General features: G+C 39.6%; 8 protein-coding genes across 11 annotated transcripts in view; 7 read left to right on the forward strand and 1 right to left on the reverse strand.

Annotated features, from left to right (window-relative positions):
- The first annotated feature begins 9483 nt into the window (after window positions 1-9483).
- On the forward strand, window positions 9484-18247 carry LOC121947096 (troponin C, skeletal muscle). The gene is made up of 6 exons (XM_042491998.1): window positions 9484-9612; window positions 12536-12590; window positions 13058-13201; window positions 14399-14513; window positions 15536-15672; window positions 17781-18247. The coding sequence occupies exons 1-6, from the start codon at window positions 9610-9612 to the stop codon at window positions 17810-17812; spliced, it is 486 nt and encodes a 161-aa protein (XP_042347932.1). The 5' UTR covers window positions 9484-9609; the 3' UTR covers window positions 17813-18247.
- Window positions 18248-20023: 1776 nt separating this feature from the next.
- On the forward strand, window positions 20024-24854 carry tnnc2.2 (troponin C2, fast skeletal type, tandem duplicate 2). Its single transcript, XM_042491997.1, is given in 7 exon segments — window positions 20024-20189; window positions 21021-21072; window positions 22571-22714; window positions 23080-23122; window positions 23124-23192; window positions 23315-23454; window positions 24339-24854. Coding segments are annotated over 7 exon segments (483 nt in total). The 5' UTR covers window positions 20024-20186; the 3' UTR covers window positions 24371-24854.
- Window positions 24855-25968: 1114 nt separating this feature from the next.
- On the reverse strand, window positions 25969-26673 carry LOC121947333 (transcription initiation factor TFIID subunit 13). Of its 2 annotated transcripts, none has more exons than XM_042492338.1 (2): window positions 26647-26673; window positions 25969-26537 (listed from the first exon to the last, which is right to left on the reverse strand). In XM_042492338.1, the coding sequence occupies exon 2, from the start codon at window positions 26534-26536 to the stop codon at window positions 26162-26164; it is 375 nt and encodes a 124-aa protein (XP_042348272.1). In that variant the 5' UTR covers window position 26537; window positions 26647-26673; the 3' UTR covers window positions 25969-26161. The 2 variants fall into 2 exon arrangements, with proteins under 2 accessions (XP_042348272.1, XP_042348271.1); XM_042492337.1 differs by having other exon boundaries at window positions 25969-26540.
- A 1435-nt stretch (window positions 26674-28108) lies between these two features.
- On the forward strand, window positions 28109-40062 carry slc35c2 (solute carrier family 35 member C2). Of its 2 annotated transcripts, none has more exons than XM_042491702.1 (10): window positions 28109-28359; window positions 28703-28909; window positions 30365-30515; window positions 31641-31704; window positions 31846-31918; window positions 33383-33551; window positions 34671-34754; window positions 37114-37289; window positions 38174-38303; window positions 39251-40062. In XM_042491702.1, the coding sequence occupies exons 2-10, from the start codon at window positions 28799-28801 to the stop codon at window positions 39379-39381; spliced, it is 1089 nt and encodes a 362-aa protein (XP_042347636.1). In that variant the 5' UTR covers window positions 28109-28359; window positions 28703-28798; the 3' UTR covers window positions 39382-40062. The 2 variants fall into 2 exon arrangements, with proteins under 2 accessions (XP_042347636.1, XP_042347637.1); XM_042491703.1 differs by having other exon boundaries at window positions 28109-28331.
- A 3717-nt stretch (window positions 40063-43779) lies between these two features.
- Window positions 43780-86453, forward strand: LOC121946888 (collagen alpha-1(XX) chain). Of its 2 annotated transcripts, XM_042491700.1 has the most exons (42): window positions 43780-43874; window positions 47962-48079; window positions 51414-51518; window positions 56709-56852; window positions 59774-59944; window positions 61082-61279; window positions 61921-62088; window positions 63880-63999; window positions 64139-64303; window positions 65174-65332; window positions 65468-65640; window positions 66022-66151; window positions 67001-67146; window positions 67572-67701; window positions 69646-69785; window positions 71438-71564; window positions 71723-71862; window positions 71952-72084; window positions 73905-74050; window positions 74237-74366; window positions 74694-74810; window positions 74932-75078; window positions 75244-75300; window positions 76358-76396; window positions 76536-76674; window positions 77837-77979; window positions 78227-78336; window positions 78737-78895; window positions 79216-79293; window positions 80260-80346; window positions 80445-80498; window positions 80629-80724; window positions 80865-80918; window positions 81064-81117; window positions 81248-81301; window positions 82929-83000; window positions 83587-83622; window positions 83756-83822; window positions 83966-84154; window positions 84801-84878; window positions 84980-85141; window positions 85988-86453. In XM_042491700.1, exons 2-42 carry the CDS (start codon window positions 47971-47973, stop codon window positions 86014-86016), a joined length of 4755 nt encoding a protein of 1584 aa, XP_042347634.1. In that variant the 5' UTR covers window positions 43780-43874; window positions 47962-47970; the 3' UTR covers window positions 86017-86453. The 2 variants fall into 2 exon arrangements, with proteins under 2 accessions (XP_042347634.1, XP_042347635.1); XM_042491701.1 differs by lacking the exons at window positions 43780-43874; window positions 47962-48079; window positions 51414-51518 and adding an exon at window positions 52043-52118.
- A 1653-nt stretch (window positions 86454-88106) lies between these two features.
- On the forward strand, window positions 88107-93450 carry dpm1 (dolichyl-phosphate mannosyltransferase subunit 1, catalytic). The gene is given in 11 exon segments (XM_042492524.1): window positions 88107-88286; window positions 88288-88346; window positions 88678-88777; window positions 89927-89960; window positions 90044-90120; window positions 91015-91044; window positions 91889-91980; window positions 92083-92151; window positions 92258-92372; window positions 93255-93315; window positions 93318-93450. Coding segments are annotated over 11 exon segments (858 nt in total). The 3' UTR covers window positions 93359-93450.
- A 1570-nt stretch (window positions 93451-95020) lies between these two features.
- adnpb (activity-dependent neuroprotector homeobox b) lies at window positions 95021-108401 on the forward strand. The gene is made up of 4 exons (XM_042492056.1): window positions 95021-95463; window positions 101351-101467; window positions 103209-103301; window positions 104830-108401. The coding sequence occupies exons 2-4, from the start codon at window positions 101360-101362 to the stop codon at window positions 107770-107772; spliced, it is 3144 nt and encodes a 1047-aa protein (XP_042347990.1). The 5' UTR covers window positions 95021-95463; window positions 101351-101359; the 3' UTR covers window positions 107773-108401.
- Window positions 108402-121648: 13247 nt separating this feature from the next.
- The window catches only part of pard6b (par-6 partitioning defective 6 homolog beta (C. elegans)), a 25254-nt gene continuing 5739 nt past the window's right edge, over window positions 121649-141163 (forward strand). Inside the window, exons 1-2 of the mRNA XM_042491845.1 lie at window positions 121649-121979; window positions 124293-124515. Coding sequence (XP_042347779.1) covers window positions 121917-121979; window positions 124293-124515 — 286 coding nt within the window. The 5' untranslated portion in view covers window positions 121649-121916. The remainder of the gene's footprint in view (window positions 121980-124292; window positions 124516-141163) is intronic.

Consider the following 141163-nt stretch of genomic DNA (forward strand, 5'->3'; position numbering starts at 1 on the left):
GTCAAAGTATTTTATTTTTAATAATATATTTTTATTTTATATTCTTGACACTTAATTATTTAAAATAAAAAAAAATATATATATTAAACTGCTTTTCTTATGAAAACAAAATGTAACATGTAGGCTATGACCTCAATGTGTACTGAGTATCTGTATGAATACACAGGATTTACGATAAGTTGAAAAAAATGAGCTTGCAGGGGTGAGTGGAGGGTATGACCCCAAATTCTTATTTTCCTGTTCTAAATATATGTGTTTGAAGACGTTTGTAGAACAAAAAAATGGATAACATCTTCAAAACCATGTCAGTGGCATAAATGGTGCAGTATTATATGGTAAACAGGTTAAATGTTGTTGATTCACACTGCAATTTGTAAATGCCGAGGGTACTAAAATAAATAATGTGAAGAAATGTTTCCATCCATTTTTTTTCTTAATGAGGACCTTAAAGCGATATGAACACAATTTTAACTCAGAGCAGAGCATGCATTTTTTTTATTTATTAAAAAAAAAATTTATTAATTAAATTATTTATTGGAAAGTACTTTCGACTCGAAGCGAATCAACTTTTAACCACGTCTGAAAGGGGCAGACTGACCCCTGGTGTTAAAGACTGGTAACTGTGGTACAGAGCTCAGGAGGACTTATACTTTTTTTATTAGGGAGGCATTATAATATTATGTTTATTGATATAGTGCTTTTATGTTTTAATTATAATTGTTATTTTATTAAACTGACCTTGAGGCCAAAGATCCATGCAGTCCACAGGTAGTGATTGTATGAATGGGTCATGCATATAACTGCACTCAGTCCCCAAAGGGCTTTAAAGTTGCCATAAATTCATACATACCAGATCCAGACTGCTGTGTATTCATTTAAAAAAAAAATTACGAATCCCTGACAGTAATATTACAACGATATAATACAAACTGGAGAAATCAGAAGAAACACTAACTGTCAGTCTTACCTGCTTTTTCGGATTTTGGGACAAAACATTTCCCATGATCATTTCTCATTATTTGTATAACAGAAGGGAAAACACAAAAAAGTGACAAAAAACTTCCCATGATCATTTCTCATTATTTGTATAACAGAAGGGAAAGCACAAAAAAGTGACAAAAAACTAAGTTTAATAACCAAGTTCCCTCCCCCATCCCCCTATTTCTCATATACCACTTTAAACCCCCATCCTCTACCCTCGGACGCGATGCACCAACATGACAGTATACATAAGGCAAAAAATAATTAAAAAAAAAAACAAAAAACTTTTAGATTCAAAAATAAATAACAACAACTATTCTTCTTATTATTATCATTATAAAAAAGGAAACATGGTAGGCACATACACACACAAAAACAGAAAAAACAATCCATTCCTTCCCACCCCCTTCCCTGCTATCCTGGAACCAACATAATTCAGACACAAGAAAATTAGATAATGATGCTGATTTCCTCCATCATCCCTGATGAGATCCACAGAAATAGTCAGAATATACTCAAGATATATGTATATAAAATAGACAACAAATAGACTTGTGGTTCCCAAAATTTCCAAAAGTAGGTTAGGAACCAGAGCCTTCAGCTACCATGCTCCTCTCCTATGGAACCATCTTCCATTTTCGGTCAGGGAGGCAGACACCGTTTCAACTTTTAAGGGTAGACTTAAAACCTTCCTCTTTGATAAAGCTTATAATTAGGGCTGGCTCAGGCTGCCTGGACCAGCCCATAGTTAGGCTGACATAGGTTTAACCTGCCGGGGGACTTCCTCTGATACGCTGAGCTCCTTTCCTTCTCTCAATGCTGCCATCAGAAATCATGCATGTCTGTTAACTGCACTGCCATGTGCAGGCTTAGCTTAGCTCTGTGATAGCCATGTGGTACTCTCACTACCTGGGGGTCGCGATTACAGAGCCTGGGTCTGTTGAACTGCATTACGCTAATCCTGTTGCCTCTCGGGAGCATTCCTGCTCCCTTGTTTCCTAGTTTCCCTGGATCCTGGCCGTAACCTTGACTGTGCCTGACCGTGGTGATAGCTGTGCTGATGCTGCGACCCTGCCTTTGGTTGTGCTCGTGCTGTGGCTGTACTGATTCTGTGCCCCCCGCTCGCCCTGATCGTGGTCTGGTCCTGGTTGCGCCGATGCTGTGATCTTGCCTTTGGACAACTCCCTTTCACATATGCATGAGACTGTTATCATCTCTCTCAACATCATCATAGAGAGCAATTACTAATTTCACACCTACCATTATTGTAATATGACATGCATCTGTTTCTATTATTGCTGTGCCCCCCCTCCCCCTCTCTCTCTCTCTTTCCTTTTTTGCCATGATTGTATTTCATTTGCTATTTACGACATCTATTGCTCGTCTGTCCGTCCTGGAAGAGGGATCCCTCACTATCCTCTACCGCTCTTCCTGCGGTTTCTTCCTGTTTTTTCCCTGTTACAGGGTTTTTCCTTGGGTGATGTGAGGGTCTAAGGGCAGAGGGATGTCGTACACTGTAAAGCCCTCTGAGGCAAACCATGTTTTGCGATAATGGGCTATATAAATAAAACTGACTTGACTTGACTTGACAAAAAAAGGACATTTAGTGATGTGTAAGTATAGCATGTACAGAAAATTTAGCATGAGTTAACAAGTCGGTAAAATACATTAAAAAAGTGACTAAAAAAGACAAGTAACCACATATACAATACAACAATTATTTCCTCTGGAAGCTTGGACAAGTAGGTAATGTTTTGTGTTTTGGTATGATTTAGTCTTGCAACATATAGCTCCAGCTGTGCAACATCCCTGTAAGAAGAAAGCTATGTCCTTACAGACAGTGTTGCAGTGTTTCCAGCAACAAGCTACCAGTCTTTTAGCAGCTGTGAGACCAGCTTAGCAAGAGGTGCCTATCAGTATTTGAGACAAACTTCAACAAATATGAACAGCATTTTAAATATTTGATCATTTTTATCAAAGCTCTAGCTCTAACACCGTCGTATATATCCTTTCCTTTGCCATTTCAAGCAGTTAAAGCTTTCCAGGCATTGTGGTGACCCTGGTACCCGACTATATATCTCCATGAAGTGCCAGGATGAGAATGGGCTGGAACTGCCAGTGTGGGGACAAATCTGTGAACCCTGAGAAAACATCATATAGATTCTGCAGAGGATCAAGTTAACTGGGTGTTATTGTGGAGGAGCTACAGGACAGTGAGAAATGGACAGAAGGAGGGCAAAAAGAGTCACAAGAGAAGTAAAGAAGGGATCAGGATGGAGGGATAGAGGGCTGGAGGGGGAGGAGTGATGGCATACCTCCAGCCAAATATAGGGTGTGTTTGTCTGCAAGGTTCAGCTGCTCCCCCAGGGCATGTCCAGGAATAGAAGGAGGTAGAGTGGAAGGGGAGAAAAGAAGGGAAGAAGGAGAAAGAAAGAGAAAAAGAATTAAAAGAAGATAAGATTTCCTCTTCTGTTCCTCCTCTGCAAATCAAAATTTTCTTGCACTTCCAAATCTTTATGTCTCACCCAACCAGAGGAAACCCTCAAGCCGTGCAGAGCATCAGCTGGTGCTGTCAGTCAGGCACCAAACACGCACTCTATGATGGTGGTGACGCAAGTCGGACGGCATGGAGACTAACTCAGACTGTGGTCCTCAGGGAGAGGTCTTTGCTAAAAGGGGTGAGAGGGGTTTCAGATAAAAACTGGACATGGTTTGGATCAAACAATGGAGAATGGTGGAAGGGGGACAAAATAGTAGGGTTGTGTAAAGGGACAGAAATAAAAGAGTAGAGAGATACAGAGTGAGATAGATAAAATGGACAAATGGAGGAAGAGGAAGGGGAAGAGGTGTGGAGTACTACACGGATAATGAGGAGAGTGTGTTATTAGAAGGGAAATGGTTTCTGATGACTCAGAATAAAGTAATAATTACATATCATTCCCCCATTTCAGCCCTACAAATCACTCCGATCCCCCATGAATCCTAATGTAATATATAATAAGTGAGACCCAATCTATTATACAATGTCAGTACCTGCTGGATGCATATCAAATCTCGCCATTGCATGTAAACGGCAGGTTGAGCTATTATACCTTACATGATTTACCCTGGCAGGAAAAATCTCAAATAATATCCAACAGGTTCTCATCCCAGGTCATCACATGTTGCCGCTTTGCAGTGGACTTCCATGTCTACATATTATGCCCTTGGTATCCTTCAGCGTCTGTTGTTGATGTTCTAGGATGCTGCTACAGTGATGTCAGAAAAAGCACATGGTCGGAGATGCTGCATATGGTCATGTTTAGGCAACAAAAGCACATGGCAACCAACACGGGGACATCAACAAACGCAGATGCTGATAGGGATGGTTAGGTTTAGGCAAAAGAAGCACATGTTAAGGCAGAAAAAAAAAACAACAAATTCAGACGGGCCAGACGCCAACACTGGGCTATTATGTCGTAATGATAGACTGGTTATAAAGATGGACAATGTGACAGTTCCACCAAAGTGAAGCATTTCCATCACCCCCTGGTGTCTGCCTGCAGCATAGGTCATAAAGCCCGCCCCTCCATGTTAGTGAATGGGACATAGGCCAAACTAAAAATGCAAAGTACATGCCAAATGAATTTTTCCCAAAGCTGGGTTCTGTCACTGAAATTAGTTGTCATCACCCTGATGTTTGCCAAGTGTTTGTTTTAATAATAAGCTCGGTTTTCGTTGGGTATTTAATTCTACAAAAAGGCGCCGTGACTGACAGCTATGTGTGCCAATCCATGTACTCATGTTCAATGGGGCTGCTAGTGATAGGTTTATCTTTGTTCTTTCTTCTTTCTTTTTTTTTTGACAGTAAGATCCCGTCTTTAAAGGTATTATTTAAAAAGGGAGCTCAAAATGCTAATTGTTTTGCAAAGTGGTTCAAAGGGCAAATCTTTTTTCTATACATTACTTAACAAAAACATAGTTATGTTAACATTTTCCCTTCATTGGACAGTTCTCACTAGCGAGACAGAAAGCTTGAGGAGAGACAGTGAGAAGGATGGTGAGTAACATATGTGCCCAGCTGGACTCAAACCAGGGACGATTCCGTTATGTGGTAGGTATGTGTCTGAGACTACTGGGCTGCCAAGATTTCACCAAAGTATCACTGCAACTTCAAACATCCGAATGAGACACTGATGATTGGCTGTGGACATAAGGCCAAAGGTCATGTGCTAGTTGGTACTTGTGCCAAAATTACATAGTTTAGCATGCCCTCTTGTAACCTGTATGGCTCAATGATAAATACTATGTTGCTGATTAATTGTTGAAAAGACTATTGCTCTATAACAGAAATTAGGTTGCTGAGACCATTTGTTGACTCTGTTGCTCTTCTTTACTAGCTACATGCCACGTTACACTATATTTGAGTGTAGTGAAACTTTTCAGCCTCTTGTATCATATTGTTTAGGTATTACAACACACTTATAGTATGGTGAGTCTCATCAAATCCCCTGTGGGCAACTGTTTAATGCAAAAAAGCTGTGTGAAACTCACACCAAACACAAAACACCAAATAGACAAAGTTAGCAGCTAGCAGGCAAATGTAGTAAAGAGCAATTAGCAGCTAAAGACAAGATGTTTTTTCTCCTTAGGACTTGTTGGAGAACAAAACAGAGCTGAAAGGAGTGGAATTACATTGACTAGGTGGTTAGAAACACGACTCAAAACAAAAGAAAATGTTAAATTGGTACACGTGAGCCATATTGCTAACACTGTGATTTGGCAGCTCGTTTAGCTTGTTTTGACTTTTTTCCCTTCTCTACTGGCCATTAACAGATTAATGTGACAGTAATTTAACTATCTACAGATCAAAAAATACAAATTTTGTTTTATTCATATGAATCATATAGAAAACCAGAGTCATCAGGACTAACCATCTTTAACTCAATGCAAAATGTCATTGGGCATTTACTTCATCAACTATCATGATCTGCGGTTTTGAGTTTATTGTGGACTTTGTTTTGGGGTTTTCTTTTTGTGTTCCCGTTTCTTTTTTTTTTCTTGTTTCTGGTTACTCATGTTCTGTTTCCTGATTTATTTTGTATGTACCATTTCTTATGTGTCGTGTGGTTTTTCCTCCTGTCTTTCCAGCCACATCTTCATTAGTTAGCCAGTTCCTTTGTTTCCTATGTCCACCTCCCCCAGCTGTGTCATTGTCTTGACTAGTTCGCAGTGTGTTTACCAGTTTATACCTGTGAATTTCCCTTTGTCCCTTGTCAGTTTGTCTGTTGCTCCTTGCTGTGTCCTGCCGTGTTCCTGCCCTGTATACCCTGCTGTTGCCCTCGCTGTGATATTTCCTGATGTCGTCCTTCCCAGTAATCCTCCCTGCTGTTTCCGCTGTGTTTTGCTTCTGACTCCACCCATGTTCCTTCTTGTGATCTCGGTTTGTTTTCAGTTTGATTTTTGATTTGTATTTTATTTGTACTTTGTTTTTGGTCACCTGTTTGAATTTCATCACTGGCATTACAGGCTTTCTTTTTGTTTGCACACCTGTCTACCTGTTTTGTGTTCTGCATTTTAGGTCCTCCTTCAGTCTCGCCCCAGACAAAAACTTGTTCCTGGGGTTTACTTTACTTACTTACTTACTTACTTTCTCACTTACTTACTTACTTACTTATTTATTCTAAGACAAATCATCACCCTCATTGTATCAGAGAAAGTATAACTTGGTTTCATCCATATCCATGATATCCATCATCACTCTTCTAAAGTCATTTCTCAAACTTCCTAGCTGTAATCTCTGCTGTCTAAAAACTCCAACAGTGTTTAGTCTTCTCTGTCCTGCCACAGACATGAGTGAACTGGCTGATACCTTTCAACTCACCTCTTCTGTAGAGCTGGTGGTATTTTACCTTTGATCATCATATGGGGTATATGCTACCGACTACAGAGATACCAATGTTAGATTGTTTGTTTGTTTGTTTGTTTGTTTAAATTACCATCCATATCTAGATAAATGGAGTGAACCATCTGCCAAAGCCTACTCATCACTACAGGATTAATTCTATAAGTCCTTAGGCCATAGTAAAGTAGTGGGTGTTTAGAAGTTTTGTTAATCTGTCCATAGATGCAGAATCATGGATTTTTACTGGGATAGAGCTCCAGTGGATGAGGGCTGCCACTCTGAAGGCTCTGTCCCAAAAAGTCTGTAGGCTGTGTGGGGAGTAGACCTATGTGAGATGGCAAGAAATTCCGATAAATGGCGGAGGAATTGTGATGATAAGTACTGGGGCGGCAAGGGCATTAACTGAGCCATATATGAGAAGGAGATTTTTGTATGCAGGATTTGATCTGGAGCCAGTGAAGGTGGATGGAAGGTGGGGGTGATGTGCTGCCAGGTCTCGGTGCAGGTGAGACCTGGCAGCTTAGTGCTGTACTGGAGCCTGTTCAAGGCTTTGTTCAAGCCTTGTTCAAGGTGACCCGGACAGGACTCGCTTTCAATAATCCAGACTGGGAGTGATGAAGGAATAAATGAGGGTCTACCACAGAGTCTGTGAATGATGTCTAGAGTTTGGAGATGTGTTAGAGGTGGAAGAAAGAAGATTTGGTGATGGATTTGATGGTGTGACTGGAATGAAAGGGTGGAGTGTAAAATGACACCCATGTTGCAGACTTCTGGGAATGGGCAAATGGGGCAGCCATCCACATCGTTGAAAAACTCTCCAGCCTTCCACAGTAGTGCCTTGAAAGCCAAAACCATGAGCTCTGTTTTGTTGGGGTTTAGTATGAGTAGGGTGGATGAAAAGGTCATCCTGGTCCAGCCTTGTCTTTTTGGGGATAGGGATGACATAGGCCATTTTAAAGCCGGAGGGTATTATGCCAGATTCCGAGGAGGAGTTGATGATGTTAACAATAAGCATGCCTTGACCGAGGAAATGGGCATGGGGGGCAGAGAACAGGTGCAGGCTTCAGGGGATAAGGATTCTTGTACAACTTCTTTTCTTTTCATTCTCCTAGCTGCTGGTAAAGTCCTCTGTCTCTGTGCTCAGTCTGTCACGTTTTTTATAACTGACTCAGATTTGTGTGGGTTTTTTCTGTTGCCTTTTAAATATTAACATTGTCTCTTGTTGATTAAATGTTTTGTGCACATGCTTTTTCATCTCAAGATAAGAGGGATGATAGGAGTTATAAGCAACCACAGCTGATGTTGTTTCCATGCCAATGAGACTACTCCAGTCATAAATAGATTTCCAGTGAAAGAATTGACAAACTGCAGAGCCTTACTGCTTAAAATTCCAGAGTGAAGACCAAGCTCAGCACAGACTTCTGGATTGACTGGTCTGTCATTTGAGTTGTGCATCTGATATTAGATTGCATCTATCTGACAAATAAAACTCATTTTTTGTTCTATTAATAGTAATTTGTGTTGTCGCCATGTTCTAGGGATGTCTGCCAGTCCACCGTCGTAATTCAAACTAATGTATCGCAACAACTACCGGATGAATTGCTATTAACTTTGGCTACAGATTATAAAGTGTTTGATTTGCCATAAAAACCTGCACTGTGTGTGGTGTATTAGGGAAAAAAAGAGTTATGATGTCACATTTGGACTAGACTGTCCAACCAGTAAACAGAAATACTGCATAGACAACAATATAAGACATTTAAAAAAAAAATAATAATAACTTTCTTATCTAGAAGTAAGTGAGCCATACAAATTACAGTTGAGCAAGGTTATGTTCCAAGACTGGACTTTACTTATTTGCCTTATTACACACCAATGGGAGTTAAAATAAGGTTTTCTAACTTATAGAATAGAACCAGAAAGGTCCACTTTCACTTTAGCTCTTGATTAAGTCTTGCCATTGATTGACGTACTAATTATGGGTTGCCTCTTTGTGGCTTTATGAGAGGGTTTTGTTTGTTTATTTGTTGATGGGGTGAGAAACCAGTGGGTAAAACAGTTAAAGATGGGGTACAGCTGTGTGAGATCACAAGCTCACTTGCACACCTCTTAAGTTACAGATGTCACAAGTGCAAGGACAAGTTTGTGGCAGTGAGGACAGGGAGACAGGCGGATAGATGGGCTAACGGACACTGTGAAAGGGGTTGAGAATCTGTGCATGCCCGGAGGTGTTAATCTGTGTGTGTGTGTGTGTGTGTGTGTGTGAGAGAGAGAGAGAGAGAGAGAGAGAGAGAGAGAGAGAGCATATACCCCTGTTCTTGTGAAGTATGTGAAATCAAGTGTCCGTCTGCATTGAGATGCTCATTTGATCCGCTGCCAAAATAACCTCCAGCTGCCCAATGCCTAAGCTATGTTTTCTTTTTTTTTCTTTTTTTCTTTTTTTAATAAATGTCACTGAGCTTGTCTGTTATCTAAATATGGGGGATTGGAGAGTGTGCCACACAAGGGGATGTCCATCAAGTCATTGTAAGAGGGCACGAACTAAAGTTGGATTTGATTGGCTGTCTCTTGTCTGAGGAGGGGAGCTCTTGCCCAATCCTGATCATTTTCAGTAAAAGTTCACTGGGATGAGAGGGTACTTATGTAGGGGAGTGACGCCACCTGAAACTGTGTAGTAGCGAGACTTTCTGTCCCAGACGTCCGTCGTTTTTACTGGTGTCTGTTGTTCAGCACAGCCTGCCACCATGGTAAGAAACTGAGAAGATGATAAAAGGGAAACAAGAATGAAAAGGAAATTTAGTTGTTTTTTGTAGTTACAGTCTTTGAGGATTTTTTTTTTTTTGGGTTTGTTTTCAACTGATGAGGATAAGAGCTGGATGGCAGACAATGGAGTTTATTGCCTGATGCAAAGACAATCATCTCCTGCTCACCCAAAGTCACACAGCAGGTCCTCATCTACAGCACAGTTGGGTTATCGGATGGATGTCTTCACAAGTTGTGCTTTATCTCTTGGAATTCCTGATTTTTCTTTTCTTAATTTGGGGCACATAATTTGACTGTTTATATTTCTATGATGCTTGCTGACAGGTTACTTGCTGATGCAAACTTTAGTTTATGTGTCCAACCTCTGCAACTCCTCTTTACTTTTACTTACAGACTAATTTTGCTTGATGTTTAGATTGGTGTTACTAAAAATAGAAAGTGAACAGCTGGGTAAAGTGAGAAGACTTGCTGCCTTTTCTGAGTGTCCTGATTTGGGACATTCACCTTGAGAAAATCCCTCTTGATTCCTCTCCAAATTCTCACCTTAAAATAGCTTTAAAGGGAACTAATGATTGGGTTAATGAAAATGACGGTGCGGTCAAGCAATTATTAGAAGACAGAAAATAATTGTTTTTCCTCAAGAACCACTCAGTGTACCACTAAATTTGAGCATTATTTTGTTATTTGCTATGTTTTAATCACCTCTAGTCAACAATTCTCAACAACGTTCCTCTTAGATTTATTTAAGCAATGCTTGACACAAGCACTAATAGTGGTTCTTGCTGTTTCGAAAGGAAGCTTGAATGTACTAGCACAGTCAAGAAACATTCTTATTGGATATACAGTATGACCTAAATTGAAATGAAAAGATGTGATTTGAAATTAAAACCAATTTCAGTATGTAACCTCCCAAATCTTTTTCATAGAACAAAAGTCCTAAATGTAGTAATAGCACATTTTATATTCAGTGGCGTTCCCCTTTAAAAACCATCATTCAACAAGTGCAGACAGCTGGCAGAGGATTAAACATGACTTCTTACCTGACATAAGGCTATTTCCAGTCCTTGGCTGTCACTTTGTCAATGATAGTGGTGTCTCTGGCTTTAGGTTTCTCCTTTTGGATTTGTCTGGCTCGATGGAGGAACAGGGCTTAACTACAAGGGGTGATCGAGTGACCAGAGTGTACCAGTCAAGGATCATATGAATATGTTTGTGTCCCAAGCATTGATTTCCATTTGTTTAATCAGTGTGAAAATCAACACGTAATAAGCAGAACCTCCTTAAAAATAATCTATCACAATACATGGATACAACAGTGATACCAACCATGTAATGCAACTTAAAGTCTGACTCCATCTGTGTTCTTTGGCGTGTTTTTTAAATGGAAACACCCACTCAGCTGTTGGCAAAAAGCAGTGACGTAGGGTACAGCGCTGATGCCCTTCCCTCAACCCCCAGCATACGTAACATTGTGAGGCAATGTGTGACGAATGTGGAAAGAGTTAGCTTGGAAGATTCAAGCTTGGAGGTTGTTATTTAACCTTTATTTAACCAGGTGAAAACACATTGAGGTTCAACAGGATATAACACTGCATTTATACTTTGTTTCAACCACGCTGTTCTCATGTGCTGTTTGCACGAACACCTGCAAAAGGCAATGCACCATGATTAGTATATAATCCATGTAATAGGGAAGTCTGCGATCACATGACCAATGTTGCCCAATTGGGCAAATGACCAATTGCCTAAACCTAACAAACGTATCTTTAACTGCCTAAACTTAATCTACATCACTTTAATTGCCGAAACCAAACATACATAACTTTAATTGTCTATACCTTACTTAACTTTAATTTGCTAAACCGAAATTTAGCAACTCTAATTGCCTAAAATTAACCTATGTAATTTCAATTGCCTGAACCTAACCATAACTTTATATGCCTAATCCTAACCTTCATAATTTTAATTTAAGTATGTAAGCACATCATGTCTTTCATGGGGCACTAATTTGTTAGATAACATACGAGCTGATGTCATTTTCATAAGAGACCATACAAACAGCTGTGTAACGATACATTGATTTCAGCTATTATTTATTTATATTGTTCTTGTATTTTAACCCATTTATAGAGCTATAGTCAGTGTTTTACATAGAGTTTATGGCGGTCGGCATGCCCTCAATAAACCCGCTGAGCAAATAAGGCAACTGCGGTGGATGGAGAGGGGGGTCATCAAAATGTGTTTTAGCCACCCGAGACAACCTAAAAAAGTATACATTTGTTTAAATTTATACTACATTTACATTATTTCTACCTCTGTACCTTGCCATCAGACAGACCATTTCGACAAGCAACTGATGCTGATATATCGCTCTCTTCAGCACCACCAGATTCTTTAGACAGAAACAGTCATTTTACCTCAAAGAACACAGGAGTTGCAGGTCTACCATTGCTGCTGTCTTTAAGTTTGCGTTTCTGGTCACTTTTGATCCAAACTAACATGGTGTCTACAGCAGCACATTGCACGGTGTCCATACTCCTTTTTGCTTCTCCAAACTGGATCAGTATCAACCAATTCTCAAAGACAGTGTGGCCCAGTTACAAAGAGTCGCATTAGGTGAGCTATAGGAGGCATCAAAGCTTTGTGTTTTTTCTTGTTTTTTTCCATTTGCTTGTTTTTCTTATTATGGCATTCTTATAGATCAAGTTACCAGAAACACTAAAAGGTTTTTAGAGGGCAAATAGGCATGTTTATGCTCTTTGACTCAACATTATCACTGCTGCTGGTGGTAATGACATGACACGTTGTCATTCAGCTGCAGGTGAATATGGCCGAAAGGAAATTAAATGTTTTCCTCTCTTCTTCCACCACTGCCCTTCCCACCTTTTGTCATTTGCCTCTCTTAAGCCCACTGACGCCCAAAGCGATGCCCGCTCCTTCCTGACTGAGGAGATGATTGCAGGTCAGTACTTCTCAAAGTATATTGTGCTTAATGAGGTTCTATTTCTGATTTCCATTTGAAGTCTCTGCTAACTGTAGATCTTTGAATTGCTTTGATAAGTGATTTACATTAAGCTAACAGCTGGATACAGTTTTATGGTAAGTGCTCTTGGAAATCACACCTGCTGTTTTTTGTTCCCTCTGACCCTTTTAAAACTTTTAAAAAAATGTTTATATTGTTTATTTAGCAATCTTTGAGAAAAATACATACAGCATATGTGTATTAGCATGACAAAATGAGGTATACAAAGATACATGCATAATACTGTACATTACCCATTCTACAGAAGCATACTTTTGCTAATACACGTTAACTGATGAAACATTAAAAGAGCTATGTCCTTAAAAAACAAGACAGAAAAGATAACATTTACCTTTTTTGCAAGGTTAGTAAAGCATGAACATAAAGTACGTGCTTCTCTCCTCCAGAGTTTAAGGCTGCCTTTGACATGTTTGACACCGACGGTGGCGGTGATATCAGCACCAAGGAGTTGGGCACCGTGATGAGGATGTTGGGCCAGAACCCATCAAGGGAGGAGTTGGATGCCATCATTGAGGAGGTCGATGAAGATGGTGAGATCCTTGTGTGATCAATATATTTAAAAGGACAATAGATCTTACATCTATAGACATTTGCGCATGATTGTAGGGATCAGCCTTGAAGTTTTTAATTTTTTGTGTACCCTTAAAGGGTTGTGTGCTTTTTATGCCACCAGCAGTAACAGAGGAGGTGCTATGTTCTTATGTTGTCCCTATGTATGTATATTCACCCATGCTCGTGAACACGGTATAAAGGTCACTGTTGACTTTTGAGTCCAAGTGTGTGTTTGTGCTAGATTTGAATTTCTTCGAATTGAGCACAAACACCCACTTGGACTCAAAGATGAACTGACTAGATGTTGGTGGTCATAGGTCAAAGGTCAAGGTAACTGTGACCTCGTGTGTTACATTCTGGTGAACACGATATCTCTAGAACACCATGAACACCTCAAGAACCCAATGAGGCACAAGCATGCACTTAGGCTCAGTGATGAGCTGATGCTGAATGCAATATCTAAAGATGGCTTTGAGGGAATATTTTTAAATTTTGCGCAAATGCCCACTTCAACTTAAGAATGGACTGAACTAAAATCTGGTGGTTGAAGGTTGAAGGTGAAAGGTTATGATGATATGTTGTTGGCCATAATTCAAGATCTAATAGGATATAATGACACAGTTCTGACATTTTATATCCAATAGGTCATAGGTCATCTGTGACATCATGATGTTCTGCAAAAATGTTTTTCTGGCTGTTACATAACATCATAAGAACAGAAAACATTTGGTCAGGACTGTAAGTGCAACTTTACATCATGATATCATCAGAGTTATTTTCAGACTTCAAAAAGCTCCTCATGAAGATACAGGAGACCTTATGCAGGCCAAGTTGGATTCCTTGTGATTTGTAAAATGACATTTATGTGTGTAAAATCTGTGTGGCAAGGTTATCATAGGCCGTAATATTTCATGGTAATATATAGTGTGCCTGCACTTTGCATTGCAGGCACCCTAAATATATAGGAAATCACAAGAGAAATAGACAAGACAGGGTAGTGGTAAGAAGTTAAGCTGCACCTCATCTCAAACTGCTTCTTAAACTGATGATGCAAAAGATTATTTAAACAATCAAACTAAAGACATGAGTTTAGATGAGAACTGGAGATTGTCTGAGAAGCTTCCTTTCCATCACTTCACCTTTGGCTTCATTTTTGCCCTCTCCCGCCTCCTCAGGCAGCGGTACCATTGACTTCGAGGAGTTCTTGGTCATGATGGTGCAGCAGCTAAAGGAGGACCAGGCTGGAAAGAGTGAAGAGGAGCTTTCAGAGTGCTTCCGTATTTTTGACAAGTATGACACCCAACCGAAAGTCAACACCCCATGTTACTGCATTCAAAAAATGTTATGTTGTATGGCAAAATTAAAAAGCCTTTATTATATAATATTTATAATTTTTATGTCCCACAGAATTATCAAACACTGAAAAAGGACATCACCAAGCAACTTTATTTATTAATGATATGTAAAACATCAGTTAATTGGATAACTCACCATACATCCAAATGAGAATGAGCTACATTTTGTTATAATTAACAAGCAAAAGAAAAATTCATTGACCCAGTTTTTTTCAAATACATATAATATTATTTAAATATTTGCATACAATCTCCAAACATGTATTGCACTGTCATGACACGTGTGTTTTACATGTAACAATCACTTTGATTGGCCTGAGATAATTAGGACGGGCAGATCAAAGGTTAAAAAAAATGACTGGTAAGAATCAAACAAAAGATTCGCACAGTGGATTAAAAGCTCTCAGTAAACTTTATTTATGTGACGTTTCGATCTAACAGAGATCTTCATCAGGCATTTTCAATCATCATCACAAAGCAAAGTGAGCAATATAAAGGCACAAGACACAAGCACACTCATACCTCAGGTGATTGTGACTGCTTGATATTATATGTGTGTGTGTGTGTGTGTGTGTGTGTGTACAGACTTGCGACTGCTAAACTGTTGTCCACTTCAAATCCATGATTTGTGAGGAAACCATTTTGTTTTTGAATTCAACCCTATGAAACCTAAGCAAACTGGCTTAATTTCTTAAAAACATTGGGAACTTAAGCAGAAATGACAAAAAATTATGCAAAAATGTAAAAAGTACAAAAAATTAGCTTAAAATCAGGGAAAACAAGGAAAAAAGTAAACAAATGAATACATTGGAAAAAATGTCCACTAACAATAACAAGGAAACGACGAAAATTGGCCTAAAGTTTAAAATAATGCAGACCTTTTCATGGACATGGATATAAGAGAGCAGGGAGCTAAGAGATTCGCTGTCTGAATTTAATGTTGCTTTTCATCCTCAGGAACGCAGATGGTTTCATCGACCGGGAGGAGTTCGGAGATATCCTCCATCTCACTGGAGAGACGGTGGCAGAGGAAGATATCGATGAGATGTTCGGTGAAGCAGACACAAACAAAGATAATAAGATTGATTTTGATGGTAAGAATAATCGACAAAGAGTGAGAGGAGGCTCTTTACTCTGATGGACTGTACAGTCTTTTCCTCAATGTCAGCTATCTTATCAGCAGGAGAGAAAAACAGACTGGACTTCACATCACAACATTTTCAGTGCTTTAGCTTGATTCCAGAAAAAGGATGAATATAGTTCTGTCCATTCAATAGGAACCTGGAGGCAGCTGTCGCTTACCTTAGCTTAGCATAAAGACAGCTAGTCTGGCTTTTTCTGTACAAAAAACGAAAAGTAAAATGCATAGAAACAGTCCAGCACCAGTAATCCTTAAGTCAAACAGTGAGTTTATAAGAGACTCGTGGGTACCCGTAGAACCCGTTTTCATTCAGATATGCTGAGTTCAATTGACTCCTCTGAAAATGACCATGGCAGTTGTCCCCTCACCAAAATTAAGCTTAAATGTAGAGCATTACTTAACCCTCTTTTGGCCAAATTATGCCAACATGGTCGGTGCTGATGAATACTTAAGGTTGTCTAATTTCTCATGGTTCCACTGTCTAGTTTAAAATATAAGCGTTCTGCAGACTTTTTAATACAGGAATGTCTGCCTACAGTTATTTCTGCCATGGGGGGGCAGTGGAGGCCCAGCACTTGTATGAGCTCTCAGCTCTCTGTGCTGTGACAAGCAGAATGATTATGTTAACTTTCCCTGTCATTAACCCTTTGAAACCTTTGAAACATCACTTTTCTTGTGCTGTCTTCTGACACCCTCAGGAGTATTTAAAACCTCGGAATTTAAGCAAACTGAATTGCTTTCTTTTGAAAGCATGGTAGAAAAGGCAGTGAGCAACTCGAACTGAAACTGTTATAGAAACTGAAAAGAACTGTTCCACAAAGTGCAAGAAATAGGAAATTTGGAAAATATGTTTTTAAGCTAACAAAAAAAAATTATATTAATGTTATTATTTTTAGGTACTTTTTCAGGTTGTTTCCTTGTTGTTAGTGGACGTTTTTTCCAATGTATTCATTTGTTTACTTTTTTATTATTATTATTTTTTTGTACTTTTTACTTTTTTGCATATTTTTTTGTCATTTCTGCTTAAGTTCCCCATGTTTTTAAGAAATAAAGCCAGTTGGCTTAGGTTTTAAAGGGTTGAATTCAAAAAAAAAAAAACAGTCTCCTCACAAAACATGGATTTGAAGAGGACAACAGTTTAGCAGTTGCAAGTCTGTACACAGACAGCTTCTGTGAGGCAATTCAACATGCAGATGAAAATGATACTTGAGTCCTAAATATGAACAGAGTAGAAATATTCATCCTCATTCTGTAATGATTGCAGCTGAGACACCCAGACATGAAATGAGGAGAACTGCTCATAATATACAGCATTTATGCATTGCATCACATGATTAGACTTCCTCACTGTAAAAATAATCATTTTGTTTTAATATTAAAACGTTTATGTCTGGGCTGCCTTAAATGTTTATGTTGACTGAATTTGAGGAGACAAGTTGAATGATAACAAAATTTCCTCAACTTGTCTTCTCAAATTCTGTCAACTTTAAATTTTAAGGCAGCCTGGACACCAACTTTTTGAAGTTAACCATAAAGAACCTGGATCAACATTAGTTTTGTTGACACCTTTCACAAGCACTTAAAGCTCTGGGACCTGAAAATATTGGTTTGATTTCTTTTGATCACATGGGAGAAAGGCAGTGATCAACTTGGCAATAAATTTCCAGAAAATTGTTTACATTTTTTTAAGTAAAGGTGACAAGAAATTGACTAGAAAACTGGCTGCAGCAACATTAGATTTTATTTATTTATTTTAAAAAAGGAGAAGTCCAGAGAACAATATTCAGGATTCTTATAAATTTTGCAATTTGTTTTGTTTTTACTTGTCTTCTTTTTTTTGCCAATTTTCAGGTCATTTTTTAAAAAACATTTTACTAAGTACTTCCTCATTTTATAGCCATTTCTTATTTAGATGCTTGTTGCCTTCCTCTTGTACTTTTTGGGGGGAAAAAACAAGCCAATTTTATCAAGTTTCAAATGGTTAAAACAGACAGCACACACGCTGTTCAGTATTTCAGTTTAGGGTTGGCTGATTGAGTGTTCCTCTCTTTTTCTCTGCAGAGTTTCTGAAGATGATGGAGAACGTCCAGTAATGAGGCCCGCTCTACATTCCTTGGTGACCCTTCCTCAGAGAGAATACAAAGCACGCTTATCTGCTGGAGATCTGCTCAGTGCAAACTCTAGATGCTGTAAAAGCCTGTGCAATTATGAATGCGTTTCTGAGATGTCTAAATGGATACAAGTGAAATACCTCCACCCCACCCTTCCCCCCTTACTCATATGAAACCCAGGGGCTCTGGGAGGAATTCTATAAATATCCACTCAAACCTTTTAAGACGATGGCCCTTTCCCCTGACCGCCTCCTTGTGCCTGCCACCCAGCTGTCCCCCTGACAGCTGCTGTTTCACCAGAAATGCTACACCGACAGCTTAAACCCCCCCACCCTCTCTCTTCCTCCTCTTCCTCAGAACCTAATATCCTCTCCACCCTGTTCTGTGCTTTCTAAATAAATCCACTTTCTCCTTGTTCATCTTTGCAAATTATTCTGCCGTGCACGCCTGACACGTCTTTCCTCGCCTGATTTTTGTCATTCTGGTTTCACATACACAGTTAAAGTGGTCACACACACTGACAAGAAAACTCTCTCTTCACCACACAAACACATATTTTTGTCTTATCTTGTTATTCCAGTCCCAACTTCAAACTAGACTCCACCCTGTGTTTTGAAATATTTTGCATCAATGGTGTCAAAAACCAACCTCCCTGTCTTACTGAACTCTAGAGAACTGTCAAATCTGAGGAAATTTTAAGTTTTCCATCTACGTCTGTCATAACTAATCCTCACTCGGTGGTCTCCCAGCAGAATTAGTGTCCCCCCAAATCGCTCATCCCCATGCAGCCCGAGAGGTGACGCAGCCGGCCAGCATTAGACGCAGTCACAGAACAGTTTGGTACACGCACGTCTCCCTTTGGGTATATACCCCGCAAGCCCCCGCCACTTCCCAAAAGCAACTCCCCTTTCTGCATGGCTGCTCCCCTCCTCAGCATCCTGTCCTCCTCTCCTGCCTCCCACTTTCGGGCCCCTCCCTTCAGGAACCGCCAACCATATAAGGAGCATCAGGTTGTGTTTGTGGCCCCAGGATGAGTGGCTCCCTGTGCCCTGTCTTAGCCTGCTATTCGCGGCTTAAGGGGTGGAGAAAGAGAGATGGGGGGGGGTCCAGCTCCATGGCATTTTTCCCCCCAGTTTTGAGTTTCACACCCAGATTGAAACGCCATCATCACAAAACCCATAACCTACTTTAAAATCCCAGGTGCCCCCTCCTCCGCTGTCTTCTATTGACAAGGCCGGTGCATGCAGCCTGTCAAGAGCTAGTTTCATTATTTCTTTTAAAATTTGGTTAAGTTATTTTAGGAGATTCTCACTGACAGCTGCTATGGGGGCATACAGGGAGGGACCTTATGCATTCATTGGATTTTTCTTTCAGTGTATTTTAATTTTTGGTGTGAATTCTCTTGCAGAGTATCACAGTTCTTCCCCACATGTTACATCTGTTTGTCTCAGTTTTTACAAAACATCAGCCAATATTCTGAATTTACGCATCTTTAAGTCCTTTGAAAACTGGAGCAACATCACTTTTCTAGTGCTGCTTTCATACCCCTTTCACAAGTATTTAAACCTTTGAATCCTGAGCAAATTGGTGCAATTTCTTTAAAAAGGAAAAATTTAGAACAAAAAGAAAAAAATAACCTGGTAAGATATGTTCCACAATTTGGAAGAAATTATTATATTTAGAATTTTTTTTTAAAAAAGTTAGGGGGAAATTTCTTGGGGAAAAAAGAAACATTTCTCAGTAAAAACTATATTTATAATGATCAAAAATATATATTTAAAATAATGTTGCAGAATTGGTAAGCACATTTTCTAGGTCATTTCCTTTTTTAAATTTTTATTTATTTATTTATTTTCTTTATTTTAAAACTATTTTTCAGGCAATTTTCTTGTACTTTTTTGTGTGCAAATTAAGTGCTAAGTTTTGGGTCATTCCTTTCTTTATTGCCAATTGCCTTCTTCCCAAGACATCAAACAATTTGCTCAGGTTTCAAAGGGTTAATTTTCCCTAAGACTTATTGATTTTGCATCTTCATTCTCTCTTGTAGGTCTTTAAACCTTGACATAAATCCCCAAATCTTACCTCTTTCACATTCTTCACCCTGCAACAAGAGCTTTTCCCCTCCAAAGTGTGATTGGCTTGCTGTGGCCCCCAGAACCCTAAAAGTTCAGGATACTAAATCTGGAGGCCTGTGAGAGGCAGGGGGCGGGACCTGGCCGTCCAGTTTAAAGTGTGTCTGAATCTTCACTTGACGTCTAGTCTCTCTGTTGGGGTGCACACGGATTGACCACTCCTTTGGGCCCTTTTTTTCTGGTTTTTCCTTGGATATTTGGGGGGGAAAAGCTAATCCACAAACATGGTAAGACCAAAGAAACTGCGTAAAAAATGACCCTTCAAACTACTCCAAGTTGGTTGCTCAATCAGCCATTAGTTATTAACCCATAATGAGGAGAGCATGTGAATTGGAAGTTAATTGATTAAGCAATAAAGGCATATCAAAGTGTAAAGATAAGAGTTTTGTCTGGCATGTTTCTCTCTGTTCATTTTAAGAATGTATCTGATGGCTAAATTGGACTGTTTTTCTACATACTATGAAACTGGAGGAAACTCCTTTTCTGTAGTTCATTTTATTGAATTGCTATTAACTGCAAAAAAAAAAATCATATTTTTGTAAGTTAATTTTTGAGTGATCCTGGTAGAAAGTTAAGATGTGGAGCAGGGCGGGTGTCAGCTGGGAAGGTGCGGATTCTGCTTAGGCGACAAATTCCCGAGGATAAAGTGTCTGCAGGCCATATACAGCCCGCCTAATGTGTTGAGCCTGAAATAGCCGGACTCATTTGCACCGGGCGCAAGAATCCGTTTGAGACGCAGCAATTAAATCCTGCCACACATGACTTATGGCAGCATGTAATCAGCACCGACACGAATCATAAAGAAACGTCAATAAAAATAATATTATAGTCATTGATGTGTCACGCGGTCTGTGCGTAATGGTATTTTAACTCAATACCTATAATGTTATTAGTAATAAATGAGTCTAAGAGACAGCCTATATGACATGGAAGTTGCTATTGTCTCCATCATGTGACAATATGGCCTGAACATATGGGCCTATTATGTCCGTTTTTCACTGGAATAATCAGTGAAGTTGATATGGTGAAGGACAGAGTGGCCCCCTGTTTTCTTCCAGACTGACGCGCAACAAGAGGCCCGCTCCTACCTGAGCGAGGAAATGCTGGCTGGTGAGTACAGGCTACATACAGTAACGCGTTACTCTAGTGATGTCGTTACTTTGCAAATGAACTTGCATCAGATTACTACTCAAATGCCAAGAGGCCTAGTTGTTTTTAATTATCAAATATGTCAGTGTGTGTTAAGCAAAGGTGCAGAAAGTATTAAGACCCTTTATTAGAGTAAAAATACTCACACACTGGAAAAAAAAATACACGTAAAAGGCATGCACTGAAAATGTTACTTCAGTAAAAGTAATTAAGTATAATCAGGGGCATCTACATATACATATATATATATATATATATATATATATATATATATATATATAAATTATTCTAACTACATTAGAAAACCACTTCATTTTTTTTTTTAAATATGTGATTTAATTTCCTGTCAATGGGCTAATTGATTAATCAAATAATCATTTTAGCTGTACTTGTATAAACAGTTTGGTAGTTAAATTTATAAGAAAACATTTTATTAACTCTTCTTATGTTTTTTATGATGATGATGACGATGATGATAATAATAATAAAATAATAATAAATAATTGTTGTTATTGTTATAATAACAATTATTTGTTTTATTTGTATATATATATATATATATATATATATATATGTGTGTGTATATATATGTATATATATGTATATATATATATATATATATATACATATATATACATATATATACATATATATACATATATATATATATATATTTATAATTTGTAAAGTCACCAGTCACTAAAAAATTCTGATAAATGTAGGCTAGTAAAGTGAAAAGTAAAAATATATTCCCCTCTGAAATATAGTAAGTGCACTTATGTACAGTACTTCGGTAAATGTGCTCAGTTATATATCACCACTGGTGATATAAGTTAACGAGTTCCACCTGCTATTGTTTCATAATGATTACGATCCTGTAGAAAAGGCAATTTTAGATCCCCTGTGTAGATTCAGCCACCAGTGTTACTGGAATTTTAACAAGCAAAGGGATAATGAGCACAGTGCCACAGTGATGACAGACGGTGTTACTTCAGTTATTCACATAGAGGCCCATGTTAATAGACTGCAGAGTAATACAGAGGCTTATATTTTATGTAGCCTCTGAAACCTAAGCAAACTGGCTTTAAAAAGGGGGGGGGGGGGGTTAAATGAATAATGTAAGAAGAAATTACCCAAAAATTAGCAACAAAAATAAGCCAAAAAAAGGAGTAAAATTTGCAAGCAAATTATTGTTGTAAAAAAAAAAATATTAAAAAAAAAACACAAAACGTTAAATTACCTTTAAAAAGTGCTGAAAAATAATTGTAATTCTGTAAAATACTTTTATATATATATTTGTTTCTCGTGTCTGAACGCGGCACAGTTAAAGTAAAGTAGTAATTTCAATGTTAAATGTCCCACTGCAATGAATAGCCGCTTAACAGCAAAACACAAAGGCAATGCAAAGAAATTAGGCCAAATTTTGAGTCACGAGTCATGTCACCTGTGATTCCTCCAGAGTTCAAGGCCGCCTTCGACATGTTTGACACCGACGGTGGCGGTGATATCAGCACCAAGGAGTTGGGTACCGTGATGAGGATGCTGGGCCAGAACCCGACAAGAGAGGAGTTGGATGAGATCATCGAGGAGGTCGATGAGGACGGTGAGCGACCGATAATGAAGTTTGTCTCTGAGAGCGACACAACATTGGCCTATTGAACGCAATGCGTACTTTTACGCACAAATAATACAAAGCGAGAGAGATTCCAAATACCCAACCAGCGTCAGTTTGTTCTCCAAACATACATTTTTCATCCTGGTTTTGCTTTAAATTTAAGTGTATTGTCATACAGATTATTATATTAAATAGAGCATAGATCTCTTAACTTCAATGTTTCCGTTTACTGCCGTTCATGCTTAAAATTACGCGCAAAGACGAGCGCACTGTCCTGTCCCAAAGGGCGCGCATGACATTGTTCCTTTGTTCGGACTGACCCTCAAGTGATGTGTCTTCATTATTACTCTCAGGTAGCGGTACCATCGACTTCGAGGAGTTCTTGGTCATGATGGTGGCTGCTAAAGGAGGACCAGGCCGGCAAGAGCGAGGAAGAGTTGGCAGAGTGCTTCCGTGTGTTCGACAAGTACGTTCACGCTGTCACTGTGGTTCACCCAGCAGGCTCTACTTCTTGTCTGAGACCAGTGGTTTTATTTTCTGTGTAGTTGTTTCTGTTTATAATCCCGTGCATTTGTGTGTTTTGTGCAGGAACGGCGACGGCTACATCGACAGAGAGGAGTTCGCCCTCATCATCCGCAGCACCGGCGAGCCCATCACAGAGGATGAGATCGATGATGAGCTGATGAAGGATGGAGACAAGAACGCCGACGGCATGCTGGACTTTGACGGTACGTGTGTGATGAGGATGATGATCATGATAAGGTTATGGTGGTGATGGTGATGATGATAATGATGATGATGATGATGATAAGGTGATGATGGTGGTGAACTTGTTAGGTCAATGTCAAAACGTTACTGTTTCAGTTATAAATCATTGCAACAAAGAATTTAGGGACAGTTCGATAGTTATGGGGGGGGGGGCACTTCAGATAAATAAATAAAGTCACACCCCAGGCACCCCCTACTCTGATACATAAGGTACAGTCCCTTGAGGAGTGTTTTGGCAATCTAGCTAAACTACAGTAATTTATAATTAAGTCAAAAATATTAATAATTATATATTCAATATTTTTGTTTTTTTTTTATCAGTGTATTCCTATATTAGTATAGGTATCTATATTTCCCTTTTTTTGTATTTCATTTACTTTTGTATTCATTTGCATGATTTGCGTTTTTGCATAAACCCTGCAATTTTAAAATCCTTGTTCAACCATGTACAGCAATTTTTAACTCCATTTTGTAAAGTACTTGTTAAATAGACATAACAATAATAATAATAATAATAATAATAAACAATAATAATAATTATTGTTATTTCACTATATATGTGAATTTTTAGTAACTTCAACATAGGCTATTTGGTTGTATTTTTGTATATTTTTCTAAATTAAAAAAATCTTTTTTCAGCCTCCACTCATCTCAAATGACACAACCTCAAAAGAAAAGACATTCTTAAGTCTACCTTTTCCCATTAAGTTGAAAAACACTGAAAATACTGCTGAAATACAGTTCATTTGCAGTTTGTTGAGATAATTAAGATCACTGGTGCTGATGATGCTAACTGTAACTTCCCATTTCAGTAATATTGTCCCATCTCTGTCCTCTTTTCCAGAATTCCTCAAGATGATGGAGAATGTGCAGTAAACCCAGAAAGACTCATGGACATTCCTCCTCCTCCTCCCTGTGAACCCTCACTCTGAACACATCTTACCCCCCTATCGACCCATTCAAACTCCTCCCCACACACACTCCTTCTCTCCCCTCCTGTCCACCTGGTTCACCGCCTCTCTTCTCCATCCTTAAAGCCATCCTCAACAGACAGCTAGGACACCCGGTGGGGGTGGCTGAGGTGGGGTCAACACTCCTCCTCAGCTTGCTTTGTGAAATCAGAGAGCCCATGGATGCCGCGCTGACGCTGTACCCCGTGACAGGACGGCAAGGCTGCGATGGGGAAATTCACTGCACACACCTTTTTGAGTAACAAGCCCCCTCCTGCTGGTACAGCTCTGATCTAGATGTAGTCTAGATAGAAAGGCAGCCTGTTACCTGCTGCTTAGACCAATTCATTCAACCACTTCACTGTACAAAGAAGTAATTTGCTTGAACAGAATAAATGAATTAACACATGCTCACTTGTAGTTGTCATATTTATGGTCTGTAAAAAAAAAATGTTTTGAGGAATATGAATAAAATCTGTTTTTTTCTTCTTTTTGTCCCTTTTGTACTACTGTGGACTTTCAAAGTGTTGATAACTGCTGTCACAAAAGGGAGGCTAACTGGTGGATATTTTAGGGGTCAAACAAGGAGATGACAAATATGTTCAAAGGAAATTATTTTACTAAATCAAACCTTTTTTTTGTCATTGACTTAAGTTAAAGGGCACAGTTTTTAAACATCCCTACACGTCATTCCTATGGAAGACATTCCAAAAATATTCGTAATATTAAAAACTATCCCAAAATCCCCAAACTAGAGTGATGAAACTCAAAGTTGTGATGTCATGGGACATTTAATCTTGAGTTGCTCCAAAGACAAATCATTGTGAAAGCTGTTGTAGATGACACTGAGAGCATGGACCAAATCAAAATGTGGTGTTCCACTTTAAGTCATGACATCAACATGCATTTTAGTGAGGGTTCAGGCAATGAATCAATGAATCTTTTTGTCTATAAAATATCAAATAGGAAAAGATTTCATCAGACTGCCACAGTCAAAAGATGAAGTCTTGTTTTGTTCTATCAACTCTCCAAACCTCCAAATAATTCAGTTTAATCACAGAAGATGAAAGGAAATTTGAATTTTGCTCTTTTTCCTTTTTAAAAATAACTTAAACTCATTAATCGATTATCCAAGTAGTTGTAGTTTTCGATAGTCAACTAATGGTTACACTCCAAACATCATTGTAACACTGTACGATGTTGAGGTAGACACTGTGGCTGCACTTTCAGGGGTCACATAACATTTTGGAGCTATGGTTTGATGATGCAGCAGTGAGTGCAGCATGATAATGCTGCCCTTTTAAAGCTTCTGCTGATACATGTGTGTGAGTTGAGTCACAAAATGTCACTGTCCATATCCAAGAAATGTTTTTTTCTGGGTATTCTGGTGCTAAACTTACATTAATGACTAGGTGACGTTGTCGTAACTGTTTGAAATCTCAGCAAATGGGCTTTATTTCTATCAAAAAAATGGGAGAGGGGCAACAGGCAACATGAGAAATGACCCCAAAAATGTTCAAGAAATTAAAAGTAAGTTTCTTTATTGTTCAACACTTGTTAAGCACTGTCCTACCACCAATAATAAAAACATGACACAAAAAACAGACATTGGACAGCAAGCTCAGTCTGAAACAAATTCCTGAAGAACAAAGGTAAGCTAATAAACAATTAGGCTGTAATTAAAGAAATGATCTGAAGATGAAGATCAAACAGGTGGTCAAGAGCCATAATTAGCTTCGTCGAAAGCTTTGCGGGCTCTCTTGAGCTCCTCGTTCATGGTCAGGAGGTCTTTGACTCTGGCGAACTTCCTGGGGTCTTTACGGATGAGGAAGACGATGTCCTCTACCTGTACGCGACCCTGGCGTCCGATGGACATGGCTTTGTGTGTCATTTCCGTGATAAACTCGATCACCAGGTCCTCCAGAATGTCCACAGACTCCGTGTACGGGTTCTGGTCGTCTCCAAATCCGTACATCATACACCGGAGCTCCTTGGAGAAGAGCCTCTTTCTCTTCCCGTGGCCGACGTCCACTCCGCTGGAGCCGTCCTCCAGCTCCTCGTCGAAGCCGGGCTCCTCGTCCTCATCCGCCATTCTGCTGGAAAACACACGGACACAACGGTTTAACGAGCATTACTAACACCCTAAAAGCATTAAATGTCATATTTTATCCTGTTACGTTTACCACGAGAAGAAAAGGTTACCTTTTAGCTCGGCGTAGTAGCAAAACAAAAAAAAAACACAAACTAGTCCTTTGTTGACTTCCGCCTGTTTCTTCTTCGACGGCGGAAGTGATTTGGGGATAATGACTGGTTACTGTAGAAAATTAAACACTGCCCCCTGCTGTTATTTTTTCTCCTGGTGGCCGCGAGTAACATGATTACCACAAAGTTTGCACGTTACTCAGACACTTAGGATAATATTGTCGTCTATTTTACTTTCAAGATTAACTCTGAAGTTAAATTATTAGTAGGTGTTAGTAATTAGTATTGAGTAGAAACAGAATACTTTACAATTCAATTGCTATCATTACAAAGTAATGAATGAGAATGTATGCATTTATGTTTTATGTTAACATTTATTTAAGTACATGTATGACACACACACACACACACACACACACACACACACACACACACATATATATATATATATATATATATATATATATGTATATATGGTCACTCTTGACAGTGAAGAATTTCCGCGTTTGTGTTCAAAACAAGGACACAGACTGTTCTAAATATTTTTGGGCTACTGGGAAAGTTTTCCATAGGCTACATAGATGCAGGTACTTTAAGACCAAACATAATTTAAATAATTGCAAAATTTAGTAAACACACTTGTGTGAGCTCGTTAAAGACAATGAAGCTCATGTTTTCATTAGTATATATTTTTAAGTTAATTTGAGCTAGCCCTCTTTTTGTTTTATTTCTATGTGTTTTATTATTATAATTTTTCTTATTATTACTATAATGCCACTTCTATTTTGGATAGGGTTTTAACTTGATTTGCTTAACCCGAGCAAAGCTATTCGATAATCGAGACTTTGCCTTGTTTGTAATGATAAAGTTCTCAAATACATTTTTAATTAATTTTATTACTGTTATGATTTATTTATTTATTTTATCTATTTTTTGCTCTTTTTGTATATTATTTCAGAGAAAAACTCCATGAAGGCGGTAGTGAGAAATAACAACTTCAGCAGAAAAGTCTAAGTGTATTAAATCATGCCACTTTGTTAGAGACTGTTTTGGGATAACTGAAGAATGGTTTACAATGAATCAATCACGGTATTAAGTTCAAATGCATGTGACCTGCATTTGGGAAATAAACACTGCTCCCCTAAAGTGAAGAGATTAATCAGTGAAGTTTTTTGCACGTTTGTGTCGCCATTCAAGTGTGACACGTAGCTGCCTGGGGGGCGAGTTTTTTTTTTTGGTTTTTTTTTTTTACTTCTTGTGTATTTTTCCGAGGCAGGCATGACCCGCCCTACTCTGCCTCTGATTGGTTATTTTATCTTGACCCTAACCAATCTCATGCATCATGCCTAAACCTAACCAATCCAACTAACAGAGGTAACGAGTACTAGCCAATCAAAGGGAGAGTAGGGCGGGTCATGATTGGCCCTCCCAGGAAAAAATATTAGCTACCGGCGGACGCACTGTCACTAGTTGCAGAAGGCGAGTGATAATATTAAAAGTTCACGGAGCGCACTTTGTACGTCAAGAAATAACGGCTTATCTAGTTGTTTTATAGTCAGCAGGCGTTAATAAACCCATGTCAACAGAGCAATACCGGTGATGGAAAGAAAGCTAATGTCAGTTCATGGTGTATAACGTAGTTAGCGGACAATGGGACCTGTCAAACTTAGCCAAACAACCATCTGGTGCGTACCTCCCATTCCCTAGCTACTGGTGAGTTTAAGTGCTAATATAACACGAGTCTGTCTTATTTATAATGTAAACTAATTCAGTTTCTGTTTAATAACTTGTTTGCTAACAATGGTTAATAATAGGTATCCTAGTAGTGCATTAACAATTAGCCGACGTGGTTAAACAGCTAACTAAGTTGACTTAGCTGATGGTGGTAGACAAACTTCGAGCTAACACTAGTGTTGCCTTTAAACTAACATTGCAGCAGGCACGTATAATATTCTGAAAACTATCTAGCTACATATTCAGCTGTAATATATCATTACTGCACCCTAACCCTGTTTCTCTCGCTCTCTACCCTCCTTTCTCCTCTTCCTCAAAACAGTCTGCTATGGGTGTTAGGAAGAAGTGCAGATTCAGTTTGACGATGTCCTCTTAACAACAGCTGTCCTCTCTCAAACACTGATCCTGGCATCCCTGCATGGCGTGCCCCGTCCAGTTCCTGTGCCGGGGGCTTCGCACTGTTGGACTAGTTCTCCTGTACTATGTCTTTTCTATAGGCATCACGTTTTATAACAAATGGCTGATGAAGGTGAGTGAAAGAGTTCATAAATCACCATTTGGTTTCCAGCATTCAAACTACTCCTCTACACAGGGCAACCATTGTTTATCTTTGGGATAATTAATGGAAATGATCAAACCTGGTTAACCATATTAGCAGTGATGATGCTCAATTTTCTTTGCTACTTTTGCAAAATGTCAGGAGGCCAGGGGCCACAGCAGCCCCATACATGATTTAGGATTTTAGGACATTTCTAGGATTTTAGGACATTTCTCAGATTTGAGGACATTTCTCAGATTTGAGGCCGTTTTCAGAATATTAGGATGTTTCTTGGAATTATGGACTTTTCTTGGATTTTTTAGGATCTTTCTAGGATTTTAGAACATTTCTAGGGTTGGAGGACATTTTAATTTTTTAGGACATTTCTAGGATTTTAGGACATTTCTCCTACTTTTTAAAAAAAAATATATATATATAAAGCTCTATTTTGATGCTGTTTTCTGCACTCTGGTGCCGTATGTATGGTGAAAGTAAAAAAACAAAACAATTCCTAGTATATGTTCATTTTAATTGTGAATTAGAAAATGGTGGTGGTGGTGTGTGTGTGTGGGGGGGGGCACCAGGCACCCTATCAGAGGCCACATTTGGCCTGCAGGCTGTAAGTTGAGTATCACTGCTGTAACGTGTTTTTTTTTTTGTTTGTTTTTCTTTTTTTTTAAGTGGAGTACTTATCCTCCATAGTCATTGTGTTACATACAGTGGATGTCTTTCGGCATCTGCCTGTTTGGAGGAGCAGGCTGGAGCTAAGCAATGCCGTTGTGGATGGGGATCAGCAACAAGTTGTATTTTAGTCACCTAAAAAAGTCCTGCCTTAAAAAAAAAAAGTTTTAGTATTTTCTCTCGTTCCAATGGTAAAGCTAAGGGCTTCAGTTCTGCATCTATGTTCTTGTCAAAGCCACCAGACTTTATTGACACAAACAGTCATTTTGGCTCACTGAATCTGGAAGCTACTGGTCCACCACTGAGATCAGTTAGTTGGTTAGTGTTATTTCTTGTCTTTCTTGTATTTCTTGTCCACACTATAACACTGAGGCAGCAGTAGACCAGCAGCTCCTGTGTTCAGCAATGTTAAATTTCTGTTTTTCTCAGTGGAGTCTGGCTTTGAATAAAGCATAGAATTTCTTCATTTTCAGTTGGAAATCACTGTCTGACATGAAGGTACAGTGGAGAAAATACTTTCAACATAGCGTACACTAAACTGATATTTATTTTTTTAGGTGGCTAAAACATGTAGTGTTGCTGAGTCTTTCACAGCAGTACTTTGCTTGGAACCACATACAAGCCCACTTAAACAAACCTGAGCTCTTCCTTTTAATAGGTATAATACCTCCCAGTGTGTCAGGGTTCAGGACCCTGAGAAAAACCCTGAGACACTGATGTATTTGGCTAGACTATCCTATATGACCCTGTCCGTCTCTCTGTCAGGGATTCCACTATCCGCTCTTTATGACGTTGGTTCACCTCGCCATCATCTTCTGCCTGTCGACTCTGACGCGACGGGCCATGCAGTGGCGGACAGGGAAACCCCGCATCATTTTGAGCTGGAGAGATTACTTCTACAAAGTGGCACCCACAGGTGAGACAGTGGAGAGTTTAACTCAACTGCTCAGGAGGCAGCACAAAGTATTCAGAGAGCAGAGAAATAGAGACGGGACTGATAGTCAGCTCTTATCATGTTCACTGACGGACGAAGCTTCCAGTGAAGAGGACTTTGACTAAAGTCCATATTGACGCAGACATTACATCACACCTGGTGGGATAGATGAAGATTCTAATGAAACAAAATGGCAAAAAAAACCAAAACCCCCCAAAGACAATATAAAATAGAAGCAGATGTTCTTTTGACACTTTGGATAGGATTTCCTATTTTCAGTTTTGTCTTTTATCAATAACAGAAACATCAGATTTAGACAACTTTATTTATTCCAGAATGGCAATTAAGCTTTACAATCTAATCAGACTACACACAAACTCACAGACAGCAAACTGTAGAAGGTCAAAAGATCCAATTTCATTCTTCAATTTAGAGCCTTAAATAAGTGGGTTGCGCTGTTACTCAGTTAAGTGTTACGCAGCATCTTTTTCACCTTTGAAAAAGATGCTGTGAAACCTGGATCGATATCTTGTGCTGTGTGTAGATGCTTTTCACAAGCTATTTGACCCTTTGAAACCTGAGCAGGTTGATTTGATTTATTTTGAAAATATGGGAAAAGAAGGCAAAAGTCGATTGGGAAAGAAATGTCCCACAGACTGCAAGAAATTAGTTAAAGGTGACAAGGAAATTACCTAAAAATTATTTTAAAAAAGAGTGGAGGATTATTGGAAAATTATATATTTATTTATTTTAAATATCCCAACAGACTATTTTTAAAATGAGAAAAAAAATCATATTTATGCCCAACATTATAATCAAATAAATACATTTTTATCAGCAGTTTTTCTAAATCGTCGTTTGTTTTTTACTTTTTGCTTATTGTCAGTTGATTTTATTTTAACTTTTTTTTTTACTCTTTGTTTTTTTCTTCAACTAAGTTTTTGCTCATTTTTGGAGCATGTCTTTTTATCTTGTGAAGTCATTCATTACCTTTTATCCCTGTTTTTAGAAGAAATCAAACCAATTTGCATACGTTTTGAAGGACATATAAGAACATCATGTATTGCAAAGTGTGATTTTAGTCCTTAATTCTTTGCTTTTATCCAGCCTTGGCCACAGCACTGGATATTGGACTTTCCAACTGGAGCTTCCTGTTCATCACCATTAGCTTGTAAGTGTTTTTGCTTAGGCTTCTTTTAATAGAAGATACCTCTTTAATCTGAACTGAAAAAACTTAAGGCTAGCAGTACTGTATTTATAACGTTTTAAGATTGTTCATTCTTTAGAGTGGCTCTTTTTTGTTTCATTCAAGGTACACCATGACCAAGTCCTCCGCAGTGCTCTTCATCCTCTTCTTCTCCCTGGTCTTCAAACTAGAGGAGCCGGTGAGTACCCTTTTTTTTTTTTTCAACTTCAAACTTGAGTCCTGCTCACGTTTTTTGTCCAAATCATTTGATATTGAGTATCAGCCAATACCGAGGCCCAATCTGATACTTGTATTTACTTGGATAATACAGCTGCACAATGAACACTTCAAGCACTTTAAAGTTTGTAAACTCAGTCCAGTGTAGGTGCTTGACAGTTTAATAGCTCTGCAATGCAATACAGAAAAAAGTCTGCATCCAAACAGTTCCTGAGGGGTTATATATGTTTTGTTTTGTGTTTTTTTTAAATAACAAGGTAAACTAAATGTATGTATGTATGTATGTATGTATGTATGTATATATATATATGTGTGTATGTAAAATAAATAAGTAAACAAACTAAAATGTCTTAAGAAATTTCTCCCAATTCCACTTTGTGCAGCATTTGTTTTTTCAACAAAATCGTAAAAGTTAAAATATATATTTAAAAACAGCTCTCAAATCCACTTAGTGCCGCACAGTTATAAAAGTGCAGAACACGGAGTAATATAATCGCAATTCATAATGCCCGCCACCCATGCTGCCCAAGGCACACAAAAAGAGTAAACAACTGAGACAGACCCGTCCCCCCTCTGTCTCTCTCTCTCTGTCTCTCTTCTCTCTCTCTGTTGTACCAAAATTCGATCAAACCATGAAACTAGGCAGCGCTGATGGAATATAAATCAAGTTTATGTTGCCACACTGCCTGTTTCTCACCTAAAATGTTTTCAGAAGCTTATTCTAACGCCTTGATTATCTGTAATGGTGAGAGTTTGTGAACAGGAAGTAGGGCCCAAAGTGCTACGTGCACAATGAAAACAGAGGCCAAAAAAAACAAAACAGAGATCAAATGGTAAAACAAAGCAGCACTGATCAAATATAAAACAAGATTCTGTTAACTGTGTGGCCCATTTCTTGACTTAAATGTTTTCAGAAACATGGTTTGGCTTGCCATGTAACTGTAACACGAGATCGGGTCGACCGCCATTCTGTTGAATCGACGAATGTCACCCAATAGATGCCTCTAGTAGTTGTAGGTTTTCTACCTTCTGAACAAAACTTTGAATGCCACAGTCCTATTTTTTTCTGGTCATATACCACCAATTTCAAAAGTATTTGCATTCTTTACTTCATATAGGGCTTTGTTGTATGTGAGGACTCTTGATATCTCTAAAATACTTCTTTAAAGCAAGGGAACATTATCCATGTACGACAAACTTATTGTCATAGATACATAGATGATCACAAAGTGCAGAGACAGAAAGACACTCATGATTCTTTTAACCATATCTTCAGCCTTTTCAGTTAAGTTTTTGGTCAATCATATTTCTGTCCTTTGTTATCTTCTTCTGTGTATCTCAATTTCTCCTGTTTTGTTCCTTCAGTATTTCTCATCTTTAATTATTTTCTTCTACTGTTTCTCTCTCCTCTGTCCCTCTGGACCAGAACCCATTCCTGATCCTGGTGGTCCTGCTGATCTCCAGCGGTCTGTTTATGTTTACATATGAGTCGACCCAGTTCAACATGGAGGGCTTCATCATGGTGCTGCTGGCGTCCTTCATAGGCGGGATCCGCTGGACCCTCACTCAGGTCCTCATGCAGAAAGCAGAGCTGGGTCAGTGTTGAGTCCCGTGTCACATTAAAAATGATAAATATATGTAAAGCAGTGCTGTTAGAGTTACTTTGCTTGTGGGCATTTTAGCCACATACGCACTTAAATTTAATTATCTGCTTTCCCACATCTGTGGCAATCCACGCACACTGAATTGGTATAAATAAAAAGATGAACAAACCACTTCCTTTGAAACATCTGAAAGTGACAGTTCAGAATACAAATGAAAATCAGGAATATTCTGTATGTACAAGACATTTTAGCTGATCAGTAAACAGCTCAACCCAGCTGTTACTCTGTCGGTTTCCAATCTTTTTATGATGCACATGGCAATTATCTTGAATGAACTGATAGACAAACAGATAAGCTTCCTGTGAGACCTTTAAAAGAGACTCCACAGAATACAAATTAAAAATAGTGAATACATTGTTTAACCCTTTAACGCCTTGATCAACATCGGTTTCTTGTGCTCCATTCAGAGGCTTTTCACAACCATTTTAACCTCTGAAACTTGAGGAAATTGGTTCGGTTTCCCTCAAAAACACAGGAAAAAGATAATTAACAACTTGGCAATAACTGTTCTGTAAACTGCAAGACATTAATGAAAGGTGACAAGGAAATCACCTGAAAATTGTCCAGGATTGATTATTAGATGAAAAAAACAGAAAAAAATGTCCAGACAACTATATTTATAATTATCTTAATTATAGATTAGATTTTAAATTATCTTACAGAACAAAAGGAAACAAAATATTTCCTTTTTATTTTAGGTCTTTTTTTTTTGATAATTTTCCAGTAAATTTCTCAACTTTTTTCCTACTTTTTTGGACACTTATTGATAACCTGCCCATTGCCTTCCCATGTTTTTGAAAGAAATCAAGACAGTTTGCTCAACTTTCATAGAGTTAATATAACCCCAATTTAAAATGAACAAACATATTCAACCAGCAGCTAATAGAAGAATCAGACAAGAACTAAAATATAACCTCTGACACAACTTTTTGGTACATCTGTATTTATATTTATTTTTATTTATATTTTGCCTTAACTGTAATAGAATTGAAACACTTGAAACCATGTGTAACTCCTCAGTCTTGTTTTTCATGCTGTACTTTCCTCCAGGCCTTCAGAACCCAATAGACGCCATGTACCACCTACAACCTCTCATGTTTCTTGGCCTCTTTCCCCTCTTCCTCTTTAATGAAGGTGAGTAAATTTGAGAACTGTGGTTTGACACCCCCCGTTATGGAATATTAGATTTTTTCACTGAAAGATGTTATAGACCCCTCTGTGCAGACCAAAGGTCATTTTCCTCATAAAACCAAAGTGTCAACTAGAGTCTGTTCTAATTCATACACCTAAGCTATATGCATGTGTGATGTATTGTTAGCAATTGCCAAAAGTACCCAAGTGCCTGTTCAGACTGCAGGGCGTAGAGGTTTGTCAAAGCTCATTAGGACACACTCAGTCTCTATAAACTGCTATCTGCATATATAAATAGAACCTGTAGGCATCTCTACAAGATTTTAGTATTTGAGGCATCCTGGTTTGCAGTGGTAGTCTGACTAGGATTGACAATCCCGTGTGAGCGGGCTTTGGTTGCCTGAAGGTTAACAGTCAACGTTGAGAGCAAAAGAGGCTGAGCTCATAGGGCGAAATGCAAACCATTTGACGAACGTCTGATGAAGGTTTAGCTTCTAATTATATAACTTTTTTCTACTTTGCTGTTGATAGAGATTAAACAAAATGGTGCCTGGACTTGTTCCAGGTTGCGAAATGAAAATCTGGACCGGATGCATTATGTTTACGAGTTGTCCCTATGTATGTGCATCCCATTCTCTCCAACACGTTATCTCAAGAACATCCTGATTCAATTTCTTCAAATGTGGCACAAACATCCACTTCAACTTAATGATGAACTGATTAGATTTTGAGGGCCAAAGTTCAATGTCACTGTGACTTCCAAAAACCTTTTTTTGGCCAGAAATTAAGAACTCATCAGCTAATTAATACAACATTTTATATAAATATCTACTTTTCTGGTCATTATTCTTTGTCATAACTCAGGAACAGAAGGGGAGACCTTTGGTCAGATGAACTGAAATGAAATAAATGAAGTGAAATGAAACGAAACTGATTGTGTAGCTTCTGTGCTGCCGGGGTGCAGATGTGTGTGATGGGATGGGAGCCACTGGGTTTAGAGATTTGGAAACATTTGATCAGTAAGGCTATCCCGAGCTACGTGCATATATCCACGACTCAGTCGAGCTCACTGCACACATAAGATCTGTATCGTTCTCAACTCTCTGTGTTTAATGACATTTTTAACTCAAGAATAAATTTCTAGAAATCACTGATGACACAATATGTGATGTTATGATATTAAATATCCACGTTGGGACTGCCAGAAATGTATCTTGGGTCTTTAACAGTCTCATCACAAGGCGGGATTATGATGGTTCATTGTTAACCAGCTGTGGAGGTTCTGTCATGATTAGCAGTTTTGAAAATATTGGAGGACTTTTTCAGCTAAGTTACGTCTGGTCCAAATGTCTGCTGTGAAGAAACACTCTGAAGCAGTGCAAGGACAGAATGCATCATGTCTGGGTTTACTGTAAAGCATGTTGGCATTTTTCAGAGTTGGGACACAACTTTGTACCACCTAGTGTTCTTAAGTGTGCCACTGAGAGAGACCCAAAGTTTCACTTCAATATTCTGACATTTCTTTAGTCTTGCTTTTTATGTCGGGTAGCCAGTGTAACAACAAGTAGCTGCAGATACAAGATTTTCTCTGCTAGATTTTTTTGCACTCCCATAACACTTTTGTGATCTTAATAGTGTAATTTTTGGCAGTTATGAGTGTAAGGTGGAGTCTGTGTAAACACCATAGTCTGACTATGCTAATAGGATTGATGTTCAGAGTCAGCCTGAGGGCAGGTCCATAAAGAAATATTCCACTCCTGGAAAGATGGTCTGTTCATAAAACTGGGCTGTTTATGCAGCAGAAAGATGCAAATAGTTTTGCTTTTGAGTGTAGAAAGAGGTAGAAAACTAATAATTATCAAAAAGCACAGAGCTGTACCGGACAAATGAACGCTCCCGCCGGTGAGTAACGTAACGCAAACTCGTTCATTTAACACAATGGCAGCCAACTGGTAATAAACAATCTCATTTTACAGATAAAGAGTAAAACATGTTTCTGAAAACATGTTTTTCATCTGTTTTTGGACACCCTGTGCCCAGTGGTGATGGCAGGGGATGCAGGGAATACTAAAAAATAGAAGTAATCTTCAATAACTCAAATGTACCTCCAGCAAACTGTACATATTGTTGTCTGTTATCTAAGTGGTTTCACAACCAGTTTAGAGCTAGTCCTCTCACTCCATATGAGTGTAATTTTGAAAGTAACATGGTTTTTATCTATGTCATCTCTTATGACGGTGTATTAGGGCCATTATAGATAAAAAAATCTGACTTGTAAATCCTGGAATATAAATGGGAATAACCGGTGACAAGCTCATGATGGAAACATCACTGTAGATTTTCCTCTCTGTCTTGGTTTCAGGGCTCAGCCTCAGCATGTCAGAGAAGTTATTCCGGGTGACGGAGCTCTCACCTCTCCTGTATTCAGTCTTCACGCTGAGTATCGGCGGCGCACTGGCCTTTGGTTTAGGCTTCTCAGAGTTCCTGCTGGTCTCCAGAACCTCCAGCCTCACATTATCCATATCAGGGATCTTTAAGGTACTTGATAATGCTGTTGCTGTGTATTTGTGTGACAGAAGTTAAAAAAGTTTAAAAAAAAAAAAAGGAAATCAATTAAAGTTCAAATTACAAGTATAAGTATAATGTGTTTCCAGACTACATAACAACATGTGTATGTACAGCATAGAGCCAGAATAATCAGCGCAAGACAGGATGTTATCTCTTTAAGCCAGTGGCTGAAAAAACTAACTAAACTCAAACAATCAACGCTCTAATTTTGAATTTGTTGTTTGTGTTTATTGTTTTTCTTTTTCTTTTTTTTTCTTTTTGTTTTAGTATTTTTTTGTGTTCATTGTTGTTGTTGCTTTCTTACTTTTATCCCATTTCGAATCCAATATCATGGCTTTGGTGAATTCGTACTCCGTTATATGTAAGAACTTAATATTGTATAAGGGTTAAAAATAATAATAATAAATAGATAATAATAAGAAGAAGAAAAAATGAAGAAGAAGAAGAAATGAGGCAGTAGAAGAAGAAATAAAGAAGAATAAATAAATAAACCACTGGCTGAGGAGGACATATTTGTTTAGTAGAAGGCAATTGGACAGTTCAACTGGGCAGAAATCATCCTCGCAATTTCATAATTTCATGTCCTCTCAGTGATACATATTCAGGTGCAGACCTAAGATGCAGAGTTAAGGATTAAGAGGGATGGGTTTAGAGGTTATTCTGGAAATCACTGTTATAATTTATTTCTGAAATATTTGCATCTTCTCACATTCACAAATACAGCGGACCAGTGTTCCTTCATGAGTTTGGTTTTTTAACACAGATGACTTGGATGGCTGCAGTCTTCTGGTCTTGTTCAGATCTATCTAATTCACCCGTTCCTTCATTCCATATATCGTCTTGTGTTCCTGCAGGAGGTGTGTACTCTGATTTTGGCAGCAGCTCTGATGGGAGACAAAATGAGCATGCTTAATTGGCTGGGATTCGCTGTATGTCTGTGTGGCATTTCATTGCATGTGGGACTCAAGACATATTATTCCAGAAGTAAGTGTTCATTTATTATTATTGTCCCTTATACTGTCGTGTTAAAATTCTATTACCAAGAGTCAATCAAATATTTCTAAATTTTGAAAACAAAACCATTAGGAGGTGCAGAAGTCTGTTTTTTTCTCAGACCACTTGAAATTAGAATATGCTCAAAGTTAAATATGGGAGTTTTAAGGTGAACAGAGAGACTTTCTCTCGACAGCAAGTAAATATTCTTTAACTCTGCACTAACATTATTGTGTACAGGGAACCTCAAACATTATAGTCATATAATAATAAGATAAAATTGTAAGCGGACAGGGACTTAACCCTTTTTGACCACATTGGCTTGATATCCTTCAAAAAAAACGGGAAGCTGGCAATGGGCAACAAAAAAAAAAGAAATGACACAAAACTGCAAAAAAAAAACAAAAAGAAAAAGAAGTCCAGGAAAATTAATGGAAAATTTGTCTAAAAAAAAAAAAAAAGAAAAGCAAATGATGTGGAAAAGGTGCTAAAAATATAATCATTCTGAAGCATGATTCTAAATACGTAATTATAAATGTAATTAGAATAATTAAAAGCTAGCTTTTCTCTTTCTCCCTAGACATTTTCCCCTAACCTTTTAAAAATAATTTTCCAGTTCTACAAATTTCGTTTCATTTGTGGAACATTTCTAAATACGTTTCAAATTTAAAGAGGCTTTACTGGCATGACCATAGTGAAACTGTATCGCCAAAGCACATTTTAACAGCTGTTTTAACAGGTAACAGTGCAGTGCTAAGTTGCTCATTGCTTTTTTTCCCCCATGCTTTTAAAGAAATTGCACCAAATTGCTCAAAGGTTTAAATACTTGTGAAAGGCATTATAAAGCAGCACAAGAAAAGCAATGTCACTCCAATTTTTAAAGAGTTAAAGAAGAGATGATAACGCTGAATATGTCTACTCTGTCATTATTCCATCAGATAAGGGGCCGTCTTTAAGACAGCTCAACAGTAAGAGCCCAGAGCTCGAGTTGCCATTACTGCGGCTGAATGGAGACGAAAAAGACGATTCGGCCGCTGAAGACGAGGAACAAGAAATCACTCTGCACTGACATCACAGGAAACGGGCCACTGATGTCTAAACTGTCTTTATACTAGTCATTCCTTTTACCATTGGACGGTTGGAACAGTGACGCCAAAGCTTTAGAACGCCCAAAAACTGTCATGTTTGGGAAACACTGCCACAAAAAAAGAGGAAGCAGCCTCCTCAGCTCTTTTCCTCCATCGATCATGTCTTGTGGCCAGGCCAGGGCCTCATTATGTAGCTTACATTATGACAAAAGTTATGATTTTTTTGCCTTAGGGGAGCTTCAAAAATGTAGCTTAAACATTCAAGTGTCATCAAAGTATGATGTATGGAGAGAGAGAGTGGGTGTTAAAGGGATACTTTGACACACTGAATTATAGCGGGTCATTTTTCTCTGCTAGATACTTGTCACACAGTGGGAATATCCCCTTAACGCTATACATATGTGTGCTTTTATAACGTTAATAGCATTTTAAGTGGCACATATTGCTACAGAATGTGGTTCAGGAAAAATGGACTATAATTCAAAGTGTGCTATTATCCTTATAATACAGAGTGGGAGCAGTGGTAACCATATTTCAAATTACCTTATTTTTTTCCCCTTAAATATGTAGCATTCTGAAGTAAGGGTTGACTGATATTGGTTTTTCAGGGCCGATACTGATACCGATTAGTAGAAGTTAATGAGACCGATAACTGATATTAGGAAATGATATACATTTACAATGAAAATGAAAATCTGTCAATATTTAGAATTTGGAATATAACAAACTCCAACACAAAACTTTGTTAAAATGCCTTTGGCAAATGTTTCATCAAAATTGAAACATTCAACATCATATACAATTTTTTAAAAGTCAAGTGAAAATTTAAATAAAAATAAATTTAAAAAATAGCTCTCTTAGGTTTTAAAAAGTAAATGTTCCTTCCATGTTGACACTTTCTTTGCACTTTTTAAGTAATTAATTTCATCTCTGATCAGTAAAATTAAAATTGGCAAAATACCAAATCTCAGCCCCAATAATCAGCCAGGCCGATAATCTGTCGACCCCTATTCTGAAGATTTTGTTGTGTATAAACTGGACTAATATTAGATGTGTAATATAGGTCCTCAGATTCCTATTTTTGCAGGTGGTTTTGCTGCTCTTTTGTGTGGGCTAATTTAAAGCTAACAATTCACTTTAATACTGATAGATCAGTGAGGTATGCAGGACAGCAAATAGCAATTATTATCATTATTAATAAGTCTGTTGGTTCATTTCTTCATTCAAGTAATTGTTTGGTCAAAAAGAAATTAAGTAATCATGAAGAAATCCTATTTTTTCAAAACTAAAAGTTTACATCTTCAGATGACATATTTTGTCCAGCTAACAGTCTAAAACCCAAAGATATTCAGGTGCCATCACACAAGGCAAAGGAAGCCGCCAACGCTCACATTTCAAAAGCGGGGAATGTTTTGTCTTTTAGCGTGAAATCACAGGAGATCAAAATAGTTGCTGATAATTTTAGAGTCCAAAGAATTAATTCATGTTAGGTTTAGATGGAGAAAGGTCTTTGATTTTATGGTGTATGTTTTGATGTTGGAATTTGTCACAATATCATTTTTATCACGTTTACTTCAAAGGCTGCTAACTGAAAGTAAAGCAGTCATTTCATTCAAGCAGTGAGCTGCAGGGTCGGAGACTGCTGAACTGAAATTGAATGGTCTCCAGGCATATAGTTATTATTTTAAGAGACGTGTAATTGACTGTAACTCAAAGTGCCTTTTTAATGTCACAGCAGTCAAGAAAACCTATTTTTAAAATCCATCATAATTGAATCTGTGTTGCTATAGCTGAAGAATTTGAGATTAAAGCCATTTCAGAAGTTAACTTTTTTTTTTAAAGTTTCTCTGTAAGATGAAGCATTTTTTCATTTTTGCAGCACAAAGACAAATAAAGAAAGATGGAATAAATATGAGATAACTAAGGGAATGCTCATTATTTATCTGGGATTTGGGTCATGTCAAATATATTTGTAAGTACTAGGGAGGGAAATGTGTAAATGAAATGTGAAATGGAGGAGGGAATTGCAGTATTTATTTATTTTAAATACCTGCTGAACCCTTACTCTTGCTGGTGGGTGTGAAAGACATGATTTCATCAAAAAAAAAACACCAAAATGACACCATTTATCATAGCCAGAAATTGTAAAAACGGAAATTGTCAGGTTTCCCATGATCATGGAAAAGTCATAGATATTCACAATTACAGTTCCCAGGCCATGAAAAGTCATGGAATTAGAACATTTTTTTGAAAGTTTTGGAAAAGCATTAAAAATTTGTTGTGTAAAAAAACTGTTACATTAAAATTTAACATCAACCTTCATCGTAATGTAACCTAATGAAAAATTTATTTTTTGAAACTGCTGGCCTAATGTGGCTTTAATATGCGCCTATCAGTAACAATGTTTTGTTGTGTGTATGCCAGCGAGCTTTTTATCATGGGTCCTTGAAAAATCATGGAAAATGTTTTAAATTGCATCCATGACAATGTAAGGGAACTTTGAATTATTGTCAGATTTTCACATTTCCAGTGGTCCTTCAACACATCATGCACTTCCCACAGGAAACATAACCAAATCTACAAGCTTAAAATAATGATTTCATCGAAATAATTTTACCAAAAATCTAAATATTTTTGCATAACTGTTGTGTACAGTTTTTGGGGCAAATGGTCAATAGGCCTATATGCACATGTTGCTAATGCCAGCCGTGTAATGCAGGCTTATTACTTTAGTTGGTTTTAGTGTGGTGAGACCAATGACCTGTGGCTCTCATGCGCCCACACTCTGCTGAAGTGCCACACAACTTGTGTGATGATGGTATTTTTTACAGCAGATATATATATTTTTTTTTTAAATTATATTTTTAAAAAAGCACAGGTGTAATTGATGACCTTATAAAAGACTGCATTCCATTTAGTTAAACCGGTTCCAAGGTGTTGGCATTGTGCACACTGGCTCACTGCACAAGCATGGCATGGCTTGTTCCACACACACTGCTTTATTACCCACACTGCACCTGGTTGACCTGCCAGTCTAGACTCCTGTAGCTTAGCCTCAGGGGATGGTCAAGTTCCAACACAGCTGTTTGGAAATTGTTTAAGTACACGCTGATGCCATCTTCAAGAGGAGTTAATGCCTGAGATAGACCTGAGCTCTCTGCAAGACTTTGCTTTTCACACATGCACAAATTCCATGCAATACAGAGTGACACAGGTTATATCCTGTAGGGACTGTTATTTATGAGGGGAGAGGGGTATGCCAAAAGGGGGAGACATGTCAAATAATATTTTTTTTCAGCACTGTAGAGGGACTTATTTTTTTAATTTTAATTTTATTTTAGCTTAGAGGAGGGGCATTCAACTTGTATGGTTGTCTTTTGTGTTTATTTTAGCTATTTCAAAAAACTAATAAAACACGTCTTTCATACCTACTGATAACATGCCGTCAGAGTGCATGTTTTCTTTAAAAATCACCAAAATTACACCATTTATCATAGCAGAAACAATACAGTATAGAGTGGTACATGAAGGGAATGTTTACTATTTATGTATTTTGGCTTAGGTCAGGGGCATACAGCTTTACTTTATTGTATTTTGTATTTATTTTACCACCAATTTTTAAAGAAAAACATGTCTTCCATGGTTATGTTTTCTTATAAAAATGCCTAAAATACAATATTTATCATTGCCAGAAACTGTAAAAACAGAAAATATTGATGGATCTACAAATTTCCGGTGGTTCATGAACACATTATGCAGGACGGACACTTGACAGTTGCTTTTCTGTGAGCTTTTGACAGAAAAGCAACATAACCAAATCTAAGCTCAAAACAGTAATTAAAATCACTTTTTTCTACTCTAAGTTAAAATTTAGCCTTAATTAAATGGTTGTATTAACAAACCAGCATGCACCACAAGAGTGAAAAACTGAGGCTCTTTTCAAGTTTTTGGTTATTTTTCCTTTGTCAGGTAATGGAAAACGTAAACAAGATTAAAAATTACAAAACATATGTAGAGATGAACCAATATGAACAAACATCAAGGGCCTTAGTTTTAAAAATCTATTAACTAATTTATAGCAGAGGGAGGGATGCTCAAAAAAGTATTTGTAGCTTCAGGGAGGGTCAAAAAAAGAAAGAAAAAAAAGTCGCACCCCAGCTACTCTCTCCTCTGATAAATAAAGAACAGTCCCTACATGGCACGGCGCAGCTACAGCTTACTGTGAGCAGGTGTGGCGGGGTTTGTTAACATCCAGCACCGCTGTTCGCTGTTATATCGCCCCTCCGGAGCGCCACGCCCCTGCTGGAGCGGCAGGAGGGCGCTGCTTCTCGGGTTTCACCCGGAGGAGTTGAGATACAACCTGATGCAGGGAGCAGCTCCACAGTTCAGCGGAACTGGCGCTTGTTGACATCCCTGCTCTGGAATGCAGTGCGAGTCTGTCTGAAGGAATAGCGTGGACTCACCCAGCAGCCAGGTAAGAGCTCACCTGGCTCCTCAACACAGCGACACAGAGTTGTTTCACTATGGTTTAGCATAGCTTCTGTCGTTGGTCCGCAGGTAAAAGACTGAAATGGGCTAACGTGAAAACCTTAATATCCAGCTTTTGTCCGTCTATTGTTCGAAACTGTTTTAAAGTAGCATACCTAAGGAAAGGACACAGCTTATTTGCTACCTATTTTCGATATATATCTAAAAATGAAAAAAAGTAAATAAATATTTTATTACAAATAAAATATGTTTGCTTTATGCTCATTGCAGTTAGCTAACATTGTAAGCTAGCTAATGCGCTAAGCTTATTGTTGTGTCATTCAAACTCGCTACATCTAATGGTTTTCCACTTAGTGGCAGGTGTCTGCAAAACATCATTTTCATACTACTCCATATTGTACATATTTCTTTCAAGAACATGGGAAGAAGGCAGTGAGCAGCCTAACATCACACGGCCGGTAAAATGGCAAGAAATTAGTCAAAAGTTGCAAGAAAATCACATGACAGTAAGCAAAGATAGAAAAGTAAACAAAACAAACAGGAAAATGTGCAGAAAAAAAAGTGCAGATTTTTTTTCTGTTTCAGTTTTAAAGATATGATTATGATGATTAAAAATATATAGTCTGGACATTTTCTGTAGTTTTTGATAATTTTGTAATAACTGTCATTTGAAACTAATTTCCAGTTCATTTTCAGATCATTTTCTTCATCCCCTTTGACTATATTCTTGCAATTTGTGGGGCATTTCTTGCCAAGTTTGTCATTTCAAAGGGTTAAAAAGCTTGTCAAAGGTGTCTTAGGGCAGCACAAGAAAACTGATGGCCATAGGGGGTTGAAAGGGTTAAGCCTCTTCATTTAAAGAAACAATAGGACATGCTGTTATCAGCTGTGTTTACAACCGATTCATCCCAGACAGTCAGGATTATGACATTATTTAGCTCAAATTGAAATCTGATATCTGAAGTTCATCTGAAGTCCCACTTCAGGTCAACTAGGTGCTGACAAGGTTCATGGGAGCTCAGGTTGTTTTGTGGTTGTGTAATTTTTTCCCTGATGAGGTCACTCCAACAGCAATAAGTGCACCAATAAATGAATAATGACATTGACTTGAGACCACTTTAATTATTTCAAGTATCCACACCAACATTGAGTTAAACAACAAATACAACTTCTTTCCTATTAGATATGGTCATTCCATGGACCCATCTGCAAGCATTAGAAGTGCAATACAATCGGATCTACAAAGGTCCCCTCCACCACGCCGAGGGGACTTAAAATATAAGTGGTGGTAAAACTGGCAAAGGAAGTCAAGTCCAAAATTAAGTGCCGTTGTCCTGATTTATGTGACTAATGTAACTTAATTGCATGCATCCAGAAATTGAAAAGGGGGGTAACATTCCTCCTGGCAAGTTGCTCCCATGTAAGTAGATGCATTGTTACATATTGCATAACAATAGCAGTCTTTCCCCCTCTCTGTCTGACAGACAGGTAGAGACAGCTCAAGTACAGTTTTAACTCAAACATGGCAACATTCAGGCATGCAGGTACATGTGAAACATGTGAAAAAAACGTACGAAAAGAGCTCTACAGTCACGTCACATACTGCACATGATGATATCAGGTGGTCTGAAAAGCCTTCAAGCAGAATGGAAGTTTCTCTTAAACCCGCTTCAGTGGTGGTCTGTCTAGTAATGAGGTCTAAAATATAAGTTGAAGGTTCAGACAGTAACTCATAAAAATATAATTTAAAGCAAATAAATCAAACAAAGGCTCTGTCTGGAAGACATGCATTTTTTGAAAGACTCAACATCCTATGGAGGCATAAAGCATTCACGTGAGAATTTTTTTCGACTTTTTCTTAATTAACAAGAATATCATCTCAAAATTGTGAAAGTAGTTTTCATTTTAAAAAATGCTCTTGCTTTTCTGAATTAACAAGATAATCATCAATTATGACTTTTTAAATTATTTTTTTTAATTAGAAATCTATAAGCACAACAACTTAAGCACAAAAACTATCATGACATTTGCTATCATAGCATTTAAAAGTATACAAAACCCCACTTATTCCCAAAGTGGTCCTCAATGGAAACAACAAAAAGACTTGGAAACATACAAATTAATGGAAACAAACAAAAAACATGCCCATGCCCTTCAAATGTCCTGCTTCGAAGGTGAATTATCAACTTTTCCAACAAATTCAACATTAGAATAAAAAAAGAATAACATGTTTTTAGTTTTCTGCATTAACTGGATCATTATCTTAAAATAATGAGAGAGTTGAAAAAAAAATTGGATCTTATTTTTCTGAATCAAGAGGATAATACTCTTGAAAATTCTCTTCTTGTTGATTAAAAAAACAGCAAATATTTTCTCCCATTAAAACTTTCTGAGTTTCAGCATTCTGAGTTAATAATCTTGGCAAGTCAGAAAAACTGAGCCGAACTGTTTTTCCCCAAGTGATTGCATTACGCTTCTGTAACGTCCAACATTTGAATGACAGGACATATTTAATGCTGTCTTTTAAACATTCACACTTAACTACCAGCGTATGTAGAAATTGTTTTTCATGGTGACATGACATGAGGGAGCTTTAACAAGCCTAAAACCTTCACATTTAAATTCTTAAGGTAACGCTTCACATTGTCAGTAAAGCTGTTGAGTGTTACACAGTGTTTTTCATGTTTGTATTTATCCTCATCTGCCCTTACTTCTCACTTTAATGATTTAATACTAACCTCTCCTAGAACAAATCATGGATTATTGAATTTGTTCTAAACACTTGTCACAGGCCTGTGAAGTTTGATGAAATAAATAAAATATCTTTTCACGCTGCATAGTTGCTCTACTGTGAACTTTTGCACATTCCCTGTCAAACATTTTTGCACATATCTGCACAAAACTGCACAGCTTTCTTGTTCTGAAATAGCTATATTGTACATATTTGTCATGTTATCTTACTTTTTTTTTACCATATTTTTATTGCAAATTTTTCTATTTTATATTGAAGTTCTTGATTGTTGCAGTACTTTGCCTTATTTAAAAAATATATTATTGTTATTGTTTTTATTCCTCATAATGTGTTTATTATATGTTTAGTGTTTGCACCACAAACTAATGCAAATTTCTTGTTAGTCCAAACTTACTTGGCAATAAATCTCTTTCTGATAACTGTAGCTTTTTTCAGACTGCATTTTGTTGAACAATGTTGTTATTCACAAAGAACAAATGCCTTTGTTTTCTAAAGAGCATTTGCCCACACAACTTCAAATAATTTCCTGCAGTTTTACAGTTTATTTTAAAAATAATGATACACAACATTTAACTTTATTTTGGTGAAGTCAGGCCTGTCAAATATAGAAATGAGCGTTGGTCATTTAAACATTACATGTAATTTGTCTTGTAGATAGTTCTGATGGCTCTAAACAATTGTAATTATGTAGTGTGTGCATTACAGTTGACACATTTAGTGTTGGTCGTGTTAAATGTTGAAGCTCTCAGACAGAGGTGTTTTAGTTTTATGGCCTCTAAAAGTGCTGTGCGTTTGTTAATATTACAGACTTGTGTGTGTCATTAGCTGTGTGAAGTATAAGGTCTTTAATGGGGACGAGTGCTGAAGCACCTGTAGTCTGACTCAGCCATAAAAGAGTTCCCATGGGAAAAGATGACAGGTTAAAAAAAGAAAAAAAAGACAGGTTTTGGGCTTTTGTTTGTTTTCTTGTTTTTCTTTTATATTGGCATGAACCCTATTCAAAACCCTGCAAGTGTTTACGGAAATGTTTCATGTCGGAGTATTTCATTTTAATAACTGATTCATCTGTTAATACTATCTGGATTAATCATTAGGTTTATAAAATATCAGAATATTATGAATATTGCTGCAAGCTGGGCTGCCTAGTTGTTTTTTAAAATTTTTTATTGGTTTGCTTTTACTAAACATTTGAGCTATTCAATGCAGATCACGGCTCCAACTAAGTAAATAGACTACTGTATGTGTACTTATATGCAGTAAAAATGAAAATAAATATAAATGAATAGTATGAAATATTCATAGCATTTTTTCATGTTTGCAGGCTCCACTCATGTCTCCTCACCTCCTTGTTTCTTCATCATCATCATCATCTTTCTGGCGAATGCTGTGTTTCCTGCTCAGTGTCTTCCTGCTGCTGTCCTCAGGGGTCCATGGTCAAGGTAGGATGTCTTTCATGAGCATTACAACCATTTGATAAATATTAACAGGAGAGTATATCACATGCACAGCTAGAGATGATGGTATGATCTTTATAAACATCTGTTATGTGTTGTTGTAACGTTAGTTGGTGGTTTATATATATTTTTAAGTGCTACCTACATTTGGCTATAATGGCTTAAATGATAGTAGTGACATAGAGCAATTACTTTATGTCATTTATTTTTGTCTTCTATGGTATAAATCTGCCCTATGCCACTGTATTAGATTGCTTTTGGGACAAATTAGCCATATCCCAAAAGATATAAATCTTTACAATAAGCAGTAATGTTTGTTAAAAAAAAAAAGCTTTATTCTTTCTGTTAGTCAACAAACTTCTATAAATGCTAGCTTATTAGCTACCTGATCCTGAAACAAACAAACAAACATAAAAACATACAACCAGTGACATTAACATAAATAATGTCATAAATACATTGTGAACAAGTCAACACATTTATGTAGCCTATTTTAACACATGAATTGTTATGGTGTATTTCTGTCATTTGTAACAGTTTATAGATAATGTTTTTTCTACTATTTCATCTGTTATGTTGTTGACAGTTTAACATCGCACTAGAGTTGCTTGTACTATTTTGCCATAAAGAAGATTTTTATTGGCATATTTCACATTCTCTGAACGTCTCCCAATTAGTCATGGAGCCCTTTGTTTAACAAAGAGTTGTTTTGGCCTCTAACTGTGACCGTCACAGCTCTGATGACACATTGTCGGCAGCTGGACTTTTAATGTTTTCAGATTGTTCAGGGTCCTCTAATACTACTGACACTTCTGACAAAGATGCATTTTTGTCTGCTGATTCCCGACAGCAGGACTTAAAACTCCAGGGTGGGTGTGAAATTTTCTTCTTACTCATTCATAACATTTTTTAGGAATAGAACACCCCCACTAAGGGAATGAAACAGGCAGCCTTACATGCCAGTTTTAGGTCGATTAGCCTAATGATCAAATCTTATAAACACACAGATACTTTTGGACAAGTGCCATTCATCACACAAAAAGAGCAATTCATGACAAGTTTGTGCAGTTTGGAGAGCTTGGTTAGTCTGACTTGAAATACTTTTATGAGTAAAAATCACACAAAAGTGACAGAAATTTTGGATGAAAATAGATGCCAATTATGCAAAGCCTGTTACCATCAGTGCTCAGTAAGATATTAACACAGCACTGAAACAATCACTTATACTGATACACGGGCTTTAGTACTCTGCAACCATTTCATTATGAAGAAGATTGGATTTTGTAGTTTAATTAATAAAACATGCTATTTTTTTAACACACACTTAACAAAAAAATTAAATGCAACACTCTCGTTTTTTCAAAACTGATGTATTTCCATTAGCTGTTTTTTATATTGGCATTTTCAGTTTGCGCAGTTTAGGGTTATGGAAACCCACCTTAATTTGCGACTTAAATGTGAGAGAAATTAATCTTTTAATTACATGAAAATACACTTTTACCTTAAACTTCACTGGCCTCTCTATATTTATTTTGTGGTTACATTATACTACAATTAATAAAAGAAACAATTGTCGAGACTCAAAGGGCGTATTATTTCAGCGCTGAGCTAAAGAATGATGGCCACATCCAGCTGCTCTTATCCCACACATTAGGGAGGACAAAACAGCCACTCTGCTTGTCTGCATATCTGCCCGCCTGTGTGGAAAAGTTGTTGTTGTTAGTGGGTCTGTTCGACCTTGACCCCAGTCTCTCTCTAAATCCCAATCAGACATTATCTGATCTTCTGCCAGGCACCCAAGAAGATGAGGACCCTCTAGAGGCCCCCTACCCCAAATACACAGTCACCCACACACAATTATACACACACACACGTACATGCTGGTCAAAAAAAGAATCTGTTGAGTGCTGAGGGTCATACGTCCAGAGAAGCCATGAAGATCTGTGATTCATGCTGTTCATGTCTACACTCCTCTGTCTTGTTTGCTTCCGTTTTCTCCTCCCCCCTCATCCTCCTCTCCATCTATTACCCTGCCACACAGCACATACAAGACCCTGACACACTGTAACACTGTGCCGTGCCTCTGACACGACCTTTGACCCCTCAGTCCCCAACCAGCGTCCTGTTCCTGTTTCTATACCAGACGAGAGGACAGGGCACGCTTTGATGGATGAAGGGGGCAGCTGGAGAGAGGGATGGATGGAGGGCCAGAGGATAGAAACATGAAAGACGCTGCTTGTTGGGAAGCCCCTGCTGGAAATTATGTAGATGAAGTGGAAACAAGAGATGGATTTGATTTTGTGAGAAGGAAGTGAGAGGGGTTAGGACGTCTTGGAAAACGGGCGTTTCACAGCTTGTTTCTTTGATCTTTGAAAAGCTCGCAACTGTCATGATCTCTTCTTTCTCCCGAACAAAAACCCCCAACACACTTAGAGCCTGTTTTCACCTGGTATTAACATGCGTTTCAGTGATCTGAACGCAACTGGACAGCCGAGACACATCGGCGCTCACACCTGTGTCTGTCATGCCTCTCCACTTGTGATCAGCTTTTGTCATCATCACTTTGCTAGACGGTCAAAGGGCCCTGTGCACACTCTTGTTAGTTGCTCACTAGTCACGTTAGCGGTTGTGTCGGTACAGCTGAAGATTTCGCTCTCAGGTTTCCTTTCGTAGGGCAAAACGATGGACTGTCATAAACACTTCAACCAACCAGTGGTAAAATGATGAAGTTCAAGAGCACACTGTTACCAAAACAGCCACCATGTCCTGCATTGGTGACGTGTTTTTCTGTTAGATATATGGTCAAACTTTCTGACCCACTTGCATGGACAGGTAACTGGGTCAGAAATCTGTTTGTCCAATATATACTTGCCCCATACTTTTTTCTTTCTTTTATTTGTGGTTATCAAATTTTAGCACGTATGTGCAATCTGCCTTGCTCTCAAACTTGCGGCAAACTGCGTAATACATAGTTGAAGTATTGCCTATGTTCTCTAACACCACCTAACTAACTGCACATGTGCATCTCAAGAGAGATGAGAAGTACGTGAGATGGCTCTCTCCTGAACTTTCATCATCAGCTCAAGTGAGCTGCTAGATTTACTATTTTACTTGCCCCGGGCAGTCGGGCAATCTGTATTGTTAAAGCCTGTTGAATGCGTCGCGGATCAGCTCGATGAGCGGTTTTAGTGATCAGGTCAAAATGTGTCTTGGTGGTCCTTTAGACTTGCATTTAGTGCTACGTATTTACATGTAATCAGATCACACAAGATGAATGTTAATATGTTTTTTTTGTCCCCTTGTCTCTGTTAACCTCAAGGTCGTCTCAAGCTGACGGTCCTGTCTGAGGACAGACTGCAGATGAAATGGAAGGAGGCTGATGGACCCGTTCAGGGCTACAAGGTCCGAGTGAGACCCATCTCAGGTGAGTCTTTCCTGGCTGTGTTTAAGGGTAATATTATTTGTCTTAGGCCCTTTTTATTCCAATCAGGGTTAATGTAGCAGCATGCAGTGATGTTGTAGATAACAGTGTGCTTCCTGTGGCAGCAGTTTGGGAGAGGCCCTATCTTATTGCAGCCCCAGTAAGCATGGCCATGTGCTCCACATTCTGGGTCAATTAAAAATGTTTGTGACATACTGTATCATTTATTTTTATTTATTTATTTAACCTTTATTTAACCAGGTTGGTCCCATTGAGATGAAGAAGCTCTTTTTTAAGGGAGACCTGGCCAAGACAGTCAGCAGTGTAAAAAACACAAAATTGGATGCACGGATGTATAACTTAAATATTCCAACCTAAGCTGGAGGTCGATTGATCACTGCCACACTGTTGACCACAGTACTGTTTTCTTTCAATAATGCGTTTTTCTGATTTCTTTTAAAGCCGCTTTGCAGGCTGCCAAATAGAACCAGCTGGTGAAATTAGACCTGGGATGTCCGTGTATATACTGGGGCAGGATATTTAAATGACCATTGTATTCAGCGGCCACATTTATCAACAGCCGTCATTTCTACTCTGTGATAGGTAAGATAAGAATGTTTCATGAATCACACGCGAACCCTATCACAGGCTTCCTGTACTCCGATCTGCACTGGTTTGTATGTTAGATTGATAAATGATGGCCGGTATGTTTCTGGGTTGCATCCGTACATACATACATCTCATTCTAGTGAACAGGATGGCACAAGAACACCTCAAGGGAGTTTTCTCAAATCTAGCACAAATGTCTAACTGAATTCAACGATGAACTTATTAGAATTGGTGGTCAAGAGTCAGTCACCTTAATAAACATGTTTTTGGCCAAGAATTCACATTGTAATTATGACAAAGTGCAACTTGACTGGTTTGCAGAGGCAAACAACTATGAGGCTGTAATTTAGTTGCATAGAATTTACAAAATAGATAAACTGTGAAAGTCATCATATTTTTCTTCCATTTATAGATGTGTATCATAAGATGGACTTGCCAAATCCTAATCCTCTGATTCCTTCTTCTCTAGTTTAAAAAAGCACATAAATATGGTGTGAAGGTGCCTTTTATCTCACAGTGATCCAGACTGCCATGAATGTGTCAGCTCTCTTGCCTCACAGCTGATGGTTTGGATAAGAATGCACCTCCCCTCCCCACCTCCTCTTTCACATATGTGATTCTTCCTGCGCCTCTAACTTCTTCCTCAACATTATTGTCTCTCTGTCACCATCTAATCTCCCATTCCACACCATGCAGCTAGGCCCGGGCACGTCTAAAACAGAGACAGACGGGGGCTTAGGAGAAGAATTCAGTCCAACATGAGACTTTAGGCGTAGGGTCTTGAGAGGGAGGGCAGTAAGAGGAAGAAAAGGTGGTGTGGATGAGATTAAAGAGGGAAGACAATACAGTCCTGGAGAATGCATTAAAGAGAGCTGCAGAAGGTTGCAATGTACATCTACGATTTGGAGGACAGAAGAGGAAGTGGTGTATCATTCGTATAGAAAAGAAAAAGATGTTGTGGACAAGATGGAGACAAAAGGAGGAATTACACAGTGAGCTGCTGAAAACTCCCCTGCTAAGATTTATATATACAGTATACATGTGGTATTTAAATCTATATACATTTTGCATTTAAGAGTTATTTTACCTTCACAAATAAAAAAGAATGCACTCCATACTTCACTGTCAAGATTTATCAGGATTTCATTCAATCTCATCAAACAAGTACTGGGAACAGTGTGCAAAATCTGGTAGGGTACATAGAGCAGGTTGTGCATCATGATATATTGTCTATAACAGTGTAAAATATTAATTACTGCAGAGACTCTTTAATTTAGTGCATCTTTACTTAGATCTGCTGTATTTTTGCTGCATGATGCTCAAATATTTAGACTTTTTGTTCACTTATTTATTGCTGTCATGCCAACCTTTGAAACTTAAAGGTCTTGGAAAATAGTTTGCAGAAGAGGATCTGACTCAGACGTCCAAGGCCAGTTGACTGTGGACTGGAGAGGGAGGGCCATCATTACTTCATTACTTATCATTTGTTCAGGCCCAGACACACCTAATCAGTATCAGAGAACAAAAGCCACCTGCTGCGTAGCCTCACATTACCTGTGTCTCGTCCAAAAAGTTGCACATCAACACACTGCAAAGACAGCCAACAAGCACATATGTTCTACGTGTCCTATGTGAGAGGAAATAACTATAACTCTCCACACCAGCAGACAGCAGTAGTTTGTAATTGCCATTCATAAAGGGAAACTGCCAGTTTAACATGCTGAATTAGCTGACTAGTGCCAACAAGGGCCAGTGGTGCAGGACACACTGCAGTGACCGGCAGCGACAGACGCTCGCCGATGGCCCAACATTGACGGCCTACTGTTGGGTTGGTGAGTCAGGACCTTTAGTGTTCTGTTACGATAACTTTTACTATATTTTTACTTTCACAACACAAAGAATGAAGTTGAGACAACTTTTTAATGTAAATTGTGACAAATTAAATGAGAGCAAGAAGACAAACTAAAACTAAAGCTGTACTGTATTTTTGAATGATCATATTAAAAATATCAGCAAATCTTAAATCCATGGAGCATAATTAGGAGCATGTCAGGGAACAAGTTGATGGATAAAATGATGAAGTGATATAAAGGGAAGCTTGCAGGACTGAAAGTGAGCAGTTAAACACCCTCTAAGCCATGTACAATTAGTATGATTGTTAGCCAGGGTAGCTGCCTTTCTCCTCTGCTTTATTCCTTATTCCTGTGATCTACTCATGCTGACTCAGTTGAAAGCTTTCAATTTTCTGATGATACATTAGTTGGGTTAGATGAATCAGCAGGAGAGAGGTGTCTGATCTTGTAAGGGTGCAGGCGATGATAGCCTTCAGCTTTATTTAGAAAAAAAATAAACAGATGATTCATAGAGTTCAGTAGGGAGACATCTGGGAAACTACCTTTTGAAATTGCCAGCGAAAGAGTTTGATGCTCATTGTTTTGACCTTGTAAATCTGTGTGTGAGTGTGTGCATGTGGTATGTCTATGTCATGGAAAAATGTGTGTCCTAGGGATACCTAAGCCTCATTTTTTACTGCACAAAAATCCTGCTAACATTTGGCTTTTTAATGCAATGGAAAAGTATACAATCAGCATTCAAATGACTCTGCAGTAGTCATGAGTATTTATCGCCAATCTTATCTATCTTATTTTATCTCCAATCAGCAGTGATGGAAAGACAACAACTGGGTGAACATGCAAATTGTAACCCTGGTGAGAACATGTTGCCACTAATTACCGTCTGTCTCCACCCAAAACGAACTCAAACATCGATCTAAATTAATCTGCACTAAGTTTTAAAGAGAGACTAAATAACTAAGAGATTTATAAAGACAAGGAACCACCACCAAGTTTTCACAGGCCTCTATCCATGCTGCCCTCTACTGTTTGCGTGGCCTGTACGAGATGTCGAACATGATGCACCAAAATAAAAGAAAAAAAAGAAAAACACAACACAGAAAGGCATATTCCGCTGCAGAGCTGTTTACACAGTTCTGCTCTACTGGAAATGGGAAAGCAGTCTATAGCCTATTTTAGTGGGTTTACCTGTTTTTTAAAAGTTGTGTGCATGTGCTAATTTTGGTGGAAGACCAGTGCTACTGTAGGGGGAACTACCCAGAAGCTGTTTTGGGTATTTTGCCGTGTGTTGATACGTCGGTCTGTTTGTATGTCTATGTCTGTCTATGGATGGATTTTGTCAACACAATAGCATTGCAGCAGTTCAAGATGCAGTTGTGACACTTTACAGATGTGTATTTGAGATCACAATCAGTGTGGAAGTAGGGGGGTAGGAAGTAGTAAAGGGGAGATTGGCTCCTATCCTATGGCCTACTTTTGTTTTAGGTCCCCGATCGGTAGGATCACAAAAGATTTTCTACTTTTTTCTGTGTGGACATAGAAAATTTTTAATATTTAATGGAAGCTATTGAAAATGTGCTAACTTTCTTTATCACTATTTGGTTTGGTAGTCTGACTACACATTATGCAACAAAGGCATTTGAGAAAATAATTCAGACTGCATCAAAAGTAACTGGCCACTCCCTCTTATATCTCTCTAAAGTTAATAAAGTCTGGCCTTACTAAACAACTCTGAACATGGTTAAAATGGACCAACCCCGCAGCTGCTCCTTTTCAGTGACTGATTTAAAAGAAGTAGAGTCCCTGAGGCCATCTGACTGAATGCTAAGCCTTCAGTACCTTTGTTTTCAGCTTATGATTACCAGCTTTGCCAACATGGCAGCATGTGGCTGGTATTGTTTTTACCCTGTTTGTTTGTTTATTTGTTTGTTTGTGTGTGTGTGTGTGTGTGTGTGTGTGTGTGTGTGTGTGTGTGTTGAGTAATGTGGTCCTGAAGACACCATTGTGGCAGGATATACCAAAGGTTTTGAATACTTTACCAGGTATTTATATGTCTCTCTGTCTGTGGATAGATTTTGTCAACACAAAAGCATCACAACCATGCAAGACGCAATCACAAAACTTTACAGATGTGTAACTGAAATCAAAATGAAGGCAGAGTTTAAAGATGTGTGTGTAAGTTGCAGGTCACCGTATTCCAGATTCAGTCATTCCCGTCCACTGATTCAGTGCAATCTAGAGGCATGTTAAATAAATCTGACACAGTTCGCCTGTTTCTCCAAATGTCATGTGTTCCATTGCACCGTACACACTGATTTGGTATCGTGGCTGGTGTGATCCCAAAGCACAATGGTCTCTATATTTTTTTTCTTTTAATTGTGTATTGTAAAGTTATGTAGATGTTTAGGTTACTTGAGTCTTGAATTGTAAACTATTGGAGCTTTAAGATTGTTATTTATGTGTTTGTTTGTTTTTTGTTTAAATGTGTTAAATGTATTAAATTTCACGGTGTTCTGGGTACCTTATCATATTTTAAGTTTATGAGGATTTTATTAGTTTCTTTTAATGCCAGTAAAGTTAAATCAACTCAACTCAAAACTAAAATAGAGACTCTCTACTGCTTTTTTTATTACTTTTGCAACCAAAAAAGACCTTAGGTGGTGTCAGGAGCATTTCATCCTATGCAGCACCAAGGCAGTCATTTAACAACCAAAATACTCTTTTTTTCCAGAGGTACCACAGCCAGAGTTGATGCTGACCACCACACGGGGCAGGGCCACGGTGGCAGGACTGGACTCCAGTCAGGAATACGCCCTCCAAGTCCTCGTGCTGAATGGGACGACAGAAAAACTTCTGGCAAAGCGACGATTCACCAGTAAGAAACACACAGCGAGGGGGATGGGAGAACTTAGAAAGGCTAGCTGAGAGAAGAAGAGAACGGAGGGAGGGAGATGAGCTCTAAAGGAGCAAATGAGCCTCAAGAGCATATTGAGGCAAATATGCTGAAAGAGCAGAAATCCAATCCTACTGTGTACAGTGATGGTAAATGTATGCACTTTGAGGTTTTACATTCCATTATGGATTTCAGGTTACCTCCCAATGCTTACATTTTCCTCTCACATCATAGTAAATTGAATGCATTTGTCTATTGTCAGAGATAAAAACAGAAATCTAAAAATTTGTGATTAGGATCTGGTAAATTACTGTATATGAATATTATATTTTGTAAAGATCTATAGGAAAAAAACTCACTTTGAAACAGATTTATTTTCTTTTACTGAAAAAACACAAACTAATGCAGGAAAAAAGAAGAAGCTGGTTTGTGAGCAGGAGAGCTTGGCAGTGATAGGGACAGACAGGAGAAACTTAGAGTCAGGGTGTGGAGTGATAAAGAGGTATGAGGTAGTTTGATCGTGTGTGTGTGTGTGTGTGTGTGTGCGTGCGTGCGTGCGTGCGTGCGTGCGTGTGTGTGAGAACGAGCATCAACATGATGGCATATCTGTATGGGGCATCTTACATGATGTACTGCAGGGTTTTTTAATTTATAACCCATACATTTAAATTCTGATTAACTGGAATACACAAAACAAGCTACAGTTGGGGTTGAAGAGGTGACACACAACTCCACAGGCATGGTGTGATGGACAATATTGACTGGAGATGAAAAGAAATGCTGTTGACTCATTGGCAAGACAGCAAAGTGATACTATAGGAAGTGGTGCATTTTTAACATTCTTACATGTTCTTGGAGTGTGCAGAGGCTCCTCCAAGTTCACTCAGTACAAGTACATACACACACACACACACACACACACACACACACACACACACACACATACAGAGTGAGTGGGCATAAATACTACTCTAGCAGGATTACAGGCTGAAAGTGGGGTTTGTTTGAAGTTACTGTGTATACTTAGATAGGTTCAGTGTGTTCCTGGGTTGTAAATGTGCCCATCAGCACATGTTCCACTGTGTCTCATAAAGGCAACCTTACCTGTAAAATTACACAGTCAGTAATGGCTTTCATTCTACACACACTGCGTAGCAGCTTGCAGAGAGGAGACCAGTGTTTCTTTATGTTGAGCTTATTGGTCATTTCTCATGAGATAAACGTCATCCTGATAAAGTGTCACCTATGTTTGAAGCATTACGGTCTGCGATTATTATCAAATTCTGAACACTTATTGTCCCTTAGGTTATATATAAGACATTTCTGTCTCCAAAAGCAGCAAATCGCATCACAACTATCTCTTGATATTGGACTGTATGATACGGGGATGTAGCCTTGTGAAGCGTGCAAGGGATAGTAGGTTACTGTGTCGAGTCAAGCGTGTCCAAGCAGGTCTGAAAAACATGTTCACTTGGAAATTCGTAACACCGGCTGTCTCCTTGGAATGATGGCAGTCTGGGAATTCCTTCCTGATGCGTCGCATTTCCCACTTGCTTTAACCCCCTCTGGGCTCAGCACTGATTTCAGCCCTTTGAAATTTCACCCTCAATTTGCTGTTTTTGACCTTGTCTCTTAACTCCAGGCGAAGATGTGCCAGCAGGACCTGGTGAAGCGGAACCAGTGAAGTAATATGACATGAAGCAAATATGCTCTGTCTTCACCTCTAGCATGTTCAGTTTTACCTCTGTGAGCTCAAGTGTAACTGCAGGTGACAGAAACAACAGCAAGACTGGCCCATTTATTGACACATTATCCTGCAGGTACCTGATCAGATGTGGTTGTTACAACAAGAATATTTCATGTACACTAATATTTCACTTTTATTTGGTATATTGCAATATTCTGAATATGATATGGGTCATGTAAACAGCTTATTCCATTTGGATACTCTGGATAAGGCCTTTATGGAAATTAAGAGATGTGGGATATGCAGATATTATTTGTGTTTTAGGAGCATTCTTTGACATGTAAACAGCACATTTGGAATATGCGTCCTAATTGGGGTTTTTATTGAAGTTTATGACGCATGGACTGTTTATAGTCAGCTCTGTGCGTTGTCATGGATGCATCGAAGACAAAACATTAGTTGGCAAGGCTGGGTAGAGATGAATGCCCCAAAGAAAAGCTCACATTTCTGGTCAGAAGGGGACACACACCTACACTGCATGGCCGCATGTAAATATTAGGGGAATATTCATTTTCAGTAGTCAGTAGTTTGCCTCAGAGGGCTTTACAGTATATGACATCCCTCCTTTGTCCTTGGACCCTCACAGCAACTAAGGAAAAACTCCCCAAAATAACAATTTAATGGAGGTAAAACACAGTGATCAGCCATCTCTAATGTGATATATCATAGCTTCCTGCAGTTAGCATTTAGTTCAAACTACTGCTGTGCCTTAGTACAGCCTCACAAAGCTGTTATAATTACTGCAGACTATAGAAACTGAGGCCAGTATTATTTAGAAAGTCTTTGAGGTTAAAGGTTCAGGGGAGACACAGTCCTGTTTGTGTAATCTTGCAATAGTTGAGTGCGAGTCCTGGCCTGTGCAGTGGCCCAGCTTAAACCTTCACCTTGGTATGAACCTAGACTTTCAAAGTTAGAACACATGTAGAGAGATTGGTTTGTTTAGTAATTGTTTTATGGTAAAGGTTGTATATTTGCTGTATTTTGGTATAAATACAGTTCATTTTGAAACATGCATACACATTTTGATGTAGCTTGATTCGATCAGATTTGACTCCCTTGAAGATTTCCAGCATCACTGGCAGTATTATTGACTTAAACATGGATTAACATGGATTACTTTTATGTGATTCACTTAGCTGCATTTTCTCTCTTCCAGTGGAGGGTCTACGGGAGGAGGAAATGATCCGCAGCGGCAGTCGAGAGCAAAGGAAGAAGATGTTGCCAGGCGGGTCAGGTTCAGGAGATCTGGACGATGTAACAGAGGCTCTGTTGGGCCTGCCAACAGTTCTGTATCCGGACCCCACCACCACTGCTGCTTCTACTACAGGTACTGCATGCTTGTAGAAAAATGCGGTTTAGGTCATTGGTGACTCTAAATTGGGCATAGGTATGAATGTGAGCGTGAGTGGTTGTCTGTCTCTGTGTGCCAGCGCTGTGATAGTCAAGTCTCTTCTGTTGTGGAATTATTTTTATTATGCATACTCTTATCATGATGGTCCACCAGCAAATGGAGACATGAAAAACAATGCTTTTCAGAGTATGTTAAATTCATTCATTGTACAAAATAAGAAAAATATGTCAGCTTAGGGTTGAGGCTTTGTACATGTTTACTTTGTCAATAAAAAAGAAAATAATGGTTGGTCTTTTCAGCAGAAATCAGAATGGTGGCCGATTCTGATTTTTTTTTTAATGCTAATATCCACCAGTACTGATATTTTATCCAATTTCTCACATCAGTGAAGAAACTATGTAGTGTGCCAGACTGTTCAATGTAGAGGGTTTGACAAATTGGTCCTTGAGTTATTCGACATGTTAACTCTTCAGTTAAAGAAATGAATAATTGAATTAGAAAAAAAACTTTTTTTTGATTGACAGAAAGGATGAGATTAACTCCAGGGCTGCTCCAAAAATAACCACCTGCTGTTTGAGTCTGTTTAATATGGTACATTAAAACCTACAACAGTACTTGATCTCTTCGCTTTGATCTTTGTGGCCTCTGTCATTACAACGCTATTTGACCGAGAGGGGGCAAGAAACGGAAATGTTACAAACACACACACACACACACACACACACACACACACAAGCAATCCAGTACACACTTGTACAATAAGTACCGTATACTGTACTTCCACATGCCTACACCAAAGCTCTTTGACACACGCTGTAATGAAAGCCCAGCGACAGTAGGTGTAGCACAGGAAATAAAAGCTGGAACAAGACGGAAGGAGGACAGGGATACTGGCCCCGGGGGTTTAATGGAGAAGGCAAAAGATGTAACCTGTTAATCATGAAACACTCATGTTTATGTGTTAACAGGAAAATCATGTTTTCACACTTTCCCCCTGAAGTCAGACAAATCTAATGTCAACAGTAGATTTCCTGTCACGTACAGCCTCAACTGGTCCCCTAAACAATCTTTGCTTATCTTAATGTAGCCCCACCCCTGTGCTCTCTCCTCCAGAGCTCCCAGCGATAGAAACCCCCTCTCTGCTCCCCGATGAGGCCCCAGAGAAAAACACCAAAGAGAAGAGGAAGAGGAAGAAAGAAAAAGAGCGCGATCGTTCTAAGGTGGAGAACAAGGAGGAGCAGGGGACGACACAGGGCAAAGCAGCTGAGGAGAAACCCCGGAAAACACCCTTCCCCACCCAACCAGTTACAGGTAACCCTCTGCTTCCCAGTGTTATGAAGCATAACATAAACCTGATCTAAAATGCTGTTTTTGGTGACATTTGTTATTTTAATAAGCCAAAAAATGATGGGATCAATTTGGATAACTCCCTTTAAACAGGAAGTTAAGAATCTTAAAGAACGTTTGACCGCCATCGTCTTTGGCTCTCATGAGAGCAGTAAGTGTTGGTTTGAGATGTGATGACAGTGTTTGCACAAGGGAGGGACAGGTAAAGGAAAGGATAATGACAGACTGTGTTGTTCGGCTGCAGGGCACATGTGTCCTCTCTCTCCCTCATAATCCAACACACACACACATTCTCATACATGGAAACACACTCATTTTCATGTATGCACCATGTCGACACATGTACACATAGTATTTACACACCTACACCTACCTTTTGCCTGCCTCAATGCACAGAACCATCTGTTTCCCAATTTATAACCATGAATTTAGCTGTTTTTGCACTAATGAAAGGAAAAAACATTATAAAGTAACTTAGTTACTTAAGTGTCTTTCCATTTTGGACCACAGATAAGCTTTCTGCTCTTTGACATTGACTCAGGATGTCTCTGAAAGTCTGGAAGTCTCAGTTGAACTCTATTTGCTTCATTCTTCTTTTTATAAAGGTATGTCTCCAAGGAAACCATTTGAGTGTGACAGCGATGCAGCAGCAGACATCACGTTGTTAGTGGACGGCTCCTGGAGCATCGGACGCACCAACTTCAGACGGGTCAGAGACTTCTTGGAGGGCCTGATGACACCCTTCCACATCGGGCCAGACCACATTCAGATCGGTGAGGATCGGAGTATGGTAGTGAAGCCATCACTTTTTATTTCTGTGGGCTTTTTTTGCCTGTGTCAGTCATCATTCATATGACATGTTTCAGAGGTGCAGAACATAGACTTTTGGAAATGAAAGCTCCCCAAAAATGGTCAAAAGTCAAAACATTTGTGTAGGTCATAAACCCTGCCCCCTGTATTTTATTGCATGGGCCAAACTTAAAACTCAAAGTAGACACCAGCTAAATTTTTTCCCAAAGACGGTTTCTGTCATTTAAGGTAGTTGTTATTATGTTTCTGAATGTTCAAGTGTTTGTTTTTCTGATGTTTGGTTTTTTATTATTTATGTGGAGCTATAAAAAGGGCCTTTGACATCATGCTTGACAGCTCTGTTAATGCACCAGCTCTGCACCAGTTAATGTGCTCATGATCAATGGTGCTGCTGGCAATTGGTCAGACAAGTAGTGAGAGGAAGTGGAGACGAGTCGTCTGTCTTTATATACACTCTGTGGTGCAGACTGTTTGGGGAGTATAGAAAATGTGGTGGTACATGTTCTGTTAACTCAGTTACTAAACATTATACACTCATTCCAAGAGCAAAATAATTAATAGTTTCAGTTTATGTGAAAGGAGGTATAGCAGCAGGGTTTATAGTTAAACCTCAAGCAGCCAAGTCATATCAGTACCCCAAATACGGCTGCTTGACCTCTGTAACAGGTACAGGTAACAGAAAACATTCCACACAAGATGTTATCCCCGTCCAAAAAATGTGCACGCAGTGATGTAAACTGTATATACCCTATAGGGCAGATCATGACTTCCCCATCCTACCTTAAAGATTAGCTTCCAGGTAACTAACTCACCCTTCAGCTCCTTTCACACACACTTTAGTGCCTTTTAGTATTAGTGCAGTGCTTTTATTTCAAATCTTGTCCGACAACTCATTTCTTGACAGTTCAGCTCATTTCAGTGCTTATATGCTGACTGTCATTTCAACTCCTTTGTTGCTTTCATTTAAACAAGTTTTCTTTATGATTTCATCCTTCAGGCTAATCTTACGCGTTCTATTCCTCATACTCCTGTAGCTGCTCATTCGTTCACAACTCTTACGGTAATGCATTACAATATTTTGGCCACATTTCATAGAAGAGAACGTTCTCAGGTCTCACTTCATTGGTTCTCATATGTAGATGTGATGGATAGATTGCAATAGAGCATTGTTCTTCAAAGAAATAATCTGCATTGTTTGCTTGTCAATAAATGCTCATTTTGCTACTCTAAGAAAGTAATACAATCAGTCAGTTTCAAGTCTGACAAAGGTTTTGACACTTAAAGGGTTACTTCCATATTTGTTAACGTGACACAATTTTCCCAGGTTTTTGTGTCTAATTGACTCATGGAGACAACTATTTTTTAAACTGGTTCAGTATTGAGTGAGAGCACTGCAGCAGCGACACAGACTGCCATCTAACCACTCAGGGCATTTGTGCACTGTCAATTTACATCCATTTAAGATTGTTATTTTAAGAGTCTGAACCTACAAAGATGGACCTTTTTTATTTAATAGTAAGATCCTTTTTGTTTATAGAGGCAGCACATTTTCACATCCAAAAAGGCTAATTTCAACCAAACCAGAGTTGGTGATTGCTGGAATAATGCAAAGACAAAGCAAGACTGTTTTTTGTGAAAAAACAGAAAAAACGTGAAAAAGTAGGGTCTAGGATAAAAAAAATAGATGGATTTACCTCTCCTAATTGCCTGTCCCACAAAAAAACATTGTTTAATGATGCATTTTTTTGTCCCAGGTCTGACCCAGTACAGCGGAGACCCTCGCACAGAGTGGCAGCTCAACAACTTCACCACTAAAGACCAGCTGCTGGAGGCAGTTAGGAATTTCAGATATAAGGGAGGAAACACATTTACAGGTAAACACACATCACAGTTTGCACCTTCAATACTATTAGTTTTAATGTATTTTTAGAATATATCTAAATAATACATATAATACTTATACAGAGAAGTACATGTACCTTGTCAGTGTGTAACTATGCATGCTTCTCCCAGGCCAGGCACTGCTTCATGTCATGGAGGAGAACATGAGGGCCGAGGCAGGTGCAAGACCAGAAACACCTTTTTTTCTGGTCTTGTTGACCGATGGGAAATCTCAGGATGACGCCATTGCTGCTGCAAACCGGCTGAAGAACGCCGGCGTGGAGATCATCGCTGTAGGTGAGACTTAAAAGAGGAGAGGATGAAGTGCTGGAAAAATGAAATATTTTTAACTTTTCGCAGTTTCTTGGGCTCTGATCTTAAATCCAGTCACATCCATCTCCTGTGCACCCTGGGAGTGTAACCAGTTATAGTCTGATGTTATCGTTATGCAGTTTATGTTATGTTGTCAGTTGGCAGGTTTCCATTACAGATTTGCACAAAAATAAGCAGTATTTTAAAAGTGTTGATAAGACACAATCGTGAGATGACTGTGTTTCCCTTGAGTGATGTTATGCGAGTTCTCCTCTTGGGATAACATTCCAAGAAGCATTGAGATGAATGTTCAAAACATCATCAGATTTATTTCTGTTGCAGCCGCTGCATTAGCCATCATTATTTCCAATCCAAGGCAACATAGGCATGTGATGTGAGCCAGCAATCCCACATTTCTGGGAGGTGATTGTCCACAAAAGTGCACAGAGGAATTGTGGATTCAAACTTCTGTATGATCGACTCAACTTTTGAAGAGTTATGTGATGCAATAACAGCTCTTATAGCTCCTGCTGCATCATGAGGGAGCCAGTTCCTACTGACAAGCACACAGCCATAGCATCATGTGACCTAGAAAAGTGAAAAAAGTATTTCCATTTTTTTTTTCCAAAAAAATGCTTTTTTGAACTGCTGAAATATCACCTCATGCAAGTGTAAAAATCTTTTGGGGAGAATTTCAAAATTGACATTGTTCCATTGGGCATATTTTATAAAGGCAGGTTTATTTTGCAATTTGAGGGTTAATGGAAACCCGCCGAGTGTCAGGCGCTCAGAGGCATTTTTCTCTAAACCCTACATGCTTTTTGTGAAAGTGGGTTGTAACTTTGTGTTATTCAGGTGTAAAGAATGCTGATGAAGCTGAGTTAAGACAAGTGGCTTCCGAGCCAGTGGATCTGAACGTCTACAATGTCAACGACTTCCCTCTGCTCAGCAAACTGGTGGCACGACTGGTCCACATCCTGTGTGGGAGGATAGAGGACCGTGGCATCTCAAAACGTAACCTTTCTATCTGTCTAGCAATGCTTTAATTAAATGAATTTTGTCACTGACTCATCACAGACACCAAGTTTTTCAAATTACAGACATCTTGTTGAGGTGTAATTAGCCGATTCTTTGTGGCCGTTTCCCCAGGAATGGAGCCTGGGCCCACAGCGGACCCAGCCCTCTCCTACCCCAGTCCCACTGATCTCCGTTTCTCTGAACTGGGCTCCAGAGAAGTAAAGCTTCACTGGACCAATCCTGCTAAACCAGTCCAACAGTACAGAGTGGTCTACCACAGCGCCGAGGGTCAGAGTCCACAGGAGGTCAGAATGCAACCTTACCACACATGAATTACGACCACATAAAGTTTGAGACCTTAGCACAGTTATATAAGCAAAACAAGACAATCACCATAAAGAATGGCAGATTCCAGCCGCCCCCACACTGTGTTTCACGTCGTACTCCAACTGTTGGAAAAATGTATGTGATTAAACAGGGACAACAGTGGTCTTTCAGCACAGACAATGCGAAAGCTGACAAAGAGAGGACAAAAACAGCAAAACAATGTGTGTGCAATTACTGAAAAAAAAGAGAAAATAATGTTTTTACGTCAAAAGAATACGTATATTTACAGATTATTAAAATGTGAAATTACAAGCATTCTGCATGTTTGTGTCTGATTGCACATGATGTTTTGTCCCCAGGTGGTACTGGGCGGCTCAGAGTCCACTGTGCTGCTGGAGGGCCTGTCTTCTCAGACTCTGTACCACATCTCCATCTTCCCTGTGTATGAAAACAATGTTGGCCTGGCACTCAGAGGAACTGTCACTACATGTAAGACTATTGTCAAAATTAACATTGCACTATAACAAATACATAATTAACAGCAATTGAAATAACAAGGAAAAAGTAAGGGACTGCATATTTAAAAATGTACTACCCCACTGCTTGTTGGGTCATTCGTGTAAAACCTTGCAACTTGCCGCAAGCTGGTTTGTTTACACTAAAGTTTTTACAAAAGTAAGCCCGATACAATGGTTGCATATAAATGGTGGCCACTCTGACCATTCTGCAATGCTGGCTGTGTCCGAAATCGTTCACTCAGTCATCACTCCTTACTCTCTATCTAGGGGGTTCTTTGTAGAGGACTGCACAGTGAGCTCATATGCAACATTAACAAAACAGAATTTTCTCTACACCGTTAAATTATCATGGTTGTCGCACAGTTACAACATGCCATATCAATGGCGGCTGTTGGACCACCCATACAAATACCAACATGCATATTTATTTGTTTTTTAAAGATTACTTTTTGGGCATTTTTGCCTTTATTAGATAGGACAGGAAATTGCTAGCGTGAAAGGGGGAGAGAGAGGGGATGACATGCAGCAAAGGGCCTCAAGCTGGAATCGAACCCGCGGCCGCTGTGGCAAGGACACTGCCTTCATATATGGGGCACTTGCATTATATACTCAGCCACCCGACGCCCCACTAACATGCATATTTGATATAAATACATGATATTATAAAAGTATATTCCCCACATTAATAAATAACCTTACAAAGTGCTACTTTGTGGCCGTTTGTGATGTACTGTAATGCACAGCTCACATCAAACACACAACATTATCACCTATTTTGACCATGATCCTTTCTCTTGCTTTCTCTTCCTGCCTCACTCAGTGCCTTTGGCCATGCCTGGCAGCCTGGAGGTGACTCCTTCCTCTTACAGCACGCTGCGCGTGAGTTGGGGTGCAGCGCCCGGTGCAACGCAGTACATGATCCTGTACTCGGCACTCAACCATGGAGAACCTGATGATGCCAAAGAGGTGAGAACCAGGTCTCCCTTTGACTTTGTGCAGTGAGTGTGTGTTTGTGGAGAAGCATAAAAGACACATATGATGGTTCATGCATGTATTACACAAATGTGATTTATTACAAGCAAGTAAATACAAGCTAGCAATAACCAGAGTAATCAGCAAACAGAAAAGGGCATCAATAATAACTAAGGAGGATGGTGAAAATATGATATATAAGACACAGAGGAGCAAGAATACTGCAGCAGCTCACATAATGATATGCTTTCAGGACAATGTGCTGTTAACTGTAATGTTAGCTACCACTTTGCACCACATGCGAGACACTTAACGTCACCTACCACGTAATTACTGCTCCACCATGCATTAATGAAGGCAGGGACAATCCTAACAAACCATAATCTCCACATTTGCATTTTGTTTCTGTATTGCTGCAGGAGAAATTCAGTGCAGAGCAGACAGTGGTGGAGCTGACAGATTTACTGCCGGCAACAGACTACTCTGTCACTCTTTACGCTCTGTATGATGAGGATCCCAGCGACCCTGTCACAGCTGTTGCCGCCACATGTGAGACATTCCCCAAACATTCTTAGCCCTAATTTTTTGTTTTTCCTTTTCTATTCCCTCTTATTTTCCACTTAGACATTTTTGTATTGCCTTGTTCACTTTCCTTTTTAGTCTGTTTCTACCATTGCTCCTTCTATTAAAGGAATACTTCACAACCCAAATGACCACTTGTTTATCAATAACTCAACCCAAGGCAAGGTAGCTTTATTGATATCCTTGAGACTCACAGGCATTAGAAAGCCAAGTATTCAAAGCAAGGAGGCGACTCAACTTATTGATCCTTCTGTCAATCGTTGGGAGAGGCCCACTGATGAATGACTCAACTTTCAGCATGTCAAGTCTGTTTAAAAGTTCTGAGAAATCCTTTTTTAAAACTTCAGATTCTCCTCTCCTGGTGTCAACGGCTCCCTCATGCACGATGACCTGTTTGATTCCAGGGTGGTTTTACAGCTCGCTTTTACAGGAGAGAAGTCCAGTTATGTCACTGACCTCAGCGCAAGTCGTGCATGTGATGATCCTCTCATTGTTTACAGCACTGATAGCACCATCTCCCACAAGCAGGATATCTCTTGCCCTCACCTCTGGCACAGATCCTTTGTCCTTGAGTGCCTTGTGCTTCTTCTTCTGTATGCCACAGCGAATTTCATGTTTCCCCTCGTGAATCTGATCGTTTTTAATTTCCTGCTTCCCGTTTATAAAATTGCTCTCTGGCTCGTTCACAGTTAGTTCAGACAGTGGTTGATATTTGTTTCTTAGCTGTATGCCTGGCCATGCTGTAATTCTTCCTGTGATACCAGCGTTTTTTTGTTTTTCTGATTCTGTTCTGTTTTAGCTTAGCACTAAGTGTTTGCCAGGCGGCACGGATATCAGTCTGTTCGGGTCCAGTTCTAGCAAGTTTTGGGAGAGACACTGTGTCATCCAGGTTTTAAATATTTGAGGTAGACTTAGCTGTCTTAATATTGGATGTTATTGGTGATAAGTGTCTCATGAAGTCCTCTTTCTGCTTCAAGTGTAAAAATCCTCCTCTGTAGCACAGCGATTTCCTGTAGATATTTCCAACAGTTCCAGCATGATGTGCCTGTTGTTGATTTTACAGGATTCAACGAATTCTTGTCACACATGGTCTGTTCATACTGCAGCTCCTGCTATGTCAATAAACGTAGTTCCTTCTGAAGAAAAAGAAGATAATCCTTGACCCAATGATTTAATCGTTTGTGACAAGAAGGAAAAAAAGGAAAAAAACTAGGAAAAATAAAAGCTAAGCAGAGAGCAAGCAAGTCTTCACTGTAGTGAAGCAGGAAGTTGAGTCCTATGTTACATTCAATTTGTAAAGAAAACTTCCCAAAGAGGAGACAGTAAAAAAGGGGGACAAAACTATATCAAAATATCAGTACACAAACTTTTACACAAGTCGTGCAGTATAATCCAGCTCTCATTTATCCAGTAGTATGCTCAGTACTTCTCAAACTCCCCTCCTTGCATGGAACTCAAATGAAAATGAAACATATCTGTAGGAAAGTGATCGAGGCAGTGGTAGACCAGCAGCTCCAGTATTCTGCAGGGTATATTTACTTTTGTCAGGAGTCTGGCTTTAGAGTGAGCATGGATAAGTTTGACTTACAGTTCAGTTCCCTGTCAGAGAGGGCTGTCTGTTTGTACTGGACATACGACTGAATAAATGAGATGTAGATTATACTGCACAAGTTGTGTGAGAGTTTGTAAACTCTCAGCTGTTAAAGGGATACTTTGCTGAATTTCAACCAACTTTGTATCGTGAAATGTGTTAAGTATGTGTAGATGAACTAGTTAAACCTTCCTCCATCTTACCAGATCTCTTAGTAGAAAAAAATTCTCAACAGCATTGATAAAATAAATTCCTTAAATTCATTACAGAGAACAAGATAAAATATGTTTTCTTTTTTATTTTTCTGTCCCTCCCCACAGTCCCCCTCCCACCGCCAATGAGTGTTCAGTTCCCAATGGTCACCCACAGTATGCTGAGGGTAAGCTGGGTGCCCGGAGCCGTGGACGTCCCCGGACACAGAATCACCTACAGCACCAACCACGGCAGTGACGTCAAGCAGGTAACATCCCAAACACACCAGTGTCAAATTACAAGCCTCCTGTCTCCAAAACTACCCCCACAGATATGATTGAGTTTTTATTTTCAAACTGAGACATACATAAAGATACTTTTCTGCAACTCTCATGTGACTTTGAATAACAGAAATATGTACAATTCTGCTTCATTAGCTTATGATCTCAGGCATTTATAGAAGCACAAACACTTGCAGGCTGTAATACCATAATAATTAAGCATTTTTGATGCATTCCTTTTTCAAACTGCTCTGGGTTAAAAGATCATCAAGATAATTCAACAAAAGAGCAGAAATGAAAAGAAAATACATTACAGAGAACAAGATAAAATATGTTTTCTGTGTAACTTTAGATAAATCATGACACAGACATACTTTAAATTCAAAACTTTCTGAATGATTCTGAAAACTTTTCACAGACCCCCTGGCAGAGTGATATGGGTCCCACTTTAAGAATCTTAATAGACTGAAATCAAGCGAGTCACAGCATGTTCGCCACTCTAAAATTCCTCTTTGATTGTTAAAGTATAAGCACATCGTCTGTACTTCATCATACACAAGTTATGCAATCAATCTCTTTTATGTGCAGCATACGGGAGGAGACGTGTAATAGCATTCTACTTTTCTGACACCAATTATTAATCTGTTCTTTTATTCAGCAGTGATAATTACCAAATGGCATTATTTAATCTCCACTCCTTATTTTCTGAGGGTCAGAAGTCTGATTGTTCCTGAAGAACGGAAAGCAACTTAACTAAGCAAATGCATTTTCCCTGTACAGTTAATTCATCTTTTTTCACTGTCTGTTTAAGGTCCAGTTTGTAGGATTTAGTGGCATTTTGTGGTGAGGTTGCAGAGCTGAAACTGAAACTTGGCTGATGCGCAAACTCAAATGGCCTTATCTATAGTCAGTAGTCCTTTTTACACAGAGATCTACCCTAAATACTACACACTTGACCCTGAACCTGTGTGCATAGTGTATTAATCCATTCACTCAGTTTAGTAATCTGTTTGAACATCAATAAAATGGACCATTCTGAGAGAAATTTCACATCAACCAACGACTAAACAAAATCCATTAAGCAGATTAAAATATCCCATCACTTGGACTTGAAATTTCTAATTACTTTCTAATTTGTTTGATCAGCCGTTTGATTCAAATACAGGCTGTTCACCTGAAAAGACCCATAACTGTCTTAAATACTTCTACAGTTACAAGCACTTTCTATCATGTTTCTTCTGTCATATTACATTCCAGTCAAAGTGCTACAGTAGTAAAGCTATAGGAGTGCCATGTGCAAGACCTTGGTTCATCTGTTTTTGTGCCCCCACGCCAGCAATAGTCATGGCCAGAGGCATTATGTTTGAGGGATGTCCGTCCATCCGTATGTTTGATCATCCCATTCTCCTGATTGCGATTTCTCAAGAACTACTTGAGGATATTTCTTGAAATTTGGTACACACGTCCACTTGGACTGAGCAATGAACTGATTAGAGTTTATTGTTCATAGGTCAAAGTCACTGTGACCTCATCTCATTTTTTTTAACCCAATATCTCAAGTATGCCTTGACAGAATTCTTCAAATGTGGCACCATTGTTTTCTTGGACTCAGAGATGAACTGATTGAATCTCTTTCCAGGTGGAGGTAACAGGACTGAACTCAGTGCTGGTGCAGAACCTCTCCTCTCTGTCGAGATATTTGGTTTCTGTCCAGTCTCACTACCCACAAGGCCTTTCTGCAGCTCTCACCAGTAACGTCACCACACGTAAGACACACACATGCAAGCACACACACATACACAGTCTTTTGTGCTTGAAGGCACATCAGAGAGAAGAAGCATGAGACCATTTGCGAATGAAAAAATATCGAATTGGTATTAAAGTCTCTCCTTTTCTCTTCTGACATGTTTTCCTTCTCTCCTAGTGAAGGTGCCTTCTCCATCAGACCTCAGGGTGACTAATTTCTCAGGCAGTGACATCACCGTGCGCTGGGAGGCCGCAGCTGATGATGTCGTCTCTTACCTCATCAAGTGGATCTCCCTCAGTGGTGGAGACCTGAGACAGGTGGGGATGGATTAAAGGATGAGTGGAGTGTAATATGTGTAATGATGATTGATACATGATGTGAATAAAATCTTCCGTGTTTATTTTAGCTGAGGGTAAATGGTGAGAGTGAGGGGGCGATCCTGGAGGGGGTGGAGGACGATAAGGAATACCAGATCTCTCTGTCTGCTCTTTATGGAGATGGAGCGCAGAGTGAAGCTGTGGCCATACGCTACAGCACCTGTGAGTCACACACACCCCCACACACTAATTAATTACACACTACACTGTAATAATAGTATCAGCAGCACTGGAGTAATTTATGGCCCTAAATATGAACATGCTTTGTTCCTTTCCTGGAAAAAAAATCCCCCAGTGAACAGAAAAGTTTAAATTTATATGTACAGATTCCTTTTGAATTTGTAGAGAGAAAACTGGGTAGCATATAGCAAATAAACACTGATATTTTCCATGGCGCAACAGACAAAGTAAAGAGCAACGCTTACAGACTTTAATAGAAATCCTGGCACTGAAAACACTGTTGGTCCTGTGCTGAATATTACAGTATATCATTTATATCTTATATTAAAGGGAAAGTTCTGTATTTTTCAATCTGGACCGTGTTCTAATGTTTTTATGCCTCAGCACTAGTGATAGCCATTACTGGAGGCATTTTGTTTTTGGGGTATTCATATGCATGTACGTCCATCCCATTCTTGTCAATATCTCAGTTTTAGGGAATTTCTTCATATTTGACACAAATATTTACTTGGTCTCAATGACAGACTCTTTTGAATTTGCTGGCCAAAGGTCATGGTCACTTTGACCCTATCTGCTTCATTTGTGTGAACACAATATCTCAAGAACAGTCTGAGGAAATTTCTTCAACTCTGGAACAAACATACAGTTGAACTCAGTAGTGAAGTGATTAGAATTTGGTGGTCAAAGGTCAAGGTCACTGTGACCTTGCCCCTGTCTCATTGTCATTGATGCAGTATCTCAGGAAGGCCTTGATTGAGTTTCCTCAAATTTGGTGCAAATGTTCACTTGGACGTAAGATAAAATTTGGCGGTCAAAGGTCACTGTGACCTCATTGGCCGTAATTCAAGAATTCATGTCCAAAGTATGACAAAATTTCACACACATGTCTGAAACGATAACATGATGAAGTGATGATATGTTATATCCAGAAGTCTAAAGGTCAACCTTACTGTGACATCATAATGTTCTGCAAAAACACTTTTTTGGCCATTACCCAATATCACTAATTTTGGGTGTCCACCGTGAAACTCTGCTGATTATAGAGATCTTCTGTGCTGCGGGGTTAAAGATGTTTGTCAAGCATACATGTTTTAGAATTTGTAGTTTCTTTGTAGGAACATGTATTTAAAGCATTGTCTACTGTCTGTCAGGGCTACACCTTTGTGTTCTACCCTGTTCCTCTGGTGCTCCACCACAAGCTTATCGCTTCATCACCTGAAAAAGCTCTTTATCACTCCTCTGTACTCCTCTATGAAAATAGTCTCCAAGTGATGACAGCATATTTCTTACCGTAACTATTCACTGGAATCACACATGTCAATATAGTGATAACTTCCATCTTGCCAAAAAATACACCTAATATCTTTTATTAAATCCCTTCACCACTACTTGTATTGTATGAGTCTAGACAGACGTGGATATAAACTCAACAATTTGACTGGTTTGTGAAGGCAAACAACTGCAAAGCGGTACTGCTAGTTCTTGGGTAATGATTTACAGGCCATTTTTACACAAAGCTCTTAATGTGGTTGACTGGTGCACCTTTACAGTCGCTGAGCTCTGCAACTCCTTCAAAGTTATCCGAACTCTGTATTTTATGACCTTTTCCTAATTTGTGCGCTACATTATCTCTACCTTCCTTCAATGCTCTGCATTTTCACAGTTATTTTATTGTTTCAGAGGCAAAGGCCAATTTTAAGCCAATTTTCTCATCATCAGGGCAATATTTCTAATCTTTCATTAATAGATATTTCCTTGTAGTGAGTCTTAATATCTCTGCTTTTTGTATTTTGTCCCTGCAGTGTCTGGTGGCGGCCCATCCAGCATATCCATCTCTGAGGAGACGGCAGTCAGCCTGGTGGTCAGCTGGGTACCTCCCAACGCTCACGTCCTCCAGTATCGTGTGACATATACCGCACTGACTGCAGCGGAAACCCAGGACAGCACTGTGAGTGGGCTGTAATCGTCAGCTCTTCAGCAGCTTTGTCCTTCTTCCTGCAGGACAGTAAATTACAGTGCTGCTCAGGGGTCACAGAGAATTCCAAAAACTGCAAATTATCTCAGTCACTGTGTAGACAGATGGATGTTTTACTTTAAAAGCTTGACTTTGAAAGCTGGGTTTTCTGTATAACAGGTGTTGGTCCCAGGAGGTGAAAAGCGGGTGGTGCTTGAGCCGTTACAGCCTGATACACGTTACAGCATCCTGGTCACCGCCGAGTACCGCAACAGAGAGGGAGGCAGCGGATCAGCTCAGGGCAAAACCAGTGAGTCACAGCTTTTTAAAAAGTGATCTTCTGGAAAACTGACCCAGTTTAAAAAGTCTAGACTAGGAGCAACAATAAACCAGAAAAAACAGAAAACACAGAAATGATACTGACGCTTCAGTATCATTTCTATCTTGTATGATTCTGATGTCTACAGTGTATTCCAAACATACTCATAATTCATTATAATCCGGGTCTGTTTATCATTATGTGTAATAATCCTTGCAGATCCTTGAAGACCTGTGATCACTGCTACATCAAAGTCCATATCTAGGTGTTGTGTTTATCTGCCTTCTACTTAACCGATCTGTCCCTCTCTCCCTCCAGCCAGTCTGCGGGTAAGCAGTGTGAGTGTGGTCAGGTCAGACCACTCCAGTATCTGTGTGTCTTGGCGACCTGTGTCTGCTGTCGATGGATACCGTATTGTCATCCAGTCTGTCAAAGGTAATCTGATGTAAAATTTATCATCTGTGTGTACAAAAAGTTTCAGAAACCACATTCAGCTCTATTAATTTACCCATTGGTGTGTGTGTATATGTGTTGCCTATGTGTGTGTTGTTTACAGACAAGCACACAAAGGAAGAAACTGTGGATGAGTCCAGCAGCAGCCACTGTTTCACTGATCTGGATCCAGAGACTTTGTATCGCATCAGCGTGCACTCTCTTCTGGGCTCAGCAGAGGGCGCTGCCGTCTCCATTCTCCATCCAACAGGTCTGACCTGATCTCAGGGGACACAAACACTCTGTTACATGTTAAACTTAGTTATTCGTTAGCTTACCATAAATGCCAAAACCTGCTTTTCATAAATTCCCTTATTGAATAATCCCTACCACTTCTCTGTTTGTTAAGTTATTCGTTTTACATTTTCCTTCACAGCCACGGCTCCAGTCAGAATTCCCATCCATCCCCGGATGTACCCAATCCACAATGAAGGTGACTCATTATCATATTGCAATTAGATTATTTTATAGAAATAAGTCTGATTAGTACATGAATTATTTTTGTCATCTCTCGGAGAAGTCATTTCAGTTCAAACTGAGCAGAATTATAATGGTCATAATCTTGAGTCCAGAGGGTCCCCAGCAAACTGACTGACTCATTAGTTGTTCTGTTGTTCTATTTCTTTCATCCTCTCAACATTAACACACTCAGAGTGTATGTAACAATTTGTTTTGGTGATGTGGGTGAAATTCATTTTATAGCAGTCATGACGACCTGCATCATTTTTTATTTTTATGTGTAAATAAAATTTGCTCGTTACCATCAATTCAGACCACACAATGTCAATCAGACCATCAAATTACTGTCTTCTTATTACAATCTGATTTCTCTGAAAGATGATAAATAGGCAATAGTACATTCCACTCTTGTGCAACTGTTTTGATAATCAGTTTCCCACTCCTTATTGCTTTTAGCCCATAATGAGACTTTCAGACTTTTATGTCTCCATGCTGGCGATAGCTATGACATTGTGTGTGTCTCATTCTTAGGAGCGCAATATCTGAAGAGGGCCTTGAGGGAGTTTCCTCAAATTTGGCTCAAAAGTCCAGTTTGACTCAAAGGTCACTGCAACCTCAAACATGTTTTTGGTCAGAATTCAAGAATTCATATGCTGAAGTTTCACACAAATGTCCAGTAGGATAAAATGATGGAGTGCTGACATTTTACACACAAAAGGTCAAAGGTCATCTGTGACATCATAATGTTCCACAAAAACACTTTTCTGGCCATTTTTCAAAGTCATACGCCAGAAACAGAGGGGGAGACACATGGTCAGACACTGAATTGGTGACTCTAATACTGTGCGCTGATTGTAGAGATCTTCAGTGCTGCCGGGGAGGAGGTGTTTGTGAAGCAGCCATGTTTTCACACACATGATATGAACTGTATGTGCACCTTGAATGGTGCACAGAGACATACAACCTCAAAACTCTCTGATGGTTTCTCTGCTTTGATTGTAATGATTCAACATTTCCCTGTTGTGTTACAGTCTGCCCCGAAGTCACCATCAGAAATAACATTGTTAAAGGTGAGACACCTTATATAGAAACTCAAAGGCTCATTTAGAATAACTGAATCATCAGATTTAGAAAAAAAATAATAATCTGTCACTGCATTGTCTTAAAAGCTGCATCTCATTTCTGTCTGTCATGTGGTTGTTGTCTCAGGTTTTGACATGATGGAGGCGTTTGGTCTGACTCAGACAGCTCACTCTTCCGTGGACGGCGTGGCAGCCGAGCCTTTTGTCTTCAACACGCTGCCCACCTACACTCTGTACAGAGACGTCCAGCTGACACAGAGCACCAAGTGAGATCATCTGCTTTAATTCTCCCTCTGCTTCTTTTCCATGTTTTGCTTGTATTTATACACCAATTTCCATAAATGCAGCCCCACAGTAACTAACACAGTTATATTTGAACAATTATATACACTCTGCCTTATGTTGATAAGGATTGTAGTGCAATGTTCAATTGTGTTTATCAATTGAAACATTCTCATTCAACGCAGCGCCATTTTTAAGGAAATGGCAGTTACTCAGGAAATAATTAAGAAACACTTTGTAAGAATAACACCGGCTAACTGCCAATCCAATACTGATTAAGATCTATTGTGACGTCAGGATGTCACAGAAAGTGACTGAAATAACGCCCACTGACAACCAAAGCTTTAGTTGTTAATTTTAAAAAAATAATAACTTTTTGTCATATTTACTAAAACTATATACCCACAGTAGTTCATGCGACAGATAATTTGTAAAATAAAAAAATCATGTTCCTCCTCCTCCTTTTGGTGCTCTCTATTGGCACTGCAAGGACTACTGTCACACTGTTGACCTAGGCAGCACTGATCAATCATGAATCAAGATGCTGTTACTGCATTACCTGTTTCTCACCTCAGATGAGACAAAGTTGGTGTACTGTTAAGCTGAAAAATGAGAAAGTTTGTGAGCCAGTCAAGTTAAAAAAAACAAGCCAAAACCAAACATTGCCCACTGGCTGGAGCAAACTCTCTCATTGTACACCTAAACAGTACCCTCAAATATTTTTCTGAGAACATTTGAGGGAAATCTGGCTTTAGTTGAAGGTTGTCTTAGTTGAATTAAAGGAGCAAGGATGTCAGCAAAATGAACTCCTCTATGTAGGAGAAGGGGTTCCACTAGAACCCCTGAGAACAGCCAGAGTTAGACACCTGATCCTGTCTATGAGGATGACAAAAAGGATCAGAGAGAGGCTGTAGCCGTCTTACATCAGATCTCACTTCATAAGACTCTGACACAGAGCTCTAAAGTATCACGCTGCACTCTGCTGACTCAATACTAAACTGCACATGAGCACAATTCACTGTTAAATCTCATAACACACTCCTCTCTCTGTTGGTGTGCAGCATTTGCAAACAAATTTACTGTATCTTTAAGAGAAAAAGAACACAGCAGGGTCCCTTTTATCTTTATTTCCCTCTCTCCATCCAGGTTTATCCACCCTGCAGGTTTTTCTCCTGAACACACCATCAGCATCGCCTTCCGCGTGTTGCAGGAAACACCCAGGGAACCCTTCGCCCTCTGGCAGCTCACTGACAACGACTTCCAGCCCAAGATGGGAGTGGTGCTCGACCGTGCGTTTCTGCGTCCCTTCATCTTTTTAGTCTCACTTTCTTTCATGAGATCTTATTTTGACATCAGGGCCCAAAGATCATTGGTTCCTAACCTTGAATTCCTGACCCCCACTAGGGGTCACCAAAGCTTCATGGGGGGGGGGGGGGGGGGTTCCAACGTAGTCATGATTTTAAAGGGGGTGTGTGTGTGTGTTTATGTGGTATATATATTAGTGTATATCTTCCTCTGTTTTTGTGCATTCTACAGCTACTACCAAGCATCTGGTGTACTTCAGTCTGGACTACAGGGGAGAAGTACAAGAGCTGACCTTTGACCAGTCGCAGGTCCACAGACTGTTCTACGGCAGCTTTCACAAGGTGAAAATATATACACAGAGCAAGACAGTTCAGCATCAATGTCATTTATCAAAAGATGACACTGATGTCACGTCTTTGAATCCGGTTAAATCATCTTCCCTTCTTTCTGTCTAGCTACCTCGGTTACCTCGTCACCTTTTGTGTACTCTATTATTAAAACAAAACCTCAAAACATATGATAAAGACCAACTGTAATGACAAGGCACTAAATGGAGAGATGGGAGGCAAAGAAACCATCACAGGAATTATTGTAGTTTGGCTGATTTAGCCCACTTGACTGAGTGAAATCTGACTACATGGTTTTAATATGTGAAAATCATCAGGGGTTTCGTTACATTTTTTTTATCCCTTGTGGTTTGAGTTGATCAGTCCTCTGTCTTCTGCCTCCTGTGATTGGCAGGTTCACCTGTCTGTCAGCCAGGTGAGTGTGTCCCTGTCTGTGGACTGCCAGCGTGTGGGAGAGAGGCCGGCCCGCCCTCTAGGCAACCTGCCAACCGACGGCTTTGAGATGCTGGGAAAACTGGTCAAGACCAGAGGACCCAACAGTGGATCTGCACCGGTACCCTCTGTGTTCTGTCCTGTTCTGCTCTCCTTTTCTATTCTATTATATTCTATATTTTTTATATTCTCTTCGATTCTATATGATTCTATTTTATTTGATTCAATTTTGTATTTAATCCTGGACAACTCTGCAACTCAATTACATACCCTTAACATATCTTTCTAAAAGCCCAACTAGGGACATGAGTTGGAAACTAGCGATATTTATAATCTCTATATGTGACACACCAGTTAATACAGCTTGTTTGTAACAGACTTAAGTTTTGACTTTGTTTGTCCTTTGCTCAACCTATTTCCCGTGTTCTTCATTGTCTCCAGTTCCAGCTGCAGTCCTTTGAGATCGTGTGTAACACCACTTGGGCTTTAGATGATACCTGCTGTGAACTGCCTGGAGTGGTCAGTCTCTTACTGTTTGTATTTAGCATTTGTTTAGCTCTATCATGGTATGGGCATACTGTGAGTTGATGCTGTGTTTGAACCAATATATGAAATACAATGAGCTGAATGCCTTGTACTTTAAACGTTTCCATTGCTAGCATTTGGCAGCCCATCGTGGAATAAAAATGAAAAAAAATGAGACTGGCTGTGCTCAAAATAGCATACCAGCACACTGTTCATATCAAATATGATGTAAAACTGAGTATGTTGTGCATTCTAGCTGCACAGTATCTGGATGTTGTTAATCAGGCAAAGTGAAAGTCAAATTTAACTGTTCACTCTGCTGGGTCTAAAAGTTTGCTTTCACTCGCAGCAGCTGCTCCTCTCATCCATCGATCTGATCTGATCAGCTCTGAACTGATCGACCATCCACCCTGCGAGACACACACAGGCATTTAAAAGAACTGGAAAAGCATACTTTAACTTAAAATATCAAATCATTTTTATGTGCCTTAAAATAATACTGAAAAATATTACATCATGTCGAAGAATTAATGTAGGTTATTATAGTTGTGATTAACAATTTTAACTCAACAATAGCTTGGACTGGTAAGATCATGATCTATACAGTCATGTGATACTGTCATGCTGCTTGAGTATACTTAAGTGTGTACGGTGTATTTAACTGTTAATCTATTACACAGTGTACAATACATACTGATATGATATGTTGTATACAGTATATTTATATGTGATTTTGTGCATAGCCACTGTCTGAAATTTAAATATTTTAAACTGATTATATCTTTGGAAACTTTTACATAAGTATCATAATATCATAACATAAATATTAGCCTTTCACACAAACATGCAGCTTTCATCACTGTTTTTCCAGTGCTTATTCAATAATGAGGAATACTTTGTGAGAGCTTAGTTACTTTTGGCTTAAAGAGCTGACTTAATGTCTGTTAATCTGTGTGTCAGCGAGATGAGGAGGGCTGCCCTGCCCAGCCGTACACCTGCACCTGTTCCTCCGACATCCCCGGAGCTCCCGGTTCCCCTGGACCAATAGTATGTTACCATGAGATCTCAGTTAGATCTGCAATATCAGCTGAGTCATATTTTGTGATACAGATGTTTGACAACACACTTTTTTCTCTTTTCTCCAGGGAAAACCAGGTCCTCGTGGTGAGAAAGGCGACAAGGGGGAACATGGCCAAAAGGTGAGCTACAGGGCACCAAAACTGGCAGGCCATTTACACATTAAAGTGTATGTTAAGGTGCATGTTTGAGTTAAATGTAAGCCTTGGAGCTCCAACTTTATGTCCTCAAGTTCATTTATCTGTGTTTCAGGGGGAGGTGGGTCCTCCAGGAAAGCCTGGATTAGAGGGAGGTCTTGGACCCCTGGGCAACACCGGACCCCGAGGCATTGCTGTGCAGGGTAAAGTGGTGGGTAACAGTCTTAGCTTTAGATATGTCTTTGTGTATAGTGTTAGTAACCATGGGATGCAAATTGTTAAACTGGACTCATGAATCTAGTATGTTGTCTAAAATGTGCTTATTTTCTGTGTTCTCATTTTTCCATCAAGGGTCCACCTGGTGCAAGAGGGGAAAAGGGGGATCCTGGGCGGCCAGGAGGCCAGGTGAGTCTGAACTGAAATAGTGGAGTCACCAAAATACAAAAAATAGAAAACACTTCAAGTCTTCTTCTTTGAGTTGTTTCCCTTAAACTCATTCATCTGCCTCTCATTGCACTCGCTCTAACCTTGCTGTGTTCTTTCTCTGAAGGGTTTACCAGGACCTCCAGGTCCAAAAGGAGAGGAGGGGCCTCCAGGCCCCAAGGTGAGCTGCTTGATCTTTAGCCAATACAGATCAGCAAACACCAGCAGTTCTTCATACAGCTGAGCTAAAGCACTGATCCTCCTTCTCTTCCTTTGTGTTTGTCCTCATCTCTCTGACATGTGATTCACAGGGCATGAGGGGGCCTGAAGGGAACATAGGTGGACCCGGCATTACAGGACCCAGGGTAAGACTGGATATCATTTTAGAGCTACTGTGTGCAGAATTTGAGAAAGTGACAAAACTTCTGCTGTGGATGTTTGTTGCTGTCAGAGAATAAATCCAAGAGTCCACCCTCTGGACTTCAGTCATACGTACTGTGACGTGTCCTCTGTCATCGCGTTCAGTCTGCGAGAGCAGAGACTGCAGGCCACTAATAGGCACGCCTGCAGTCTGTGTCACTCGTTGCCATGGAAAACAACTACAGTCATGTACATGGTAATCGCTGCTGTCACATTCTGTCTGCTTATCTGTCCCTGCAGATAACGAGATAGAAATCTCATGTATCGACTTTTTTATGACTGAACAAAATGATATTCAAACTTTTCTATACAACATATAGACTACACATATTTTTTATGATGTAGTTATATTATTCAAGTAACATTTTAATGAAGTCATTTATTATAAGATTGTTTTGTTTTTTCTAGTCTGCATTTGGAAAAGTATGAGTGTCATGTCCACATTGCTATGAATTGCAGATAGTTAAGTCTAGTGAAGTGTGCACCCTGAGACTCTCTGTAAATCTCCAGAAAGTCAGCTTGAGGCCTCTTGTGGGACAGATGAATTGTGGATTTGGACCTCAGCACTCAAGAAGACTTCCCGTGTGCACGCCAGCAAAGTTTGCGAGTCTACAATTGCAGTGAAGTCCAGAGATTTGGATTTAGCCCTTGAGTTTTTGGTGACCCATTACCTTCTGTCATGTGCCACCATCAGAGCAAAATGTACTTTTACTTACACAGAAGATTCAGTTTAATGGACTGATATAGATTCACTCTACTGAGAATGAACTCACTCCGTTTGGACACATTTATAGCTTTTCTCTAGCACCACCCTCAGGCCAATATGTGAACTGTTTCTACAATAAGATCCAGAAAGTTATCTGAGGACGTTATGCACATAGATAGCATGTCGAGCACCATGCACTTTGATTTAATTCACACAGACCCAACAGTCTCCCCATGAGCAAAAGCACATGGAAAATCTGCCTTTTAACTGGCAGAAACTTGAGACAGAATCAGGCTTTAGGTGGGCGGCTTTGAGCTGTGTAAAATGTAACGAAATTTAGTTAGTATTCCCTCAGTGTTCATTGTTCCAGGTGTTTTTTCAGTGAGCAGAGATCTGTAGAGATCTCTTCCAAAACAAACAGACCAGCTGTTTTAAACCAGTAAAAACACTGTACAAAGACATTTTATGTTACAGTCAGTGTTTCTCCAACACTGCTTTTGGCTAATAGGCTTCTAACTACAGTGGCTGAAAAAAAAAAAAAAACATGATTGCTCCTATGTAGAGTCAGTGTTTGTTTTCTTTTTCTTGTTACATTAATGTAAAAACATGGCTAAACAAGTTCTGACTTGTGAAGTCTACATTATGACCTGCAGTTAGAAAATAGCAAAGATTCCCCTTTTCTGAGCTGTTGAGTTTCCATGTGTCTGCACTGAATGCATTGCTGCAGAAGTCATTATTTCATGGGTGTATGTTATTATGTTATCAATGAGCCACTAACCTTAGACGACTTTCTGTCACTATTAAGTGATGGACAATAAAGATATTCGAAATCTTTATCGACATTTACATTAATTTATATTTTACAGGGGTTCCAAGGAATGCCAGGACACCCAGGGCCTGCAGGGGAAAGGGGCTTCGCAGGACCTGTGGGTCCTACGGTAAGATGAGAGGGACAGAAAGTGCCATTAACCATATCTGTCTTCACATTTAGTGATGTATTGGACATGGTATTCACAGTGAACATAATTGTCAATCAACACTATATTTCCACAAACGTAGTAAATGTTTGACCTTGTCAGCTGGTTGAAAAACTGTGAAGTGGGAAAGAATGCAAAACATAAATGTTGAGTTGAGTTTTTAGTTTTGTAGAATTTTATGAATGTTTGTACGAGTGTGCCTTCACCAATGCAGTGACCCAAAATATTATGGAGCAACAGTGCACTGAGCTCTCGACCTGCTCTTAGTGGGCCTGGAGCCAAGCCCTCTTAATGCAGAAATCCAAAAATCCAAAAACAAAAGGTCTGTGTGTGTTATCAGATGTTGTCTTTCTGTTTGTCACACACACACACACACACACACACACACACACACACACAGCAGCATGTTGTGGATGACTCAGTGTATGAGGAGAGTGTTAAAGGTGAAGAGATGTAGAGATGTAGTGTAGAGGGAGCAGGAAAATGAGGCCGTGTTGTTGGTTACTTATTTACTTATCTCGATGGTCATGTGTCTGTTGCTTTACAGGGTCTGCCGGGGGGTAAAGGGGAACGAGGAGAGAAGGTGGGTTATAGCTTTATATTAATTTCTTATTGTGGCACAAATATTATTTCAAAATAGTAATAAAATAGAAGTACCATTTCAAAATAATACATTGTCTGTTGTTGAAACGGTGGCTGGTGCTGATGTTTAACAGGGGGAGCCTCAGTCTATGGCCATGATCTACCAACTGGTGACGCAGGCCTGTGAGCAGCTAGTACACAGTGAGTGCTCCGTTAGCAAGCATGACAAATAAACTGGGACCTTTACAGTGATGATATCTGCATATTTACCCACACATTATAACATCGAAAACATCTCCAGATGCAAACATATTCTCATACTTTGTGTTGTGTGTGTTTTTCAGAGGAAGTTTTGAAGCTCGACATGTTTATTAACGAGATAAGTCGTAAGCCAGCTCCTATTGAGGAGCCGGTGGGGCCCCCCGGGGAGCCTGGTATACCAGGACCCAAGGGCCCCCCAGGCGGCAGGGGCACCCAAGGGCAAGTCGGCTCAAGGGGGAGACCTGGCAGGCCTGGATATCCAGGAGAGCAGGGTGAGAGTCCATTGTGTAGATTCTTGAGAGGTTTAACCCTTTGAAACCTGAGCATGTTGATTTCTTTCAAAAACATGGGAAGAGGGCATGAGGCAACCTTACCAGAAAAATGGTCCAGTATTAGAAAGAAATGAATATATATGAATTTATACATATGTGTATATATACATTTATATATATGTGTATATATATATATATATATACATATATATATATATATATATATATATATATATACTATAAATGTACATAATTTTAACAAAGACAACTAGAAATAAATATAGTTGTGCACGTTTTCCCTGTTGTTTTTTTTTTTTTTTTTTTGTTTTGATGATGTCTAATAATCCCCCCCAGCTAATTTTCAGATATTTTCCATGTCACCTTTTACTTATTTTATCGCATTTTATGGGACATTTCTTGCCAAGTTGCTGGTTATTTTTTTTTCTGTGTTTTTGAAAGAAATCAAACCAAATTTTTTGGGTGTCAAAGGTTTCAAAGCTTGTGAAAGGCATCTGAAATCAAATCAGGAAAACTGATGTCGATCCAGGTGTTAAAGGGTTAATGACAACAATCCAAGCACCAGAATTTGTCACCGCTCTATGATTTTTAGGCTTCAGTGTGATAATATAAAGTTTTGGCTCGACAGGAAGAAGAGGTATGCCAGGGGGCAAAGGTGATGCAGGGACCAACGTACAGGGGCCCACAGGGGTCAAAGGATTTGCAGGTACCTCTCTTTGAGTCACGTGTTTCATAAATCACAGTAAAATAATTCCATACATTTGGTTTTGATGTGTTTTTTGTTGTGTATTATGTGTGTGTCTGCAGGTCCTCCAGGTGAGTCCAAGCTGGGAGTCCCAGGTTCCAAAGGAGATGATGGTAAGCCAGGACCCCCAGGGATCCCCGGACCTCCCGGACAGCCAGGCGAGGTGGGACCCCCGGGTGTGTGTGACAGCAGTGGAGGCTGCCACAGACTTCCCCCACAAACAGGTGAGCGACCAGGAAAAGTCCACCAGCTCACGTGACACACAGCCTGAACATATGATCCAGGTTCACACTGAGCCCGGCAGCCTTAAGTGAAGTGATGAAATAAAAAAAAAAAAAGATGCAATTTGAGTAACAGGTGAAAGATGTTATCTATGGGGAAAGTGGAGAGTGTGTGCAGCAGAAGCAAGAAAAAAATATTTTGTTGTGAAAATATCGTAATTCTTTAACAGTGAATAATTTCATAATTTCACAAGTCTTTTCATATTTACATAATTACTCCAGCTACCTCACACATCTTAGACAGCCCATTCTGTGCATTTTCTAAAACAAAGCATACACTAACATTTACTATTGCTTTTTTCTACTGTAAAGGGAGCCAAATTATTATTTTCATCTGCAGATTTTGTTTGGGTTTGATAATTACAAATCCAGCAAAAACTATGGCTGTCAACAAATACATTAAGTTTGATTTTAAAATTATTGTTATTAATTGTAGAACAATAAACTAAAAAAACAGTCATTAGATTATGGAAAAAGTAGCACTACCACTGCACTGAAAACATACTCTTTCATTTAAACCAGGATTAGTATTTTTTTTTTTTTTTAACTTTCTTTTTCTCTTTTTTTTTCACAAATTTTCAGGTAATTTTCTTGTTTTTTTTCTCATTTCTTGCTATTATTGGGTCATTTCTTCTGTCGTTGCTTATTGTCTTCTTTCCATGTGTATGAAAAAAATTTAATCAGAGCGGTCGGAAACTTGCATGTTGGCATAACCCTGTTTTTACTTACCAACATGGTGTGAAAGGTGCTCTGTCACGTTGACTTATTTATTTTTTTTTTTTCATCCAGATGACCCTTATTACGGCTACCAGCCTTAAGTGGATATCAACAAGCAGATGTTAAAGAAGACTGATGTCTGTTTGAAATGACTCTGGTTCCTTTGGAGCTGAACGACAGACTGGAAATGGAGCTGAAAAAGCACCGCTGAAGAGGTTTGGTGTGTTGAACGTGCCACTGACTGATGCAGAAGCTTTATCATGTGTGAGGAAAGGAGGCAAATACGGGAAGGATCTCTCTCTGTCCTCTTGTCTTTGACAGAAGAAAAATGGCAGAGGAATAAACTAAGAATCAGTAGAAAGCTTGCTCATTTAGAATCCTTATGAACAGAAAAGTAGCGTCTTAAAGGACAATATTTTCTCATTGGGATCAGTCAGGTGCTGTCTTATACACCATAATCGCACTGAAACCTTTTTATCACTATGTTTATGTATTCATGCACTGTATCAATGCCAAGTAGTTTAGCTATCTGTGTTACATTTCTTTTTTTTTTTTTCATTTGCCATTCTAACCTTAACTGCCTCAAGGATAATGAAAAAGCATAATCCATGGTGTGAAAGCTTGTTTTTGTTCCATGGTAGAAATGATACTGTGAGAGTGTTGGTTGTTATGTGTATGATATTTTGTATAATGTTTATTTTATTTACTGTATACAGTCATTTGTGTATGATATTTTATAATGTACCTGTTTGTAATGAAAAGTCAAGTTTACATGTTCTGGCTTTAATGGGGTCTGGGTTATAAACATGATGCGCGTGTGTGTGTGTGTGTGTGTGTGTGTGTGTGTGTGTGTGTGTGTGTGTGTGTGTGTGTGTGTGTGTGCGTGCGTGCGTGAGTGAGTGAGTGTGAGTGAGTGAGAGACAAGAGTGTCAAAGGGATGTTTTTTTTTTATATATATCTATATATATATCTTGTTAATAAATTCCATTAATAAGTGTTTAATGAAGTGTGTTTTTTCTATTATAAGGAGTTACAGGATAGTTAAGTGTGGTGAATAGATTCCTGCAGGAGGACTGTGACAGCAGTCTGCCAAAGTGTCTCTAACCTCCCTGCAGAAAATAGAATTATTTATTTTCTCCCAAGAAAGAAATAATAAATCAACCAGCAGGGACTAATTATGATATAGAAATAATGTCATATTTCTTTGCCGGAACTGCGGAGGAGAAAAGTGTTTCCAGTGGTGTCTATTTTGAAGAGCACACTGGAAGTTCCAACCTGTAAAGTCAGACTTCACAATTGTTAAAGTGGTTAAAATAGCCCAAGCAGTGCACTCTCTTTCCGGTTTGGACAAAATTTATTTTTCAAAATAAAAACAACCATGTTGACTTGCTTTCCTGAATTGCAGCCTATGCAAAAATATATGGTGTATGATTTTTTTTTAGATAACATTCATAATAAAGTTAGTTGTTAATAAGTTGTAACGAGCTTGTGAGTAAAGCATTGACTTAATGGTTTTTCTATTGTCATGGTTGTGAAGTCACACTATGTCAATATGCTGTACACCATGGCTTTGTCCTTGGGCCACTTTTGCAAAATGACTAGAGGCCAGGGGACCAGTTGCAAATGCCCATAATAGGTATGGCGTACACAGGGGCATTTTTAGGATTTGAGGATATCTTGGTTCCTCCCCTGGCACATTTCTTGATAAAAAAAAAACGCTCCAGTTAGAAGTTGTTGTTGTTGTTGTTGTTTTGTTGTTTTTTTTATGTAGTTGGACATCAAATTTATTAAAATAAAAACAATCCCATGTGAATCATTTTATTTTCATTGTGATTTAGTCTGCTTGCAAATAGTTGACTATCACTGTTTTTCAGATGCTACTAATTCCACATTGTAAAAAAATATTCCACTACATGTAAATATACTATATTAAAAGTAATAAAAGTATTAGCATAATTGACTATAAGTATCAAAAGGAAAATGTACTCACTGTGTGGTAAAAAAATTATCCCTGTCAGTGTTTTATTATACCTACATAAAATACATACCAACAAACCGCCATACACTGTGTTAAAATTCTATTGAAATGTAATGCTAATATTTGAGAAGATAACCTGAGTTTGCTGTGATATGTTTATATTTTCCATTTTTTTTATCCTGATTTTTCAGTAGAGCTGATGTAAGGTACACCATGAGTTATTCCAACTCAGTTTTATTTTTGAAAATCCAACCGGATGCCTTTGGGCGCTGTCTTTTTCGAACTTTACGCGGTGCGGCTAAGGTAGACTCACGTCGCCATGGCAAGCCGAAAAACTTCGCCCTCAAACCGGGACAGTGGGGACAAATACTCAGTACTGTTACCCACCTACAAACGAGAGGGAAAACCTGCCTCTGATAGTTTGGCTTTTGGTGAAATATTTCGGGGGGAAAGGTGAGTTCCGGGGACACAGAAAGCTACTCGGCTAATGCTAGCTATCAGTACTGCTGTGGGGATGTAAGCTAAAGCCTGTCAGTGATGAGCTGTCACTAAACCAATAGGAGAAATGTTAGCTCTGTTCGCTGCTCTTAACGCTAATTTTAAATATTTGTTGTGGTTTCAGTAGAAACTTAATGTTTTTAAGGATATTTGCTAGCTTGCTGTAGCTCACGTATGTTGCGCTTTATATACTTGTTTTTTTTGTGTGTTTTTTGTGTGTGTGTGTGTGTGTGTGTGCGCGCGCGCGCGCGTGCACCCAATCAAATTAAAACCTGTGGTTTTACAGTGGTTTTAACTACGAGATAATTGTCATTGACGACGGAAGCCCAGATGGGACACTGGAGGTGGCAGAGCAGCTGCAGAAAATATACGGAGAGGACAAGATAGTAAGTGAGCAGAACTAAACATAGCATGTATCATTATTGAGTAAAGAATAGACAGATGTGGGGTTAAGTTATTGTTATTGTTAATATTGTATAAGTCTCAGTTCATGTCCCATGCCAAAATCAAGACTGCCAAGCACCAAGTCAAGTCCTCATTCCTAAACTTGAAGTGTTCAAGTCCTTAATGAGTCATAAGGTGCCATTTACTAAATGTAATGTAAATGTACAAAAAATATCAGTGCTTTTTTAAAATGTGTATTTATTTGTTTAAACATGTTGGCTGATAGTTGTTGCATCTCCGTCTGTAATTTTTGTCCCTCTCATTCTGCATACTTCATTTTTTTTTTTGTGACTACTGCACAGTTTATGTATGCAAACAAAGTTATTTTTTGGTATAATTTTTTTTCCACTGGCGCCCAGTAACATAACATTCGTTTTTCATGGTTCTCTCCTGGATTGCAACGTTATAACTCTTTCAGAGAACAATAACCTTCTCTGTGTCACGGTATTTTTTTAATTAATTTGAAGCACTTTGTTGTAAATAATAGTACTATATGTGTAAAAAGTCTTCCTTTTGAAAATAATTAAAATAAAGGGGAGATTCTCAGTCCAGCTGCATTTTTTTCAATACGGTACATAAACAAAACTTCTCTGTATAATAATAATAATACTGAATAATTTTTTTACACAACTTGCTTGGATTCTGTGTGATTGATTCAAACAGTAGGTCTGGTAAATTAAGTGTCGACTTGCTGGTAGTGAATAGCATTAACATTGATTCAGGAAATGAGGGGGAATTAACTGATTTGTGGCACACTATTGAAAAAAAACATACTTTTTTATCTTTGGTCTTGGTGAAGGTATTTTTTTTTTTTAAAGTTGCAAAGTCCAAGTGAAGACGTGAGTCATTGGTATTGAAGACCAAGTCGAGTTGCAAGTCTATCTGATTTTGTCAAGTAAAGTATTCAATTTCGGAATCAAGTCTGACTCGAGTCCACTCCTTTTAGAGAATTGATAAACATGTTGTAACATATTCATAGAGACATCAAATGATTTACAGTGTTTAGCTGTCTAGCCTGCTTATGTAGATGTTGTTTAGAGTCGATGAATGACTGGGATCTTTATTCGGACTCTCTCTTTTCTGTGGTTCAGCTTCTGCGACCAAGAGCGAAAAAATTAGGCCTAGGTAAGTTCACAACTGTTTGAAACTTGATGTATTTTGTTCTCCTTACCTTTGAAAACCACTGATGAGCCCGTTCCCTCGCGCAGGCACTGCTTACATCCACGGCATGAAGCACGCCACAGGGAACTTCATCATCATAATGGACGCAGACCTTTCCCATCATGTGAGTGGAGCTGACGTTTCATCTGCATGTGCACACAAAGCTGATTCTAGCACTAACAATTATTTTCATTGATAAATAGTCTGCCAGTTTTTTCTTTTAATTTATGGTATTAAATTGTTCATCGTCATTTGGTCGAGAAAATGTCAGAAAATAGTAAAAAAATTGACAATTTCTTACAATCACAATTTCATAAAGTTGTCATCAGATTGCAAAGGCTCAACAAAGACAGCAACATATTAGGGATACCAGAGACAGTCGTAAAAGTGTAAAAACACAAAAAACTTTATTGTTTGAAGCCCCAGATGGATTTTATACATAAGATGTAGTGAAATGATTAATTATTTTTTTTTTATAGTACCAAGTACTTGCAGAACAATTTTCTGTCAAATGACTAATCAATCAATCAGCTAATCATTTGAGTCCTGCCTGGTTCTTTGTCAGATTCCTGCCGTGCATCAGAGGTAGAATTTGGCTCTGATCTAATCTTTTTGTCAGCTTACTCCACTCTGTCTTCCCTAAAATTTCCATTTTTATATTATTGCAATATTATGTGAAATATAACAGCTTCTGTGAGTGATTTAAAGAAAACACTCTCAAAATGATAATTGTAGTTACTTTACCTGTGTTGCGTCAAATGCGTGAAGAAATCAGAGTTTGCAAACAGATATTTCGGCATAGTTTTGCTATTGATAATTGTGGATTCCTATAACTTCAATTTATCAAGATTTTCCTCTTTTTTTGGATTCTTTTGTTCACTGTGGAGATGTGCAAGAAAAGCAGTTTTTATTCACAAATTCAGTGTAACACAAATATATAATATACAAAACAATTATTTGGGGGTGAAGTGTTCCTTTAATTTTTTTTGTCTTTGTCTTTGTCTTTCTTTTATTGCAGCCTAAATTCATTCATCCCAGAGTTTATAGAGTAAGTGTTACTAAATGTATATTTCCTATCATGTTTTTTTAATTTTTTTAACCATTTTTCAACTAATATGCACAAAATTTATTTCTGAATGTTTCAACAGTAATATTCAGCTTCTGTGCTTTGCCACAAATGGCAATTGAAGAGAAAATAGAAGAGAAATTGTACAAAATATCAGAAATACATTATAGTTTAACTAGTAGCCACCCATTGTCTACGTGTGAATGTTCAGATCTAGTACCCTTGCCTACAGAATTTTTTTTTTTTTTTTTTTTTGTCTCTGCTTTTTTTCTACCCTTTTTTAAATTATTAACTTGCTTATTTATTTAAAATTATTATGATTTGTCTGCTGGTTTTTTTTTTTTTTAAATTTTTTTTATAGTTATCAATTTTTTACCATTGTCTGGTCTAGAAAATGTCAGAAAATAGTAAAAAAAAATCTGGCAATTTCTCACAATCACAATTTTTCATGATGTTGTCTTCAAATCGTTGTTTTGTCTGACAAAGTCAAAAACCTAAATATTGACATTGAAACCAGATAATGATTTAATTGTCTATATAATAATATATAATATATATATAATACATATATATATAATATAGATAATACCCCCTTTTTTTTTTTTTTTTTCCCCTACCTATTTATTTGTACATTCTGTTTTATATTTTTTTTTTTTTTTTTTTTTTTTTTAAATGAATAAAAGGTCTTCATGTTTTTTTTTTTTTTGGTTGTGTATTTTGTTTTTATACGTTCACATAAACCAATAAAAAGAGAATTTCAAAAGAAAACAGAAATTGTGCAGAAATTTTCTCTAGTTAACACCGTTTTGTCCTGTCTGTCAGAAAGCAGAAGGAAGGTAATTATGACCTGGTGTCTGGTACTCGATACCGAGGCAACGGAGGCGTGTACGGCTGGGACCTGCGCAGGAAACTCATCAGGTAGCTGCACGTCACCAACAGCTGTCCTGCACTGACCCCGATTACAGCAGAGCAGAGGCTGAGCTTAGACTGTCCTCTCTGTCTTCTGTCTCTCCTTTGCAGTCGGGGAGCCAACTTTTTGACTCAAGTGTTGCTGAGACCCGGAGCTTCAGACCTCACAGGCAGCTTCAGGTAAGTGCTGCGACTGTTGTGAAATGAGCACCATTGAGTCCTGAATTGTTGGTGCCTGGGGATGTGTTTTGTCACACTCCTGCTGTTTCTGTCTCACTGATGTCAGGTTGTATAAGAAGGCTGTGCTGGAGAGTCTGGTGGAGCGGTGCGTGTCCAAAGGCTACGTCTTTCAGATGGAGATGATCGTCCGCGCCAGACAGCTCAACTACACAATCGGAGAAGTGAGGCCCAAATTCATTCATTCATTCATTCATTCATTTATACATTCATGTATTTATGTGTGTTTAAGAAGGATACTTGTAGCAGTTAGTTTGCAGTCTGGGGTAGAGATGCGTGCCCAAAAGAGAAATGCAACTTCTTTTTTAAACATTATCAAAAACTACGGTATCAATAGGTTTTTAGGATATGGACAAACATCGCAATACTGACAAAATACTGAAAAAATCCTATTTTGATGCAAAGAAGCAAAATAAATGGCACATTAATTGGAGTATTCACAGCTGCATGTAGACGGGAGTATCAGTGGCATATATTTTTTAATAATAATTCATAAGCCATGTAAACTACCTGGTAGGAATATTATCTTTTTGGAATAAGAGCAAAAAAAAAGAAACAGATTTTTTTTGTGCATTTAAAGGCATTCACTGAAACATTTATTTCCTTAGTGAAAATGAGGGCAAAGGACAATTAAACTGCCAGTTTCAAGTTTGTACGGCCAAATCTAGCTCAGAAAGATCTGATATGATGGTGACTTGATGGAAAAATCAGATAAATTTTTTTTTTTTTTTTTCAAAACTAAAAAAAAATAAATGTTTCACAAATTTGAATCTTGGCTGTAGAAACTGCACGAAGGCTTTAACTCAATAAAGCATATCAAATAAAATAAGTGGTGCAAAAGCAGAGAATCTGGAAAGAAATGTCATTAAGTTTAACTTGAATTAACCCTTAACTGCTGAATTTGGAAGCCAGTTTTGCGACTCTGCATCTGTGACTTTGGATGTGAACTGAAAAATAATCTTCTTCTTCTTCTTCTTTTTCTTCTTCTTTTTTCTTCTTTCCCTTATTCTTCTCCTTCTCCTTCTTCTCCACCTTCAAAACATCAGGTACCCATTTCCTTTGTTGATCGAGTTTATGGAGAGTCCAAACTCGGAGGGAACGAGATTGTGTCTTCGCTAAAGGACTGATCACACTCTTCGCCACAACATGATTAGTGATGTAATCGGTTTGGACACAGCCCTGTAGAGAGTTCTGTTGGCCCGTGAAGTTGCTGTCTTTATAAGAGTAGTATCAGAATTTTAATGGTGTATAATCTCCTGCCTGTGGTCAGACAGTGACATGACGGCAAATGACAAAGGAGACGTCTCTCTCCCGTTAGCAGTAAATATAAAATAATTCCTTGTCAAGTTATCTGGAATACTGACGGAACACAGTGCTTTACATTCCCATCATCCTCTTCACTTAGTTTGGAAAAAAGCACACTGTCTCACCATTCCCAGTCCAGACAGCTGGTTGTCAGAGTACACATTTAAAGGCCACACTTGTAATCATTTGTACAAAATTAAACAGTTTGTATTGTTGGTTCTGTTTCTTTGTGTTTGTGATCTTTTTATGAAATCAGTCAAAATGTCATGGGTTACAGACAGGTGCTCGCATGCAGTGAGCCAAAAACAAAGAAATTATCAACAACAACAAAAAAAGCAAGAATTACAAAAAAAAAACCAAAAAAACAAAGTGCAAGAAAATTACCTGAAAATTAGTAAAAATTTTTAAAAAAAGAAAATGGATTGATTTACAAAAAATTAATTAAATTGGCCTGAAAAAAGTGCTTAAAAATTATCATAATTGTGTAACATATTTTAAAATATTTAATAATAGGAATTAGTTATAAAATATAGTTTTCCCTTTTTTTTTTTCCTCTTTTCCCTTAATATTTTCCCTTAGCTTTTTTTTTTTAAATTTACTAATTTCCTGGAATTCGTGGAACATTTCTTACCAAGTTGCTTATTGCTTTTTTCCTATGTTTTTGGCAAAAAAAAATGGCTCATGGTTCAAAGGTTTAAATAGGCGTTCCAAAGCAGCACAAAAGAGTGATGTCACTCCAGGTTTCAAAGGGTTAAAAAGGGGTATAGTGTCAGAATCAAGTTAGGATGTCAAATGATCCTACATTAAACCTGGGGTTATCTGGGTTTTATTCTAGTTTTTTGTTTTATTTATTTATTTATTGTAACTCAATGCAGAAAATGGCAGGAATGGGGGTGGATGTTGGCCCACTGGGGCAAGAATTAACCCCAGCTGATGGAAAACTGTCACCCTGAGTTTAACCGTTTAAATTCAGTGTCACACTGCAGTACACAGATGTAAAGCCCTGTTTTAGGGGGTGCCCTTCCCTTCACCAGGCACCGAGCAGGAAAGTAGTCCCGGTTACTCAGGTAGAATTGGGCAGTTAGTGACAGCAGTGTAGTACAGCGCCACCTGCCGTTAAGACCACTCCAACTGAGTGCTGAGGCTCTGTGTACATCCGACCCTCCGCATGGGGGGAGGAGGAGGGGGGGAGGATGGGGGCGCCAGATGTAACTAAACTGCGCGTGCGCTTAAACCAGAGAAACCCACTCCAGAAGGACGCCCGCTGTCGGCCGGCTCCCGCCACTGCTGCGCCGGGTTGTTTACCTCCCCAGCCTCGGACACAGATACCAAAGGCCCGCCGCAGCTTTTTCGGCACGAGGTAGGTTTTTTTTTTTTTTTTTTAAGTGACGTCTGCTTAATTGGCCAAATTGACTGACAGACCAATCATGTGTTTTAATGAGTCGCAAGATCTCACAATGAGATTATTTATGCTAATCAAGTAGATGTCACTTCCGCCCCTTTTATTTGCGCCATTTTGGAGGGCAGTTTCTAGGCTGGATGTGTATTGTCTGTCAGAGAAAAGAATGGGTAAAACGTTATCGCCTGCCGGGCAATCATAGGGACACTTTAGGCTATTTTACTTCAAGAGGGGGGTCTGCCGGTGGCTGTTCCCAACAATAGGACATGTGTCCGGCCTCACAGCTACAGGGAATGACGGTTTTAATTGTCTAATGAGGCTCGGAGGCTCTCTGTTCCCCGAGCAGAGGGAAGAGGATAGCCCTTTTCGGCGAGGGAGAGTCGGGCTTGGAGGGTAGACGGACGGCCGGGTGGGCTGGTTCTCCCCCCACGAAGACACCTGAAAGGATATAACCGAGATATCTGGGGGAGAAGTGAAAGTGTCCACACATCGCCTCAGTCAGCCTGAGGTGACACATTTCACTCAGACGGGAGCACTGGATGTGAAAGCAGGTAAACTTGTCTGTCATAATGTTAGCTAGAGCCGTCAAAGCGACATAGTTTGCTGTTAGCTACCTGCGGTGATGCGGTGAACTACAGCTAAGGTAACTTGGCTGTCGGTGTAGTTGTAACTCATTAGTTTTTAACATAACCTCGGGTTGAATTACTTTCACCGGAAGGTTCATTTTATAACCGCTCAGATGAAAAATACATGCGAGTATCCTTTGTGGACACAAACGGCAGCGCTAGTTTCTATGTTGTTGGTGGCTAGCTTAGCATGCTAACTTAGCGCGGTGTGTCCCCATTCTTTGTCAGCGGCAGCAGCTCAAACCTATCGATCTGGATTCTGCCAGATGTTGATCAGAGATTAGATTCACTGACACTAACTCACCTCACTCACTGCTTGATGTGTTGTGTACACAGCTGATGTTGTGAGGTAAAGGAGAAATGCTATGCATATTGAAACGGCCACTGGACAGAGAGTTTAATAATGGGGACACATGTTACATGTTAACAGCCACCAAAGGAGACTGTGGTGAAGAATCCATACAATCTTTTGTTACATGTGTAAATCTACCTCTGAATCGACCTGGATCGGCCAGGTGAGACCTGGCTCATACCTTGTGTTTGATCCAGGAGGAGGAGGACGAGGAGGAGGAGGGGGGCTGTCACTTGGCCAGTGTCACATTATGATCATCACCCCCACAACAAAGCCTCACACACACACTCCACCCTTATTGCTCAGGGCTACAGACAGGTGTTGAACCCTCTGACACAACTAACCACAGTGCATCTGAAGCATCCCAAACTTTTCAGTGTGAGTATGGATGTCACCAGAAGCCCTCAGTAAACATCACATTGAAGGAGACGTGTAAACAGCCTGCCACATAGGTTATCATGTCCCGTTGGAGGAATAAGTAAGCATGAGGAAATCTGAAGGTTTGTAGGCCTCTTTTTTTCACAACACAGTCGAAAGGGGGAAACCTGTTTTCTGCCAGCAGCCCTCAGCAGAGCAGAGCAGCCTCCTCTCGCCTCTCCTCTTCCTTCTCTCCCTCCCTTCCCTCCCCTACTCCTCCTACTCAGCCTCTCCTTGGCTTTTTTTCTCTCTCTCTTTCTCTCCTTTTCTTCCCTCCCTGCCTCTCCATCGCCCCCTCTTTCTCTCACCCTCTTCCATTTTCTCTCTCGCCCCTCCCCCTCCTTCCCTCACCCTCCCTCCCTTCCCCTCTCCTCTGAGCCTGTCTGTCCGACCTCCCCATCCCCCCCCCTTCCCCCCTCCACTTCCGTCGCTCACTCTGTGTCCTCTCTCCTTTCCTCTCATCTCTCCCCTCCTTCCCACACTCCCTCCCCCTCTCTCCCCTCCTCTTCCTCCCAGCCCCCCCCCCCCCCCCCCCCCCCCCTCCACCCCCCCCCCCCCCCCCCCCCCCCCCCCCCCCCCCCCCCCCCCCCGCCACGCCAGAACCGTCACCACTCTACCTCATCCTCTCTCACCCTCCCCCCTTCACTGATCTCTCCAGCTCCTTCTGTCCCTCCCCTTCCTCCCTTCCAACATCTCTCCCTCCCCTGCCTCCCCTCCCTTCCCCCTCCACTGCAGACATATTGTAGAGGCTGCTGCTGACTCAATAGGAGGCGCCATTCTGTGATGGCATTGCGAGGCAGGGAGAAAAAGGGGGCAGGCAGAGTATAGGGAGGCTTACATAATGGAGCGCCTCTCTAGCGCCATCTGCAAGTAATGGGAGGAAGCAGGGAAGGGAGACAGAGACAGAGAGGGGAAGTGGGAAGGGGATGTGTCTCTTTCACTCACTCTGCACATTTCTGACAGACAGACAGACAGACAGTGAGACTAACAGGCAGATCGTCAGAAATGTCTCTGGTCTACTTGGTTCTTCATGAGGCCATTGGCCACGTCCTTCTGGAGTGGCCAACAGTTGGTGGAACCACACACACTCACACACACACACACAATCCCCCCATTCACCTCTGTGTTTTCCAGAAGGGAAATAAAGCAGAGGTGTTCACAGGAATTGTTTGGGACCGTGCTGTTCGCTGTCACTGAGCGGCCTTTATGGCCACATGCATCGGTGACCTTTGACCTCACATGAGAGTCTGATTTGAATAGACATTGGACCAGCCACTTTGGACAGTGATTTAAACAGCTCTTACTGCCCCAGGTGAAAGGTGCCTCTACTGATGCTGAAGTTATTGTTCATAGTATGTGTACATAGTGATAATAACACATAATGAATGGGTGGTTGGAGGTTTAGCTGTGTTCTGTATAGAACCAATGGGTTTGACTTTCAGGTAGCAGCCTGTCTTTCTACTCCAGACCGTGCAGTGAGGTTTGGCTAGGTCAAATCAAACTTTAATAGGCTGTCACCAAAAAAACAGAATTTTGTCTTTAGCTGTTATTTTTTAGCTTAAGTGTCATAAATCAACCAAGGCACACTGGCTTGTGACTTTGTAGTTAAAGGAAAAGTTAATTCCAAAATCAAAAACGCAGATTTTTTCCTCTTACCTGTAGTGCTGTTTGTCGGTCTAGATTGTTTTGATGTGAGTTGCAGAGTGTTGGAGATATTGGCCATAGAGATGTCTGCCTTTTCCATTATAATGGAACTAGATGGCACTCGGCTTGTGGTGCTCAAAGCGCCTGAAAAAACATTTGAAAAAACAACTTCTCTTTCCAGAAATCATGACCCGGTTACTCAAGATAATCATGTAGGAACTATTTTCTTTATGATGAACTACACCTGAGCAAAAGGAAGTGTGTATCTACTGCTAGTACACCTAGTATCACTGAGCGGGCCTAAGTTACAGTTCAACCAGAAAAGGCGCCATTAGTGTTTACATCTGGAGCTGTTGCGAGCATGAGCCTCTCGTCCATGAGTAGGTGCGTGCTTCTTTCTTCTTAGCAATACAGTTGGTGGGTGTAGTTGGGTAGAGAAAAATATGGTCTGTAGGTTATCTTGAGTAACTGGGTCATGATTTCTGCTGCTGAGCTTTTCAATTGTATTTTTTGGCGCTTGGAGTACCACAAGCAAAGTGCCATTTAGTTTCATTATATTTAAGAGAAGGCAGACATCTCTACAGCTGATATCTCCAACACTCTGCAGCTCACACCAAAACAATCTAGATTAATAAAAAGCACTACAGTTAAGAGGAAAATATGCATTTTTGATTTTTGGGTGAACTGTCCCTTTAAAGATGCCCTGGAGTTGTCCTTTAAAAACAGAAATTGTTTTTTTTTTATTTTGAGTGTTTATTACCAAATGCATTGTTTGTCCTTGAGCTCCAGCAAAGGTACTGAGTGCATCTGCAAAGCCCACTTTAGAAAATAATTTGAAACCTGCATTGTTTAAATCTGTCTTTATAAGTTAGGATTTTCCTGCTTTGCTGTTGGTGGCACATTGCACATATCTTGCTAGGAATGTGTATCGCGTTACCTGAGCGGATGTCGTCTTTGTGCACTTGTTTGATAAGTTGAGGCTGTGCATTAAAAGCTGGCACTGTGATGACTTTACAGAGCTGTAAAATCCTGTCTGTGAGTATCACAAACTGCTGTGCAATTTGTGGGAAGTTTTTAAGCCTAAACACCAAAACTGGCCTGCCTGGATCATTTTTCATTGTTGCGTGAACTATATGCTACCACCAAGGGAGCCCTGTGTGCTAAGGAAACTATAAATACCTGCTAAGAGGATGCACTTTGACTTGATCATGAATTGAACATACAACTTTTGCCAGAGATGTGACAGTGGCTAATTGGCTAATCTAGTTATGTCTGAGTAAAACCAAAACAAATCTTTGGTAACAGACGACCAGGATTCAACATTGACAGTGGACGGATGGCCTGTGGCTACAAAAAGTTACTCTGTGGCCACAGAATGTGGCCTGTGGGTGGCCCCCTGTGGCCATCAAGTTTCATGAGGTCTTTCTTGAGAATGAGACTGTATGAGATCACTTGTCTAAATAAAGGTTAAATTATTTTTAAAAAGCCCAATACTGTGAACCTTCACCAAGACAGTGTTACAGTCCCACAAACATCCTGATTCATTGGCTTTATTTAGTTAAGCAATCTATGAAAACAGTGCACAGTGCTTGTCGCCGGCTAGCTAGGGCTCGAGACTATGGTGTCCTGCCGTCCCAGTAACAATAGAAATTGTGTAGGGGAAGAATAGAGATATTTCCTATGACGCCTCCAGGACAAAAGTGATTTTTGTATTATGACTGTTGCTGAGCAAAATGATAAACTGCACCTTGTGCTGACTGCAACAGAGTGCATCCTCGTGCTGTTTTCACTGAAAGGAGAGCTAGTTCATTAGCAACCTATAGGAAGCAGAGTGCTGTGGTGTGTTCAAGCTAACAGCTATCAGCTAACCCAGATTAAGTCAGCAGGCCTGAAGAGTTTCTGTTCAGAGGAACATGAAGCGTAGACAGTGAACTGCAGTTTAATGTGACAACACAACAAGTTTACAATTAATAATGCAGAGGTACTTGTACTTTGATAACAAAAAGTGATGCTGTTATTGATTTACAAAGTGCCTTACTTAAACTAAATGCAAAACAATAAGAAACATCTCTTGACTCAGATATAATCTAGTATATGTTAAAATCAATTCTGTGTCTTTAAGTGTGACTTTGTTTCTGTTGGGTGAGCCAAACAAATATGATTAATTTCTTCAACATTTTAATGGTGTTTTTAAGCCACTAACAACTACAGATGACAATAACAAAGTAACGAAGCGACAGACAGTGAACTAAGACTAAGAGTATATACCAAGTATGTACAAAGATATTTCTATTCCATTAGTGTATTTTTATTTATTGACCTTAAGTTTTCTCATGATTTTATATATAAGTTGCTAATCTGAACAACAACAGTTTCTGAAACTGGTCCAGAATTGAGCATGAGCTCTGCAGCTGACAGTTAAACACGTGGGGCATGTGGGCATCTTCATTTTTATTGTCCACTAAAGTGCTTGTTTGTGAAACATACAGGGTTCAGATTTTTATTTGAAGTATCTGATAATATTATGGAAATTATCACTACAGAGACAGACCTTGATAAAGAGCTGGACCCTTTCTTTTTAACCAGAGACAGCCCAGAAATGGCTATCGCCAAACCCACCAGACTCCATTTCAGTAAACAGTAATTGTAGCGTATATAGAGCCAGCATATTTCACATCTGACTGGGTGTAGTGAGGGTTATTTCAACCAATCAGAGCTGATGACTGTTGGAAAAGTGGAAAGACAAACCAAGACAATTTTAGTGAGTTTGATTTTGTTTCTGTCGACTTTGAATGATGTTTGTTTTATGATGATTAAATTTGTTTTTATTTAAATTGAGTTTGGTGGGTTTGTTTTGAGCAATTTTGTGGCTGTTTCTGGTAAAATAAAAAGGTTCTGACTCTTTACCAAAGAGGTCTATCTCTGTCGTGGCCTGTCCGTACTGTTGTCAGACACTGAGAATAACTTTTAGTGGCAACACAAGCACTGGGTTCCATTATTCACTTAGACACAAAAAAGTTGGAAAATAGGGTCCAGGTTAAAAAATACTGAAGTTAAGTTGGGTTAAATTGCACTGCCAAAAATGTACTTCATTTATCAAATTTAGAGGCTTGGTGGTGATTAAAAATGTTAGCGTCTCTCCCTGATAACTATGTCCGAATGCCAAAAAGTCCTTTACTTTAACAGTCAGCTGAAACCATCAGTGTTGCGTATTTCGTCTCCGAAAGGGGTTTTGATTAAGGCTTCCCTTATAGGCATTGTACCAGGCAAGTAAAGGCAAGGAGAGGGTCTTTTTCATCACACTGTTCCTCTCCTGACTTGGGGCTCTGGTAACAGACACCTGTCCATACTGTACCTTACAGCTGATGATAACATGCTGTATGTGTCTTTTCTCTTCAGGCGGGCAGAATGTTCCAGCTCCCTGTCAATAACCTGGGCAGTCTGCGGAAAGCGAGGAAAAATGTCAAGAAGGTCCTGGGAGACATCGGCTTGGAGTTCTGTAGAGATCACCTAGAGGTGAGCGCGCCTGGACTTTGGTGTTTTTTATAATGATGACTGTACAGCCTGCTGTCCCTTTGTGCTGATAGCTGCGCCTTAACAAGAATACAGTGCATGCCATCAAGATTGCCAATTACAACTTCTAACTCATATACCCGGAATAATTGACTTAATAAATTATTATTAATAATTTTTATCATTGTTATTAATAATTTACACAATTTATTTACTGCTGAGGTTTAAGAATGGCTTCTGATTGGATACATGCAGCATTGGTTTCTCTTCTTTTTTGGCTCAGTGTGGGAAGTAAAGGTTCAGCATCAGGGTGTCTGGCACTGCTGCATAAATATAGAGAATGTATAATGATAAGAATCTATGACCTGGACTCATAATGAAACGCGTACAGAATAATGTGATTGCCCTCATAGAGACCCTGTTCTCATTCTGTTTTATTTCACTTAACATAGGAGAAATATGCTCCCCAGGCTTAAAAGCAGAAACCAAAGCGTTTACATAATTCAGCATACAGGCATGGGCACAAACATGAAGAATTATATGGATTTGTTGGGCGTAGATTGATAGATTGTGTCACATGGGCGGGTTTTATACAGATTCACACACATTTTAAGCAATTTTTTTCAAAATGGCAATAAAACACTATTTTGAGATGACTTTCCATTGAGTGAAGTTATGTGACTTGTCTGGCGATAACCCTCCAAGAAGCATTGATGATGGCGATGCACGTTCAAAGCAGGTTTAATCTATTGCAGCCACTGCACAAGCTGTCATTATTTCCGGTCGAAAGCAACATAGCCGTGTTATGTGAGTGATAATGGAAAGGCAAGTCCCTTATATGTTGGAGCGACCACGTAATAGGGATTTCTGGGAGGTGGTAGTCCACAGTTTCAGAGGAATTGTAGATTCAAAACCTCTGGATGATCCGAAAACTTTTGAAGAGTTATGTGATGCAATAACAGCTCTTGTAGCTCCTGCTGCATCATGAGGGAGCCAGTTCCTACTGACAAGCACACAGCCATAGCATCATGTGACCTAGAAAAGCCAAAAACATGTTGCCATAGCAGTTTTGTGAAATATGGCTTTTTCAAATCAGCTGAAATACTACTTCATGCAAACATGAAAACTTTTTTGCAATAAATGTGAGTTTTTCAAAATTGGCATGTTTGCATTAGACATATTTTATGTCAGTTTCAATTTGCGCAGTTTTAGTTTTATTATAAACCCACTTACTGTTCCTAATGTTTGACAGGTTTTGTTAAATAATAGATTACTATTTACACATGAGAATTATAAGCTGGAGTCTGTATCTGCACATTAAGATTTAAGAGACCTTAAATTAAGATATTGACTTATTTTCAAGCTCTGACATGAAGTAAACATGTCCCAGAGGACAGAGGAAAGCTGGAAACAGAAGTTCAACCCCTGTGAAATATTTTTGAATAATGGAAAAAATAAGAAAAAGAGTCTTTCCATGCGCTCATGTTTTGCACTCAACCAGTCAGCTGATGTTTGACACAGCAGAGGCAGATTTTGGATTTGTGTACCTCTACAAAACTGTTACCCAGAAAGCCCATCTCTTTGTCCTTGCCTAAACATACATCATCACTGAAGCATGCTTTAGTTACGGGCATGTTGTATCTCAGTCTTGCCATATTAATGTTTCCTTTTTCATTTTTTCCTTATTGATTACACCTTTGTTTCACCATCATCAAGTAATAATCCTGATTTCTTTGTTGTTTAGGACTATAAAGACTTCACTCCTCCAGAGGTGTACATAAAGCACACTACCTGGGACGATGTGTGCATGTGGGAACCATCACATACCAAAGTCCAGGTGTGTGACGCACTCATCTATGAACTCACAAACATTTCCTATTTTTGCAACATTGATATTTGAATCTAGTGTTTTGAATTATTATTTTGTCAGAGATGCACTGACGCTGGTGAGGAGCGGATCGGATCGGTCTAAGATATAGCTGATTCTGTGCTGATTAAATTTACATGCTTGGTAGCTCAGTTAATCATGTCACAAACAGCAGCACGGACAGTAACTAGCTATTGTCAGAGCAGCTTTAACTTGTTCTCAAAAGTTGTAATTCATTCCCATGTATCATGAATTGAAAGTTACTGTTCAACATGAAATAGCAGATTGGGGTATACTGCTCAAATCTGTATTAATCAGAATTGATAAGAAGTTCAAAAGTTTAGCATAGCAAAGCTAATGCTAACTGTTTTATGTAAGTGAATGGAAGATGCTAAGACACTTAGCTACCTTGTGTGGGAGGTATAGCTGGATAAAAGTACACATATGTGTGGTCTACCTTAGTCTGCTAGTTAGCTGATTAGTCAAGATAAGTAGCTGACTGATGGATTAGTTGATACTAAGTTCAAAAGTGTCACACAGAAAAGCTAATGTTAACTGTTTAATGTAAGTGAATGGAAAATGCTAAAATGATTAGTGCCATATTCTGGGACATATAGTTAAATAAAAACACTGATTTGGGTGATCTGATCATCTTTGCTTGTTAGTGTGGTTCACTGTCTTAACCAAGGAGGGTCCATTTGATATATTTGGTAGTTTATTCTGTGGCAGCAAATGTTTTAACTGTAGTGACTGAAAGGATAATAAAATGATTACGTTATTTGAGCTGAAAGGGAACTTTCAATCAAGCGTGATCTGATAACGCTCAACCATCCTGAGAAACAGTTTGAGCAGCCTGATTAGCCATTTTACACTGTTCTCTAAAAGATACGAACATTAATTTTCACTCAGATTTTTGTGGATGCTTGTGGATTTTACCAAAGTAACGAGGGCCCTCACATAAAACTAAGCTGTCTATGCAGTAAAAAGATTCAAATACGTTTGTAATTGGTGCTATATGACCAGAGAAATGGGGCTGTGGCATTCACTTTTGCTCAAGAGGTAGAAAAAACCTACAACTACCACAACGCACCTTGCGTACCAGGCCAATAAACGCTCCCGCTGGTAGGTGACGTAATGCAAACTCATTTGACACGGTGACAGCAGGCAGGTAACAAACGATCTCATTTTACAGTTAAACGGTAACACAAACATTATCTCGGTTTATATTCAATCACCAATCATGTTTTGATACAAAGCTGGTTTCCAAAAAAAAGTTGTATGTTGTATAGGAAGAGAAAAATTTGGAATCGATCAGAAACAAAAAAAAAAAAGTTTGGAATCTGCCGAGAAAATTGCAATTAGTGGATTTCTAAATAACATTATTGTTATGTTCAATCAAAAGAAAAACCACGGCAAAGCATAAATGTACATCACAATAATTTAAAGTTTCTCAAAGAACTTGTGAAATCTAAGCTGTTTGTCCCCTCTGTGTCTCCAGGACTACAGGTCAAAGCCCTTCTGCTGCTCTGGCTGCCTCTTTTCATCCAAGTACTTCTCTGCATACAAGAGCCATTTCCGCAATGTCCACAGCGAGGACTTTGAGAACAACATTCTGCTCAACTGCCCCTACTGCACTTACAATGGCAACAAAAAGACTCTGGAAACGCACATCAAACTGTTCCATATGCCTAACAGCACCGTGCGGCAGGGCCCCGGTGGAATGGTGGCGGGAGCCGGCGGGGTCATGATGAAGGACGGGATGCTGAAAAGGACCGGGGACAGCGTGGAACAGGCGGTGTACTATTGCAAGAAGTGCACCTACAGGGACCCTTTGTACAATGTGGTGCGAAAGCACATCTACCGGGAACACTTCCAGCAGGTGGCCCAGCCCTACATCGCCAAACCAGGAGAGAAGACAAACGCTCAGAACGGAGAGAGTAACAACACAAACAATGTTAACAGTAACCAGATACACTGCAAGAAGTGTCTGTTTGTTCCCAGGTACTACGAGGCACTTGTCCAACATGTCATCGAGGACCACGAGAGAATCGGCTACCAGGTGACTGCCATGATTGGGCACACCAGCGTGATAGTCCCCCGTCCCAAACCCATCATCATGATCCCCCCCAAAACGCAGGGAGATAAGACCATCATCGGGATGGGCCCTAAAGGTGCAGTAATGGCCACGACTAGGTCTCCGGGCGCACAGCAGCTGGGTCGCGTTATCATCTCATCAAAGACTGGCTTCACCTCTCAGAGCCTTCTCTCTGGGATGAAACACGATGGCGTCAGGTTAAAGAGCGGGGCCACCCAGCCATTCTCTATTGGCAGCCAGCAGGTGAGGGTCAGTCTGCCAGGGAACGCCCAGGTTTCTGTGCCCCAACAGTCACATGCAGCAAAGCAGCTTCTTTCTGGCGGCAGCCTGCGGAGTCCAGTTATGGTCGGTGCCTCCTCTTCACTCAAATCCAACCCTCTGGGTTCTCGTGTGCAGGCTGCAGCTACCACTGTCGCCTCCGTCACGGCCAAGAAAAGTGGCTCCTCAGTCCTCGGCACATCCTACACCCAGAAATGGAAAATCTGCACTATCTGCAACGAGCTCTTCCCTGAGAACGTGTACAGTTCTCATTTTGAGAAGGAGCACAAAGCAGAGAAGGTGCCCGCTGTAGCCAACTACATCATGAAGATCCACAACTTCACCAGCAAGTGTCTCTACTGCAACCGTTACCTGCCCAGTGACACGCTACTGAACCATATGTTGATCCACGGCCTGTCCTGCCCACACTGCCGGGCGACCTTCAACGACGTGGAGAAGATGGTGGCCCACATGCGGCTGTCGCACCCAGACGAGAGCGTCGGCCCACGCACAGATTCTCCCTTGACCTTTGACCTCACTCTGCAGCAGGGCAATCCCAAGAATGTTCAGTTGATTGTCACTACATACAACATGAAAGACGCCCCTGAGGAGTCAGTGGCGTTTCACGCTCAAAACAACAACACCTCTGTGTCATCAGCCTTGTCTGCCTCTCTCATGTCAGGCAAGAGGTTACTGCCTCAGCACCCGCCCAAAACACCTGCCGGGGCTGCTGACAGTGCTCCAACCAAGAGTGCTCCACAGGCATCTGTGCCCTACAAGAGGGACGTGGGCAAGACACTGTGTCCTCTTTGCTTCTCCATCCTCAAAGGTCCAATCTCAGACTCACTGGCCCACCACCTGAGAGAGAGGCACCAAGTGATTCAGACAGTCCACCCTGTAGAAAAGAAACTCACATACAAGTGTATTCACTGCTTGGGGGTTTACACTAGTAACATGACGGCCTCCACCATCACTCTACACTTGGTGCACTGTCGAGGCGTAGGGAAATCACAAAATGGGCAGGACAGCCGGGCAGCTCATTCTTCTCGGGTCAGCCAGGCCCAGAGCAGCACTCTGAAACGGGCCAGCTTCGATAGCTCTGACACGAGTGCACCAAAACGAAGGAAGCCCCCCGGGGAAAGGGCCCACCCACGGGACAGCAACGGTCCATTTGTAGAAGATCCTGATGAACCTGTAGTTCTGGCTCTCGACCCCAAAGGACATGAAAACGAGTCATACGAATCCAGGAAGGCATTTCTAACACAGTATTTTAATAAAGCGCCATATCCCACACGGGGGGAGGTGGAGAAGCTGGCGGGCAGCCTGTGGCTGTGGAAGTCAGACATCTCCAGCCACTTTGTCAACAAAAGAAGGAAATGCGTACAGGAGTGTGAAACCCAGAGTGCCAGCGTGCTGCTCGGGTTCAGCATGCACGAGCTCAGCAAAGTGAGGCACGAGCTGGCATTCGATGAGGATGGCGTGTACGAGGGCAGACATAGCAAAAGGCGGACATCTAGGACGCGTATAGGGCTGTCAGAGCAGGCTCTACAGAGACATCGGGAGCTTGTAGCTGCTAACGGTGGTGTGGCCCCGCCACGGAAACCAAGCCGGCCTGTGGAAGTTACTAAAGCAACTCCACGTGCCCCCAATCCCAGCAGAGACCAAACCAAGACAATCAACAGCACCTTACCACAAAAAATACCTCTAGACCTCTCAGAGCCCATCGCCATCGACTCTGACAGTGACGAGGAAGAGCAGCAGAAGGATAACAAGGAGCAAGAGGGAGAGGTACATCTCCATGGTAACAAACTGCTTCCTGGAACTAAGGAGAAAGTGGAGCCAAGGACAGGGGCCAAAATCATCTCGGATCTAGATGACATGTCAGATGAGGATGACGACGACGATGACGATGAGGATGATGAGGAGGACGACGAGGACGAAGAGGCGCACGTAGAGAATGGCTTCGGGCCCGCAGGAGGACAGGCTGCTAAAGGAAGAGACACTCTCCCCATCATTATTCCCAAGTTTGTACCATCATCTGCAAGAAGCAGGAGGGACGGGGCCCAGCTGGGCAAACAGCAGGTCTGACTGATGAAATCAAAAAGACTCGCACAGTCAGAGAAACGCTTTAGATTTGATCCACGCCAACTAATCTGCCTCGCCTGAACTGAAGGACACTGCCCGCTTTCATGGGGTATCCGTGAAGGAGCGTTAAAAAGAGAACTCATCTTGAGTGAAAACTCAAAACAAGCCATCCAATGACTTTTAAAGGCAGGACTCAACGAGCAGCTAGGATTGATGTAAAGATCTGTGAACAAAGTTTTAACGTTTCTCCCCCGAGCAGGAGGGGAGGTGCAAAGACAACAGTGAAGTCACACCAAACAAATAGAAAGTTTTTTGCCTTCTATATCCTTTATTACAATGAGACGAGGAGTTATTAACATTGATTTAGCCACCGAAATTGTAAGCGTGGCTTGAAATGAGTTGTTGTGAGGTAAAGCTTTTAAGATGATCCGATAATCCATCATTTTTCATGTCGTTATACTGAGATGGGTAGTGTAAATTTGTACAGTCTTTTAGACATGTTTGGACAGACGTTGCCGTACATGTACTCTTAAATATTTGCTATTACCTGTGTGTAAGGTAGCCTCATATGTTCTACATTGGTATGCTTAACGATAGTTGTCGCTTTGGTGGCTGGTATTTTCTCGTATGTTTAAGTTTATTTTTTAACAAAATCCTAGTTTTTTTGCAAAATAATATATCTATATATAAACAAAATAACAGAATTGATTTGTTTTTTGCTTTAATTAGATTTTATTTTTTTAATTTCCCTTTCTTGTTTCTTTTTTTTCTTCTGTTCTGAAAGGATAATGGCACCGAGCTATTCTCATTCGCTTACAGTTTAAAGGAGCATTTCATCAAATTTTGCAGCCTTATGCTCATTAGCCTTGACCGTACTGTACTTGCTTTCTGTTTTTTCACAATTTTAACTTGATGTTTCTTTGCGCCGCGAGACTGGACAGTAACCACCATACTGACATCCTCAGAAGTGAAAGCAATTTTTTTTTTCCTCAGAAAAAAAAGTTGTGTTCAATTTGTGTTCTTTGAATTGTGTGTATTTGTTTTATGTTTTCATTTTTCACTTAAGCATTTATGAACAATAAAGTGCTGTAATTGTGCTTCTCACGGAAGTAACGGACACGCCAGCTTCTTTGTTCAAAGTAAGGAACAGAGAGTTTTCGCGTAAAAATGAATCCTGCTGATTTGTGATGAACAGCAACAGTTAGAAAAGCTTTTATTTTATTTAGATCATGAGTTGTGTAACAAAACAAGTGGTCAAATGTCCTGTTGAAAATTGTTAGTTAGACCTAACTAAGACCGCAGTCAATAAAAAGCCCTCTTTTTGATTGAAAACGGACTAAAGAGTACTAGTCCGTGGAGGCTGGATGTGTGGACTTGAGTCCCAAATTTTATTACTTTACACTCGACATAATTAAAAAAGGACCGCAACTGGACTTGGACTTTAATATTAGTGACTTGTGACTTCACTTGTACTTAAGCCTTTTGACTTGAAAATACATGATAGCTTCACCCAAAACAATTTGGGAAGAGAACATCATAGACATTTTTCCAATATGAGATAAATACAAGACAGGTTAAAAAAAAAACAATGTTTGCTCACAGCCTATGACCTCCCTAATCTGTGATAAGGGGCCACAATTTAAAGAAGATTTGAGAGGTTTTAATCTCCAAAAGACCATCCAAATTCTAACAAATACCACAATTACAAAACATCAGTTACTTTTGGTCACTTGATTTTTATTTTAATGTTTGTGATGTTTTTGGATAGTCCTCTGCTGACTCTGTTGACCCTCAGTTGTAATTGACACTGAAGTGTGATTGTATTATCATTTATTGTTCAAGAAAGCACAGCAATTTCCTGGTATCAAAACCAACTTTTTCCCCATATTAATCTAATCTTGTTAAAGGAAGAATCTAAACATTGATTTGTTGTTTCTAAATGCAAATGGGATTTTATTTTGAATTCTTTTTATTTGTAAAAGTAGCATATTGTCCTTTCCTCTCAATATGAAGGATGCAGATGTTGAGCCATCACAGCAAAGATGTAAAGTTAGAACATGTTAAGCAGGATTGTCTCTTCATGTGGCCAAAAATAGCTCCAGTTAATATCCAGCATTGCTTGGTAACCAAAATTAAGTTCCCACCAATTTAGCTTCACAAGATCAGAGCAGTATACTGATGAAATGAGACTGAGAGTTTGCAAGCATTAACTGTGCACAAAGTTAACGTACCACCAGGTAAAGCCTCGTCATTTTGACCATTGAAATTAAAGGTCAGGTCATGGGACATCATGATAACTTACAATGTTTATATAAAATTTATTATATAAAACCCAATATCAGAAATCACAACTGTCTCGGAGAGCTTTACAGCATACGACAAACCTCTGTCCTTAGACCCTCACAGCAGATGAGGAAAAACTCCCAAAAAATCTTTAATGGGGGAAAAAAATGGTAGAAACCTCAGAAAGAGTGACTTAGGAGGGATCCCTCTTCGAGGGCGGACAGACGTGCAATAGGTGTCGTGTGTACAGAACAGATCAACATGATGAAATTACAGTAATTCAATACAAAATGATACATAGAAAGAGATGCAGGATGAAAGAAGTGTACCCAAAGTGTATAATAACAGAAGAAGAATAACTAATACTAATAGTGGTGGCAGTACTAGGAGCTGGTTCAAGCCAAGCCTGAGCCAGCCCTACCTATAAGCTTTATGTTGGGATGGGGGCATTTGCGCTGCCCATAGATGTATAAAGAAATTCTGGATACAGCATGGAGGCTGGGCCACGTTCATTGCTATGAGAGCTGGCCATAGGCAAAAAAGCTCTTTTTCCAGCTGTAGAATACCTGGATCTACGGGCCCATAAGGGAGGCAGAGCGACTGAGTCTCAGTTTAGCGCTCCGCTAGCATGAATGGTGGTCTAAAAATTTGAATCTTGCAGCTCTTGTAGACTTTACAAATGTTATCGATCTGGATAGCTTAAATTTATAGTGAAATGAGTTGTTTAACTGAGTTTTTGAAGCAAAAAAAAATCTTGAAGTATGTCTTTTAGGGCTCGTGGGCATCCCGTGACAAACCTGGACGGTGTAATTCCACTTTTGGCCACTATGTAAATTTGCATCAGCACCTGGTGTACTTCCTGGGTGCATCGTTCTACCAGGTGAGCTTACCTGGTAGAGCAGGTGCCGCATGTACAGAGGCTATGTCCTCACTGCAGCAGCCGCAAGTTCGACTACAGCCTGTGACCCTTTGCTGCATGTCATCCCCTTTCACACTCAATCTGTCCAAAAGCCCAAAAGTAATCTCTAAGTGCGGGGGCGGTGTCTGCCTCCCGGACCAAAACTGGAAAATAGTTCCACAGAGGAGGAGCCTGACAGCTAAAGGCTCTGGCTCCCATATAACTTGTAGAGACTCGAGATTCACCTCCTATGTTGTGAATGCTGATAATGTGGTTATGAATTGGGCCATCCTCAGAGCACAGCAGCACAGTACCTTTGTTAAAGCTCCTCTGCTTATAAACCACTGCTGTCCAGTTCCAGACCCAGTTTGAAGTCTGTGACAAGCCGCACATTTGAACCAAACCCTGTTTGATCGTCCCGCTGCTCGACGCACAGTGAGGTGTTTTAAGAAAACATGAAGCAGAATATGGGATGTGTTTGTCAGAGAGCTACTGTGGTCTGGTGATCCAGCTCGATGTCTACGTGGTACCAGTAATCAGATGTGGAAAAGCATTGGTCAGATATAGAACGCTACATTATTAACCCTTTGCTGAGGTGCACCTTTGAATCAATCTCCCAATCAGATCACACTGTTTTCCCAATTCAGGTAAATTGAGCGAGGTCAGATGCGTTCACTTTATATTTTTTTTTACCTCCGAGTAATTAAAATCCCATCCTGTGGCGCCCTGGGATGAGGAATCTAAAATGGAGGGAAATTACCCCAGTGCAAGAGGGAGAGAGGCAAGACTCTCCTTGGCTGGCTAGGCAGTGTTGCTATGCTGTTATAAGGAGCGAGGGAGGGAGAGGGAGGGAGAGGGAGGGAGTGGTGGGGGAGGCTGAAGGAGAGAGAGAGCAGGAGAGGCCTGGCAGACTGTGGGGGAGGCGGAGGCCTCATCTGCAGTGCTGTGTGCAGAAGGAGCGCTTAACAGCCTTTCAAAGGGGGAAGGGGAGGCGAGGGAGGGAGACGAAGGGAAGGGGGGAGTCAGAGAGGGATGGGAGTACGAGGGAGGAGAAGTACAAGGGGGAGGAAGTAGAGGCAGATGGAGGAGGGGTGTAAGGGAGGAGATGGGAAGAAGGGAGAGGAAGGGGGGGAGGGGAGGTGATGGTGGAGAGACTGGCGCCCCCTGTAGCTGGAGGAGAGACACAGTGAGGCCCTGGCATGTGTGTGTGCGTACGTGTGTGTGTTTGTGTGTGTGTGTGTACTGTCAGACACAAAGGGGAGCAGACTGCCGAGACAAAACAGCTCCTTGTGCTTAACAGGAGGGAGGCTAATTGGTTGAACCGGCCACAGGTCAGTTTAGCGTCTGCTCTCACCTGACCTGCAGCCCACACGCCCCCTGAGCTACCACGATAAGGACACGAGAGGGGAGAACAGGTGGAGAGAGGGGGGAGACAGATTAGAGGAGGTGAGGAGGGAGGAGGTGGGGACATTTTGAGGGGCTTGTGAGCAGGTTGGAATGGAATAAAGGATGCACTGATGGCACCTCCTGCAAGAAACTGGTGTTAGATTTCTTTCAGCAGCAAGGTGTGTGTGTGTGTGGGGGTAAATAATAACAAATTTGTTGGACATGTGTGTGTGTGTGTGTGTGCCAGTGGCCAGTGCTGGGGACGCTTGTGATGTTTCAAAAATTTCATCATGTACTCCCCATCCTCTGAATATTGCATGTTGCTAGAGGTCATCTGGATCAAGATTCCACACAAACCAGGACATGACACCAGTGCGGAGACAGAGGAGGAGAGAGATGGTGGAGGAGGAGGAGGAGGAGGCTAAAGAAAGGCCTTGCAGACTGCGGGGGAGACAAGAGGCCTCTTCTGCAGTGCTGGGTGATGGAGTGGGGGCTGAGGGGGCTGAGGGGGGAGGCACAGACAAAGGGGTGGACTGGAGGGAGAGAGAGAGATGGTTGCAGACCTATCCCACTGTTAGCGCCTCCTGCAGGTAGAGCGATCTCGCTGCACACACAAATGATTCATGGGAAGAATATGATGAATGATTCATGGGCGGAGGAAAACGAGGCAAAAGAAAGATGGAGAAAGAGAGTGAGACCTGTGATTAATTGTAAAAGAGAAAAGTCATTCGGGACAGCAGTGAGACAAGGAGAGAGGTGCGAGAATAAGGATGCAGGAGGAAGAAAGTCCCAAAGAGGAGAGAGAGGTTGGGGTTTAGGTCAGAATAATCGTCTGGAGTGCACTTGCTGAAGTTAACTCTATAAGCGCTTTTCCTTGGAGGGTCACAGGAGCCAGTTCCAGCTGACATCAGGCGAGAGGCGGGGACCCTGGACAGTCACCTGTCACCTGCATGTGTTTGGACTGTGAGGGCCCAGAGGACATGCAAACTCCACACAGAAAGAAAAGCTGTGAGGGGGACAGTGCTAACCAGTGCATCACGAGGACGCCCAAACGTTTTGATATGGGACACCTAAAAATGAGGCCACTTGTAAACCTCAACACAGGTTGTAGGCTTGTGTGGTTAAGGACATTTAGAGGCCCACATAGGTTAAAGCAAACAGTAATTCACTTATTTTAAATGTTCTGTTGTGCAACATTCAGAATATTAATAAGCAACATACTACAGTTTTCTATGTAAAGATACAGTGGAGGAATAGAGTGCCCCAGGGATGGGTCCTAAAACCCCCCCAAAATGAGTAAGCATTTCCACACTCCCAGCCCCTTATTGCAAAGTCTGTAGGATTTTTGAATGGGTTTTAGGAGTAGATGCGTTAAATAAGGTCTGTGTAAGCTGAGGAGACTTCCGCGTTTTGTTCTAGCTATAAAATGTGTTAGTAAATACCCCACTCATAAACTCTGAGGCTTTTATGTGTCTTGAGGGCAGCCCACACCTAAATTGATAACTATAACTATAGCTGTAGCTATAACTCTAAAAACATAGTTTTAAAAAACACACAAACTTAAGTGGATGGCGGAGTCCACACTACAAGTATAAAGACAACAAAAGTGGCAAACGATATCATTTGGATCACTCCTAGAGTGATTGACTAACAGCCAATCAGCATCCGTCTTATCACATCCAAACTTGATTCTAAAATCTAATTTGGACCAAAATACGAATGTTTTCATGTTAAAAAACACGTATGGAATATGTAGCGCATGCTCTGTGCAGCTGTTTACCAAACATTATCGTTCATCGGTGTGGATGCTCACATTGTTATCATTATAGTTACAGTTATAGTTACGGTGCTGGGTGTGGACGGCCCTTTAAGAACATCATCGTGCCACACCAAATCCTAAAAATGTGTTCATTTGTCAAGATTATCTAGCTGAACAAAAAGTGTAAGCATCATAACTATTTGTTTGACACAGAGTTGATTATCTGCAGTAATCCAAAATCCAATGGAAAAATCCCATAGGCTTTTTGACGAGGGAACCATGGCGACACTAACTTCCGCGTCATAACTGCAGACAACTCTGCAGACAGAGCTTCCAGCCACGTAGCTAGTTCATTGTAACTTGTGTGATTTTTTTTCATATTAGGAATAAAGGAAATGTTGTGCTGTGGGCAGCTGGGTAGATTAAGGTGATTTTTTTTTTTTTTTACCTTAAGTGAGAGCCAATAAATGTTGCAAATAGCCTCCAATTTGCCTTTCAAAATGTGAATCAAACTTTCCAGGATGCTGCATGAATAGAGCTGCAGAAACTCAGCCAATGACATCATCATCATCTCACTGGAGAGAAAGAGAGGCAGAGACCCAGCAGACTCTGTGTGTGTGTGTGTGTGTGTGTGTGTGTGTGTGTGTGTGTGTGTGTGTGTGTGTGTGTGTGTGTGCGCGCGCGTATGTGTGTGTGTGCGCGCATGTGTGTGTGTGTGTGTGTCTCAATGGGGGACCTTCAGTAATACTTCTATGGCGAGGACGAGGCAGCTGCTGGCGGCCCTCGTAGGTGGAGAAAGGAACGTTGCTGCATCATATATTGCAGAGGGGCTGGTGGGAGGGGGTGAGACGCAGGAGAGGGAGTCTGCTGGGAGGTCAGACACTTTATCTATAGAGCTGATTACACAGCAGGTGAGGGAGAGGGAGAAATGAGGAGGGTGAGGAGGAATGTTGTACAATTACAGGTGAGTGTGGAAGTGATGCCTGTCATTTAATTTATCCCAAGAGGAAAGTTGCATAATATCACTCAATAGAAATGTACTCATCTCACAATTGTGTTTTATCAGCATTTCGAAAATATCACTTAAGTTTTGCACAAATCTTTAATTAGATTTAGGAGGATTTAGAGGCATCTATTGCTAAGAACTGCAGATTCCAACCAGCTGAAACTTCTCCCGTTAGAATACCTTCAGTGTTGATTGCTGAGTAGGTTTTTACAAGGAATTAAATTTTCTGCAGAGGTCTCTTTACTCTTCTAAACAAACAGACCAGACCATTAAAACCAGTAAAAACTTAATAAAGCAGTTTCACGTTAAAAATGAATGCTCCTTGTACACTGTTTGGCATGTCAGAGATGGTTAGCCCAGCTGATAACAAGAACAACAAGAAAATGACAGGGGAAAAAAGTGCATAAAAAACCCATTAACATTATTTTTTTCTGCAATTTGATTTTAAAAATTAAAAATAATGATGATTAAAATATTGTTTTTGAGACATTTTCTGTAGTTTTTTAAAATAATTTTGTAATAACTGTCACGCCCTTTTAAATAACTCGTTTTTTGGTCATTTTCTTTGTCATCTGTCACTAATTTCTTGCGATTTGTGTGACATTTTTTGCCAAGTTGGTCATTGCCATTTCAGTGTTTTTGAAAGAAGCCAAACCAATTTGTTCAGGTTTCAAAGGGTTAAATAGCTTGTGAAAGGTGTTTGAAGGCAACACAAGTGAATTGATGACGAGCCAGGTTTCAAAGGGTTAAAGCAGCTGACTCGGGAGGAAATCTTTGGAAATTAAGGCGAAATTAATCTTGCAATCTCCAATTGTGGCCACAGCTTTAATGGAAATAGCTTTTTTTTTTTTCTTTTTTCAATTTTGATTTTTTTATTGATTTCTTCAGACACCAGGGACAGCAACATATAAATTGTTTAGACAGATCACTCACTTGCTCTGAAGAATGACAAAATAAAATGATAAAATGACATGACAATGAAAGTATAAATACAGTTGAATAAGTGAAAACATCATCAACAACAGACAATACATGTTAAAAAAAGGCTGTTAAATACATAATGATGTACAGAAATATTAAAAGAAGTAAGTAAATGAGAAAAAAATAACTCAGTAATAATAATTATGATAACAACACCACTAATACTAAAAAAGATGATAATAATAATAATAATAATGAAACAGCATTTGTCATTGTTTCTACGCTTGTGGTAATGCAACATTGTTTTCTGCTAGTATGCTTTACAGACACCTAAATCTCTAGGATTAAGATTTTGGAGTATCATATGACCCCTAAATCCATGCTCTTTCTGCTCTTTGTACAAAGGAACCCTCAATGCTCTCGAATGCTCTCCCTGAGTGCTAAATTAATATTATTAATTATGTATAATCTGGCTTTCTATTAATATTACTTACTTGACTTTTCAAAGTCACTATAGTAAAAAGTCACTGTAATAACCATGCAGCTATCACAAGCCTTAATGTGGCATTTGATGGTGAGTTATTGTGTCCCTTTTGTGTTTTACCTTTGATGGTAACCAACCTTTCAAAAGCAGTTTTGCTGTCATATTTGTTAAAATCCCTCCTGAAGTGTGTTAGATGGTTATTGCAGCAGACTTTCAGCTGGATCAGAGGAGACGTCTGACACAAATAGGATGACATCGCAGTGGGTTTATGCTGCCCTCTCGGCCACGTGTCTCATGAAAAAGAAATTTCAATCTCAGACCTTTTTACCTTGTTGAATCGCTGAAAAAGGGAAATGAAAACATGTCTGGTGGAAGAGTTCAATAGGCCAGAAATAGAGCTTTTTTTTCGACAGCAGACATTTTGGTTTGTAAAGAAGGAAAAAGCACAGTCGTTATTAATAACTTCACCATCTCTTTAACCCAGTGAAACCTGGATTAACATCAGTTCTTTTGTGCATCCTCGAAATGCCTTTCAGAGGCCATTTGACCCTTTGACACTTTAGCAAAGTGGTTCAAATTCTTTTGAAATCATGGGGTGGGGGGGGGGGGGGCAATGATCAACTTGGTAAGAATTGTACCACAAATTGAAAAAAGTTACTAAAAGGTGAAAAGAAAATGACTTTAAAATTAGTTATTTAAAAAAAAGTGGGTAGGATTATTAGAAAACTATCCAAAAATAAGGAAAATGTCCTGTTTTTGTCATTTTATGTTCAAAATCAAGTTACAAAAAATATATAAAATAAATTCATATTCACTTTTTATTTTCAGCATTTCGGATCTTTTTTTTCTTATTTTCTGGTAATTTTTTGTGACTTTTGTGTCTTGTTAAGTTGCCTGTTGCATTCTCCCCATGTTCAAAAAATTCAAACCAAAAGAGTTAATATGTAGCTCAATGAAACTCCAGCGTTAATTTTATGTAATTTATTTTATTTTACTGGGACATGTCAAAATGTCGTCTGCGAGAAATGTTTGTGATTTTGTTGATTCACTTGGAGCAGATAGTACATAAACTGTGCAATAATTGTATCTGCAATGCCATCACATGTTTTCAACCAAATTGGTGGTTTAAGCTTTTTGTAAAGGAAACGAGCTGTTATTAAACTGTCACTGTTTCCTCAATAAGCTCTGTCAGATTGGTCCACAGTCTTTCCTCTTTGGAACAATGCTCACACCACAGCTCTTAATAATATAAAACTAAAGGGGCTGCTGTGACTCAGGAGTGAAAGTAGGTCGTCCATTAATCACAAGGCTGGTTTGATCCCCGGCTCATCCTGTCCTCATGTCAAAGTGTCCCTGAACAAGACACTCAACTCCAACTTCAGGTGAATTTTGAGGTGATATATATATATATATATATATATATATATATATATATATATATATATATATATATATATATATATATATATATATATATCGACCCATACGACATCAAAAAGGCACTGATCATATATTTTTGTAATTTCATAGTTCAGGTTCTTTATATACATACTTAATAATAAATACACACATTGTGATCACCAGTCTTTTTAAGAGGCTAAGACTAAGTTACAAGTCAGGAGTTACAAGAAAATTACCTGAAATTTACAACAACAAAAAAAAAAAGGTAAAATAGGAAGAAAAAAAGGCAGTAACAAAAATTAGATAAAATAGTTAATAACAACTGAATAATGATAGAATTATTAATATAGTTTTCTGGACATTTTTTCTATCTTAGCAAATTATCATTAACTTCTAATATTTTCCTTCTGTATCTGTTTTATTCATATTTTAAAGGTTTGAATGCATGTGAAAGGTGTCTGAATGCAGCACTAGAAAAATTATGTCGTTCCAGGTTTCAAAGGGTTAAAAAGACATCTATACTGAACTAATTTCAGGGAGTGATCACAGAACATTTATATGTATGGATGAATTACTGAATGGGCCTACTGGGTGCAGGGGCCCAAAGTGTCAGAGGCCCCCCTGGCCTTCATCTGCAAAATATCACTCAAATTACTGAGCAGATAGAGACTCAAAATGACCACAAAGAGCGACAAAAGAGATGCCAAGAAGCTGCACAGAGAGGAAAATTAACTATAAAAACGGACAAAACAACCTCAAAAAGGAACAAACCCCCAACAGACACCTAATAACTACAAAGTGACACAAGGTCTGTGTGTCTTGCTCCTAGAGTGCCCCAGGAATGAAAACCTGGAAATGAGTTAGCAAATTAGCACCTCTGGTTTCCTCATCTCAAAATCGGTGGGTTTTTTGAATGGGTTTTTGGTTACCCAAGCTTAAAAGACTTTTTATGTTTTGTTCTACAAAATAAAATGCATAAATACCCCACTGTAGTAAGAAATTAGTGATAAAATTACAAAAAATGCCTGAAAATTATTTAAAAAACAAACAAACAATAAAGATAGTGGAAAAAAAAACAAACAAACAAGGAAATGGCCTGAAAAAAGTATGTAAAATGACTTTTTTAAAATCATGTAACATAATTTGAATATATATATATATATATATATATATATATATATATATACACACACACACATATATACATACACACACACACACATATATATATATATATATAGAGTGTTGTGGGTCCTGCTTGTACCGATGCCCTGATCCTGCTTGATATGACCTTCTACTGCCATTATTATGAGTCACGCCTCCACTATCAATATACGCATGGGACATTTATCAACACACACAGTATTTGCACATAACATCACATGCTATCATAGAGTGCATTTAGTAATTGTACAACTATCATCATTGTAATATGACATGTAACCTTTTGTAACCTTTTTTTTCTTTTTTCCCAAGACAATTTTCCCTAGCTTTTTAAAAATAATTTTGTAGATCTAATAATCTTTTAAAAATGTCTTGCAATTTGTGGAACATTTTTTTTTACCAAGGCTCAGTGCCTTTTCCTCCCATGTTTTCGACAGAAATTGCAACACAAATTTGCTTTGGATAATGTCTAAATATTCTGACCTGTAATTATATGTTTCTGTGCCTGATAATGCCACGACAAAATGTTACCATAAAAAGCACCATGTGAAAAGATTTTGTAAATATAAATAACCACGTGTGAACGTAGATGCACGACTCAGAGACAAGCATGTTATGTCAAAGTTTTCGTTCACTCGTGGTCAAAAATGGACGAAAGTCAAAAGCAGGCAGGCAGATTGAAAAAGGCAAACTTTTCTGGGTCAGACAGAGAGGCAGAAGTCCAAAACGACTGGAAAGCTAAAGGGCATAAACACAGTCTCACAAAGAATGGATGGAAATGGGCTGGTGGACATGCTGCAGGACTGATGAGAGACATTGGGACTCGTGAGCGGGTGTGCAGGGAGGGTCTCATGATGGAAAAAGAGGGAAAGGGGTGACTGTTCCCACTATATACTCTATTTTTTTATATTTATCACCTACCTTTAAGTGGCTGGCATGAATTCAAATCACTTTTTATAGTGTGAGATAAAAGTCTGGTCTAAAATACAACGGTATTTTCTTAAAGGAAAACATGTCATTCATCCACTAAACTATTTTTTTTGCAGCAGTAGGCCCGTATGACTTTTGGCCACAAGGTGTCACTACACAAAAAGAAATAAATTACAGTAATTCATAACATTTATTACCACATATACGTTATCTCTTTATCTTAAGTCATAGCAAATAATGGATACCCAAGAGGGCATAATATAATAATGTCAGATTTTTAAACATACTGATGTTATATTTAATCACGAGCCTAAATAACCTAATGGATGAGATCATAGTGCAGTATTTTAGTCTATGTCTGTCTCACTCTCTCTTTCTTTCTCTCTCAATTCGATATAATTCAATTCATTTAAATTGGCTTTATTGGCATGACTTAACACTTACATATTTTCGAAAGTTAAGCCAAGTAAAGTCATTGAATAATTAAGTAATAAGAAACTAATAATAAATTATTACTAACACTTAATAAAGTTCTCTCTCTCTCTCTCTCTCTCTCTCTCTCTCTCTCTCTCTCTCTCTCACACACACACACACACACACACACACACACACACACACACACACACACATATAGACTTAGATATAGATATATAGATATATAATTTACATATAGATAGATATACATAGATATATAGATATGTATGTATGTGTGTGTGTGTGTGTGTGTGTATATATATATATATATATATATATATATATATATATATATATATATATTATTTGCGATCCAGAAGGGGATATTTTAACTGTTAGGGGAATATTTTAAAGATAATACAATAAAAAAAAATTCCCTTTCACTGTATTGTTGCACTTATTAATTTTTTTTAATGTCAACCATTACATACAAATTTATTTTATTGTATGTTAATTTGTTTTTCAGTTACTTGTCATGTAAATTGATGGTTCAGTTTGTGACTGTGCTGTTTGAACATTTTGGGGAAAAAAAAAAACCAAAAAAATATTTTTAAAAAAGAATCAAAAAAAATATTTATATAAAATTTAAATTTATCAGTGTCTTTTTATGTGAATCGTCATGTGCAAATTCAATTTATAGTCTGAGTAAATAGTTAGTTGAGTTAATCGTAATGTAAAATTGGTGTTTTTGTATTGTCAATTTGTGACAAAAACAAAACAAAACAAAAAAAAAGAATATATTTTTAAAAAGGATGCAAAATATTTAAATGACATTTAAATGTAATAGATACATTTTAATGTGAATCATTACGTGCAAATTTATTTTATCGTCTGGTCATTTATTTCTGAGATATTCATAATGTAAATTGTTTGTTTTTTGTGTTGTTAATTTGTGACTGTTGTTTGTATATTTTGAAGGGAAAAAATAATAAAAGAAATAAAGGTTTCCTTGTCTAGTGTTAATCTAGCAATTTGGGGCCACGTTGGGAGCCCCCCCCCCCCCCCCCGCCAGGATACAGCCCCTGTTAGGGCTGAAAGATACAGGACTCTTATTGTGAAGTCAAGGTTAAAAGAAAGATAGTCTTTTATTTTGAAGTATCACGTCGCGAGCTCTCCAGGCACAGAGAGAGAGAGACGGAGTGAGAGAGTCTCAGGCAGAGGCATCCCCGCACACACAGCTCGCGGTAGTGCTGTAGCTTCATTGGCAGCGGCAAGTATGAGAGGACATAAGTTTACAGGTTGAGCTAGGCTGGCTGGCAGCTTTTGTCGCATTCTCGGAGAAACAGCGCGAAGAGCGGGCCGTCGAAGAGTGGCGGGACAGTCCCTGTTACCGGATAAATAAGTGGTGGATACAGCCGGTTCTCGGATACACGGCGGCGGCGGCGGTAGGAGCAGGGCGAGTGTGTGACTGCTTTGGCGGCGGTCCCGCTGCTAGCGAAACATGAACAAAAACCACCGAGTGCCGAGCAACCGTTCACTGAGTGCCGTGGAGGTGAAGAGCAAGGTATATATGGAGACTTCTTTGTCTGTTTACTCCCTAATTGTAGTCTTAACTCCCCCCTTGGTTATTACTCTGGCTAATTTACGCTAGCCTGCTAAGTGGCTTGATAGCAAGTTATGATGTCGTTCAAATTACATTGACAGAAGCTAAAGCTAAACTCGCCAACACAGGTTTTGCTAGTCAGTCTAGCTGGCTATACTGAAAACAGTTTAGTTTACCGTGTCGTGGTTTAATTTTAAGTTAATTTAAGTAAGTTTGAAGGTGGAGGTTATTGTCAGCTGACGCCGCAGTGAACCAGTGTCACCTGTCACAGCTTTCTCTGCCGCTCCTCCCTGCCCTGATACCAAATATTGACTCAAAGTTTGAGGCAAGTTTTTACTTCAGAATAACCCCATGGCAAATTTACACAAGTTATCACACATTTATGTCAAATGAGCCTTGAATGACATGGTACAATAGCTGCTTGTTATGTTATTCACCTGTGCGTGTAGGTGTTACGCGGCCTGTGACAGGCTCATGGCTCCTTCCGCGACGGTGTGCCTGTGGCATGATGACACACACACGCAGAGGAATGGGGCCTCAGGGTGCTCTTTGTTGCTTTAAACTTGTTTTTAACAACTACATATGTTGACAGACTATGTGACCCGTTTGTTTGCGTCACTATCTTCATAGCTAACAATAACAAGGTACGTTTTTCCTACAACCACGTTACACAAAGTCAGGAAATACTCTTTATTTTATTTGTTCAGCCTACTCCCAAAGCGAACAGTCAGGGGTCGTTTTAATTGTTTTGTGTACTCATGTCTGAATGCAGGTATTTGCCAAAAACAGACTTGTTTTTTTTTCCCCCCAAACCTATAGTTATTGTAATTTAACTGATGCTTAAGATGACAAGTGTCCAGGCTGGCAGTGATAGATCATCTTTTGTCAGCGCTGGGCAACAGTAACCACAACACTTACCTCTCATCAACACCACCGATGGGACGTTGGACTCTGTCTCAGCCGAACAGTTGCCTAAAGATTAGGCATCTGCAGTCATCTTCTGTCACACAGCTTGGTTAGACAGTGCTTGAATAAACTGCATCCAGAAACATAGAGATACACACATCCCAAAGTCCACATTAATAATTCATCACATGTGGTGTGTTAGCTAGTCCACATGGAAGACAGACTATTGCACATAGCCTACGGTTGTTTTGAAATTAGCTAGGCTACCAGAACAGTGTGTGCTAATCAGTCACAGGCCCAAATCTCAGACCCTTTAAAGAGATGTTTGCAAGCATAGATCTCGGCTATGTCACTGTTTCTTTGGCCCTTAATTAATAACTTTTTCAGTCTCCTTTAAAGGAATACTTCATAGATTTTCAACTTTGCATCAAAACAAGTATGTGGAAAAAAATTGATGGAAAAAGGGGCTTTTGCTTGAACTACAGGCTGGACCTCTGCATTTTCTTTTTTTTTTTTTGCAATTATCTTTTTATTTGGAAAAGACAACAATTTAGCATTCAGATTTTCTACAATTGTACAATTTTCATACTATATCACACTTTTCCAGTTTTCCTTTTTTCAGTTCTCTGCATATGTACAAGAAAGACACTAAAAATCGCAGTCCTCCTGTGCTGAAACTCAGACCGTACAAACCTTTCAGTCCTTTACTCCCATAGATGAGAATTCAAGGAAATCTCATAAACCATTCATCTTTATAACTTTGAGCATGCTCATCTGTGTTCTCCCACAAAACATCAAGTAGCCATAAATCCAACAAATTTCTAGCTTACTCTATCCGCCATTAGGTGTTCCATTTTCATACATATGCCCAACTCTCATTCCAGGAAATACTAACTGTGTACAACCAAACTGAAGGGAGCTTGCATTTTTACATTTTTCACACAACCACGGGAAGAAAGGAGTTTGAAACATTAATGGAGTTATACAAAGTCTGCTCTCATTGGGGTTATAAATTCAATCCATTTGTGCCAAGTTTGGTAGAATTTGGACCTCTGCATTTTCATATTGCCCGCTACCGCTGACACAGAGAGTGTAGAGGTAGAACAAGTGATGTTGTACCCACCTATCTCTCTCTCTCAGACTCACACAGAAATCAGTCAGTAAAATTAGGCCTTTTCCTCTTTTTTCTCTGCACATGTGGCACCAAGTCCAAAAGTATTCACATTTTTCCATTGCAAAGAAATCATAGTTTAATGAAACAGCCATCTTTCCAGCAGTGAAATAAAAAAAGCAGAAATACTTTTTTTTTTTTAAATTTCACTGTGTGTTTATACAATTGTGCTCACATGCCTCTCTGCTCCATCCCAGTTTGGTGCAGAATTTCGTCGGTTCTCACTGGACCGGTCAAAGCCGGGCCGCTTCGATGAGTTCTACGGCCTCCTGCAGCATGTGCATCGCATCCCCAATGTGGAGTTGTTGGTGGGCTACGCTGACATACACGGCGACCTGCTGCCCATCAACAACGATGATAACTACCACAAAGCCATCTCCACCGCCAGCCCTCTACTCAGGCTGTTCCTGCAGAGGAAAGGTAAGCACAGAGGAAGTGTTTGGACAAAGAGTCCCAGTTTCCACCTGCTGGTTGGGTCATATCTGCTTTAATATGGAAATATAAACAAACTGCATCAGCTGTGAATATTAAAAGTATGGGATTGGCTGTTGATCAGGGAGATATGTCATTTGTGTATTTTATCATGATAATCAAGAAGATAAGCCTATAAAAGACCACAGTATCACCTTACCTTGCCAGATTTTTCTGGCTGCTTGTTGCTCATGTATTTTGTCCTCATTGAGCTGTCCTTGTAAACAAACTGCTCAACACCCCAGCTCTCTGGCTATGTCCTTTGGTGTCTCTTTCTGACACACATAACTAAAGGTCAGTGACCTTGCTGAGAAGCGGTGTTTGTTCCCAAAGGTGATCTGTCTGCAAGGGCGCAACAAAGCTTAAAAAAAGCTTGATATAAAGAGCATTAAAGAGATTATTTGCTGTTTTTGTCTTTCTTCTGGCCACTCTTTATCAAACTGCCGAGAGGGTACTTGTCCAATTAGGAGACCCTGTTTCTTTGGCATAACAGTCATACAGGAGTTGTGTTTTTTATGTGTAACTACTACTTTTTGGATAAAAAATTGCTGCTGATTTTTACTCTCTCTCTGGCTCTGGTATAATCACTATTAGTATCTATTATAATTATTGTCCAGCTAATACAGTGTATAGTATCAGAGGCTTTATCTCTCCAGGTGTTTTTTCCCCTAACCCCAAGTTTTTGATGTCAGTTCAAATTGTTTTTGTCTTAAGTGCTGTTAAAAAAGTCTTAAAAATTCTTAAATCTAATTTTCATTCAGCTGTAGGAACCCTAAGTAGTAGTAGCAACTAGAAGTTTTGGTTGCTGTAATATTTGCTCATGACTGTAATTTGCACATGTTGAGGGATTAGCATAAACCTGTTTCTGTCAGACTGCATCCATAAAATCTTGATTGACTTATTTTTTTAAAGTGCGTCCTTGCTAATAATTAGCTGAATGTGACCTGTTCAATGCTGGGAGGAGGACCTCGGGGTCTGCTGGTAAGGGGCAGGTCAGGCCGCGCGCTCCGTTGTGTTTAAGCTGTCTCGCTGTGCCATATGACCCTATGGAAGCTAAGCCACTTTGTCAGGAGGAGATTAGTGGGGTCACTGTGTAGCACTGCATGGGACCGTGTTTCAATTACACGCCCCAGACACTAGCCCCACGCTGGGCTCACTGCTGCTCACACGCACAAAAACACACGAAAACAAAGTCATGCAGGCAAGCAGGCATCGCACATAAGTTGCGCACTTGTAGGAAAAACGGACCAAGACAAAAGACACACTAATGCAGCCACAACTCCCTGTAGACCCCTAGTTTCCCTCCTGATTTGTCTGCCCCCCCCCTTCACCCAACTACTAATCACCAGTTGGTCCCAGCTTAAAAGGCTCTGCAGTGTGCAGATGCAGCAAATTGTGAGATATGGATCATTTATTATATATCTGCAGAAGCTAGTTATTATCTCTATTAATGGCCGTATAGTGAGTTGATGGCTTCTCAGTGTTGGGGATGAGAGGTGTGTCAGGCTAAGGGCCAGCTAGCAACCTTTTAAACACTGAACGCTGAGCTCTGTTTGTTTATGTGGAAAGCAGCTCACATCTTTGAAATCTGCTGTCTTTGTCTCCGTCTTAAATTGATAGAGGATGACAGATGCATTTTGGAGTTTATAAGGAAATGTTTTACTGTTAATAAGTCCCTTGTGGTTTTGTTTTTTGTTATGGCAGCAGTATCAGCAGCACACAAATGACCTGACACCAAAAGGAGATATCCTTTCTTTTTTAACTGCCATTTAATCAGGCGAGTCAACTCCAAATTGTTTTTAAAGTTATTAACAGCATGGGAGGAAGGTCTTGCTGCAGGGTCATGGGGCCATAGTTGGAGGGTTGCACTTAGGCAACAGCCACACTAATATTTGTTCATTTTAAAGTTTTACCAAGATCAATCAAAAATATTTTTTAAAATCAAATCTTGATTTCGTCTTTTAAGCTATGTTTAAAGAAATGACTGTGATGGGGCACCCCATTTTTTAGCCACTGACTTGAGATTTGCATCAGCGTTTCGTCTTTCCCTCCTTCCCTCCCTCTTCTACGGCTCTCTGCCTCTCACAGACACACACAAAAAGCAGGACTTTTACAGAGCTAAAGGCTGTGACTATTTGGTCGCATTTTGCAACCATGGAGCACCACTGTGACTTGCAAATACTAACAACATTTGAACTGGAGAGCTGTTGGTTTGTTTCTAGCTTACAGAGAATAAGTCAATATGTAATAGGAAGAAGTATACACTTATTTATTCCTATCCCTATACATACACATTCATATTCTATATAAACAACTTCCCAAATTTCAGTCAGTCAGTCGCAGTCCAGAGTTTTATTTTATTATAGTCACAAACAGGGTTATAATGCCATTAGTGTACTGCTTTGTCCATTGAGATTTTAAATGAGCGATTATGTAAATGTCTTAGATGGTCAATGGTCATGATGTGATGTGATTGGTCATTATTGCGTAAGAGCAGGACTTAAGACAAGGCAGCAGTATGTGTGCCAAAGTTTGTCACAATTGGCCTCAATGGAATAGTGCAGTGAAATCTTATTAAACAGATATCAGAGAAATATGTGTTGGAGCTAATAAAAACAACATTTAATCTCCAGTGTCAGTGATTATAAACAGGTTTCCGACAGACAATGTCCGTTGACATAATTTTTGAGTTTTTTAATAAAAAGCGTCTAGTCTCTGAACAGTTCAGTTGGTGCGTTCCATATGAGGCTATTTTTGGCACTGCTTTTTATTTGTCTGGAGGACTAAATCCTACTTGTACCCCCGGCAGGATACATTGTAAGTTTTGTCCATTCACTGATGTGTGCAGATGCTTGGATGGATGGATAGAGGGATTGATGTCAGGCTGTGAGTGTCTGCTGTTGTATTGTTGTGGTCTGGTTCCTGAATAATGCCCACATTGTTGTTGTTTACGCATCAACGCTACTTTGCTGACCAGCCATTGATGTCGAATTGTTTCACTGCTGAAAAATGAGGGAAGTGTCTGTGCCCGTGTGTAGACCGTGTTCATGCCAGTCATTGTAAAAAATTGCTTTAACACACACCAAATATAACTCAACAGCACCGGGGATCCCCTACATCCCGCCCCCCTATCCGTGCACAATGTGTTGATGATTACTGAGCTGGCAGCGAGGTGTCCACTGTTTACTGGTTGTCATGGCAGCAGTGAAGAGGCCCGTTCATAGGTGGATTAGCAGTGCTTGAGTCTCTTTAAGCTCTGTGTAAATGGACATTGTTGTGGTCATTTAGTCATGTTGAAGACAAAATAGTCCACTGAATAATGTTGATGTTGGTTTCTTCTAAGTAATTATTTTTGTTCTTGTTGTCGAATCAGTGCTGCTGTTTTAGATGCTGACCAAAAGTAGCTTTGGAGACAAGACTATTTCACATCTGGTGTTTTGCAAGCCCTCAGTCAGTCTGTCAGTTATTGTTTGTAATAAATCCTGTTCAGAAATCCAAAGATTAATTGATTAAATTTGTTTGCGGTAACTTCAATAAAAATATTTTTTGTCATATTGGCTGAAACGGTCACTACATCCACACAACAGTACATGAGACAGATCACAGATGAGAAAAATCATGTTCATCTGCCCATTTGAATTGCCCCTAATGATATAACCTCATGTGAGTGAAAATAACCAATCAGAGCAGAGGAGTCTCTAATGGAGATGTCATTCATGTCAATCACTGCTTATAGACTGTGGTCAAACGAGGCAGTGCCCATCAAAAATGAATCAAGATTCTGTTATATAAGGCATGTTTCACTATTTTATGACATTTGAGTGACAAAACAATGAATCAAGACAATAATGGGCAGATTAATCATTAGTTGCAGCCCTATCCTTGTCTAATATGTGGCTTTGATAGAAGGAAATCAGTATTATAATGTGACACTTTTCTTTACAGTGTGTTTAATGGAAACCAAACGCAAATAAAAGGATCTTAGACGTTTTAAAAAGGTGCTGTGCCTTACTATACCTGTGTGCTTCAGATCTTATCTAGACCATGCTTTAGTTGATGTTTCCATTGGACTGTAAAAGCTTTCAGAAAAACTGCATTGTTGCTAATGAACCTTTCAGTTGGTCACGTAGGCCTGTGGACTTTCATTAAAAAAAATGTTGAATGTTCAGTTATAGTTTCTGTTCCAAGCAAAACTGGCACTGGGGAAACGCCCAGGTTTATGTTTGATTGGCTGTGAACGTGGTTGTCAGAAGAGATTGTCCTTGGTTCAAGTGACGCCGTGTTTGCCGGTATCAGTCATCCAAAACGTTTGCACACACACAACATACACAACGTTTCTCAGTTGTCATCCGTGTAGTGGTAGCAGGTATCTCTTTCAGGGTGTGGTGGGTTTGCTCGGTGACGTTGTTCATTGCTCACACAGTTTCAGTCCTGAATGGCCTGTACCTCTCCCCCGGTAAGGCAGAAAAGAAAGCTATGGAGCAGGACAGGAATGCGTGTATTTATGTATCCCAGTGGGGACTGCCTTAGCAATTAGTAACCAGTGGGCAATGAATCATCCCGCCAGAGTGTTGTACAGTGTGAAAGTACAACACGGACAAAGTCTACCCACCCTGCAAAACAAGCATTAGAGCAGGATAACAGCAGTGTGATAAGCAATGCACCGAGGCTGGTGAGAGACGCTGTAGGTGCATAGTGGCAGAGATGCGGCGAGAATGTGACAGCAGAGATAGACAGAACAAGGAAGACAGTGTGGCGAAGAAAAAGATTGGATAAAAGGGACAAAGCATAGTCACAGTCATGGAAAACCTGGGAAAGTCATTGAATTTTACAATCATGTTTTCCAGGCCCTGAAAAGTTGTGGAAAAATCCTTGTATTATTAACCTTTTGAAACCCGAACAAATTGGCTTGATTTCTTTCAAAAGCAGGCAATGAGCAAGTGATAAAAATAAATTACCCCCAAAATAGCAGGAAATAAGTAAAAAGTACAGGAAAATTACCTTAAGAAATTACTTAAACATAATAATGATAATTCTGCAACATAATTTTTAATATATAATAAAATATGTAATATTATAATTAGAATAATAGTTTTCTGAACATTTTTCCCTAGAGTTTTAACAAATGTTTCTTGCAATTTGCGGGACATTTCTTGCCAAGTTACTCATTGCCTTTTTCCAAAGGGTTTCAAAGAGTTAAACATCATCAAAAGTTTTTGGAAAAGTCTTGGAATTTTGTTGCGTGTAATGAAATTGTTACAGTAATCTTCAGTGGATATCATTCCTAATGTAGTTTTGGTAGCTGTCTGTGTATTGTAGCTCTTATGTGTCAGTGTGTGACAACGTTTGGTTTATCATTACATACGGTGCTCCTTTTTCTCCCCACATTCTGTCTCTCCCTCTGCCAGATAGATGAAATGATGTGTGCATACAGTTTGAATCTTACTTGTTTGAAAAATTGCGGGCAAAGTGGGGCAAGGAAAAATGTTATCATGCTTCCTTGAACAGTCATGGAAAATGTTTTGTCCATGAAAATCTGTGGGAATACTGAAAGTCAGAGGAGGTGAAGACGCCACACAACATGTAAGGAGGGAGAGTTTTGTGAGCTTGAGATGAAAGGATTAAAGCGGGAGAGACGTAGTGCTGGCAGGTGTAATGGAAGGAGCTCAGGAGAGGAGTTAAGGAGCACGATCTGTAAAAATAATAGAAACCAGCCTCCTCTGCTTTGGATCTCAAGTTTTCCACAGAGCATTAATTATTCCTTGGGATGCTGCATGTAATGAGTTAGAGAACGATGGATTCATGGCACCGCAGGAGGAATGTGTGGAGGAGGAACATATCTTAGACCCAATAAGAGAGATGGAAGGATGAAAGGGAGACAGAGTAAACAGTATTAAAGAGGGAGTAATGTATAAGGCATTGTTTAGGCAAGGCATGTAATTAGAGATGTGGGGAAAGGAGAGGGAGTAGTGTAAGTGTGATAGGAATGCAGCAAGAGGGAGAGAGAGAGGAGGATAGTGGGAATAGTATTAGTGAGGGAGGAATGCAGAGTGAGGCCCAAGCTGGGGAGAGGGTGGGAGAGAGAGAAAGAAAGAGAGAGATGGAGGAAGAAAGGAGAGCGAGAGGGAGGGAGGGGGCATTTTGGGTGGAATGTGGCCAGCCTCTGATCACGTCTGCTGGCTAGATTAAACAGGACAGGAGGCCAGACTGGACCCTCGGCTCCAGAGCCCGGCTCCGTCAACAGGGGGTAAAGATGGACAGAGAAAGAGATGTCGAGAAAGTGAAGGAGAGTGAGTGAAAAAGAGAGCAGAGAGCCAGAGAACATTTGAAACAAGAGAGAGAGCGCACAGCCTGGCACGCTAAAACCTTCCTCTGTACCCTTTGAAACCTGGCTGGATGAGACTTTCTGCAGGCCGCAGGAAGATGGAGGGAGGGTGGCTGGGAGGGAAGAAGAAGAAAAAAGGAGGGGGGGGGGGGGGGGGGGGGGGGGGGGAGCCTAGGCTCTCTGTTATAGTCTGTCAAAATTTCTCAGCTCAGAGTTGGTAAGGGAAGATGAATGAATAGAGGGAGCAAAGGAAACGGGGGCAGCTTTGAAAAATACACAGACTAGATGAGAAAGGAGGGAGAGACCGCACTTTGGACCAATGCGGTAAGAGACAGGGAGAGGTGAGGGGAGGGTGAGGGCAAACTGGCAAAATAAACGGAAGAAAGAAAGTGGACTGTTGACCACTGCAAAAGAGAGAAACTGAAAAAGAGGAAACTACTGTGGGATGGAGGGAGGGAAAGGTAGAGAGTGAGCTATACAGATGCAGCTACGGAACAGGAAGGAGTGTATACCCTGGGCTCCAGACTGCAACCAGTTAAAATTTCATGTGGTCGCATTCATGCGAGTGCATGATGATCATTATCACCGGTGCCCCCACCGGCACTTTGTGCTTTCCGCACAGTGCATGATGCACATGTACATAGCGGAGAAGAAACAATCCATTTAGCTATTACCATGTTCTAAAATAAAGCAGTCTATAGCTTTTTATTCTAAAAAAGCAAAATGAGGAGAGAGAGGAGGAGGAGGTGGGAAGCAGAGACAGAGTTAGGTTCTGACTCAGACACCAGTGATGATAAAAGTGCAGGCAGGGAGAGACTGACCGAGCCAGTGAAGAAGAAAAAGTAGGTTGTGGTACATGGGGTGGGTTGTCGGGGCAAGTTTGCTAACACTCTGTCAGTTATACTGATACTGTGGGTGCCTCATCAGTGTTGAGGGGCCAGAAATGATGGACACTAGGTGGGTTTCCGTTACAGATGTGTGCAAAACTTGAGCGATAATTTCAAAATGTCGATAAACACAACTGCAAGAAGACTTTGTTTCTGTTGAGCGATGTTGTGCAACTTCTGTTACGGTGTTATCTGACTTCTTTTCTCACAATGAAATTCCAAGAAGCATGGCGATGGACATTCAAAACATTATTAGGTTTATTTCTGTCATTATTTCTAATCAATGGCGACACAGGCTTTATTGCGAAAGGCAAGCCCCTTATACAATGGAGCGTCCACGTATGAGGGATTTCTGGGAGGTGCTAGTGCACAATTTCACAGAGAGGAATTGTGGATTCAAAACTTTGGGATGATCCACTCAACTTTTTTCATCAGCATGCAAGGTCATTGATTAATATCATGTTCTAAAAGAAGGGTGCAACCAAATAAAGTGCAACTTTCTCAGTTGGTTGCACCACTGCTACCAGTGAAAAAGTTAGTCTGGCTAGCCCTGATATAAATGTTGCGTGTCAGTTGAATGTTTGACATACTGTTACAGAGATGGATGAACTTAGTCAACTTGGGACTCAAAGACACGTCATAAATGCGAGCCCAAAAATTGCTCCTCATACTTTCTCAAAAATTGAAAGAAATAGGCTTCCTTCTTGCCATTTTAGTTTGTGTTACTGTGTTTGAATGTGCTGTGCAAGAACAAGGATGGTAGATTTTTCTGAACAAAGAATGCTGTGTAGAGTCTTTTATTTGTATTTAAAATGAAAATCATGGATGTAGAAAAGGTGTTCAAAGAAGTGAAAATCATCAGAGACCGGAGTTGTTTACACCCACACGTGAAGATGCATTAGATATACATCAGTAATTAGTGATATCTTTTCATTTTGGCTTGCGAGCAGACAGACAGTATTTCTTTCAGATTTTTAATTAAAAAGCGTTCTCTCTGTCCCTTGGGCATGGTGCTGCAGCGATATTGATATGAAATGAGATAACTGATATGCTTATCTGTGAATTTCTTTCAACACACCATTCTAGCATATTTACCCTGGTTGGCTGAGCACCAAAGTCAGCAGGCTCTGACATGCAGCTCCCAAACACTGTTGCCTAACTACTGTGACTGTTTGTAGTTAAGTTGCTCTTTCTCTTTACTAAATTCAGACTATTAGTGTGGTTTTAATTGCAGTGGTGTATTTTCTGAAATGGTGCAGTCATCTAGAATTTCATCTTGGAAGGAGTTAGCCCCGTGGCCTGATCTAACTGCAGGTTGGCTGTGTTGTCTTCCAGAGCCAGATGCTGAAGGCAGGACAGAGCCAGAAGCACAGAGTCCCCCTGCTCGTCCCACCCCTGTAAAGTCCCTACTCAGACGCATGAGCCACAGGGTTCTGAGACTAGACTTGGGTTCCCCCAGCCCACGTGGCTGCTCCTCACTCCCATCTTCTCCCCCATCTTCCCCAACATCTAATCCTTCCTCTCCTGTGTCCTCCTGGATGCTGCATGTAGCAGGGCTGCGTCAAAGGTTCGGTTTGTCAGACCCAGATCTAGCCTCCCCCCCTTGAGACTCAGCCTCCTCCATGTAACTCGGTACTCAAACATACATCCCCAAGTGACCTGCCCCTGTCCCTGACCCCACCATGTCCCATGCTCAAATCCAGCCTCAGCCCCCGGCACGTCCCTACCCCCCTATACATGTCCCAGGCTGACTCTTGTTTGCAAGTCCCTCATGAACTCCATACTTGTCTTTCCAGTCCTGGTCATTCAGCCACTGACCTAGACTAACTTTTGTTTCCAAGTGCTACATTTATTGTACCAACACTGGCCTCAAAGGACCACTGAGTTCTGTGCTTGATTTATCTTAAGTAGTAGCTAGGGTTGGGTTGGTGTGAATATTTTCAAACTGATATTAAGCCAAAAACCAGTCAGGACTGGTATACCTAATTTTACCAGATGTCCCACTTGACTCAGCAGCCGCTCCTCAGTGAAACATTATGACACCATGTCCTAACAGGAAATGAACATCTGACTTCACGAAGCATTGTTTAGGTTAACACCAGACGTCTGTGTCCACACTGAATCCATAAAATATGCTCTACTGTTACGTCATGTTCACAAACTACGGAGGTATCAGCTGTGCACTCCAGATCAGACTGGAGATATAACCATTTAAAAGACGGGCGAGCAGCCTACTTGCTATCTTCCTACATGTAAACACACGTTTTATGTTGTGATATTTACTACTTACTTACTAAGTATAGCCAACAGCAAGTAATGTTATTTCTAGCTTGTTTTAAGCAATGGTGATGTACCTGTAGGAGCAGCTTCCTGGCATTCTCCATCCAGCCAACAGAAATTGTGTTAAAGTTTTTGTGGTGAAAAAAGTAGGTTTCATATAAATAACTCCTCTTTTCAATTTCATGAATCAGTCAGTCCTCATCCACTGTGGCGCTTTCAAAGCGAGCGACAGGAATAAATAGTTACGCAGTGTCTGGCGAAAGTTCAGCTCACACACCTTCAGCCAGTAAGGACAGCTCTTTTGTCGACTTCAAATCCAAATGTTGCCATATTGATGCAGTTTGAGTCTTTTGAAGCTACCACGTCTCCTTTTATCACCTTAAAAAAGTAAACAAACATGGCGTACGCCACTCTCTCCCCTCCCCCTTCTGCTGAAATCTGATCTCTTCCATGTTGCCGACACTGGTCGCACTGGTCACCTTTGTTCGGCAGTAAATTAAACATGACCTGTTGGACACCAGTGACTCTGTTAGTCTGTTTATAAGCATAATATAATATTAATCACACTGTTATAGTGCTTATCACTAACGCAATTGGACTTACCCCCTACCGGACCGACAAAACCGAAAAATGAAATCAACCCAACTCTAGTAGTAGCAGCAGCTTTAAAAATCACAGCTACAAAAGAAAGAGACAGATAACTGAGGCAGAAAGAGGGGACATCAAGACCAGGAGGGACAGACAGAGGTGGAGAGACAAAAAAAAGGACCCTGCAGAGAGATGGACGACAGAAACTGAGGGACAGACTGAGTGAAGGACACGGGGTGAGAAAATGGGAGGGTGAGGAGGCACTGCAGGAAGGAGAGAGGTGTCTGTGTCAGCACAAAGGAAATTGATGGAATTGCTTCATAATGCAGACGAGACACACAAGCACTCACACACACACACACACACAAAAGTGCTGTGCATGAGTGCAAACTGGCAAATAAAATGTATTAATTTTGCATCAACCCAAATCGTATACCGTGTTAATTTGTAAACAGCATACTGCTACATTAGAGCTGTTTTCCCCCTACAGTGTAGATTTTATTTTCGGTTTGTTTTGATAAATGGTCCCTGTCATGACCGAGTAATAAAGCAGGGCTGATGAGCGTAATGGAGAATTCATGAGTGAGAGAATATATGAGGAGGCCTAGAAGCAGGCTAATGTTCCTGACTGAAGTCCTTTGAATTATGAATTTAATAAGTAATTCCTCAAACTGTCAGCTCAGTTACACATCCATGTTTTGTCTTTGCTTCGGCTTGCCTCGCACCTCTGCAGGACCTGACAGCATCCTTCTTACACATCACTCATATTTTCGTAGTCTCTTTTTCCTTGCCTGTCACTTTTGCGTCCTTTCCTCTCAGCACTCTCCCCTTGACCTCCCTCCTTCCATTTCTTTCTCCTCGTCTTATCAGCAGCATTAAGGCACTTTTATCTGGGCTGTGCCAGGGAGGTATGCTCACCGCACCAGGAATAGTAACCCTCCGGGAATTTACTCCTTTGAAAAGTTTCTTATCACCTCCTCCTCCTTTTCCTTTCTTCTCTCTCTCTCCCGGGTGTATATTTGCTGTATTTCTGTCTCTCCTGCCTGCTTCCAGTCTTTTCTTTTACACCGCCCCTGGTTTTTCTCATCGACACAAGTTCACATTGACACACACGTACACTCCCCCTCCTCCCCGTCTTGTATCGTTCTGTGTCAGGAACACCGTGGCACCGGCTGCGTGGTGAACGTCCAGGCTTGTCATCAACAAACCTGACTGTTTCCAGAACAGCACAACCTTTAATGGCTTGACGTTTTCTGTGTTTTTCAAACTCAAATCTTTGAGATGTGTTATATTTGGATACTACAGACAGATTTCATGGATGACCATCAATATTCATCATAAACAAATACAGACTGGTTCTTTGCGTTGCCTTTATGTTACCAGTGCAGTATTTCTCACAGAATGAGACAGGTTGTATGTGTTGTGTAGGATGATCGCAATTTTTTGGGGGGGGGGTGCTTGAATGCAGAGCGAATAAAAGCATTCACTTGACTTTTTATATAACATAATTTTATAACCTAATTATAGATAGTTGTAACTGAGTTTGAATAAAAGTCAGTGGTAAAAGATGACTATTTGTAATTAAGTCACAAATATTGATACAATTAACATTTCCACTATTAAGAAATTTACTTTTAATAAAAGAATTCACGTTTCCACTTGTAAATTAACAAATAAAACAAGAATTAACATTCTGCCTCTTAAGAAATGAATTGTAGATGTCTTTGATTAGAATTGCTACTAGTAAAAATTATACTATGGATATGGTGGTTTGGAATTCTAAATGGTCAAAAAGCAATTGTTGATATCTACAATGACTAGAACTACTACTGATTAAATATTAAAAAGGGCTGCTTGCTAATTGTTTGACTGGAAAAGCTTTGAAAATACTTATACTGGGTTATTTTGGAGTTCTCAAGACCCGATACCCAGACCTTGTCTATGGACGATACATAAGACTATTTCATAGACAGATGTATTAGCACGTGCTGTGACCTTATTCGTAGTGCTCCATGTGCACTATTTGCAATTATACGGGTTTAGCAGTACCTACAGTAGTTGTATTTATGTGCCTTAAAATGACAGACTTTTCTACATTGAAGTTAACCCTTTTAAACCTGAGCAGCAAAATCACAGGGGACATGGCCCAAAAAATAGCAAAAAAAAAAATTGTAGTTGTTGAGTAAAAAGTTGCAAAATATCCTGAAAATAATAAATGAAATAAAATGACCTAGAATGACCTAGAAAATCTACTGAAAATAATAGAAATATATGTATTTTTTGTATGTAACATAATTTTAAGTATAAATTATTATAGTCATGAATATATTTTTTGGGACATTTTTGTTATTTTGGGGTTATCTTCCAATAACCCTTCCCTTTTTTAAAAAAAGAGAAGATTTTTGTAAAATGGGATCGTTCCTGCTAAAATGGTCATTGCCTTTTTTACCCCCTATCTTTTTAAAAGAAATCAAACTTATTTACTTAGTTTTTAAAGGCTCATATAGCTTGTAAAAGGCATCCAAGAGCGGCACAAAAAAAGTGATGTTGATCCCAGCTTAGAGAAGGTTAATTTTATCCCCCCAAAAATCAGCTGCTGTACCTGAAATATAGATGTAGAGTCAGTGGTACTTGCAACTGTAGCAGTTATAGTAGTAGTATTACTTAATAGCATTCATGTAGCTCCTTGGTGATGGCGTTGTGTCACGTGCACACAGTATCAGGTTTCCCTGACGCAGCGCCAGCCGGGCGACAAGTAGCAGGAAGTAATGGGTTGTTGGTGTCACCGTCGTCATCATGAAGATTATGTTACAAGAAAAGCCCGGGCCTTGTCATCCTGCATCATCGTAATTGTAATGCTTCGTAACCAGGAGAGTGGCTGTCACTGAAGAAGCAGGTGTAATGAGAGTGTTGGAGCAGGTGCATGCATGAGTGGTACAAGAGAAGACATGTCCACTGAAAACTGTGTGGCTCTACAGACGTACACTTGTGCAGTACATCATTCCCATTTTTAGAGCATAAATAAATACACTTCTGTAAGTAAAAAACATATATTCTGTCATATATTTTGTCTGAGAGAAGTCGTTAGTGTCACAGACAGAGATGATGGTGTCATTAGCTGTCGCGTGTTGTAAATAGCACTTATTCTGAGCCATTTATGTTAGCTCCTTTAAAGCCAAAGTCCAGAGTCAAAGCGTGATTCATCCAGGGTGTGTGAAGAATAGAGCATTGACGAAGATGATGTGTTCAACCAATGCACGTCAGTCCGCACAAGTGCTTTCCTCTCCTTAGGCAGAGTTGTTGTAGCCCCTTCAGTGTCAGGATAGAGATGCATTAGTTATGTGCGTGTGTGTGTGTGTGTGTGTGTGTGTTCGTTACATACTACAGAGAGTACTGTCTAAGCATCGCTGCATGTGTCCTCACTTGTGACGGTGTGTGTTGGGTTGTCATTTTCTCCTTCGTTGCTTCGTTTCCTTTGCTCCTCACTGACTCCATTCAGAGTGTGGGAAATCAAAGCAGCCCCTGCATAGTTGGAATACCTAACCTGTGCCGAGCCATGGCAAGTGCAGGGCTGGGGATTATGTTTTTATATTCAGGGTTTGTGAATCATGCCTAAAGTATGATACTGACTGATACACTGCAGGTGTGTCTTTTATCATGGTTATAATGTGAGGAGATAAGCTTCGGAAAAGCTGACCAACAGAGCTACTTTGAGACATATTTAACAGCTGTTGGTAACATAGAGTTAATCTGCAGTAATTAAAGGGCTACTCCAGTTATTTAATGTTGTACTTAATCAAAGTTGGGGACTAACAAGAGACAGATTAAAACACAAAAGGACTAAATCAAGCAAAAGAGGCTGAGATATCCAGACTATGTGGTATGGTTCAAGCTCTCAAAACGCTCAATCCTACATTTCCCAATGTGCAACCAACAACATCTTTTCATTTTACATTTTTTATGAGGTAAATGCCTTTTAAATAACATGCCTGCAGTTTCTATCACAGACTTTGACTAAAAGTCTACTCTCCAAGCTAGAGTTCACCCTGAGGACATCACTATGACATAATCTGTTTTCACAGGTGCCACAGTGCTGCTACTACCAGGTTTAGTAAAGTGCCTGTACGCTAAACTTGTACTCGTATTAAGAGTTTAGAGGATAGTGTCTTTTCTTGGCCTTTTTTTACCTCTTCCAAAACATAGTAGAGAAAAATTTAAAGAAATGGATAAAATATATGTTTGTTTCTTCTAATGTGAGCTCAGGGTTTCCCCATGCATCCATTTATTTGTGGCATCCTGCCACGATTAAAACAGCTGCCACCACAAATAGATTTTCTATTTTTGTAGACAAAGTATTCATAAGAAGTAGGGCTGGGCAATATGATGAAATATATCATCTGATGATAAAAAGCATGTCATTTAATGTGATGCTATATCATTTATTTTGTTTACATCATCTGATAATGCTTTGCTTCTGTCTGTGTGGCTGAAGGGACGTCCACAGAATAAACAGCAAAACAAACAAAACGGAGGAGCTGGAAAGCAATACCTAATGTGGGGATTCAGCTGGGTGCTTCAGAATAAAAGCACCATGGGTTCTGCTTTGATGTATATAATATTAAAAATTCTTTACTATACAATACTTAAGTAACATTACTATAACAGTACTTTATTTGACTTTATACTTTATTTGACACTATAACAGTATTTTATTCAAATTTATTACAGCAGTAGTTTATGTAACTTTGTTTTATGGCACCATAGCTACTTTATTTGTAACTTTAGTTCACTTAATAATTTTTGTAGTTTACAGTAGTTTAGAGGAGATTTCAAAATACCGAGATGTTTTTTGTGATTTAGCTTAAAAATATTGTAATATTATTTTAAAGCCATATCACCCAGCCCTATACATTTTGGTTATTCTTTGCACGACTCTCTCAGAGCATTGAGTGTCTCTGTGCTTAGACGAAGCAACACATCAGACGCATTGAAATTAAACTGAACTGTTCATTTACAGTTTGCATTCACTCGCAGCAGCTGCTCCTCTCATTTATCTGATCTGATCAGCGCTGAATGGATTGACAGATTAATTATCCACCCTGTGAGTCACAAACTGCTGCTGAGGAGAAAAAGAACTGATGGAGAGAGCTCCGCCTGTGCTGCGTTCACAGACCTGAAAAAACCCCAAACACAGCTCATGGCGCTGGCGTTCGCTTATCTAGCTATTTAGCCACAGTTTATAAAATCTGTTTGTCACAGTTGTTATTTCAATGGTTGCAAACTAAAAATGAGAAGCCTGCTTTTGTTTACTATTGTCTGAAATCAAGGACTAATTACTTAAAAAAAATGGAATCTGCTTCTTTTGTTATTGCAAACTGCATATGATGTGAGAACTGAATGCTTGACAGGTGTAACAACAGTAAGGGGAGTACAGTTTAGTTATGGTTGACTGATCTGCATTTCTGAAATTGGTGGATTACCTCTTTAATACACATTTTAAGGGAAGTTATGAAGAAATAGTACCCTTTCTGACTGTGAAAAAGTGGAACTAGTGTTTGGTGGAAGAGTACACCTAAATGAGTTCCTCATGCCTGCATTGCTTTGTTGCTTTGTAGCAAATCTTAAAACAGTGTAAACAGCATCTCTCTTAAGTCTTGGCACTATAAAACCCTCATAGTTGGCCTCTGATATCTTTCAATTAATCATTAGCCAAACCAGCTGCATACCACAGCCATGCTTCATATATTTACTGAGCACAAAGGGAATAAAAGTGAAGCTCTTTATGCACTACATGCACAAACCCACAGATACTGAATAAACTCCCAGCGGCCTAAATAAAAGCAGTGGCCAAACAGCTGTCTCGGCGGCTCCTGTCGAGATATACGGTCTTATTCGAATCAGAGTGTTGGATGAAAAAAAAAACGTGGGTTTACATTAAAGCCACATTTTTCCAAAGCCTGGTAGCAGGTTGCTGCCGTTTTGCTCTACTGGACCACAAGCACCAATTTGGTCAGCTGTGATTATGCATTATTGGTTTTATTGATAGACCACTGATGCTGCTTAAATATTCCCATAATGCATCAGGTGAAATGGCTGTGCATGCATCAGTGCAATGGAAGATAAAATTGTCCCACATTAGGGAAAACGGTTAATAATAGGATTAAACTTTTTATTATTATTACTATTATTACTACTACTATTATTATTTAAAGGTAGGTGTTGCAGTTACCGGATTAGTGGCTGAGATAATGGATCAAGGTCACTTGGTTTTTGGCTTTTTCAACCTAAAACAATATTAAATTAAAAGTTTGAAACCTTTAAGGTCGATTTTTTTCATAATGTGTTTGGGATCTTCATATGAAACTTACCACTCAACAATTAATACCATGAATTACTGTCTTGTGAGAGTCATTGTGGTTTAACAATTTCTTTCTGTGCTTCCATAATGCAATCTATTTAGCTCAGCAACGCTCTCTTGCCATCAAGACGACAAAAAGGAACCATATTGTTGCTATGA

The sequence above is a fragment of the Plectropomus leopardus genome, chromosome 8, assembly GCF_008729295.1.
Source record: "Plectropomus leopardus isolate mb chromosome 8, YSFRI_Pleo_2.0, whole genome shotgun sequence".
Taxonomy (NCBI): domain Eukaryota; kingdom Metazoa; phylum Chordata; class Actinopteri; order Perciformes; family Serranidae; genus Plectropomus; species Plectropomus leopardus.

Bases quoted from the DNA above. Each gene is read 5' to 3' on its own strand.
- LOC121947096 (XM_042491998.1), top strand. The intron at 12,591-13,057 runs GTCAGTACTTCT...TCTCTCCTCCAG, and splicing joins GACTGAGGAGATGATTGCAG to AGTTTAAGGCTGCCTTTGAC. The intron at 13,202-14,398 runs GTGAGATCCTTG...CCGCCTCCTCAG, and splicing joins TGAGGAGGTCGATGAAGATG to GCAGCGGTACCATTGACTTC.
- LOC121947333 (XM_042492338.1), bottom strand. From the start codon at position 26,536: ATGGCGGATGAGGACGAGGAGCCCGGCTTCGACGAGGAGCTGGAGGAC.
- slc35c2 (XM_042491702.1), top strand. From the start codon at position 28,799: ATGGCGTGCCCCGTCCAGTTCCTGTGCCGGGGGCTTCGCACTGTTGGA. The intron at 30,516-31,640 runs GTGAGACAGTGG...GCTTTTATCCAG, and splicing joins CTACAAAGTGGCACCCACAG to CCTTGGCCACAGCACTGGAT. The intron at 37,290-38,173 runs GTACTTGATAAT...GTGTTCCTGCAG, and splicing joins CCATATCAGGGATCTTTAAG to GAGGTGTGTACTCTGATTTT.
- LOC121946888 (XM_042491700.1), top strand. From the start codon at position 47,971: ATGTCTCCTCACCTCCTTGTTTCTTCATCATCATCATCATCTTTCTGG. The intron at 67,147-67,571 runs GTGAGAACCAGG...GTATTGCTGCAG, and splicing joins AACCTGATGATGCCAAAGAG to GAGAAATTCAGTGCAGAGCA. The intron at 84,155-84,800 runs GTGAGAGTCCAT...TTGGCTCGACAG, and splicing joins TGGATATCCAGGAGAGCAGG to GAAGAAGAGGTATGCCAGGG.
- adnpb (XM_042492056.1), top strand. From the start codon at position 101,360: ATGTTCCAGCTCCCTGTCAATAACCTGGGCAGTCTGCGGAAAGCGAGG. The intron at 101,468-103,208 runs GTGAGCGCGCCT...TTTGTTGTTTAG, and splicing joins TCTGTAGAGATCACCTAGAG to GACTATAAAGACTTCACTCC. The intron at 103,302-104,829 runs GTGTGTGACGCA...CTGTGTCTCCAG, and splicing joins CATCACATACCAAAGTCCAG to GACTACAGGTCAAAGCCCTT.